The sequence below is a fragment of the Bos taurus genome, chromosome 13, assembly GCF_002263795.3.
Source record: "Bos taurus isolate L1 Dominette 01449 registration number 42190680 breed Hereford chromosome 13, ARS-UCD2.0, whole genome shotgun sequence".
Classification (NCBI taxonomy): domain Eukaryota; kingdom Metazoa; phylum Chordata; class Mammalia; order Artiodactyla; family Bovidae; genus Bos; species Bos taurus.
In genome coordinates, this window is record NC_037340.1 from 23961774 (window position 1) to 24105952 (window position 144179).

Sequence of the window (144179 nt, forward strand, 5' to 3'; positions counted from 1 at the left end):
GACCTTTAATATTACAAAATTTTACTTCATAGGTTTATAATTTTTAAGCATTAAAACTCTTAACTTTCTTTGACAAGTGTAACATTGAAATAATTTGCAATAATGAATAGATATTTAATCCTTTAAAATGTTTTCATATTATTTCAAAAATTTAATGAAGTTTTTCTTCTAGAATAAAGATACTGCTCTACTCATCTCACTAATATTTTAGGATTTCAATTCTAACACTTGCTAAAGACAGTGAGTGATCATTTTTTCCTTTGAATTCATGAATGTTGGCAGTGTACATTATAATATTTCTTGTGGTCCTTCCAATCTTGGACAAGGCTCATTGAGATGCTCAAAATTTGGTTAATATATTTTTTAAACTAACAAACCAACCTTCAAATTTGCAAAGAAAGAATTATTTTATACCCACACTTACACCCAAAATTTCAATTCTTCTTTTAGCTCAGAAACTCTTGGTGAGAATATTAAAGCTTTACTCTTCCAGCAACTTTCAAGGATACAATACAGTGTAGATAACTATAATCATCATACTGTAGATCACATCTCAAGAACTTACTGATAACTGAAAATTTATACCTTTTGACCAATAGCTTCCCATTTTCCAGGGTTCTTCAGTCCCTGGAAATCATCATTCTACTCTGTTTCTATGAGTTCTAATGCTTACAGGTTGCACTTATAAGTGAGATCATATCATATTTGTCTTTCTCTGTCTGACATTTCACTTAACATAATGCCCTCAACATCCATCCATTTTGGCATAAGTGGCAGGAGTCCTTTCTTTTTTATGGCTGAATAATCTTCCATTGTACACAGATACACATTTTCCTTATCTGTTCGTCTCTTCAGTTGTTTTCATGTCATAGTTACTGTGAATTATGCTCCGCAGTATTGCTTTGAAAGTCATCTCTGAATGTTAAGCCTAGAAACTGTCCAGTCTTAGCACCAATTCTTTAAATCTCTAATTCCCTGCTAACTAGAATAGAATGTGTTGTCTGCAATGGAACTTCAAATGACACAGTAATTGAAACCAGAAGTGACTATTGATCTTAGAAGCTCAAAGATATAAATCTTGGACTAGTTGGTTGACTTGACTGAATTTGAAAATGGTAGATTTGCTTACGTTGAGAGGATGTCTTATTGAGTCACTTGTGGTCTCCTAGAAAAAAGTACCTATTGGAGACAGTTTTGACAGACCAAGGGGCTACTTCTATAGCACAGTGTGGTGGACAAAAGGGCTGCAAGGGATGTGGAGTAGTTGAAATACTTCTAAATATATTTAGTGATTCTGAGACAGAAAATGACCATTTTAAGATCCCAGTAGTAGCCATGGCTAGAGAACCAAAGAGTGCTTACAGACAAACAATGATATTTTCTCTTACAACCATTGTCTGGATTCCAGTTTATGAATGTACTGAATTCAGAGCCTCACCAGGCTTCTGAGAAGGCCTAGAAGGAATGACCAACTCAGTAGCAGTGAGCAACCCTAATGTTTAGATTATGGTCTCTAAATTTCATTTTCGTGGTTCATTATTTAATGAACCAGGGCAGACAATATTTCCAAACTACACATATGATAAATAACTTGTATCTAGAATATATGGGCTTCCCAGGTTTAATCTCTGGGTCAGGAAGATCCCCTGCAAAAGGATATGGCAACCCACCCTAGTGTTCTTGCCTGGGAAATCCCATGGACAGAGGAGCCTGCCGAGCTACAGCCCATGGGGTTGCAAAAGAGTCAGATATGACTTAACAACAGCAACATCCAGAATAAATAGTTAATTCTTACCACTCAATAATAAGACAAACAGCCCAGTTAAAAGTAGAAAAATATTTGAACAGATACTTCACAAAAGAAGATACTGAAATGGTTAACAAGTGTGGAGAATCAGCTTATCATGATTAGTCATAAAGGAAATGCAAATTAAAACCAGAAGGAGATAACACTACATAACCAAAGGGATGACTAAAACTAAAAGGCTTGACAATACCAAGTGTTTGGGGGCATAAAGCAAATGGATCTCTGACTCATTGCTGATGGCAATACAAATATAGTATAGTTCCTTTAGAAAACAGTTTGGCAAGTTTTGGTAACATCAAACATACACATGGCATAAGACCCAGAAATTATACTCTTGGGTATTTTCCCAAGGAAGGAGAAACATATGTTCACACAGGAACCTGTGTATAACTGTTTAGAGCATATTTATTTATAATAGTCCAAAACTGGAAAGAACCCAAATGTCCATCAACCAGCAAATGGATGTGGTCCTGTACCAGCAAATGGATGTGGTCCATCCAGGCAGTGCAATGCTACTCAGCAAGAGAAACAAACTGCGGATACATGCAACACCATGGACAAATCTCAAAAGCATTTGCTAAATTAAAGAAGCCAGACCGAAATGGTAGTGCTTTGTGTGGTTCCATATACAAGATGTTCATAAAAATGCAAATTAAAGGAAGATAAAACAGATCAGTTGTTCCCAGGGAAGTGGGATGAAGAAAGAGATTTGACTTTCAAGGAGCATGAAGGAAATTTGCGATGATGATGGGAGAGATTTTTTTGCTACGGTCAATCAAAGGGCATTTTATGAAGATGGCATTTGGAAGTCGCCTCGCAGAGACTCTGGCCGAGGCGCTTCACTGGGAGAATGCGCCTGCACCTCAGAGTGTGTGAATCCATAGCCAGTTCTCTGGTCAGAAGCGGAGGTGGCCCTGCTTCCTGATTTCATTGTCACTAGGGCTGGCTCTCAACAACTAGAAGGGGAGGATGCCCAGTGCCTATCCTGCCCCCAAAGTCTGGGAGTCAGTCACCAAGGATGCACATGGCTTCTCAGGTACCTCCCTCTAACCGCTGTTGGGATATGGGGCAGCCAGGCTGGCGTTTCCACTGCCCAGGCGCACGCGGGCGCTGACTGCGCAGGCGCGGCTCCCTGTCGCCTAGCAACCAGTCACAACAGCGGACTTGCCAGAAGCGCGCTGGCGGCGGTTGGTGCTGTTCGCCAGATCAGAGGAGCCGTTGACCGGCTGGATCTCCCTGCAGGTAAAGGCGATTGGGCGGCTGCACCGCTATCCTGGGAGTTTGGAGAGGCCCAGGGCAGAGGCCCCAGCAAGACTTGAGGAAAGAGAAAGTGCCCCGCGTGTAGGAGCATCCGGAGCAACTGAAGGAAGACCTTGGGAGGACCTCTGGGTCCCTGCTTTATGCCCGCAGTATTAGACTGGGGTCCCAGTGCATTTCATAAGCGTGCCAACAGCTTCCTATTCAACAGGTGACAAAACTGAGGTCCAGAGCGGGTATCTGAGGGTCTAGATTCCGTTACTTGACTGAGCAACTCAAAAAGTGGGTCCTCAGTTATGCTACACCTTCTCAAATCTCGTTAGAAAACGTTTAAGATCGCATAAGGCTGAAAGTTCACGAAGAAGATCAGTAAATTCGTGAAAAAATGAGTCCAATAATCAAAACTATGAACATTCAAAACAGATTTGTTTTCATGCCCAGTGCCGTGAAGTTCATACCTTTTAGCCCTGTTATTTTATGCTAGGGATTTAAACTAAAGAAACAATTGTGAGGATGAAAATTTTACCTCTAAGAATGTTCATTTGCAGTCTGCACATAATTTCAAAAAGTTGAAAACAAATGGTCAACAATAAGGGACTGGCTGGATGATGGGCTTTAAAATTTTGTTTTAAATGGCATGCTGATCCAGTGATGATGACTGAAGCAATAAATGGAGACTGAGATTTCAAGAACTTGTCTGTTAGTTTGAGAATTTAGTAAGAAAATGCCCCCAGGAAGGTAAGTTGAGAATTGCAGATAGAAATCCAAGTAGGAAGGTAAGATCACTATAGAAAACACACACCAAAATGAGCTATGTCAAAAGAGTGCTCATCTTCCTGAGCTTATTTATGAGTGATTTTTTTTAAAATTCCATTTGCCCTTCCTTTTTTTCCCAAATTCTCTGTATTGAAATGTGATACCTGTATAAGTAAACGGTAGACACGGAATTATGAGCTTAAAAGGAATTAAAAGGATAAGTTTTATGTGTTTTGGCACAATAAAAATCAATGGGGAAGTGGTAAAATAGGAAAAACAGGTTTAGGTTGCTTCAAAAATCAAAGGGATTTATTTTCTTAATTTGACATCTCAGTAGCTTTAAAGAATAAAACAAGGTCATTTATGTTGATTTTAAGTGAAATGTTTAATTTACAAATTAAAAAAAAACAACCGAGAGTCATCTCTTGGATTCACTGTCCTGGACTCTGTCAGCTGTGTATTTTCTCCCCTATTAACTATTATACCCAAAACGGTTAAAAAAGAAAAAAAGAAGAAAATGCTTCCTACTTAACCATGCTGCTGAGGACAAGTTCTATCTCTGTAATCCTGTATGTTTAAGCTATTACAGCCTCTGTATTTTTCAGTATGCAGTTACTCAAATTCACTCTCTTGAGATGGGAAAAATAAGTTCCCAAGTGAAAAATCAGATGACATCAAGTAACTTTCTACAGGTGTAATTTAATTGCTTCTTGAATGTTATTCATAAGGAATTCTTTTGTAAAGCAAAGACTGCTATATGTTGGAATTGGTTATAAAGAGGTATGGAAACTCTTTTTCCTAAAGAAATCATAGGAAAGATTTTCATCTATTCAGAATAGTCTGCGTGTCTGCCTGAAACATTATAAGCGCAAGTCTAGGATCTGTGTGGTTTTCAAGTATCTGAGAAAGATGTCAGAGATCTGGAAAAAACTATTGGTCCTAAGATATGAAAAGAAAATTCAAAAATTAATATTGTATTTTATTAATTAGATTTGAAAATAAAATAATTTTCTCATTTTGCAATAATTTCCAGGTGTACAAACAGATGAGTCATTTCATATGCAAATTTTCAAAACTTTTAATGATGAAAATTATAGTCAGTGGGGGATATGATTTGTATTTTAATGTTTTAACATATTAGATATAGTGTGAGGTAGTGCATCCCAGCATAGGCTTCCCCAGGGCCTCAAAGATCTTGAAATTTTTGTGACTGGAAGTTAGGGACCTGGAATAGATGTCTTTCAGAAGTAACTATGAATTTCTATGAACATTTGACTTTTAAACATATGTGATCAATTATGTTCAGTGTCTTTACTATTTGGAGTTGCTTTTGTCCCTTGATGAGCCATCTGAACTAACCCTGACGTTGACATTCTCTCCAAAGGTATCCTACTTCCCAGAATTTCTCGAGACTATAGTAATTTCCTTGAGACTAGATTACAGTGGTCCCCAACCTTTTTGGCACCAGGAAAGGGTTTTATGGAAGCCAGGACAGGATAGGGCGAACAGTTTTGGGATGATTCAAGTGTGTTAACATGTATTGTGTACTTTATTTCTTTTATTTTTATATCAGCTCCATCTCAGATCATCAGGCATTAGATTCTAGAGGTTGGAGACACCTGGACTAGAATATATTGTCTGAAATTGCCCTAATATCAAACATAACCCCACAAACTCTCATTGGAGAAATGGGTTATTTTAACAATCACCACCAGCATCTTGGAAAGTTTTCTGTACCCAGATGGAGTTACTCCTCTGTGGTATATCAAGTATGTATACTGTTCCATTAATTTTTTCCTTCACAAGACTGGACATAAAAGGGCAGGTGGGAAAGGGTCTTTGCAAGGAGTAACCCCAATTTCCCTAGAATTCATCTTTTCAGGTTCTCAATTACTTTTTTAAATTGAGATATAGAATATATTAGAGAAAACATTTTGTTATCTAGGAAAATGACACAGATGTTCACTTGGACTTAGTAGATCTCAGATACCGTTCAGAAATAATTAGTTACAAACAACAGAGTTAAGGATTTTTATGTCAGTTGGTCAGTATGTACCAGGCATTGTTCTAGGTGCTTGGGATAGATCAGTGCAAGAAAGAAGACAAAAATCCCTTCCTTTGTGACAGAACATCCTTGCAGATCTCAAAATTAATTTGCATTTAATCTCCCAAACCCTACACAAGTGAGCTATAAGTGTGGTAAATCATTACCTGTTATGTAAGTAAAATTTAAGTCATTAATGTATTCTTTCTAAACCGGAAGCCAGGACTAATGCCCAACAATCTTATCAATAAGTTCCTTTAAAACTGTGAAACTTGGGATGTAGAAACATATTTGTATATGTGCAGTTGTGTATTGCATAGTCTCTTTTTAGGTAAAATTTAGAAGAAAAAGTACATTTCCTCCTAGGTATGTGGGTAACAGAGATTTGTGCATATACAACGTACAGATGACATTTTAACTATTTGTGGCATTTTTTCCAGAATGGGTAAAAAGGTAAAGAAGGAAGCAGAGCCCCCTCCCAAGGATGTGGTAAGTTTCTGATTTGAATACTAGCAGCATGTTAACCAGTTTTAAAAATAAGTTGTTGAAACAGTTTGGCATGTACCAGTATATACATGAGTGCACAGTGGCAGAAGTCCAAAGTCTGACTAATGATAAGATTAGTCAGAGAAATCTAACATTATGTAAACAAACATTTACAACATTGTCATTACATAATTAGCACAATTAGAGAGTAATTATTAGCTTTTCCAGTATGTGGATGGCATGTTTATAAGCCTAGTTAATGAACAAATAGTTTTGGTTTGTTTTTTCAAATACTTTAAATTTACATTTGCCAGTCTCTCATTGATGTTAATTATCTAAGTGGATTTAAAAAAAATGAATGAAGGTAATGCTATAGCTACTAGGTATGTATGTAAGGTTGTCTTTAGATGAGCATTTGGATATCAGAAGTCCTGTGTTTTCCAGTCCTACGGAGAGAAAAGTCTGTGTTCATCACCTTTTTCTCTTTCAAGTGCTTAAATAATGCATTCCTCAAAACACAAACCTTTGTCTCTCCCTTTTATTTATTTATTTATTTTATTTTTATTTTTTAAAATATTCTCCCAAAGTCTTTATTGAATTTGTTACTATATTGCTTCTATTTTATGTTTTGGTTTTTTGGCCACAAGGCATGTGGGATCTTGGCTCCCTGATGAGGGATCAAACCCGAAACCCCCGCTTTGGGAGGTGAAGTGTTAACCACTGGACCACCAGGGGAGTCCCTATCTCTCCCTTTTAAAAGCAAGGTTCAATAAACTTAATGTCCAATAGGTTGGCAATTGGGATGAGGTGATCTTAGAAGACGTAAGATGGTTTAAAGTGGTCATGGTAAATAAGCATGTATTACACAAAAAGTTATTTCCATAGCAGTAGTGATCACAGAAGTAAACAATTAGAAGTGACTAAATTGTTTTAAAATAAAAACTTAGTTAAATAAATTATTCCATTTTGATAAAATGATGTCACTTAATGTTTGATAGCATGGGAATGTGATCACAATATTTAAATTAAAACGTTATAATAGGGACTTCCCTTGGTTCAGTGGCTAAGACTTCATGCTCCCAATGCACAGGACCCTGGGTTTCATGCCTGGTTAGGTAACTAGATCCCACATGCTGCAACTGAGAGTCGCATGCTGCATCTAACCACATACCGCAATTAAGACCAGGCACAGTCCAAAAAAAAAAAAAGGGAAAAAGGCTATAATAAAATAATTAAAGCAGAGTTCTATCATTTCTCTTTAAAGTTTATGAACTGCCAAAAGATTGTGTTTAAAATGTCCTAGGACAATTTTCAATTTAAAATCTTATTTGGAACAGACATTTGGTGTGGTTTTCTTCAAATAAAATATGAATGGGGAAAAAAGTATGTATAGTCAACAGACTCACAAGATCTACAGCCTGAAGGAACCTGATGTTAATGCAGGAGTCTTCCCGACAACACCGGAACATTGCAGTTACAAATGTGAGCTCTGTCCCAGGTCTGCCTCTCATAAACTGTTATTTTGGTAAAGTTGCTAAATCTGGCCAAGTTATTTCAGTCTTTTTTTTTTCAATCTCTTAAATGAGATTTGTCATGTCCAAATCATTTTGGTAAATGATTACAATGAAATAGAACACATGAAATTCACAGTGCCTGGCACATAGTAAACACTCAGTAAATAAGATCTGTTATCCCGAGAATCCTTTAGATTCTCTCTCTCTCCCCCTCTCCTTCTCCCTCTCTCTCCCTCTCCCTCCCTCTCTCTCTCTCTCTCTCTCACACACACACACACACACACTCCTATGTAACTTTTTATGTGTGATACCTCAGTGTAGCTGGCAACAAAGGGTACAGATAACATATCGGCACAGGTCTAGAAAAGTTTTGCAGAGATGGTCAGTGTGGTCTCCTGATGAAGTTCATCGGTCTGCTTGCTCTCCTTTGGACATAATGCTCAAATGTTCTAAATTCTCTTGTTTTAATCATTGCATCTAGTTTGCATTACCCTTATTTTTACTGCAAAATAGCATTATTGACATCCTGTTACCAGAAAGTGGAGTCATGAACACAGTACTTGAGGACAAACACTTTCTCATTAAAATGAGAATTAAGGGGCTATTAAACAAATAGACATGTTTGTCTAATACACCTTTCATAATTTTATGTCTTGCTGGTATTGTCCTCTCTACTCCAGTCTTTGAGGAGCACAGTCAAGGACTGAGAAACAATTCCCATCCTCAAGTTAACAAAAATCTAGTTCTTGTTTCCTTGGGTCACCACAGCCTTGAGGACTGCTGAAGGCATGTGGTCCTTGACTATCCTGAGGGTCCTTCCATCCTTCCCCTACTCTGACTTTATGTTAATAAAGCTGATAGAGCAGTATTACATACCTAATTGCTTTTCTATATTATAAATTCTAATGCTTCAAAACACTATCAGTTCAGTTCAGTCGCTCAGTTGTGTCCAACTCTTTGCAATACCATGGACTGCAGCACGCCAGGCCTCCCTGTCCATCACCAACTCCTGGAGCTCACTCAAACTCATGTCCATTGAGTCGGTGATGCCATCCAACCATGTCATCCTCTGTTGTCCCCTTCTCCTCCTGCCTTCAATCTTTCCCAGCATCAGGGGCTTTTCAAATGAGTCAGTTCTTCACATCAGGTAGCCAAAGTATTGGAGTTTCAGCTTCAGCATCAGTCCTTCCAATGAATATTCAGGACTGATTTCCTTTAGGATGGACTGGTTGGATCTCCTTGCAGTCCAAGGGACTCTCAAGAGTCTTCTCCAACACCACAATTCAAAAGCATAAATTCTTCAGCACTCAGCTTTCTTTATAGTCCAACTCTCACATTCATACATGACTACTGGAAAAACCATAGCTTTGACTAGATGGACCTTTGTTGGCAAAGTGATGTCTCTGTTTTTTAATAAGCTGTCTAGATTGGTCATAACTTTTCTTCCAAGGAGCATGCATCTTTTAATTTCACGGCTATTTTAAAACACTATAGCACAGTTTAAACTATCTGAACTTGGAATTTGTTCCAAGATATACCTCTTCAAAGTCTGTGAAGGGTTTGTTGTATAAATTATAGATGAAAAATCAGATTTAAAAGGGGGATATATAACTGCTTGAGAAAATAAACTTTTTCCTGTCAAGCCATGGCAGTTTGCTTCTTTTATATCTCCTAAAACACTGTTTCCAAAGATTTTTATTTTTATTCATCTTTCATCTACTGGTTAATGTGGGTAATGGGGATGGAAAAAAAGGATGTTTGGTGATAAGGTTAAAACAAAAATCCCTTTGTTTTTGTTAGTAGTTTCATTGTCAAAGCATATACTGATATGTGCATTTATGGTTTATTGCTTCCATTTCTTCTCCTAAAGGAGAATACTAGCTGAGAAGATGCCTTGATGTGGGGAAAATATGGCTTGAATAACAAATACAACTATATTCTGCTTTCACAAATCATTTCCAAGTCTGGCTGAAAGGTTGTTTGTGATGCTTTAATAAAAAGCAGACTTTCTGTGGATTGAGTGCATGAAAGAATTATTAGCAGAAATGACCATAGTAGGCAATATTTGGTAGGGCATCAGTAATCATGAATGGATGTGAGAGTTGGACCATAAAGAAGGCTGAGCACTGAAGAATTGATGCTTTCAAATTGTGGCTCTGGAGAAGACTCTTGAGAGTCCCTTGGACAGCAGAGAAATCAAACGAATCAATCCTAAAGGAAATTAACCCTGAATATTCATTGGAAGGACTCATGCTGAAGCTGAAGCTCCAATACTTTGGCCACCTGATGAGAAGAGTCAGCTCACTGGAAAAGATACTGATGCTGGGAAAGATTGAGGGCAAGAGGAGAAGGGGGCGACAGAAGATGAGATAGTTGGATGGCATCACCAACTCAATGGACATGAATAAACTCCAGGAGATAGTGAAAGACAAGGAATCCTGGTGTGCTGCAGTCCATGGGGTCACAAAGAATCAGATACAACTTAGTGACTGAACAATAACAACAGTGATATTCTGTGACTAAGTTATACTGTCAAAGTCTAATCCTTGCTTCATTACCCACCAACTCTGATCTAAGGCAAATCTCCTGACCTCTGTATTCCCCAGTGAGGATGTGATGATGTCCACTTCATGGGATACCCACTTCATAACCACTTACAGCAGTGGGGCAAGGTTAGATAAATAAAAGATGCTTAGAACAGTGCCAGGCATTAGATAAGAACTCGGTACATGTAATTATTCATGATGCGGCTGAGGGTGCTGTCCATCACCCTACAAAACTGTCGAGGTTTGCTTGAACCTGTCTGAAGAGGCAGGGATGTCAGTTTTGAAAGACCAGCCAGCTGCTAAAGTTCCCAGATGCCCAGAACATGGCCATTATGATTTATGGTCAGGTCTCTTTGAGCTTAAGAGCATGGAAATTTTATTCTCTTACATTTCAGAGACAACTGAATCCACAGAATCTAAACTCACAGACTGTGATCTGGCTCTAGAATATTAGTGGTTAAGTATCAAGTTAAGTAGACATTTATGTTAATGGGTCAGTGCCTGCTCTTCTTGTTAAGTGCATGTGGGAACCAAGTATGGTGGCTGTTGAATCAGAGCCACTGGCAATAGCAGAACCTGCTCTCCTACCTGGGCAACCAAATCCAGTTCCGTGGAAGAAGGGATGTCTCCTGCGGCTTGTTTTTCTGGACCCTTTCCACCAGCCTGAGAATGACTCAGGTTGTAAAGCAAATGAGAGGTTATTTTAGCGGTTTTCATTTTAACCTTTACCCTTTTGCAGATTTTAACTGATGTTTAAAGAGTCTGTACGAAAAGCTTGTGCCAGGGTGGTGCAGTCAGCTTCCTTCTGTTTATCTGTCTCCCTTTTCCTGGGCAGTTGGCTCCTCATGATTGGAGACTACTGACTCCGTAAACACATTCCAAAAGAAATCAAAAAGACCTTTTATTTGCATTTGCTGGCGCCATAAAAATCACTAAACTATCATGATTTATCTCTTTTCACTGAGTCCAGCTTTATAATTGTATGTTCTTTTAGACATGTGCTGTCTAATCATGGAAGCTAGTGGTCACATATGGTTATTTACATTTAAATAACTGAAATTGTATTAATGAATCAACAATATAAAATGAAAAACTCAGTACCTCAGTCGCATTAGTTCAAGTGCTCAAGAGCCACATAGACAATACAGGATCGGGATCCTTCCATCACTGCTCTTCTGTTGGGCAGTCTTATCCTAAATGGTCTTGTTTCCTTAACAGAGAGAGAAAAGCATCTCTACCAGTCCATGGCTTCTCTAATTGACTGGACTTAAAATTCAAAGCTTAGCCAAAACGGTTCCCCTTTCTCTCATCCTCTGTGTAAATAATTTGGGTTCATCATTTATTCCGTACAGAGCGCGAAATTATGATTTCACAACCAGCTCGTTGGTGACTCGCTATGAGTTCCTCACAGGAAAGCAGATGGAATCTGTAATTACAGCACAGGATTATTTATTTAGTCATGTGGCATTCTGTTACAGCTATCATCTTATTCTCGGCGCCTTTTCTAATAAAAGATTACTATAGCACTGCAGGCTCTGTAGGAGAAATGCATGTCATGCCAAGTTTCTCTGCTCTCTGCCAAACATTGATATTTCTTTGTTGACAGCTCTTATGATGGTAATTCTCACAGTCTCAAACTTCCTTTTAAGCTTCTTGTACCCCCATCACCTTTTTCTTAAGGATAACCAGAAGATATGATGAAATACTAAAGTGTTATCTGAACCACAGAAGGAGAATTAAAAGATGTTTAAAGGTATTTCCACATACCCTACTCCTTTGAGAACTGTAGTCATTCCGTGGATCATGACAAATCCATACTTCAGCATAGTCCGTTCATTCATATGCTTGCAAAATTAAATTTAAAAATATTGAAATATCAGAAGTCTCTGAAGTGGAAGTTCGAAAATGTAAGGAAAGGTAACCATTCAGGATGCCAGGGGCACTGTCTTAGGTGAAAGTTGATCTGCGGTTGTGATTCTCAAGGGTTCAGTGCAGGGTCAGGGGGCCTCATGAGGATAGAATGGTGACTATGGACTCTCTCCCTGCAGAAAGCACACCAAAAGTCCTGCCCACAATTTCAGAGAGACAAGCTGTCCCTGGAGCCCACTGATGGCTTCATGAACCTCAGATCTGAAATCTTCTTTTCTGGCCTCAATAGACAGTGCAACACTCAAGGAAGGCACTGCAAGGCCACAAGCATAAAAAAGAAGTTTCCAGAGGCTCTTTAATACATTTCTTTATAGGGATTTACAGAGTATTTCTATATCCAGAGTACTGTTCTAGGTAATAGGGATAGAGAAATAATATAACCCTTTGCCTGAAGAAAGTCAGTCATTTATCAGACAAATATTGAATACATATCATACACAAGTCAAGTATTCCTCTACATCCTGGGCATATAGATCAGGCCTCAAGGCAACTTATTAATACACTCAAATGGGAAAACAGTCAATTAACAAAAAAATGTGAAAATTCCAGGATAAAATCAATGAAATTTTACCTGAGTTTTGTTGAAAAAAAAATCTAGAATTTTAATTTCAAGCATTGTTAACTTTTTCAGTTCTTATCATGTCATCATTACTTTAGAAATCCTTTCTTCAGAGTTCAGACCACTGTTATAATTCAGTTTATTGATTTTATCAATTTACTGATATGCCACTATTGTGTTTCTATTTTGTCCTCCCCAACCTTGGCTGGAATATTTGCTGAGTAATTTGTTTGAAATTACGGTTGATACACTTGAGTTGGAAAATGCCTGAACCTATCTTTTTCACATCTAAATGAAAAATTAGCTAAGTTTAAATTTCTTAAATCCATCAACAGAAAATCAGATTAAAGATTTACTGATCATGGCCCCACCCATCAGAATAAGACCCAATTTCCCCCTCAGTCAGTCTCTCCCATCAGGAAGCTTCCATAAGCCTCTTATCCTTCTCCATCACAGGGCAGACAGACTGAAAACCACAATCACAGAAAACAAACCAATCTGATCATGTGGACCACAGCCTTGTCTAACTCAATGAAACTATGAGCCATGTCATGTAGGGCCACCCAGGATGGACAGGTCATGGTGGAGAGTTCTGACAAAACCTGGTCCACTGGAGAAGGGAATGGCAAACCACTTCAGTATTCTTGCCTTGAGAACCCCATGAACAGTATGAAAAGGCAAAAAGATAGGATACTGAAAGATGAACTCCCCAGGTTGGTAGGTGCCCAATATGCTACTGGAGATCAATGGAGAAATAACCCCAGAAAGAAAGAAGAGACAGAGACAAAACAAAAACAACACCCAGTTGTGGATGTGACTAGTGATGGAAGTAAAGTCAGATGCTGTAAGAGCAATATTGCATAGGAACCTGGAATGTTAGGTGCATGAATCAAGGCAAATTGGAGGTGGTCAAACAGGAGATGGCAAGAGTGAAAACTGACATTTTAGGAATCAGCAAACTAAAATGGACTGGAATGGGTGAATTTAACTCAGATGACCATTATATCTACTACTGTGGGCAACAATCCCTTAGAAGAAATGGAGTAGCCATCGTAGTCAACAAGAGAGTCTGAAATGCAGTACTTAGATGCAATCTCAAAAATGACAGAATGATCTCTGTTCATTTCCAAGGCAAACCATTCAGTATCACAGTAATCCAAGTCTATGCCCCAACCCATAATGCTGAAGAAGCTGAAGTTGAACGGTTCTAGGAAGACCTACAAGACCTTCTAGAACTAACACCCAAAAAAGATGTCCTTTCATTATATGGGACTGGAATGCAAACGTAGGGAGTCAAGAAATACCTGGAGTAACAAGAAATTTGGCCTTGGAGTACAGAATGAAGCAGGGCAAAGGATAATAGACTTTTGCCAAAAGAATGCACTGGTCATAGCAAACACCCTTTTCCAACAACACAAGAGAAGACTCTACACAGGGACATCACCAGATGGTCAATACCATAATCAAACTGATTATATTCTGTGCAGCCAAAGATGGAGAAGCTCTATACAGTCAGCAAAAACAAGACTGGGAGCTGACTGTAGCACAGACCATGAACTCCTTATTGCCAAATTCAGACTTAAATTGAAGAAAGTAGGGAAAACCACTAGACCAATCAGGTATGACTTGAATCAAATCCCTTACAATTATACAGTGGAAGTGATAAATAGATTTAAAGGATTAGATCTGATAGACAGAGTGCCTGAAGAACTATGGACAGAGGTTCCTGACATGTACAGGAGGCAGGGATCAAGACTAACCCCAAGGAAAAGAAATGCAAAAAGGCAAAATGGTTGTCTCAGGAGGTCTTACAAATAGCTGTGAATAGAAGAGAAGCTAAAGGCAATGGAGAAAAGGAAAGAAAAAGCCATTTGAATGCAGATTTCCAAAGAATAACAAGGAGAGATAAGAACACCTTCCTCAGCAGTCAATGCAAAGAAATAGAGGAAAATAATAGAATGGGAAAGACTACAGATCTCTTCAATAAAATTAGAGATACCAAGGGAACATTTCTTGCAAAGATGGGCAGAAAAAAGGAAAGAAATGGTATGGACCTAACAGAGGCAGAAGATATTAAGAAGAGGTGGCAAGAATACACAGAAGGACTATACAAAAAAGATCTTCATGACTGAGATAATCATGATGGTGTGATCACCAACCTAGAGCCAGCCATCCTGGAATGCAAAATCAAGTGGGCCTTAGGAAGCATCACTATGAACAAAGCTAGTGGAGGTGATGGAATTTCAGTTGAGCTATTTCAAATCCTAAAAGATGATGCTGTGAAAGTGCTGCACTCAATATGCCAGCAAATTTGGAAAACTCACCAGTGGCCACAGGACTGGAAAAGATCAGTTTTCATTCCAATCCCAAAGAAAGGTAATGCCAAAGAATGCTCAAACTACCACACAATTGCACTCATCTCATACGCTAGTAAAGTAATGCTCAAAATTCTCCCAGACAGACTTCAGCAATATGAACCATGAACTTCCATATGTTCAAGCTGGATTTAGAAAAGGCAGAGGAACCAAAGATCAAATTGCCAACATCTGCTGGATCATCGAAAGAGCAAGAGAGTTCCAGAAAAATATCTACTTCTGCTTTATTAACTATGCCAAAGCCTTTGATTGTGTGGACCACAACAAACTGTGGAAAATTCTGAAAGAGATGGGAACACCAGACAACCTAACCTGTCTCCTGAGAAATCTGTATGCAGGTGAGGAAGAAACAGTTAGAACTAGATATGGAAAAACAGACTGGTTCCAAATAGGGAAAGGAGTACGTCAAGGTTGTATGTTGTCACCCAGTTTATTTAACTTATATGCAGAGTACATCATGAGAAACGCCTGGCTGGATGAAGCACATGTTAGAATCAAGATTGCCGGGAGAAATATCAATAACCTCAGATATGCAGATAACACCACCCTTAAGGCAGAAAGTGAAGAGGAACTAAAGAGCCTCTTGATGAAAGTGAAAGAGGAGAGTGAAAAAGTTGGCTTAAAACTCAACATTCAGAAAACTAGATCATGACATCCGGTCCCATCACTTCATGGGAAATAGATGGGGAAACAATGGAAACAGTGAGAGACTTTATTTTCTTGGGTTCCAAAATCACTGCAGATGGTGACTGCAGCCATGAAATTAAAAAACGCTTGCTCCTTGGAAGAAAAGTTATGACCAACCTAGACAGCATATTTAAAAGCAGAGACATTAGTTTACCAACAAAGGTCCGTCTACTCAAAGCTATGGTTTTTCCAGTATTTATGTATGGATGTGAGAGTTGGACTATAAGGAAAGCTGAGCGCTGAAGAATTGATGCTTTTGAACTGTGGTGTTGGAGAAGACTCTTGAGAGTCCCTTGGACTGCAAGGCGATTCAACCAGTCCATCTTAAAGGAAATCAACCCTGAATATTCATTGGAAGGACTGATGCTGAAGCTGAAACTCCAATACTTTGGCCACCTGATGTGAAGAACCGACTCATTTGAAAAGACCCTGATGCTGGGAAAAATTGAAGGCAGGAGGAGAAGGGGATGACAGAGGACAGATGGTTGGATGGTATTACTGACTCAATGGACATGAGTTTGAGTAAACTCTGGGAGCTGGCGATGGACAGGGAGGCCTGGCATGCTGCAGTCCATGGGGTCTCCAAGGATCAGACTTTGACTGAGTGACTGAACTGAACTGAACTGAAATTTCTTGAGTCACAAGCCTTTCCTCTGAACTGTGCTGATCATTCCCATTAGAGTGTTGGGGGTTGGGGGGTGGGGAGGAAGATCTAGGTCATTTGCTGAGGCCTTATATGTCCTTATTTTTCAATAATATTTCTGCTTCCTATTACATATTTTCCTCTTAGTCAAGCTCCTATTTTATCTACCATAAATGCAACATTCATTTCCATTTTAAACCTTCCTGGTGTTGTTTCCCCCAACAGAATGTCCTTTCTCCTTATCTCAGCCTACCCTGTTGTATCCATTCTTCAAATCACACGTAAAATTCCACCACCTCTATAGACCTTTCTCCATCTACCCCAGTTCAAATGAATTCTCCCTTCTCCAAAGCAACATTTATTGTCTTTCCATGTTTTTGTACTTCATAGAATCCTAGAATTATATATTTGGAAGAGCTCTGAGAGATATAATCCAACTTTCAAATTTTCAGATTAAAAAAGATATTGTTAGGGATTTCCTTGGTGGTCTAGTGGCTAGGAGTTCATGCTCCGAATTCAAGGGGCCCAAGTTTGATCCCACATGCCACAACCAAAATATCCCTCATGCCCCAACTAAGATCTGGTGCAGCCATATTAATATGAAAAAAAATGTTAGTGAGCAAGTGATGACCCCAAGTGCTCTGAAATTCTGGGGTTACCTTTAATACCTAACTAAGATAATTCTTACAAAGAAGGCAATGGCACCCCACTCCAGTACTCTTGCCTGGAAAATCCCATGGACGGAGGAGCCTGGTAGGCTGCAGTCCGTGGGGTTGGGAAGAATCGGACACGACTGAGCGACTTCACTTTCACTCTTCACTTTCATGCATTGGAGAAGGAAATGGCAACCCACTCCAGTGTTCTTGCCTGGAGAATCCCAGGGACGGGGGAGCCTGGTGGGTTGGCGTCTATGGGTTGCACAGAGTCGTACACGACTGAAGCGACTTAGCAGCAACAGCAGCAAAATAATTCTCAAGCCTCAATCTCCAGGCACTTTTAGAAGTTCTTCCTTAAAATTTCTGTGAATTTCCAGGCCCTTATATTCCTGGTCAGTGCTGCAGACAGCATACTGGCCATGCCTCTAGGCTCTCCTAGAGGCCATTTTTTCTCAATGGTTCATGTCACTGGAATCCATAAGGACCTATAAGCCTGGTGCACATAGCAGATATTTACTGACGATCTGTCTTCCAGAAAGAGTCTAAGAGGCTTGAGACTTTGAACACTCTTTCAGCTCTAGTACAGAGTTAGACATGTGCAAGTAACAGCTCCAGCTTCAATTTGTTTTATTATTTAGAAGATTTAATAATTTTTTATTAGGGATAATTAGTTTTTTAAATAGAAGCTAGAAGTATCTTTGTTATTTTAAGTGAGCATTGAGTAATATATAATTGTTTTGCAAAGACTATATGACCTTTACAGTGTTATACTGTCATCTCACTTGATAGAAGACCCTAATTAAAATAAACCAAAACAGTAATGCATTTTCTATTTGGCTTTCCTAATTGGTGTTTGATTTCTGCATTTTAACTTAAATTTCACATTTAAGTTAAATGTGTAACAGCTTCAATTCGTATGTTAGATAATGTTGCCCTAAAATCCAACAGCTATTTTCCCTCCAAGAGGTATTTTTATCCTAGCCACGTCCTTTCAGGTCATTGCTTACTGCCATCTTCTCTGTCTTCTCTACTCTTCTAACCTCACACAATTATGTCTCCTTATTCAGAGTAATCTCTCTCTCCATCCTCTACTCAAAAACGAACGTCAATTTTGTTACATCCCAAAACACATTAATGCTCAAAATTCTTCAAGCCAGGCTTCAACAACACGTGAACTGTGAAATTCCAGATGTTCAAGCTGCGTTTAGAAAAGGCAGAGAAACCAGAGATCAAATTGCCAACATCTGCTGGATCATCGAAAAAACAAGAGAGTTCCAGAAAAACATCTATTTCTGCTTTATTGACTATGCCCAAGCCTTTGACTGTGTGGATCACAACAAACTCTGGAAAATTCTGAAAGAGATGGATACCAGACCACCTGATCTGCCTCTTGAGAAATCTGTATGCAGGTGAGGAAGCAACAGTTAGAACTGGACATGGAACAACAGACTGGTTCCAAATAGGGCAAGGAGTACGTCAAGGCTATATATTGTCACCCTGCTTATTTAACTTATATGCAAAGTACATCATGAGAAACACTGGGCTGGAGGAAGCACAAGCTGGAATCAAGATTGCTGGGAGAAATATCAATCACCTCAGATATGCAGATGACACCACTCTCATAGCAGAAAGTGAAGAACTAAAGAGCCTCTTGATGAAAGTGAAAGAGGAGAGTGAAAAAGTTGGCTTAAAACTCAACATTCAGAAAACGAAGATCATGGCATCTGGTCCCATCACTTCATGGCAAATAGATGGGGAAACAGTGGAAACAATGACAGACTTTATTTTGGGGGGCTCCAAAATCACTGTAAATGGTGACTACAGCCATGAAATTAAAAAGATGCTTACTCCGTGGCAGGAAAATTATGACCAACCTCAGTTCAGTTCAGTTCAGTCACTCAGTTGTATCCGACTCTTTGCGACCCCATGAATTGCAGCACACCAGACCTCCCTGTCCATGACCAACTCCTGGAGTTCACTCAGACTCACGTCCATCGAGTCAGTGATGCCATCCAGCCATCTCATCCTCTGTCATCCCCTTCTCCTCCTGCCCCCAATCCCTCCCAGCATCAGAGACTTTTCCAATGAGTCAGCTCTTCGCATGAGGCGGCCAAAGTACTGGAGTTTAAGCTTTAACATCATTCCTTCCAAAGAACACCCAGGACCGATCTCCTTTAGAATGGACTGGTTGGATCTCCCTGCAGTCCAAGGGACTCTCAAGAGTCTTCTCCAGCACCACAGTTCAAAAGCATCAATTCTTTGGCGTTCAGCTTTCTTCACAGTCCAACTCTCACATCCATACATGACTACTGGAAAAACCATAGCCTTGACTAGACAGACCTTTGTTGGCAAAGTAATGTCTCTGCTTTTGAATATGCTATCTAGGTTGGTCATAACTTTCCTTCCAAGGAGTAAGTGTCTTTTAATTTCATGGTTGCAATCACCAACCTAGACAGCATATTCAAAAGCAGAGACATTACTTTGCCAACAAAGGTCCGTCTAGTTAAGGCTATGGTTTTTCCAGTAGTCATGTATAGATGTGAGTGTTGAACTATAAAAAAAGCTGAGCACCGAAGAATTGATGCTTTTGAACTGTGGTGTTGGAGAAGACTTTTGAGAGTCCCTTGGACTGCAAGGAGATCCAACCAGTCCATCCTAAAGGAAATCAGTCCTGAATGTTCATTGGAAGGTCTGATTTTGAAATTGAAACTCCAATACTTTGGCCACCTGATGCAAAGAACTGACTCATTTGAAAAGACCCTGATGCTGGAAAAGATTGAATACAGGAGAAGGGAACGACAGAGGATGAGATGGTTGGATGGCATCACCAAACTCGATGGACATGAGTTTGGGTAAACTCTGGAGTTTGTGATGGACAGGGAGGCCTGGCGTGCTGCAATCCTGGCGCAAACAGAAACAGTCAGACACAACTGAGTGACTGAATTGAACTGAACTGAAAACACATTAAGATGTCCATTTAGAAAGGGTCAACACAAACAAGCAGCTAAAGCATTGAAATTCAATTTTCTTTTTTTTTAAATTTCTTTATTATTATTACTTTTTTTTACTTTACAATATTGTATTGGTTTTGCCATACATCAACACACATCTGCCACTGGTTTACACGTGTCATAAACAGAACATCCTCGTCCGTGGTCTCTGGAAACGGAAGAAAACAGTGTAATAATTTGTTTTCTCCTTGACCAAAGAAAATCCATAGGGGTCATGAGTTTATTGTTTATTTCAGCTAAATGTGAATTCTCAGGATCTCACAGCAGGATACAGGAGTTCTTACAGTCCTATACTTTTTATTTATACTATATTACCTTTTCCTTGCTCCAGATTTTATCCAGTTTTATCTTTGGTGATCTGCTGCTTTCTTTAAATTTTTAGTTGTTTCACATAAATGTAGTTCCTGCTTTTCAAGAAATGGTATAGTGGTTAGAAAGTAGGTACTGATCACTGAGTTGCCAGAGTATCTAATAGAGCAGGTTATCAAGGATTCTTGTGTATTGATGAAGAATTATACTAAGATATGTTATTTAATGAGCATCTGTTATGTGCCAGACAACTTGCTAAATGCTTTACATGGATGATCTCTAATCTGCTCCTTAATCCTTAACAGTAGGTATTATTATACCCATTATTCAGAGAAGGAAACTGAAATTCTAACAGCTTAGGTAACTTTTTTGATTTCCCATGGCTAAAATGACAGACTACACCACCAGGTTCCAAAATACTTTGCTTTTCCCTCCATACTCCAGGAATTTCAAAGCCAGCAATGTTGACAACTCTCCATCAGTGATATTTTTTAAATAAAAATTTTGCAATGCACTTTGTGGGCAGTGACCACATCCTTTTCATAAGATTAATAGTCTCCTTAAGTTTCAAGACACCATTCATGTTTTATGTGCTTTTTAAAACTCATATGTGGCTATGATATTTTTCTCTCTGCCTTTCAGTTTGATCCATTAACAGTTGAAAGCAAGAAAGTCGCAACCGTGGTACTAATGCTTAATTCTCCCGAAGAAGAAATTTTGGCTAAAGCATGTGAAGCCATTTATAGATTTGCTTTAAAAGGTTTGGATTTTTTCAATTTATCTTTCTATTTCATTATTTTCTTAAAATATTTACTACATAATGGGCACTTTTCTCCTTAGTCTTTAACTTACTTGTCTCATGAATTCTTTCAGACAACCAGAATATCATTTAATTTATCACCTGAAAATAATGCATCTCCCTATGTTCCTACCCTAGTCTTAAAGAGTAATTTAGTCAGGGTAGAACAGTCATTTTGAAGGCTTTATTGCAGTTTAAAAAATTGTAAATGTCACAGGAGCTGAAAGAGCTCCTAAGGATCAAATCTGGAATAATTGTGTGGCTCAGTGGTAAAGAATCCACCTGCCAATGCAGGAGATGCAGGCTCAATCCCTGGGTAAGGATGATCCCCTGGAGAGGGAAATGGCAACCCCCTCCAGTATTCTTGCCTGGGAAATCCCATGGACAGCAGAGCCTGGTGGGCTACAGCTCATGGATTTGCCAAGAGTTGGACACAACTGAGCACACACACACGCATGCCATCCTAGATTTACAGCCCGAAGAAGAAAAATATTATACAGATTAAAAAATGATTGAATGAGTAAATAAACAGGAGAGAAAAGACAAATCTCCAATGCAGAAGAATCCCAGTTTATGCAGATACTCTGCCCTCGAGGAGGTGGGACACAACTTCCCGCTCCTTAGGGGCTGTGCATGGACATCTTTCCAGAGAGCACACAGTGGACACCTGGGGGAAAGTGTGTAGCGGAGAAACCTGACAGACCCTGCCTCTGCCAGGCGATCAAAATCAGCATCAACAGAGATAACATGTGCCCTTGACGTAATGAAAAGAGTACTTCACTTCTGTTATTTGCCCCCAACCTAGAGACTCAGTCTAAATATGATTTTTTAAATCAAACTCCAATTCAGGGACATTTTCCAATTATCAAAAACAAGGAAAGTCTCAGGACTTCCTGGTGGTCCAGTTGCTAAGACTCTGTGCTCCCAATGCAGGGGACCCGGGTTTGATCCCTGGTCAGGAGAAGGCAATGGCACCCCACTCCAGTACTCTTGCCTGGAAAAATTCCATGGATGGAGGAACTTGGTGGGCTGCAGTCCATGGGGTCGCTGGGAGTCAGACATGACTGAGCGACTTCACTTTTTTTTTCACCTTCACTTTTCACTTTCACGCATTGGAGAAGGAAATGGCAACCCACTCCAGCGTTCTTGCCTGGAGAATCCCAGGGATGGGGGAGCCTGGTGGGCTGCCGTCCATGGGGTCGCACAGAGTGGGACACTACTAAAGCGACTTAGCAGCAGCAGCAGCAGGGAACTAGATCCCACACGCCACAACTAAGCGTTTGAATGCTGCATCTAAAAGACCCTGTATGCCGCAACTAGGACCCGGCACATCCAAATAAACAGGTAACTGTTTAAATTAAAGTCAGCAGAGCAACATCTTTAAAGTACTAAAAAAAATTAAAACTTTCAACCTAGGTTTCTACACCCTGAAAAAATATCTTTCAAAATCATAAGTGAAATAAAGTCTTTTTCAAACATTCAAAAACTGAAATAGCTCTTTGCAAGGAGACCACACTACTAACTATATTAAGTAGGTCCTTCAGGCAGGAGGAAAATGATACCAGATGGAAATATGGAAGAAGAATAAAGATAGAACACCAGAAATGGTAACATATAATGTTTTTTATTTGAATCACTAAAAAAACAAATTAGTTATTTTAAACAAAAATAATAATCATATATTGTGCGGTCTGAAACATGTGTAAAAGTAAGATATAGGACAACAGAACCAAGGTAGAAAGGTTAAAAAAAAAAGTGGAAGTATACTATATAAGTGTACTGCATGTGAAGTAATATATACTACCACTTGAAAGAAGACTGTGCTAGGATATATACCACAGTCCCAAAACAATGATATCAAATAAGCCAACAAAGGAATAAAATGGAATCATAAAAATTTCAATTCATACGAAGAAGGCAGAAATGAAGAAAAGAAAAACAATGATGAAACACATATGAGTTAAACCTAAACATATCAATAATCAAATTAAATGTAAATGGTCTGTATACGTTAAGAGGGACAGGGTGTTTTATTGGATATAAGCAAGACTAAACTACATTCTGCCTTCAAAAAATGCACTTAGAATATAATGAAACAAATAATTTGAAAGTAAAGGAGGAAAAATGATACCCTATGCTAGCACTAATCAACAGAAAGCTGAAGGAGCTGTTACTATCACAAAAATGGAATGGTATCAGAGATAAAGACGATATCAGAGATATCTCTTTATCAGAGATAAAGATGACCATTTTGTAATAATAATAAAGGGGCCAATTAATCAACATGCTATGAAAAATCCTAAACAGTTGTGTTAAGTACTTAATATCAGATTTTCAAATTATATGATGCTAGATGCAAAGAGAAATAGACATCCACAATTATAGCTGAGGATTTTGATACTCTTCCCTCAATAAATGAAAGAACCAGTAGATAGTAAATCTATATGGATATAAGAGATTTGAACAGCAATACAAATGAATTTAACCTAGTTTATATTTTTAGAACACTCTAAGAACATCAGAACTCTCTTCAAGTGCATACAGAACATTTATCAAAATAGATTATATTCTGGGCCATCAAACAAGCCTTAATAAATTTAAAATTCCAATCATACAAAATATATGCTATTCCATATTAGAATAAAATTAAAAATCAATAACACAAAGAACTCTGAATAATCACCCAATAGCTAGAAAATAATAACATACTTCTAAATAACCTAAGAATGAAAGTGGAAATCAAAAGGGAAATCCAAATTGAAAATGAAAACACAGCATATAAAAAGTTGTAGAATGCTACTAAAAGAGTACTTATTGTACCAAATGACTGTTAGAAAACAAGAAGGTCTCTCAAATCTATGACCTCAGCTTCCACTTTAAGAAAATAGAAAAACAAGAGCTAATGAAACCCAAGCATTAGTATTAAGAATATAATATACATGTGAGCAGAAATCAGTGAAATAACAATAGAAAACAGAAAAACAATGGACAGAAGCAATAAAATGAAAAATTGGTTTTTTGAGATGAATAAGAGTAATAAAAATGTCTAGTCAGATTGATAAAAAGATATAAGACATTATCGATATGAGGAATGAGAGAGGAGACATCACTACAGCTCCTACATATATTATAAGGATAATTAAATATTATGAACAATATAAAGCCAATAAATTCTACAACTCAGATGGATTGGACAAATTCATTTTAAGACAAACTCTCAAAGCTCACTAAAGAAAGATAGCCTGAACAGCCCCTTATCTATTATAGAAATGGAAATTTATAGTTAAATATCTCACAAAGAAAACTTAGGTCCAGATGTTTTCACTGCTGAACTCTACCAAACACAGAAGAAATAATACCAATTATATAAAAATTCTGTTAGAAAATTGTAAAAGATGGGATATTTCTCCATTGATTCTATGAAGCCACCATTTATTTAAGTATCCTAAAGTTTATCCTTGAATTAAAATTTATTTGGGACTTCCCTGGTGGTCCATTGGTTAAGACTTCATGCTTCTGGTGTAGGATGCTCAGGTTTGACCCCTGGTGAGAGAGAAGATCCCACATGCTGTGTGGTACAGTGGGGGGGGGGGATTTTTTTTTACAAAATATTTTCATCTAAATTAACTTTTAGAACCTCAATAAAATGCAAAATTATGGAAAATTTGAGAAGGATTTTTGTAGTAATCAACAATGCATATTTCAACATATTCTTTTCAAGTGACTAATTTAAATATTTAGACACAAGGCAAGTCCATAGACTATAGGAAGATACAGTCTGTGTTTTGAGAAAGGTGTTATCAAAATAAACCTGTAACTTCAGGTACAAAATATCTTCATTTTCTGAGAAAACTGAGGCAAAGAAATATTCTCCTCTTAAATTAATTTTGAAAGTGAAATATATGTCTTCATAGCTGGAGAAATTGCAAAGTTGAAATTAATCAGGACCTAAACATTATTCCAGACTTTGCAGAATGATATCCCACTTACAGGGTATGGATAATCTGCTTCTACAACTGGGCTCGATGCTGGTTTTCAGTGACCCGGTTCTGGGGCTTCTTGCGTAGCCATGATGGCTGCAGGCGAACCTGTTGGGTGAAAAATGAACACCCTAAACTCCACCACACACACTTGAACTTGAGGTGGAGATTCTCTGTGTTAATTTTCATAATTAATTATGCCAGTATTACTGAGTGCCCATTAGATGCCTGGCACTGTGCTAGCCACTGCAGTTATGAAAGAACAGAATAAAAAAGGTATCTGTCTTCATGGAAAGTCAAGTTACAGGAGAGGAAGCAAACAATCACAGAGATCATTAAGTGGTATGAAGAAAATAAATCAGGATAAAGAGCAATCAGAAAGACTGGTATGTAGTGATGACAGTAGGTAGGATGGTCAGAGGAGACCCCTCAGGAGGTTAAGTATGAGCTAAGAACCAAAGGAGAAAGCTAGTTGTGTAAACATCGAGGGAAAGGAGAGCAGCAAGCATCCAGGATACTTTTGCTCTAAAGTTTATTCTAGAGAAATATGTGTAGAAGCAGAGGAACGTGAAAGGCAAACGGCAAATAAACTGGAATGACACAAGGAAGAATTTTGATGAGATTGCTATCCATTTCTGATTTTATTTTACCTGTGATGGTAGGTGAGGAAAATAAAGCCACCCTCCTTGAACTTGGAGCTGTGGAACCTTTAACTAAGCTACTCACCCATGAAGACAAAATTGTGAGAAGAAATGCTACTATGATATTTGGAATCCTGGCTTCTAACAGTAAGTATCTGCTTTTAAAATCATAATCAAGTAATCTCACTTGACACATTATCCTTGTTTAAATTTAACCTTAAGGGATTCATTTTAATTTTATTTATTTTATAAATCCATCTCTGGGGGTTCGGTAGACTAATTCTGCCATATTGAATGTGGCATATTACATTATTTATAAACAACAAAAAAGGGGAAATATTTAAATTTCTCCTGTTTTATTCTGTGTACACACCACAGAGTTTATATACCAAAGGTGCTTCCTAATGCCTCCTGTGCAACTCATTTTAAACACAGAAGGATTCTTTGAAGGATTGGGTCCTTTGCCCAAAGTCATGCAGATGGCTAGTAGCAGAACTGAGATGAGAGCTAAAATTACAGCTTTACTCTCTGACCAATAGTTCAGTAGACTTTCTATTCACTAAATCTCTTAACATTAGTGTCCATGCTAAGTCAGATTCTCCTTCTAAATGATTTTGGGGGAGAAAGAGTTATAAATTCTTGTTTATACTTACATTTTCTAATGAAATATCTAGGTCTCTGTGACTTTTTTCCCCTCTTTTTTATGTTCTTAGTTTCTATTGATTTTATTTAGTATTCTTATCTTTCCATTATATGAGGAGTTTATCATCTGTGAAACCCTACAATTTGTTTGCAGATTTTTCTGAGCAGGTTTTTACATTGAATTCATGAGTTTCTAAAGGAGTCTGTGGCCCCTAAATGTTATGAATACTCTTACATTTGGATGCTACATGAGATGGCTCTTTTATTTTTTTACAGAACTAAATATCCGTTTATTCATTTATAAACCATAATGAAACCAGTCAGGTATTTCCCCTCACCAGCAGATCTTGCTTTGGAAAAACAAATACACAAATTTCAGCAACCTCAGAAATTTCATTAAACCTGCAGAGAAGCATAATTCATTTTGGAGTTCAATTTTATGTTCAAGGAATCAGTACCTATCATAAAGACAATTACTATAATCTCTTTGCCATGCAAAATTATCCCCATTTATTGTGGACCAACTGCAGGGCCAGCTCCTGATAAGGCACTCGGCAAGTTCACATCCTTGAGGATGGTCCCTTCCTCTTTCACACAGCATAGTCTCAGAACTTGAGGCCAAAGTAAGTAAAAAGCAAGCCAATGTCAAATGGGTTCTCCTGAGACCAGTGGTACTAAACTCAAGCCAGAAGGCAACCTCATGACCTCTCCAGAAGCAGCCCATCCGTGAGCGACAAAATGTAACCTCTAAGTACAAAGTTCCAATTATCAAAAACAAACAGGAGTTGAGCATAAGCTATAGTTGGCACTTCCTCTCGGAGCAGGGAGCAGAGAACAGAGAACCGAGATGGCTCTTTTAGAACTGTCAAACCACAATCTGTAAGCTGGCTGACTAGGCTGTAACCAGTGCTAGGTTATGCACTGTAATGCAGTCTGCAACTGCAAAGCTTAATCATGGAAAGAGCTTGGCTGTCTTCAAGGTCTCCACTGAGTGCTTGAGTCTCAAGTATACTGAATTCTATGATTCTATGAAGTAGGTGAAAAAACCAAACAATTATTGGGGTTAATGCTCAAACGATAAAAAATCTGCTTGCAATGCAGGAAACCCAGGTTCAAGTCCAGGGTCGGGAAGATGCCCTGGAGAAGGGAATGGCAATCCACTCCAATATTCTTACCTAGAGAATTCCATGGACAGAGGAGCCTGGCAGGGTACAATCCATGGGGTTACAAAGAGTCAGACATGACTGAGCAATTAACACTTTCACTTTAGCTGATTTTCTGTTTGAACTATCTGGTGATATGGATAAGACATACCATATCCTCAAGTGCTTGTGAACCTCCTTTTTTGCTGAGAGCCAACACTATTATATATTATATATATATAATATATAACTGTTGCTTCACTTTTCATATGTGTCTAAGGAGATTTGGAATAAAAAAAAAGCAACTGGTCATTTGACCTAAAATGAAGTCATGCTTCCAGACTAATATATAAATAAATACACCTCTGAAGCTGCATGATTAAATCATCGTCTTTGGACAGTCTTTAAATAACTGATTATTCTTCAGAAATTTGTATCTTCATATGCTTTTCCACATGCTTATAGTGGATGAACCAACAGAATGTTCCAACATTCCAGGTGCTAAAGGCTTGCTATGAAAACCGTCTTCCCCTTTTGCAGTTTCAAATAAATTCTTTTTTTTTGGCTACAGTGATTGAGCTATGAGCCTGTGCCATGCCTGGGCCATCCAAGATAGGCACGCAAATTACTTTGTTAAACCTTTTTATCAAACAGGAGCTTCTGTCTTCTTTTACCTTCCAGCTAGTATTTATTTTTTTAAGTTTCTTTTTTTTTTTTAATGTGGACCATTTTTAAAGTCTTTATTGAATTTGCTACAGTGTTGCTTCTGTTTTACGTTTTGGTTTTTTGGCCGCAGGCATGTGGGACCTTAGCTGCCCAACCAGGAAGCAAACCCAAACCCCACTGCACTGGAAGGTGAAGTCTTAACCCTGTATTTAGTTTAATGTAACCGAGACTCATTTAATTAAGTCAGCTAAAGAGGGAGCTTTCATCAGGATCCTTGTGAGAAGTAGCCTTGTAAGCCCAGACTCTACATTACTTAAGGCAATCAGAAGAGCTCGCTGTCTTAGGAAAAAGGTTGATGTAAAAGAGTATGTATGATCAAGAGTAAATTAGATGGTGAACATTATGCAACCAAAAAATTGTGACTAAGAATTAATCCAAGAGCATAGAATGTCTTTCCTCTACTTCCCCAAAACTCAATTATTCTCTTGTACTGAAAGCCTATTCACGTACATAAGTTCACTAGCCTTCTTTGAGTCATTTTGAACAGAACAGAAAGAAGTTTTGACTGGTTGAGAGACAGCTATATCCCTGAATTCCACAGGAAAAGGTGTCTAAGAAAAGGCATATATATCCAGTGGTTAATCCCCTAGACCATATGTTTCAGCTGCTGCAAAGTGAACTTTTCTAAACTTCTGGTAATGCTAATTTTGACTGACAGAAAAGATAATCAACCAAGAAGAGAAATTGCAAAACTGAAGTAACAGCTGTGTCTATTTCTAAGAAAAAGGGCGTTAAGGAGAGCAAGAAAGAAATAGAGGCATAATTGTCTAGTTTTAATTAGGCTCCTATAAATAGGACAAAAGTGAACTTTAAAAAGTCAATATATCTAAACACTTTTGGCATTTGTGATAATCAAATGGAATGAATACAAGATGTACTTATGAAAAAAGGCTGAGGTTAATTCTTATTGGCATTCTGTACTAGTTTTATTAAAAATCTAAATTTTAAAATATTTTTAGTATCTTCCCCCCCCAAAAAAAAACAAAAAAAGAATTACTATTACATAATAAGCAAGTGCAGGGCACAGTAACTCTACTGCTGGTATTCTAGGCACTTTTGAACATTTATGGTTATCTTTCCTAGTGTTTTGGAAAGCAGGACAACTGAGCAATCAAGGAACATGGGCTAGAGTCTGTCTGGAGTCAGACAGACCTGGCCTGCCTTTTACTTGCTGTGTGATTTTGAGCTTCAGTTTTCTTATCTGTAAAATTAGGTAATATTAGAACCTATCTCATAAAGAACTATTCCACAGACATTGCCATTATTATTATTATTAAACATTAATATTCTGTTTCTTCTTTTGCAGATGATGTTAAAAAACTGTTAAGGGAGTTAGATGTCGTGAATTCTGTGATTGCTCGGCTGGCTCCAGAAGGTAACTCTGCAACCTACATCTATGTAAAAAATGGGGAATGGTTTCTTATACACTTCTGATTAAAGTGTCTATTGAAAATAGTTTATGAAACACCAATTGTGAATTATCATTAAAATCTCTCAAACTAAGATGGGCTCCAACCAAAGTAAGATTTGTGGAGCTTTGGTTTTCAAAGCATGCTTTAAAATAATGGTTGAATAAGCCTTTACATACTTGTGTTATTTGTTTTTGATACACAGAAGAAGTCGTTATCCACGAATTTGCTAGTCTTTGCCTAGCAAACATGTCTGTAGAGTATACCAGCAAAGTGCAAATATTTGAACAAGGTGGATTAGAGCCTCTCATCAGACTGCTAAGCAGCCCAGACCCGGATGTGAAGAAAAATTCTATTGAGTGCATTTACAACTTGGTCCAGGTGAGATTAACTTCTAAAAACGTGTTTTGACAAAAGCTGGTTATAGAATTTATTTTCCCATTAAAAAAGGAAAAAGTTTATTAAAATGCTCCAGTTTTGATTCATCAGTTCATCTCAGTATTATTTAGTAGTTATCATTCAGAGAATAAAATGAAGTTTAGTGTTGATACTTTCAATTTCCACAAAATAATTGTCCTCCGTGAAAGGGCATTTTAGAATCATAACCTAATTTTAAAAGAATAGAATGGCTTGCAGACTAAGGTGGGTTTATGCTAGATAAGATGTGTTTCTTCCAAAACAGGAAATCTAATATTAGTGTTGAACTAGTTTTGACCTGGGCTTACCTATTGATCTAATCCTGGTGGTCCAATGGGTTGTACCCTACTGTACCCTATGCAGTTTACTAAGATTTTGGATTAGTCTCAATGTGTTGGTGAAAACCTAGTGAGTTGAGTTTTGCTGAACAAAATTCATCGCTCACATCTGCAAGATGCTACTTTCCTTTGTAACGTGCTGGTTTCCTTTACCCCCACCCCTTACCCTGTCGCCTGCACCTGTCCTGTCCTCTGGCCCCTGCCCCACAACCTCTCAATCCCCAACCCAGCAGGCACACCCTCACATCGCCAGCAGGTCAGCTCCCGGCTGCTTTGGACAGCCTTCTCTGCTTCTCTTCCTGCTCAGGTTTCTGAACAATTCCCACACACATTTGATAAGCCTTAGTTCAACTGCAAGTATAAGACACCATTTTAAATAGCCATCAACAGAATGTGAAAGAAGAGATATTGAAGCAAAGGTGAGGGAGGGTTCATTGAGAGAGAGATATATAGAGAAAATATATATTAACAGCAAAAGATGACAAAGGGACTCATCACTAAAGGCACCCAAAAGCATGAATTCCTGGCCCCTGCGTGTCCTTGCCATGTGGCTGGATACCCCCTGGTGTTACCTCTACCCTTCCTGAAGAGCAAGTGCAACAGTGTCCCTTCTCTGGTGACTGTTCTTCGTCCTATGGGCCTAAATAATCCTGCAGATGTGTTCGTGTGTTTCATCCTAAATCTCCTTATTAAGATTTAGCTCCCCTTTTCTTGTAACAGAAGTACTAGTTAATAACAATGTATTCATTTCCTAGGGCTGCTGTAACAGAAGTACCACAGACCGGCTTAAAACACCAGGAATCTATTCCCTCCCAGTTCTAGAGGCTGAATTTCTGACTTTAAGGTGTCAGCAGGGCTGTGCTGTCCCAGACTCTGGGTGGAATCCTTCCTTTTCTCTCCCTAGCTTCTGACAGCAGGTCTGAATCCTTGACGGTCCCTGGTTTGCAACCTCATCATGGCTATATTTCCCTCCGTTGGCTCTCTCTCCTCTTCTTATAAAGACACTGGTCTTATAAGGACACCAGTAAATACCCACTACTCCACTATGACCTTATCCTAACTAATTATATCTGCAACAATCTTATCTCCAAATAAGGTCACATTTTGAGGTTCTGGGGGCTAGGACTTCAACATGTTTGGAGGGGATACTATTCAACCCATAATAAGCAACAACCTACAATTTTTATGCCCGAAGAAAGCTTAATATTAGGGGCCAGTTGCGAGATGGATAGAGGAAAGCCAAGCTGGGAATGGCAATAGCGGAGGACAGAGGAGCCTGGTGTGCTGCAGTCCATGGGGTTGCAAAGAGTTGGACACAACTTGGCAACTGAACAACGACAAAAACAAAGAAACAGTGGCTTCTGAGAAGTCCTGGATCATGTGTATTTCCTGTTACTGACAATGTCTGTAGGGCTAATATGAATATTTTGGTGTTATCAGTTGAGGGTTTGCTTATATTTGTTGTTAAGCTATTTTGGAAATGAATCTGGAGTAAAAGATGGGAACATAACTTATGTTCTTTGTTAGAAAATAGAGTGTCTCTATTCTTGAGACTGTATTTTGCTTTAAAAATCACTTATTTAAACATTTGTCTTTCCTGGCAGGATTTTCGGTGCCGAGCAACACTTCAAGAACTAAATGCCATCCCTCCTATATTAGACCTCTTGAAGTCAGAATATCCAATTATTCAGTTGTTGGCTCTCAAAACCTTAGGTGTTATTACAAATGATAAGGCGTCCCGGGCCATGCTAAGAGAAAATCAAGGAGTGGATCAGCTTATTAAGATCCTAGAAACTAAGGTACCTGTAACCTTTATTCAATGCTCTATGAGAAGATGTATCTCTTCTATAAGTGTTGTTATAAATGCATATTATGGAATATTTTTAAATTGAAATTTTATTATATTTAAGCATGATACTAAGTATAATGGACTAATCTGCTTATTGCTTCATAGTTTACCAGCATGATTAAATCAGACTAATGCTAGTGGCCATTCTAAAATAATTTTTTTTAATCTTCTGACTTAGAAGATTTAAGATTTTTAAATTTTTGTTTATGGTCTTATCTTCAAACACCTGCAATTAGTCTTCTCCCCTTTGTCTGCTCTAGTTTTCTCTAGGGTAAGGCAAGAAGAGTCATTTTCCACATATGATGGAGAGTAATCTGCTTTAGTGAATTTACTGATTTAAATATTAATTTCATCTAAAAAATACATTCATGGAAACATCTAGAATAACATTTGACTAAATATCTGGATATTGTGGCCTTAGCTAAGTTAAAACAAAAAATTAACCATCACAAATCCATCGCTAGTCAATTTGGCATCCATACAGAGCTCCTAAGTCATTAATCTCCAAATAAGAACAATAAAAGATCATGCTTCCACTTAACATGATACAACTGTCCTGTGTACAACCAAAAACACACTGTCCCCTTCCCCAGAGGAGAAGGTATAAAGTCCTTGGGTGATGTTTACTCTTCTCCTTCACATTCCATAATTTAAATACTAAGATATAAAACTACCCATACTTAAATACTGTATTACAGGGACTTCCCTGTTGGTTCAGTGGCTAAGACCCCACACTCCCACCACAGGGACCCCAGGTTTGATTCCTGATCAAGGAACTAGATCCCGCATGCTGCAAATAAAGATCTCACATGCTGCAACAAAGATCCCGAGTGCCGCGACTCACACCCGGCACAGCTGGCTAAAGAAATAAATATTTTTTAAAATAAAATACCTTAAAAATACTATATTATAAAATCAGTACATCTCATGTTACCTGAGGGGATAAGAGAAGAAAAAGATATTTCATACATACACACACACATTCATAACAAAATAAGGAAATACTCATGACAATTACAGTCCTCTTTTCTGTAACTGATCACATGGTTGTAGTTGGTATCAATAACAACTACCTTCTTTCAATACCCATTCCATATTCCCTTTGCCCAGCAAGTACCCCAGCTCGTCTTGATTCTTTACCTGACGTGGTGACACAAACCTTTATTCCCGAAGAGTCTGGACCATTTGTAGTTGTGTCTGCATTGGGTCATTACAGTTTTCCATCACAGGGTATGGTATTACCAAAGAGATGATGTAAGGGACTCCCTGTATTACAGGCACACTCTTCCTCACCTCTATTGTGGAGTAGCAGTCCAATTTCCCTTGGATAGTTGGGATCAGTCACCCCAACCCACACAGTAACTCTCTTCTTCGCCTATTGATTCAGAGGCACGAGGCCCCCAAAGAGACCAGGTGGCTGTCATTTCATTTCAGTGGACTGGACTCATTGCTGTGTCTCTGGGTGGAAGTATCTATTACTTTGGATTTGCAGATCAGCAGAGCCTATGTTTGTGGGTGCAGGAAACAGAAATTTTGCTATTGAATCGCTATGGGTAACAGTGAGTGGGGCCACTACCGTGTCACTCCTTGGTTCCTGGACCCATGAACTGTGCTACGGGAGCAACAACACCGTATACTGGATGACGTTTCAGAGCACAAACAGCCCTGTGCTCAGTTCCAGTTGTAGCGGAGTCTTCCAGAGGCCGCTGTACCAAGCCAGCTGCTTCAGGATGGTGGGGCCCTGGGAAGGCCACTGACTTCTGTGCCCCTGTGCTCGCTGCTCCACTTCTCTTGCTATGAAGTGAGTTCTTTGATCAGAAGCAATGCTGTATAGAATACCATTGTGGTGGAGCATCCTTCCCGTGTTTCTCTCACTTTAAGGATTTCTACCTTACATTTCTAACTGTTCAGATATAAGCTTGCAATTTTCCACTGCTGTGGGGATTCTGGAGGTTCCTCAGGCAAGAAAGTGGCACACTCACAATAACTCCTTCTACCAACTGGAGGTTTTAAGGAATATACTTCTCTTCAGCTTCTGTTTGCTTTTTCAAAAACCACTTTTTTTTTTAGATTTTAAAGTTGCTGTCCACGATATATGTATGCAGATGGCTAATTCTTGTCATGGTACAGCAGAAACGAACACAGCACTGTAAAGCAATTATACTCCAGTTAAAAAAAAAAAACCTAAAAAAATAAAAGCTGTTGTCGATGAAAGGCTGTTTGAGCAACTTCACTGGGATACCACTACTGGGAGTTTCCAGCAATTATTTTTTTATCTATAGAATAGTTTAAACTAGGGGAAATGAGAAGAGATGGGACAAATGGTCAGGGAGGGTGATGTTATGTTAATAAACAGAACTGTTTCCCTGGGCCTCTGTCACAACAAAATTAATTATATTATATTCTGAGTGATGGGAGTTCCCTCTTGTAGTAAAATTTGGCAAGTGTGACTTGCTTTTACTACAGTTTTCTAAAGTTGTGTTTGCTTTTATCATTAGGAATTGAATGACCTTCATATAGAAGCTCTTTCCGTGGTGGCCAACTGCATTGAAGATATGGACACTATGGTGCTGATTCAGCAAACAGGGGGTCTTAAGAAGCTCCTGTCATTTGCAGAAAACTCTACAATTCCTGAAATTCAGAAGAACGCAGCAAGAGCCATTGCTAAAGCCGCTTATGACCGTATGTCTCATTTTACATAAACTAAGCATACCTATTTCCTCCTGTATTCTTGATTCTGATTAGTACTAAAAAACGCTAGAGTATTTGTCTGCTTTTAAATGGTCATTTGAGGATAGTGCTATACTTAATATTGAAGGCTGAAATTCATCACAATGCCCATAAGTGAAAATAGAGATTGCTTCACCAAGGATATAACAAACTCAAGGTGATTTAATTACACCTTTTTTTAAAAAACAGTTCTTTCCTAAATTAAGTTTTAAGCCTCGATTTCTCCTGATTTTGAAATTTTACAGAATGCATGCACTGTTTGTGATCCTGAAAATGTCATTTCAATAAATCCACATTTGGAATGATATCTATACAGTAATTTTGAGTTGCAGCTGGAGTCTGGCTGTGCCATGTAATATAGCTATGAAAAATAATATGCTCATACTATATACAAAACACACTTTTCATTTCACTGGCAAGCTATGTTGACATAAACCTGTAAAATATGAGAGATTAATTACATCATGAGCACTGAAGATGAAATTATAGTTTCAATTTATGTATATTTGGCATATTTTATTTAATAAAGGATGTGATTTTATTTTCCCCTTCCACATCACTCCTCTTATGAATGATGACAGCTTTGACTGGTTTAAGTGATTTATATTCTAAACATATATACTCACATCTGTATATATGTCCATGTGTGTATTATGAGGAACATTTCCTTTTCCACCCATACTGGATTTCTTCAAATCCCAGTTTTAATGCAGTATGCTGAAGTTCACTGCTCAGTACAAAGTCAATAGAGAGAGTGACCTCATGAGTTATATCATAAAGGCTTACTCTAAAGACAAACCATAAAATTAATGCTGGCAAAATTGCTTAGTTCAGAATTCTCCCAAAAGGAACTAGGGCCTTGTCATACCTGGTCAGTTCTGTTCTCTGTCTATCCCAGGCCTCCTTAGTTACTTGAGACCAGATGAGAGGGCAGTGGAAAGACACAGGCAATGTCAAATCTAAAATTTTTATATAAGGTCCCTTTGGGTTACAGTCTCTCTGGTGATAGTGAGTTTAGTGGGTGTATTACCCTTCACGTGATACAGTTGTGACAAAAGCACCGGATGGAGAGCTCTTACGTTTGAGTTCTACTACTAATAAACACTCCTGGCACTGCAGTGGCCTAGGGATGTGTCTGTGAGTGAGCTACGGCCTCTCTGGAGCTGTTGATGAATTTGTTTATTAATGATTCATTAAGCCTCCAGTTTGTATCAACAAATCCAATGCAGGCAAGTAAGCAGACAATCGTAATGCTGTATTAAATGTGCTTGATGGTGGGCAAAGAAGATCCCCTAGGAGGGTCACCTAACACAGATTCGGATCAGACAGGCCTTCTTGGAAGAGGTGATTTACAGGCTAGGTAGCATGTAGAGTGGATGATGGGAATTGGCTGGGCAAAGAAGGTCCTCATGGGGTTGGGGAGGCGCAGCAGTGCTCTGAGAAGGAACAGTTGTGTAAAGGTCAGGGAGGGACCGAATGTGGTAAGTTTCAGAACTGGAAGTTTTCAGAATGGCCAGTGAATAGAATGCAGCAGGAAACTCAGAGTTAAGGCTGGAGTTGTAGTGAGGCATCAAATGCTAATGGGCATCACAAACCAAGTTTAAGGGCTTTGGACTTTATTTTCATAACAACGAAGTGCCACTCAAATGACTTAGAGAAGGGAGGGAACACTGCAGTTTTTCACTTTTTAAAGAACGAGCACTCTTGCTACAAAGTGAAGAAGAGTGTGTGCGACCATTCATGGAGAGACTGGGAAAGGGCACTGCTGCGGTGACCTAGGTGAGAGGAGAAGGGATCCTGAAACAGAGCCGTGGGATCGAGATAGACTTGGAGGCATTTGCCATGAGATCCCACGGCACCCTGGGAGGATCCATATGGGTTTGTTGAATGACTGTGTGGGGTGGGGGAAAGAAAAGTGGTGCCAAGGATAAGGCCAGGTTTCTGGCTTGGACAGCCGGACATGGAATGGTGCCATTCACAGAAATGGGGAACTGGAAAAGAAGAGCAGGTTTGAAGAAAAGGAGAGGAAAGTGGTTCCTTTTTGAAAAACTGTGAAATACACGTAGTATAAATTTCTCCATCGTCACCATTTTTAAGTGTACATGCATGCTAAGTCGCTTCAATCGTGTCTGACTCTTTGTGACCCCATGGACTGTATCCTGCCAGGTTCCTCTGTCCATGGGGTTCTCCAGGCAAGAATACTGGAGTGGGTTGCCATGCCCACCTCCAGGGGATCTTCCCGACCCAGGGATCAAACCTGCATCTCTTCTGTCTCCTGCATGGGTAGGCGGGTTCTTTACCTCTAGTTTTAAGAGTACAGTCCCTTGATATTAAATTCCTTCGCATTGTTGTGCTACCATCACCACCATCCAACCACAGGGGCTCTTCATCTCACAAGACTGACCCTCTGTACCCATGAATCAATAACTGCTGCTCACTTCTCCCTCCCTGTTGTCCCTGAAATCCACCATTCTTTCTGTCTCTGTGAGTTTGACTGTAAGTACTTTATATAAGTGGAATCATACAATATTTGTCCTTTTGTGATCGGCTTATTTCACTCAGCATAATGTCCTTAAGGTGTTGCAGAAGGGGGAAACCCTTCCAGCACCCAAGAGTGGGCTCTTATCTAATACCTGGAAATGGAGTATCCAAGGAAACATGCATGCTGACAAAGCAAGAGGCTTTATTGGGAAGGGGCACCCCAATGGAGAGCAACAGGGTAAGGGACCCCAAGAGAACTGCTCTGCCACATAGCTCGGGTTTTATGGTGATGGGATTAGTTTCTGGGTTGTCTCTGGCCAATCATTCTGACTCGGGGTCCTTCCTGGTGGCTTACACATTGCTCAGTCAAGATGGATGCCAGCAAAAAGGATTCTGGGGACACGTGGTGTCTCCTTTTGACATTTCCTGAATTCTTCCAGTTGGTGGTGGCTTCTTAGTTCCATGTTCCTTATGAGAACCTCCTGTTGTAAAGTAACTCACGGAAACGGTTACCGTGGTGCCTGCAGGGTGGGCGCTTTCAGTCAGTTTCCTCTAACAAAGGTTCATTCATGTTGCAGCATGTGTCAGGATGTCCTTCCCTTTTTAACACTGAAAAATATGCCATTGTATGCTTATACCACATTTGTTGATCCTTTCATCCACGAATCGACACCGGATTGGTTCCACCTTTTGGGTGCCGTGAATAATGCTGCCATGAATGTAGATGCACAAATACCTCTCTGAGTTCCCACTTTCAGTTCTTTGGGGTATATACCCTGAAGTGCAATTGCTGGATCATATGGTGATTCTATGCTTACGATTTTGCGGAACTGCCGTACTGTTTTCCTTAGCAGCTACACCATTCTACAGTCTTATCAATGGGGCACGAAGTTTCCAATTTCTTCACATTCTCGCCAATACTTGGTATTTTCTGTCTTTAAATATATATATACTAATATTAACAGGTGTGAAGTAGTAGCTCTCTGTCTTGATTTGCATTTCCTTGATAATTAATGATTTTCAGCATCTTTTTCATATGCTTAACGGCCACTTAAAACATCTTGAAGTGTCGATTCAAATCCTTTGCCCATTTTTAAATGTGTTTAAATTTTTTTGTTATTGAATTGTAGGAGTTTTTTATATACTCTAGATGTTAACTCCTTATCAGAAATATGACTTGCAAATATTTTCTTCCATTCTGTAGGTTGCCTTTTACCTCTATTAATTGTATCTTTTGATGCATAGAAGTTTTAAATTTTGATGTAGTCCAATTTATATTTTCTTAACTCCATTCATAAGTAGGTTTTTACAAATTTTGCTCCTTATACTGTTTTTAAGAGCAATGTAATGATCAGTATTCATTTATAACGTTCTCTTTTTACTTTCTATCATCATCAAAAAATTTTTTATAGACTAGGGTTAGGATTAGAATCATCACTGGGTGTCAAAAACATAGTTCGAACAAAAACACATATACACAATCTTTCAGTTTTGTTTGCTGAGTAAAGTTTTAACATGCACCCCTAAATCAGTGTGCCTTTGACCTGGCACCAGGAGGAGGAAGGCGTTAATTACCATGTTGCCATGAGGTTTATGAACTGGCATTAACATCTCAGCAAGAGCACAGGTGGCCCACTAGCAACTTCTGAGAATGGGTAAGAAAAGCATCATTACACACAGATTTATCTTCAGATACAAAACCTCATGCTTTTTATTTTAGTGATACTGAACAATCGTTATTTTTAAAGGACATTGTTCTATTAGTAATATAATTACCTTGCCATCTTTATTATCAGTGTAATTAAAATGTAAATACTTCTCAGTGTAGCAATTCAAAGAAGGTAGTTGGTTAATATGTTAATTCATCTTTTAAATCTATTATAGCCACACTGCAGTTAGCACTTTTGAGGTTTGGTGAACACAGCTGGATTTTGAGAACACTCCCAGCAGGGTTGAGAAACTAATTGCCCACAGTATTTAAATTATTTTTAAAAAATTGTTCCTATAATTGCATATATACTGTTTTTTTTTTTTTTAATTGCAACAACCACATACTCCAAAGTTAGTCTTTTCAAATTAATTCTTTTGGTCAGTTTTCCTGATGGAATCCACTCAGGGTGTTCTGTTTAGCATAGTTGATTTAGTGCCATAATGGAAGTCTTAATTATACATCTGACATTTTAAGTTAAAGATTCCGGAAAAGTTTGAGATCTTGGTTATTCAGGGAAAACTAATAAGGACTAAATATATTTTAAAACATTTTAGGGGCCACATACTTGAGATTTAAGTATGAATCACAGCTTTTTAATGCAACAGTTATGGCCTGACTGAATTCCAATTTTAAACAAAAGGAGCAAGGGATTAAAATGATAGGATTCCAGGACGTGGCTCATGATTGTTTAAGACAAATGAACAGAAGTGTTGGTGACTTCCCTCGTGCCAGTGATGCCCACATTGCTCGCATATATCTGTGTATCGGACGAACAAAGGCCAAGAGAGTATTTGCAAAGATAGTGACATCTGACCATGACACTGGGAAAAAGGGTGATTTTAAAAAGCCATTGTTGAAAGAAGACAAATCATGTATTAACCTAAAAGTAGAAACCTAGTTGTTATAATTTCTAAAGATATCTCTGGGAAAAAACGTTAATTAAAATATGCACAAGTAATGAATTCATTCCACATGTCGATGCAATCTAAGTTAATATTAACTTTTTTTTCTACCAAAATATTCTCTTTTTTTGGTATATTGTCTGTATATTGTCACCCTGCTTATTTAACTTCTATGCAGAGTACATCATGAGAGACGCAGGACTGGAAGAAGCACAAGCTGGAATCAAGCTTGCCAGGAGAAAGATCAATAACCTCAGATATGCAGATGACACCACCCTTATGGCAGAAAGTGAAGAAAAACTAAAGACCCTCTTGATGAAAGTGAAAGAGGAGAGTGAAAAAGTTGGCTTAAAACTAAACATTCAGAAAACGAAGATCATGGCATCTGGTCCCATCACTTCATGGCAAATAGATGGGGAAACAGTGGAAGCAATGACAGACTTTATTTTGGGGGGCTCCAAAATCACTGCAGATGGTGACTGCAGCCATGAAATTAAAAGATGCTTGCTCCTTGGAAGAAAAGTTATGACCAACCTGGACAGCATATTAAAAAGCAGAGATATTACTTTGTCAACAAAGGTCCATCTAGTCCAGGCTATGGTTTTTCCATTAGTCATGTATGGATGTGAGAGTTGGACTGTGAAGAAAGCTGAACGCCAAAGAATTGATGCTTTTGAACTGTGGTGCTGGAGAAGACTCTTGAGAGTCCCTTGGATTGCAAGGAGATCCAGCCAGTCCATCCTAAAGGGAATCAGTCCTGAATATTCATTGGAAGGACTGATGCTGAAGCTGAAACTCCAATACTTTGGCCACCTGATGTGAAGAATTGACTCATTTAAAATGACCCCGATGCTGGGCAAGATTGAAGGCGGGAGGAGAAGGGGGTGATAGAGGATGAGATGTCTGGATGGCATCACTGACTCAATGGACATGAGTTTGGGTAAACTCCGGCAGTTGGAGATGGACAGAGAGGCCTGGTGTGCTGCAGTCCACAGGGTTGCAAAGAGTCGGACCTGACTGAGTGACTGAACTGACTGATTCTTTTTTTGTACATTTACATTCTAAGAGCATATATCACACATCCTTCTATTTTAATCATTTACATTGACTTTATTAAAGACTTGGACAACATGGACAACAGCACACCAGGCTCCCCTATCCTCCCTATCTCCCGGAGTTTGTTCAAATTCAGGTCCATTGAGTTGGTGATGCTATGTAACCATCTCATTCTCTGCTGCCCCCTTCTCCTTTTGCCTTCCGTCTTTCTCAGCATCAGATTCTTTTCCAGTGAGCTGGCTCTTCACATCAGGTGGCCAAAGTACTGGAGCTTCAGCTTTAGCATCAGTCCTTCTAATGAATATTCAGGGTTGATTTCCTTTAGGATTGACTGGTTTGACTTGATTGATTCCTTTAGGATTGACTTGCAGTCCAAGGGACTCTCAAGAGTGTCCTCCAGCACCAAAATTCAAAAGCATCAATTCTTTGGTGCTCAGCCTTCTTAATTGTCCAAAGCTCACAATGACTACTGAAAAAACTATAGCTTTGACTATAGAGACCTTTATTGGCCAAGTGATGCCTCTACTTTTTAATATGCTGTCTAGGTTTGTCATAGCTACAGTCACCATCTGCGGTGGTTTTGGAGTCCAAGAAAATCACTGCTTCCACTTTCTCCCCTACTATTTGCCATGAAGTGATGGGACTGGATGGCATGATCTTAGTTTTTTGAATGTTGAATTTTAAGCCAGCTTTTTCAACTGTCATCTTTCACCCTTATCAAGAGGCTCTTTAATTCCTCTTCACTTTCTGCCTTTAGAGTGGTATCATCTGATATATGATATTGTTGATATTTCTCCTGGCAATCTATTAATGAGAATCAAACTTATGACAAAATTTTCTAAGAAACTGTAATTAGCAAGAAATTATTTGTAAACTGTTTCTTTTCCAACTTGTTTTTTTTTTCTATTATAACATTAAAAATGAGTTTGATTTAATGTAAGTATTGCCTAGTATATGCTTTTAATGAATAGTAATTTATTTAGGATTAAATATAGAATGCAAAACAAAAAATTGTTTAATATTCTATACTCTAAATACTGCATTGAATTTAATTCAATGTAGTATTTGCTTTTGTATAGTAATGAGGCTGTCACTTATTAGAAAATCAAACTAAATTGAGAGAAAAACATCAGGAACAAAAAGAACATTAAGAATACCTTGGTTTTCAATTTAGTGTTTTATAGTGGGGTGAATATCATGATAGGTACTTTATTTGTTTTCAGACAGAATTGTGCTATGTTTATATTATGTTTATGGCAACTTAGCAATTATTTTCATTTTTGCTATGTCAGCATGTATTGTAACAAGAAAAAAAGATGATTATAAATTCCTTAAGACTTGGAATCACACTTTATTACTCATTTTTACTTTCTTTGCTCTTCTCTTGAGCATCTAGCTCACAGGTTTGTACATCTTAGGCGTTCTTCAAATATTGGGTTTTGTATTTAAAATAAACAGGTTTTGTGCTCAGTAAGAAGACAGCGTGTGTGAATACAGCACATGACTGGCGAAAGTAAGTTCTTACTAAGTCTGAAACTTGTCTCTTTCTTATTACAGAATTTTCTCTGCCATAGTATTGATATCATATAAGAGAATATGAAAAAAGTGCAATACCCATACATTTATTTTGCATATTGACTGTGTTCTAAAGGTTAAATAGGTATATATTTTGTTTAGCTTAGAATATGATTAAAGCTAACAAATATTTTGAATTCCCATCATTTTTGGATGGAGAAGTCTTTATATTTCCACAGTTTTTGTAGGAAAATTCTGATTTTTTTTTTTACCCCTTTTGGTTTATGAAAGCTGAAAATAGAAAACTTTTTCACGAACTAGAAGTCGAAAAATGCCTTGTAAGCCTTTTGGGTTCTGAAAATGATGGAACTAAAATTGCCGCTTCCCAAGCTATATCAGCAATGTGTGAGAATTCGGGCAGCAAAGAATTTTTCAATAATCAAGGTAAGCACACTGGAAAAAGCCACTCTGAAGATGTTGTTTTTGTTATTTAGTCTCTAAGTTGTGTCCAACTCTTTTGCGACCCCATGGACTGTAGCCCACCAGGCTCCTCTCTGTCTATGGGATTTCCCAGGCAAGAATACTGGGGTGGGTTGCCATTTCCTTCTCCATTGAACATGTTTAGGCTGCCATATTCTAGTTCACATGGATATCTGTAAAGTCACATTTTACTTTTCTTTTTCTGTAGGAATCCCTCAGTTAATTCAGTTGCTAAAAAGTGACAGCGAAGAAGTGAGGGAAGCTGCTGCCCTTGCCTTGGCAAATCTGACCACCTGCAATCCTGCTAATGCAAAGTGAGTACAAAAAGACTCATTCAACACTGACTCGCAGGATATTTAACAGACCAAGATAAGCTCATTGTAATGTCCTGCCTTTCAAGGCAGTTTACATATCCTTTCAGATGCTTCTATGTTGGGTTATTCCTTAAGAACCCTTATGAAAATAAGAGTTGGCAGATAGGCCTGTTTTCCAAAAACATCACGAAATCTTGAGAGCTTCTGGGTTTGTTGGGAAAATGGGTGGGACATTTGATGCAGGTAAGAGGCTAAGTCTTGTAGAAGGTTCCAGAACAAAGAAAATTGGCTAATGCTGGGAAATACTAAAGACAACATTCTACAAATATTGGTAAATCAAGAAAAAAAATTTAAAGAATCAGTTTTTAAAAGGACAAACAGAAGATAAAATCGAGAAACACTTTAAAAGTCCATTGAAAACAGAGTATCATCAGTAAATACCTATGGAAAAAGGCTGAAAAGGAATGTCCTCTGTATTCCAAACACTGTGCATGTAATTTATATTCATTTAAAATTTTAATTGTCAAGATAATCCATCTACTAATTGAGGAAACAGAGGCTCTGCAGGTTTCCCTAATTTTCCTGGGTACACATATTCATTCAAATAGAGGAGCTGGAAATTAAAGCTTGATCTATTGGACTCCAAAGGCTTGCTATTTCCTCTACAGATGATAAGGTTGCTTATAAAACAGTAAAAATTTCTAGAAGGCAATTTTCATAAAGTGATTAATGCCATTTGCAATAAGATGGATGGGCCTTGAAGATACCATGCTGAGTGAAATAAGTCAGATGGAGAAAGACAAATATTATCTGATTTCACTTTTATGGGAATATAAAAAACTAGCCAGCAAAATTAATGAACAGCCCAACCAAACAGAAACAAACTTGAAGATACTAAAAAAAAAAAAAAAAAAAAGAGCAGTAATTACCAGAGGGGAAGGGGCAGGGGGAATGCAAAACAGGTAAAGGGGATCAACTGTACAGTGATGGATGGAAACTAAATTTTTAGTGGTGAGCACACCATAGTGTATACAGAAGTAGAAATATAATGCACATATGAAACTTGTATAATGTTACAAACCAATATAACCTCAATGAAAAATCTAAATAAATAAGAGTAAAAAACAATTATTTACCCTCCTTAAACATGGTATGAGAATTAGGGTTCTCTAGAGAAACAGAACCAATGGGAGGTGTGTGTGTGTGTGTGTGTGTAATGAGATTTATTATAGGAATTGGCTTATGAGCTTATGATGACTGAGAAGTCTCAGGATCTGCCATCTGTGACCTGGAGAACCAGGAAAGGTGGTAGTGATGGTCAGTCCCGGTGTGAGAACCAGGAGCACTGATGTCCAAGGAAAGCAGATGATGGTTGCCCCATCTCAAGAAATTAACCCTTCCTCCTCCTCTGTTCTGTGCGTGTATACTCAGTCATGACTCAACTCTTTATAACTCCATGGACTGTAGCCTGCCAGGCTCCTCTGTCCATGGGATTTCCCAGGCAAAAATATGGAGTGGGTTGCCGTTTCCTCCTCCAGGGGATCTTCCCATCTCAGATACCAAACCTGTGTCTCCTGAGTCTCCTACATAGGCAGGCGGATTCTTTACTACTGAGCCACCTGGTAAGCCCCTGCTCTTTGTTCTGTATAGTTCCTCAACGAATTGGATGATGCCCACCCACATTGAAAAGAGGAATCTTTTTTTTTTTTTAATTTGTGAGATTTTATTATAAATGAAAAGAGGAATCTTTATTCAGTCTACTGATTCATTCAAATGCTGACCTCTTCCAGAAACACTCTCACAGACACACTCAGAAACAACGTTTCACCAGCTATCTGGGCACCCCTTAACGCAATCAAGTTGACCCAAAAAATTAACCATGTCATTGAGTCAGTTTTTAACATTCACATATTATGGTTTTCTGGCATTGCTGCTAAAATTATCCCTTCCTTTTTCGAAATAAATCCTCCTCCATCCCATCATATGTTTCATCTATCTCTTACTCTTTCTTTCTTTTTCTCTACTCACACACAAATTTTTATAAGACCTTGATGGAAAGACTAAAAATGTAACAATGCCCAAGAAAAATGTAGCCAAAATGCATAAGCACCAAAACAAAACTGTGTTCCTTTAAGAGCTACAATCTTTGACACAATCGTTTCCTAAATTCAGCATGCATCACCATGTGCATGAAAGCACACACATGTCTAGAATATCAGGTCATAGTAACTAGCAATTTGAAAACAGCATACTCAGTGATTTTTCCAGTATAGTCCTGCCAGTGCAAAAATCTTATCAGTGACACCAAAATGCTTCAATCTCCAGTGCATTTAGATTTATATATTATCTAAAATACTCTAAAAGGCCTCTAGAGTGTATAGCTGTCTTGATTTGATGTGAGATTGCCTGGCTTACCTCGTTTCACAGTGTTATATAACATCCTAGACAATCAGGATGATAAGTAATACTCAAAGAAGCTGCCTTTAGATTTTCTCTCAATTTTCCATTTATCAAATTTTTGTTATCTGCCGATATAGTTCCATTTTGTCCACAGAAAGGTCAGTTAGGACTAGATAGTGCCTGATTTTCTTCTGTGATAATCAACTTTACTTTTTGTAATTTAATTTTTCTTATCAATTTTAATTGCTGTTATTTCTTTAACCTATCATGTACTGTACATTCTGATTTCTTTTTCCAACTTATGTCTGCTAAGGGAAATGGGACCTGAATAAAAGTGGTTTTATGGTTTTTTTGAGGTCTATGTAGCTTTTACTTCGGACTTTTTGAGCTAAAAAATACTGAAAATTAATGGTTTTGAGAAAGATACAGAGTCAGATTTGACATGTTTGTGCCAAATGCTGAGAACTGGGCTTGAAAAAGATTCTGTCGTCAATCAAAAGGAATGAAAACAAGCAAGCCCCATGGTCAATCCTTCTAGTCAGTCTCCTAGGGTCCCCTAAGCTAACTACAACAGAAGAGACCACAAAGATGACTGGCTATTTGTAGCACCTACTCAAATCACCTGTAAAATTTACATCAGACTCGGCATGGGTGTTTCCAGTATCACTTTTTGGAAACAGTCCATTTCATCCCCTTTCTTAGCAGTGTACTGTAGGATTGAAGGCCGAGTCCTTGGCTCTGCTGCTGGGTAACTGGAATTGAAATAGTTAGAAAGCCGCTTTTCCACCACATCTAAGTATTAATAGTAAGAGAAGAAAACAAAAACCCAGAACTGATGTCTTCTAGGTACCTTTAGTAGCTGTTGGGATACTTGATATTTGGTAGCCTAATTTTTTTTTTTTTTTTTTTAATGCAGTGAAGGGCTAAGAATTCCAGTTTTGTTGTTAAAATGTAATCCCTTCCCCTACACTCATATCTCAAGGTGCCTAAAATGGATTTCTAATTCTTAAACTCAGGGCACTTTCTGGAGTTAGAGACTCACCTCATGAATTAGATGATCACTGGCTTGTTATGACAACATATGATGCTGGTATAATTTCCTTTATGTATGTTGAAGGTAAATAAAAATTTTCTAAAGTAAAAAAAGAAAACCAACTGGAGGAAGGAGCATACTTTGTGATGATTTTTTTTTTTTTTTTGCAAAATTGACAAGTGCTTTTTTTAAGTCAAAGTATTTTTATAATCTAAAAACATAATTTTATAATATGCATAAAACTTTATAACCTAAAATACCTGAATTCAGATTTGCACACATCTTGCTTTCTTCCAAAAGAAAACACATTGAAATGTAATAAAATAATATGACAATGAATGAATGTCAAAGTTCTAAGAACCAAAAACAGAGACAAATAAAAATATGATGATGAGAAATTTGGTAGCAGTGACAAACCACCAGACCACCCATACCTCTTTGTGGAAGATTTTCAACTTTAATTATAAGTATGACTTTAATTGATACCAAAAGAATTTGCCTAGTTGTTACTGTCTGTGAATGTGGCTTCCTAGATAAAGTCTTCTGGACACTTGAAAATTTACTTCTATAATCAATATATGTTTTTAAAAATATGTAATGAATTTGAATAAAATCTTCTAAAATCCTCCCCTTCCAAATTTCTGATGGTACCAGTCATTAAACTTGGGAGGGGAGAGGGGATGCGCTGCAGCTATCATTTTGAGTAAGTGGCTGTCATACACTCCATGGTACTGTACTCAGGCCCCTTAGGGAAGGTGGGTGCTTGCCCAGTTGCTGAGGACAGCCTCCAGGTAGAGCGCCTTTGGGCTGATACATTTTATTGATCCTTACACAGGCTGGCAGTGTTAATGTTGCTGTCTCTAGAGTTGATGGGTAGGGCCAACCCTGCCAATGTTCTCTTCAAATCCCTTCTTTTCAGTCAGTGTAAAGCTTGCACACCAGGTAACCTAGCTTTATTAAATTTTATATAAAAGCAATAATGGAGGACCTGAGGCCACATCTCTAAGTGGTGTTTGGGTCCTCACAGGCCATTTCTTTCTTTTCTTTTCTTTTCTGATAGTTCTCATGTGTGTTCTGGATATGTGAAGTCTCCAGGTATTTTTGAGTTATGCATAAGTGAAAGTGTAATTTAAAAAATAATTCAACAAACACAAACCCTTTTACTTATAAACAAACAAGCCAATGTCAGGGAGTAAAATGATGAAGAGTAAAATAGACAATAAAGTTATTCTAGAAGTTCGTTCACCTCCCAGGAGTGTTTTGCTTTAGGCCTTTTGCATGACCATCCTTTCTGTATGGAATGTTCTTCTACTCCATGAATGCCCACCACGCAGTTCCCCACCCCCTCAAGTCTGCCCAAATGCCATCCCAAGAAGGCTGATGGTGACCACTGTGGTCACAGCGCACCACCCACATACCTTGTCCATCCTCCTTTCCTGCTGCCCTTTTCTCAGAGCACTTAGCGTTTTCTTAGCAACACACAGCTCGTTCTTCTGTTCTCCGACCAGCTCCCAGCACCTTTGTCTGTTTAACTCACTGACACACAACAAGCATCTAGAGTCGTCCCCATCCCATAATAGCATTCTGGGGGGGAGTGTGCCCACACCAACAACACAATCAAAAGGAAAATGACAATGAAGGAAGATCTGTCTGTTGTCAGCCAATGCCGATAACTTAAAATAGAAAGTGATCATCTGTACTGCGTTGTCTGTTTTCACATAATTTCATTCACAAAGTGGAGAGTAACTTAGTTCTAAGAATCTTCTAGCTACTTTTCATTCTGTATTATCTGCAGAATAAAGGTCACTCAAAGTGGACAAAAGACAATGAATAAGAATAAAAATAACTATTTGAGGGTACAGGAAAAGAGGACAAGAAGAGCCAGAGTCACTTATTTAAAGTGATAGGAGGGGAAAAAGTAAAGTCATTTTTAAGTGAATAAGTAACAAGTGAGGTTAAAACAACCACCATAGAAAGAAATAGGTGAAAATGGAAACAGAGAAACAACAATTAATTTTATATAAATATGTAGTCCGGGGGACTTTGCTGATGGTCCAGTGGCTAAGATTCTGAGCTCCCAATACAGTAGACCCAGGTTCAATCCCTGGTTGGGGAACTAGGTCCCATATGCCACAGCTAAGACCCAGTGCAGCCAAATAAATAAATAATTCTTTTAAAAAGCATTAAAAATGTAATCCAGTTAGTTAATTTGGACACCATTATCTTTTTTTGGTTCATTGTTAATCTTTTTGACAATTCTCAATTTATAATACTTTTTAGAAAGGAGAAAGTTGTTTATTTTTGAAAGAAGTACTATTTCAGCTAAACTACATATTTACATTGTACTTCTTAAATCCAATCAGTCATATCAAAGTTTTATATTATTTAGGTAACTACTGAGAGCATTTGTTCTTGGTTGACATTTCCTGAGGGGCAGATTCTCTATATTAGAATAGTTTAAACTATTAATTTATAGCATCACTGCCATCTGTTGGATCTGATCAGAATTAGAGTTTTTCAGTTATTCCAAGAATGAAAAGTGTTCAGCGCTTTTCATTTCCCAATGCCAACAGTAAGTAAACTTTGGATACTGGTAAACAATGAAAAGATGAGAAAATAATGCAATTGCCAGTGAGATATTTTTCAAAAGAAATAAAACATGAATAAGATTAAATTATAAAAAGTGATAACTACAATTACTTTAATGTTTGTAGAGAGGTCAGCTGAAACTATGGCTTTGCTATAGAAAATGCTCAATCAAGTCTCTGTTGTATATATAGATAGATCATACTAACTCACTCTTGATTCTTCATATTTAGTTCATAGTATCTCCATAAAGAACTGGGTGATTTCCTTAAATCTTGGAGAACTTGTTATCTCCGTTTCCTTATTTGTAACGTCTTAAAATTTTTTTTAACTTTCAAATTAATTTATTTATGGCTGCCCTGGGTCTTCATTGCTACGAGTGGGTTCTCTAGTTGCGAGGAGTGGGGCTCCTCGCTAGTTGCAGTGGGTAGGCTTCTCATTGCGGTGGGCTCTCTGGTCGTGGAACACGGGCTCCAGAGCGCGGGCTCAGCAGTTGTGGTGCACTGCCTAGATGTCCCCCAGCATATGGGTCTTCCCAGATCAAGGACTGAACTGGTGTTCCCTGCATTGCAAGATGAATTCTTCATCACTGGACCACCAAGGAAGCCCTATTTTTTGTTTTTAATAGCCCTTCCCACAACAGCAGTGACTCAAGGCAGCATATACAGTGGTTACTTTAAAAAATGTATATATATATTTTTTGATTGACTGCTGGGCCACTGCTGCCTTCCACACTACCAGAGACATCTCTTCTCTAGGGACCATCCTGCTATCATGTGACCTGTGGTCAGGACCACAACAAAGGAAATGAGGGGATGACTGGGGAGAACACCCCAAAGAGACTCCAGGAAGAGACAGAATGCCCCCGAATTACTCAGATGTGCATGCTGAGTGCTTTGGGAACTTTTCAATGTCCTCATTCTGTATGGATGACCTGTCATTCTGTATTACCAGTATTCATATTTCTCTTCACTAACACAGAAATAAAGCAGTGACTGAATCATTTTAATATCTAGTAGAATTATTTATCAGGGTACTAGGCCTAAGACAGGCCTCTCAGGTCATGCTAGTGGTAAAGAACCTACCTGCCAGTGAAGGAGAAGGGACTTGGGTTTGATCCCTGGGTTGGAAAGATCCCCTGGAGGAGGGCAAGGCAAATCCCATGGACAGAGGAGCCTGGTGGGCTACAGCCCATAGGGTCACAAAGAGTAGGACATGACTAAAGTGACCAAGCACTCATGAAGACGCCTAAGAAAGTCATGTAATGTGTAGAGAAAATCTTTTAAAGATGTGCCACATATAAAACATTAGGAAAACATAGCACTTCATTTATTCACCATGACCCAACTCTATCCATTCAGTATTCTCAGGGAAGGGCCTGACCTTAAATAATTTCTTAGAATGTTAAATCTCTCTAGTGTTTGAAAACCACTTTTCAAAGTTTTTTTAAAAATCCGCCCCCCCCCCAATTAAACAGGGTTAGTGGAAGGTAGTCAGGCAATGGCACCCTACTCCAATACTCTTGCCTGGAAAATCCCCTGGACGGAGGAGCTTGGTAGGCTTCAGACCATGGGGTCACGAAGAGTCACGACTGAGCAACTTCACTTTCACTTTTCCCTTTCATGCACTGGAGAAGGAAATGGCAACCCACTCCAGTGCTCTTGCCTGGAGAATCCCAGGGACGGGGGAGCCTAGTGGGCTGCCATCTGTGGGGTCACACAGAGTCGGACACGACTGAAGCGACTTAGCAGCAGCAGCAGCAGCAGTGTACTTATGTATTTATTTCTACAAATATTTATTTTACTTTCTTTTATTCTGCAGATTTAAGTATAGACTAGTGCTACTCTTTAGTGAGTCTCCTACATACAAACAAGTTCCGTTCCGAGAGCTTATTTGTAAGTCCAATTTGTTTATAAGTTCATTTTGCTGATAAATCCAACAAAGTTAGCCTAGGTACCCAACTAACACAATTGGCTATATAGTACAATACGGTAATAGGTTTATAATACTTTTCACACAAATAGCACGTAAAAAAACAAACAAAAAGTAAAACAATTTTGATCTCACAGTACAGTACCTTGAAAAGTACAGGAGTACATTACAATGGCTGGCACACAGGCACTGGCATCAGGTGAACAGGCAAGAGGAGTTACTGATTGGAGGAGGAAGGGGAAGTGGGAGATGATAGAGCTGAATGGTCATCAACAATAGGAGATGGAGGGTAAGCTGCAGTTTCATTCATGCCTGACGTTGATGGCCCGGGTTTTGGTTCCTTGCTGGATGCAATTCTATCTACCCTCTTGAAAAAAGGATGCAGCGATGTCTGGGTAGTAGCTTTTTCTCTTGTCATTGATGCACTGGACTGCATTCCTAATGGCTGCTGCAAGCTTTGTGTACCGTTCAACAGTTGGGTCCTGCGTCTCAAAATCTAACAGTATCTCCCCAAATAAAGAAAACTCCCTTGCCATTTCCTGCATTGTGAATCTCTTCAGCTCTTCAATTACGTCTTCCTCCTCCTTTCTCTGGATACGTGTGCATCTTTGAAAGTTCACAACTTGAAGGTTCCTATGTAGGGAATTTACTGTATTTTCTTGTGCACTTGAGGCTGTATTGCAATGAATGATGAGGGTCATTTCAAAGGAGGGAACAAAACACCTCTCTTAGAGTTGGCAAAACATCACAAGATTCACTTCCACATTGCCATTCCCCTCCAGGAAGATATATATATATCTCCCAGATGGCTAGAGATGCATACCAACACCCTTTCAAAATAAACTTTAACATCTGTTCTAGATCATATTCTTGACCAATCCACACAGATTCACTTAGGAATAAGTAATCTTGTCATTTACAACACTTTTTTTTTTTAATCAAAGAAATATTGACCATAGAAATAATCCACTGTGATTTACAACATTAAAATGCAGTCTCAGGAAAAAATGCAAACTCATGTTCCAGACCTGATGTACGGGCTGGACTTGGTAATGCTAAATAAAGCTGTGCAGTTATGGTCTTTGTTAGGGCTTTTCACGGGGAAAGGTTTTCCGCAGCCCATTTTCCTCCGACGGTGGAGAACTGTGTCTTCATACTGACCCCTAGTGGCAGTTTAGGCAGATGTTGGGGGAGGGGCAGAAACGGTAATGGAAGATTTGCTCTGTATTTTAGTAAAAATGCTCACCAACTTAATCCGAAATATTCTTCAGTGTGTTTAAAATAATATTTTAAAACATTATTCAAAGATTGTGCTCTGGAAAGCGTTCCATTGTGGTGCTTTTAAAGAGATAATATTCTACTGCGAACTGTGTGTTAATAGATGCTTGTCTTTGTCTCTTTTTAAGGTGAAGTCATTCAAAATATTTTGACACATTCATTGTCCTGGTGGCTGAATATCACCTGTGCTACATAACCATAACCGACATAAATTAATCTTGATATGGTACTTACTCTAGAGCTGAATTTTTTGCTCTTGACGTTAAATAATAGAAATTATTTGGTTTTAAAATTCTTACTTATATCACTTTATTGTCAGATGCTACCTCCTTTGAATTAAAATGCTCATAAGTTGAGAATCCTCCAAGACAACTTGAGTTGGTTCCTTTTAGAAAGTTCAGTTTTGTAGTAAGGATGTATCAGATTTTTGTATTCAGGATGATACCTCAAAAAACTTATTTAAAGTGTTCTTCACTATCTTAAAAGCCTTTTGAAATTAAGAGATAAAATATATGGGAGGCATCTTCATGGTAAACTTAAGTAGTATTCTTTCCTTATTTCCGTCCAAGTTTACCAAGTGGATACTTTCTATTTCTACCCACCTCAGCACCTAGATTTCATCTCTGCTAACTGTATATTGATCAACACCTCTGATTTTAAGGACTATGTAGAATGAAAAGCTGGAATTTGCAATGAAACAAGTCGATTCCATATCCCCATTTTGTGTCAGTTGATGCCTAGTCAACCTTCACAAACAGTTTGAATTTTATTAGCTACCAGTTGAGGGCTAGGTGAATCCCATGAAATGTTCAATTAGAAAATTATCTATCTTGCTTTTCTTACCTGGAGAGCAAAGACTGACATTTGCATAACCTTATTTTAAATTTGCTGGTACCTCTTTCAGGCTTAATTTCCAAGGTAACTGATTTTAAGAAGAAATTATCAAACAGTTTGGATAACTTTATATTGTGTGATCCTTTTCTCTCTCAATTTGAAGCCATGCTTAATACCTACATAAATTCCACTTTTACTCATCCTTGACTTTTTATATTAATTTTTTCCCATGATTTTCCATCCCTCTGAAAACAGCCTTCATTGCTCATTTGTTGCCTAAACAAAGACTTGGGGGTGATGCTTGAGGAAATTGCTTCAGCTCCAGCCCTGCAGAGGTTGGAGATTTGACTGTCTAGCTGAAAAGTTGTCTGAAAATGAAAAGTTCATACATAGATGCAAATTTGGAAATAGGACGCTATTTTCCCATGATCCCAGAAATGGAGACAGGATTACGAGAAACTCTGCCCTTGTGGCTCACTCAGTAGGCGTGGGTAATGATGTGATGATGATGGTGATGTGGTGAAGATGCTGTTGATAGCAATGATGAAATGATGATGATAGTTGGAATGTGTGGCCAGGCACTGAGCTAAGTACTTGAAATGGAATGTATCACGAAATCTTCAAAGCATTCCCTATGATGTAGCAAGTCTTATCATCATGTCCATTCTGCAGATGAGGAAACAGAAGCACAGTCCTTGTTCAAGGTCACAGAGGTGGGATGGACACTATACACCGAGCCAGTCGGCTACCTACATCCAAAGAAAGCTCATGATTTTTCTTTCTCTGCCTCCTGCTCACTATCTCCCTGAGTTTAAGCTTCTCCAAATCTTCCCACCAAAATATTTCCCTCTGCCTTCTTGGTCTCTTTGGATTTCACCAGACTGAAGGCACTTTTGGAGAAGTGAGTTTCCATCCCCTATGGAGAAATGAGTTTCCATCCCCTGCTCTCCTTCCTCCCTCCTTCCACCTTTCTCCCAGGTTCCTTTATCCATTATCACTTCACTTCCTCCTCACCCTTGTTTTCTCTTTATAAGAGAATAAGAAAGAAGAAAAAAAAAATGCATTCAAAGGTTAGTAAGAATTTCCCAAAATGCTGTGCATCAAAATGGTCTCCCTTATTTCTCATTTCCTAAGGAATGATGAAGTAAACCAAATAGAAGCTGGCTTTCCCCCCCCCACCTAGAAAATACAATATTTTTTAAAGCTTAAGATATTAATAATTGCAAAAAAAAATGTAGTGAACTAAAAGTCAGATCACCATGGTTTTAATTTTGTGTCTGTTGATTGACTTGCTCCCTGAGCAATTCTCTCACTAAATTTTATCTTTCTTAACTGTAAAACAAAAACAAAATAAAAATGGAATCTGGATTCTATTTTGCACGTCCAAGTGATTACCCTTGATCCAGGGACCTGGAACACAAATTTCTACTAGGAATAGATGGGATCATTCTTTACCACTTTTATCATTTTATCCCAAAGGCTAAGGAAGTTATTATCTGTGAATTTTGGTTTCTTGTGTAAATTATTTCACTGTTACTTGAGTGTTCTTTGTGTGCCAGCCACTGCTCTAGGCTGTAGCGGTTCAGTAGGGAACATGACAATGGCTCCATGAAACTGTTTTCATGAAGCTTACAGGTTGGACGGGAAGACAGACAACACGAGTACTTTTAAGGTAATTTCAGAGGCAATAACAGTATGGGTTAAATAAAACAGCATGATATCATAGAGAGGGGCATTCATGACACCAGGGTTGTGAAAGGAGTCACAGGAATGACACAGCTCATCAAAGAGGGTCTCTCCGAAGAAGCAACATTAGAGCTGATGAGCTGAGGGTAGTCCAGGCAATGGCCGGTGGTTTTTTTTTTTTTATGTGCAGTCACTAGAGATTTCAGCATCCTTATTATTTAAGAAAATAAAAAACGTGGTATCTCTAATTACTTTGGGATTGTGGCCCCTGTCACATCCAGATATGTAAACAGACTGACTTCCAGGCTAAACAGAAACATTTGGTAGCTGCTGAAGCCACTTATTATGAATGTTCTAACACCTTGACCATTATTCCTATTTTATCAGGAGACAAGTCAGCCATGTTAAATGAAGACAGTTGTTCTTTCCTGATGGCATCTAGTTTATTATTGGCAGGCATTCCAGCTTTTTAAGACAGAAGGTGGCATGTATGGAAGTGAGGTATCCTGATTGAACAGATAGGTAAATAAAGATTACATGTCACTTGTAAGAAAATTACATTTGATTTCCCTGCACCTTGACTGACTGCCTCGTAATTGGTAACAACAACAACAACAAAAACCAACAACCCTGTGTGTTCTCTGTGGAGGGGCTGGGTTAGGGTGTACTCGACTCGTTGCGACTAGCAGGTCTCTTCTTGAAAAATCATGATGTCGCAGCAACTGTAGTTAAAAGCATATTCTGGAAGCCCCCAAACCATACTTGCTAGGGCACCTCGGTATGATGGAAACAATTTGATTTCACATACTTAAAAAATTTTTTTTGCATTTTTTTTTTCTTATTTTGCTATAGGATGCAAAGCTTCCTCCGTTTGTTTTTATGGCTGGGTTTCACTTTAATAATAATGTTACTTTACATTCTTTAAGATTTTTGCCTGCGGTTTAATCGATTCTGTCCCTTACTACAGGATAAACGTCTTTAAATATTTCTTTGAAAAGAGACAATCTCTTGGCTACTTTTGTCAATTCTGGGGTTCAGCCAGAGTTGGGGGGCACATTTCTTTGTCTTCTGCAGCTGTGGGGCTGCCTCAGGATGACGGCTGTTTGGGACTCAGAAATCGATCAATTTAACGAACACCCTCGACTTCTCGGGTCATTACCTTTGAAAAGCTGGCTGGAATGAGAGTCAGGAATCCTGTTCACAGCATTCCAAATCTGGCTGTGATAACCAGGAGATCTGTTTATCTTAGCGGCCCGCGCCCCACCCCCCTCGCACCTGTATAGACTCGCGGGAACCCGCAATTAAACTCGCCAGCCCCCAGTCATTGCTGCACATGCACCCCCGCCCCACTCGCAGCGTGTCTGCCACCAATATGTCTTTCTTTGGTGTGACAAACCTCACGGAGACATATGAAAAGCCGTGCTGGTGGGAATGGTTGTAATCACTGTTAACAAACAAGATTCTGATTGCCAATATTACCATCTGTTCCATCGGGTTCCACATATTCCCCGGTATGTGGGCTCTGTTAAACAGATTTTCCGTGCTGCCCAAGGTCACCCTTGATTCATGTAACCAGCCTTTGCAGATGGGTTAAACGTGAGCCTCCCAACAGCAGCAAGAATCAACATCCGAGAGGTACCAAATCATGTCCTCCAATGACAGAGCCCAAATAAACAGTCCACCGAGTCGGCAAAGACAGAATATCCACATCCCTTGATACCTGAAAGGAGCACATCCCAAAGAGACTGTGTCAAGTGCAAGATCCGTCTATTACACTTCCTATAAAAATGACTTCACTGTATAATCAGAGAAGCCCAGGGGTGAGGAGGAAATAACCTGCTTTCAAGAGCAGCTGTTTAAGTGATACAAGCGGAGATCCCCATACTATTGAGTCCTCTCCCTTCTTGCGAACTTAAAACTGAGCTGAGTGCTTTTCCCCTCTCTGTTTCTCCACACCTGCAAGAGGTTCTCATCACTCCCCTTGAGATGATTCAAGTCAATTAAAATATATTGATCTTCTCAGCACTGGAGATATAAAAAGACTCGCAGCCTGCCTGAGAAGTAGGTACCAGGCAGACACAGAGGAAGGGTGATTAATAAGGAGGGGCAGTAATGGATGCGGATAACTTCACCCAGGAAGGGGCAAGTGAGCTGGTTTTGCAGGGTGAGCTAGTGGTCCTCAGGCAGAGGTGTGGGAGAAATAGGGCAGGGCGTTTGGGGCAAAGCGAGCATGAGTGCAAAGGCACACAGACATGAAACAGCATAGTAAATACAGGGAGGCATAAAATAGATGCTATTTGTGGAACTGAATTTTTCCTTAGTATTCTTAGCCCCCCTGCTGTAAGTGCTTTTTCACTGTGGGGCTTGGGGACTTAATACAAAAACACTTTGTGGTGAATTCCTTTCCATAACATGTGCCATGAAATAATATTTTAAGATGGTTACTATTCTCTGACTGTGAACGTTTGTACCAAAATCTCATTTTTTAAAACAAAAAGAAACGTTTATGTTTAGCAAACGCATGCTCTGAGCTCACGTGAAAAAGAAGACCTAACCTAGTTTGGGGGTCAAGAAATGCTTCCTCGAGGAGGAGATGTTAATGTTGAACTTTGAAAGATGAATGGGAATTATTGGGGGGAAAAATGTCCAGGCAGGGGGACCAGGTGTGAGGATACCCTGAGGTGACATGGAGCCTGGCAAGGTTGCCAGGAAGGCCTGGCTGGGATGCAGCAACAGGGAGAAGGGGGCAGGGAGCGTGGGGGTGGGGAAGGAGATAGGGTCAACTCATGCTTAACCTCAGAGGACACATGAGAAATCTGGGGCTTTATCCTGAGCAACAGGGAATGGTGGAAGCTTTAAGTAGAGGAGAAATATGATTATATTATTTAAAAAGTAACTTTACTTCACTCTGTTTTGACAGACTCCAGGTCCACCCAAATCTCTTCAAATGACTCAATTTCATTCCCTTTTATGGCTAAGAAAGAGAAAAACACCTATATATTAACACATGTATGCACAATTTAGGAAAATGGCACAAATGAACGTAGTTCCAGGGCTGGAATAGAGACGCAGACACAGAGAATAGATGTGTGGGCACGAGGTGGGGTAGGCAGGGTGGGATGCACTGGGAGATGAGGTTTGACATAAATACACTTGGCTGCAGGCTCAGTCAATTGTGTCTGACTCTTTTGTGACCCCATAGACAGCAGCCCACCAGGCTCCCCCGTCCCTGGGATTCTCCAGGCAAGAACACTGGAGTGGGTTGCCATTTCCTTCTCCAATGCATGAAAGTGAAGAGTGAAAGTGAAGTTGCTCAGTCGTGTCCGACTCTTCGCAACCCCATGGACTGTAGCCCACCAGGCTCCTCCGTCCATGGGATTTTCCAAGCAAGAGTACTGGAGTGGGGTGCCATTGCCTTCTCTGGTATATATACATAATATATGTATAAATATATGTGTGTGTGTGTATATATATATATTATTATTATTTTTTAATCACTTAACTGTAAGATGGAGAAAAGTTTGGAGTGGATGAGGGGGAAAGTGTGTTAGGAGAGAACTTACATCAACCCATAAGAAAGGATATTGGATTGGATTCAGAGGGAGAGATGGAGATGGAGGAAAGGGAGGGATTTGAGAAATACAGAGGAGGGAAATAGTCAGGACGTTGTAATAAATTGACAGACATGACCTGTCAAACTTCACTTCTATTTACATATATAAACATGTTTTTATACATCCCCATATTTGGTTTTTAGTTTGGTTAAACTTTTCAATTTACATTTTAAACTCTTACTTGATTAAAGTCCAACCGGATGGAGACTAATGATAGTAAATATCAGAAAATAGGTTCAGATTGTTGCAATGACATATGACCCGGTAATTCTGTATTTTGTAACAAAGCAGTTTGACTTATATCCTGTCCATTTGAATAATGCTGTTCCACCTAGGAAACTACAAATGTGTTTTAGAACAGGATAGGATTTGGCTTGTGTATATGTTAGACACACGGGAAATAAGACATAGTGTCTTGGGTTTAAAAGACACAAAATTAATGCAATTCTTTTTTTTTTAAATACAAAGTCTGCACTCCATTTCTATAACTGAAATTATTTTTTAAAGTAAGACTAATAGCTTGATTTTCCATATCAAAATTTAATCTCATTTATGCATTTTGCACTTAGAGTTGCACATAGCAAATTATGGGCAGATATGTACACATTATGTTACATTGCTTTCCCAGCTGTGCATGTATGATTTGGTGCTGGCAGTTATGTTCAATTTAGTAAAAGCTATATTCCACTGTGTCTAGAATCTTTGAGCTTTTTAAACAGCTAGTACATAAAAATGCACTTCCCTTTACTGCCTCCATAAAGAGCAAAGAAAGAGCAGGAGGTAGAGTATAAATGAACCAGGGCCAGACATACTTTTGTACAGGAGAAAGAGAGAAGCAAAATCCAAGCAGAAAGACTGAGAGCAGAGGCACGCCTGATGAAAATCCCTGTGTCTCCATGACCCAGGAGTTTTTTTGTTTTTGTTTTTTTTTAAAAAAACATAAACTAGAGAAACTAAAATGATGGAGTATGATCCTATGTGCTTACTTAAATTTTCTGTAAACTCCCTGATACACACAAAAGACAAAACCTTTGAGAATTTACTGAAATGCGTTTACCTAAAACACTTCTGGCTTCTCTCATGGATGCCATTGTGTGCTCTTTCTTTATACTCCAAGATGTGTTAAAAAGTGCACATCTAAAACCACTAAGTACATTTTAACCAAGGTGTGTTTATAATGATTACGAATCACAAAGTATTTGGTTTAAGCAATGGATTACATTAAGTGCATGAAAAACAAGTAAAAGGAAACAAAATATTTTGAGGTTTAAGCATTCGAAGAACTGATGTTGAAGCTGAAGCTCCAATACTTTGGCCACCTGATACGAAGAATTGACTCACTGGAAAAGACCCCGATGCTGGGAAAGATTCAGCGCAAGAGGAGAAGGGGGTGACAGAGGATGAGATGGTTGGATGGCATCACTGACTCAATCAACATGAGTTTCAGCAAGCTCCCGGCATTGGTGATGAACTTCCGGGAAGCTTAGTGTGCTGCAGTCCACAGAGTCACAAAACATCGGACACAACTTAGCAACTGAACAACCAGAAGCATATACTAATTAGAAGATATGCATAATTTTAAATTATTGCTGGTAGTTTTTATGTCGATAATTTCCTCAAATTTTCCCTTCTTCATAAAATCAAATGACCACCATTGTCAATAATAGAAGAGAGATCTAATGTGAAATAATCTTAAGAGTGTTTATTTTATACTCGAGGAAAGGAAATTAAATGCTGTCCTTCAGTCTGTCATAGTGAGATGCAGGGCCTTCCTCTCAATGTTTTTCTTGGGCTTCCTCCCAAATTTTGGTCACCTGTCATCAAACCAAATTATAAAGGATGGTTTCCCGGGGAAAGACTGGGAGATGATACAGAGGGCTAAACAGACACCAGGGACTGGAGGAGGAGAAACATGGAACTGAGTGCTCGCTTTGCTTTAGTGACAATCAATATGGTGTGCTTTCTGGATGGATTTATATAAACCAAGGGTGGGAGCTGCCCTCAAGGTCAACACCAAGGAGCCCTTCATTCTCCAGAATGATGTCATTCCATTCCTGCCCAATGGCTGCAGTTGAGTCTCCTTCAGAGCTGCTGCTGCTGCTAAGTTGCTTCAGTCGTGTCCGACTCTGTGCGACCCCAGAGATGGCAGCCCACCAGGCTCCCCCGTCCCTGGGATTCTCCAGGCAAGAACACTGGAGTGGGTTGCCATTTCCTCCTCCAGTGCATGAAAGTGAAAAGTGAAAATGAAGTCGCTCAGTCGTGTCCGACTCTTAGCGACCCCATGGACTGCAGCCCACCAGGCTCCTCCATCCAAGGGATTTTCCAGGCAAGAGTACTGGAGTGGGGTGCCATTGCCTTCTCCACCGTCAGAGCTAGTTTGTGGCTAATCACAGCTTCCTTTCACCTAGAGCTACCAGTCTCCTTATTGAGGTCATATGTGTATTCTGCTCTCTGATGAATAACTGTGATGACTTCTGTTTTGACACATCAATTCTCCTTCACCATCAGCAAATTTAGGTGACAAAGCCAAATTAAATTAAACTCATCAGAATGCAGGGTGATGAGCTAAACTATATAGCCTCAGTTTTTTTTTTTCAATTTTGTTTATAAATATGATCCTAAATTTTTTAAGTGTCAAATATAACCTGAAAGAGATGTTAGTATTATTGGAGTCCTAAGTATACTTCTATTGTCTTGATTACTTCTATTCCCATGATGATTTAAACAGATTTTTAATACAATTTGGGGTCTTCCTTTAAAACCAGGATGCTCTATATATCTTATTGCTTGAAACATCATAATTGAAACAACTCCAAACATTAAAGAACCTTTGAGCTTAAGATTAATCTTTTACTCGTTAAAATTATGTCTTTTTAATTTATACTCTTTTATGAGCTTTTTGAGTGATTACAAAGCAAGGACTATAGAAAGTATAGTGCTTTTATAAGAAGGTGTAGGATTTCTAATTGTGAGAAAATGTTAATAATATATTAATGGATGGTAGTCTTTTTATACTAGAAATAGGAAATTAACAACTGGATATGCCTACATTACTAAAATTATTTTTTGTCAATATCATGACTTTGATCTTAATGTTTAATTTATAAAAGCAATATTCACCCATCAAAATGATTTGCTGCCTTCAAACGTGTTAACGTCTACCTACAGTTAACAGCTTCATTTAAAAAGAAGACAAACTGAAGAATCTGATCTTAAATTTCCATGTTCACTCATTCCTCCTATTTAAGCTTTGTTTTCTTACTGGTTAGAAATATTTTAATAGAATTCAGTAACTATTGAATTGGAATTTCTGGATCTTATAAGTATTACCGAATTAAAAAATGAACAGCTTTAGTAGAGTTTCTAAGGAGCAATCATGCATTTTTCTATAACCCAAAGCTGCAGATGTAGGGAAAGGATTATTTAAATTCGTTCATAACTTGACATTACCCACCCCCCATCCCCGGACTCCATTTAAATCCCCAGCGCTTCAGTGCCAGGTTCATTGCCCGGATAAATTAATTTCTTTCTAAAATTGTCTTTAGGCACTCGTTTGTTTTATAAGCTTAGCTGTACGCTCCAAAGATCAGTTCTTGAAGTGGGGTGAAGAGCATTCATTTCTCCTTCGTTGACCCAGAGCTGCTGCGGAAGGCGATGGTATAGACGCGTTAATCAACACCCTGTCCAGCAAACGAGACGGAGCCATCGCCAACGCAGCCACAGTGCTGACGAACATGGCCATGCAGGAGCCCCTGCGCCTGGGCATCCAGAGCCATGACGTCATGCACGCCCTGCTCAGCCCGCTGCACTCGGCCAATACCATCGTGCAGAGCAAAGCCGCCCTCACCGTTGCTGCAACCGCATGTGACGCGGAGGCCCGCACAGAGGTGAGTGTTTGCATCACTTTCCTTCTCTCTTCTGGTCGGCTCCTACCCCTGCATTCATTTGAAACATTTTCAAGTGTTTCACCGACCCATCGTTTAAGTCCCTCGAGATGCAAGATGTTGGGAAACGAACTGACCTCATCCAGCCAAGAAAGTGAGTGAGTGAGCACTCACGTAAATGGAGTATGGTCTATAAAAATATTGAATTGCTATGTTGTACACCTGAAACTAATAGAATAAACTAACTATGTGTAATGCATGTAGTATGTAAAGCAATTATACTTCAGTTTTTAAAAAAGGAATAGGTACATTTGTCATCCCCATTTTACAGAGGAGGAAAATGGGGCTAAAGAGAATTAATGTGTGTAAAGCAGAGCTGATTGGTCAGGAAGTCAAGATTGTGAGAAAACATCATTCTCAGCCCAGAGCCCCTGCCCTCACACAGTGCTCAGACAACTGACAAATCTCCTCTGTCTCTTAGATGTTTTTCCTACCCTCTTCTTTGTTCCTATTGACTCAATTCATTTGTATTCATCTCAGACGGTAAAAAATTTGCCTGCAATCCAGGAGACCCAGGTTTGATCCCAGGGTCAGGAAGATCCCTCAGAGAAGGGAATGGCTACCCACTCCAGTATTCTTTCCTGTAGAATTCCATGGACGGAGAAGCCTGGTAGGCTACAGTCCATGGGGTCACAAAGAGTCAGACATGACTGAATGACTTGGCAGTGGCACATATTTCTTTGGCTGCCCTGGGTCTTAGTTGCAGCATGTGAACTCTTAGATAAAGCATGTGGGATCTAGTTCCTTGACCAGGGATTGAACCCATGCCCCCTGCATTGGGAGAGTAAAGTCTTGGCCACTGGACCACCAGGGAAGTCCCCAAACTGACCTTTCAATATATGAGCTTCATCACATCACTGCAAGTCCCTGGTGGTATGCCACTCTCCCATGGGAACAGTTATGTAAAGGCTCGAGATGATCCACCTCTGCTGCCTAAGCCTGAACGCACCTCCCAGGTGTAACTCTACACTCTAGAAATACCATACGATTTGTAATTGTCAGCATGCTCAGTTCCCTTATTTATACCTCCTTGATATCTCTGCTGAGAAAGCTAGTCTCATGTTTGTCCACCCGATAAATGCCTGTTTTTCCTTCAACATCCAGCTCAGCCATTCCGTCCTCCATGAGGCCTGCCTTCAGTCCTCAAACAGGGACTCAAACATCCTGCTCTGTGATCCCACCACTCCCTGTGCATGCCTTCTTGAACTCAGTTTTGCATTAGCTTTTGTATGTAAGGCCATAAACTCCCTGGGGCTTTAGGGAAGGGAATTGAAGTTTCCTTTCCCTGTGTTCATGTCATTGATACATATCTGGCACACAGTATAGGCTTAATAAGCAGTGTTGAATGAATGAGTGGATGAATAAATGAATGGAGGAATGAGTGGAGGAATTAATAAACGAGTTAGTTATTTGCCAAAAGAGCACATGGAATCAGATTTCTATCTTGTATTATACTCAGAAATAAAGATGTTCAGAAGTTTGGCTTACTAAGCATGAGATGCTTCAAGTAAACTTTTCAAAGCTGCCCAAGTTAGTTGTGCTGGTGTGTAATCTCCATCAGGGCCCCTGTGTTTGAGAACATGGTTGGAAGTGGATCATGTCTCATAAGGGCTCCTGTTTTCAAATACTACACAGAGACACCTGTAGAATATTCCTTTGTCCTCCAGGCTTAGATAGCACAGTATTACATTTCAGACAGGGAGACAGGCACTCTGTCAAATCTTTTCTTCTCCCCCCGATTTGAATAATTTTATACATGAGTGATTTCTTTTAATAGTGTAATTAGTGTAGTTCTCTCCAATTCTCTACTTGTTCTTTTTCTTTTTCACTCCTTGAAGAAATATGAATGATAAAATGGATCTTCCTCTGGAGAACTGCTTCAGCATTGCCTTGGCCACACGGCTGGGTTGGTCACAGTGTCTGGTGACGGGTGCCACTTCCCTGCATCGGTTACTCCTGCCCAGCTTTGGAGACCATGTCTGTTTTCTACTGCTGCCGTAACAAATGACCACAACTCAGTGGCTTAAAGCAATTGTTTTTGTTGGTCATTCGCTAAGTCGTGTCTGACTCTTTGCGACCCTGTGGACTGCAGCATGCCAGGCTCCCCTGTATTTCATTATCTCCCGGAGTTTGCTCGAATTCATGTCCATTGAGTCAGTGATGCTATCTAACCATGATGCTATCTAAACATCTCATCCTCTGCTGTCTTCTTCTCCTTTTGCCTTCGATTTTTCCCAGCATCAGGGTCTTTTCCAATGAGTCGGCTGTTCCTATCAGGCGGCCAGATATGATTCTGTTATCTCACAGTTGGGAGGTCAGAAGTCTGAAAATGGGTCTTATGGGTTAATGTTAGAATATTAACAGAGCTGTGATCCTTCTGGAGACTCGATGGGACTGTTTCCTAACCCTTTCTAGCTTTGACCATCCACCTGCATTTCTTGGCTGTGGCCCCTTCCTGTCTTCCAAGCAGATTACTGCAATACCTGTTTCTACAAATTTCCTTTGCCTACTCCTCACACTCTTATCTCCCTCTTCTTATAAAAACCCTTGTAATTGGGTCCACTTGATAATCCAGGACAATCTTCCCATCTTCAAATCCCTAACTTAACCACATCTGCCAGAACCCTCCAGGGTACAAGGGCATCTCTGGGAGCCCATGGTTCTGTCCACCACAGGGCCAAATGCACCAGCAGTGGTGAGGAGCAGAGCGAATGAACATGGACACTGCACTTTAGGGGAAGGAGGCCAGGTTCTTTGCCCCATCTCTGCCCTGTGTAAAATCACAATGACCTCCCTCAGGGTGGGGGGGGACACATGTATACCTGCGGCAGATTCATGTTGTTGATTGTCAAAAGCCATCACAGTATCATAATTATTCTCCAAATAAAATGAATTATTTTTTAATACTCATTCTTTATTTATTTAGTTGGCTTTGGAGTTCCCTGGTGGCTCAGACAGTAAAGCGTCTGCCTACGATGTGGGAGACCCAGGTTCGGTCCCTGGGCCAGGAAGATCCTCTGGAGAAGGAAATGGCACCCCACTCCAGTACCCTTGCCTGGAAAATCCCATGGACGGAGGAGAGCGGTAGGCTACAGTCCACGGGGTCGCAAAGAGTCAGACACGACCGAGCGACTTCACTTTCACTTTAGTTGCAGCATGTGGGATCTAGTTCCCTGACCAGGGACCAAACCCAGGGCCCCTGCATTGGGAGCACAAAATCTTAGCCACTGGACCACCAGGAAAGTCCCTCCCTCAATTACTTTATTGTGGCCTCTTGTTGATTTTGAACAGAAAACTGGGCTCTTAAGGTTTTTGCAATAAATTATTTCCCCTTGAATTTAATAAGTCTAAACGTGGACACATCCTAAAATGTTTTTACATACTCAACACACTTTTAACAATCAAATAATGAGGTTTTTTAAAGCATAAATGTGTATGTTCTATACTCTTAATGTGTAAAATTCTGGTTTCTACTTCTAGCTGAGAAATGCAGGTGGGCTGGAGCCGCTGGTAGAGCTCTTGCGTTCCAAGAATGAGGAGGTCCGGAGGAACGCCAGCTGGGCCGTGATGGTCTGCGCCGGGGACGAGCCCATGGCCGTGGAGTTGTGCAGGCTCGGGTGGGTGGCACGGCCTGGAGGGTCTGGCTCAGATCAAGGACACACACTTTCTTCAGGCCGGAGGAAGGTCCAGCAGAGTTTCCATGCCCATGCTCAGGCTGCTGGGCATCATTCAGATGCTCTGTGGGTCACAGTCCCTCTGAAGGGACCGCCTGCAGAAGCGGGGTCCTAGACCTCCCTCACCACCTCCGCAAAATCGTCTTCAATGTCTCCTTTTCCACTTTTTCGTCTCAATAAATGCTCCTCTTTCACTCTCCCCTGGTTTGCTCTCTCAACTTTCAAGACTGAATTTAAACAGTCAAGCCATGACTGTCATCTGTGTTTTTCTGTCCCCCCCAAACTTTTCCACTACAATTATGCCTTTAAGCAGCTTCACTGCATTGGTTCTCCTGACCAACAGCCTATGAGTCACTTGCCTTTAGCATCACAGTCAATAGGGTTTTAAAGTCCCACAGACAAGTTTACATTATTTCTAACATTACATTATTTCTACATTATTTCTAACATTATTTCTACATAATTATTTTTATTCTTTGCATATATCACCTGGTTAGCTGAAAAAAATTGGAGTCCAATACTAATTTTTGCTTTAAATGAACAATGTTTTTCTTCTGAACGTGTCTTTTTCAAACTGTTTGAATGTAAGTTACTACATGGCATATATGTTCTCAAAAAGGGCAGATTTGTCTTTATAATTGTGTCAGGATTAGTTTATCTAAATGGGTGGGATGGTTTTAACCTTTCCATCTCAGTTCTTCAATTCAGGATCTTAGTGTGAGGTACATAAATGGGAACTTAATGTTAGATTGCTTCTATAAGGCAAATAATGTCATTTTTGCTTTTATTGACAGGGCTTTAGAAATCCTTGAAGAAATTAATGTATCAGTAAGTCGAAAAAATAAATTCAGTGAGGCAGCTTACAACAAACTGCTCAACAACTACCTATCTCTGAAATACAGCCAGACTGGCTATTTGTCATCAAGTAACATAATCAGTGATGGATTCTATGATTATGGTCGGGTAAGTGGCAGCACTAAGTTGTATTTTAGTATAGAGTGATCAGTTCTTTCATCATGATGCCATTACATTGCAATTTTATAACCACCTGACATAATTTTTATTTTTATAGACAGAAACTTGGGAATCAGAACTTCATCCTTAAACTTTGTCTGGCTATAAGATTTTGCATTTGTGTACAGTTTTAATTAGATTTTAATTACTTGTACTTCAATTAACTTGCTAATGCTAGTCTCAAGTTTCAGAGAAAATAAAAAAGAATCAGCTTCTTTTATATTGCTTCTAGGGCTCCGTGTTAATTATAATATTAACAATAGAAATATGTCTTAATTTATTAATTATAATCTCATCGAAATAAGCCATATTGGAATACTGAATTATAACATGTAATGCAGAATAATATTATTTTTTACTTAGCTGCATTTATGATTATGATTTCAGTTCAGTGTTAATGTTGAAAGAGATGGGAAGCTAAACATTAGAATCTTGAAGACTTTTTGACATTACTGTCTATATCAACATTTTCTACTTCTGGAAACCAAAAACAGTAAGAAAAATGGAGAAATTTTTAAAAACCTATAAATCCCATTTTAGGCAGAAGTAGGAAACAAGTATGATCTGCAGACTTCAAACATTTAAAAGTCCCTGGGATCAAGCAGAAGCTATAGGAAGGAAGAATGAGAAAGGGGAAAAAGCACAGAGACGGACAGGAGTGGTAGCTGATCTCAGAGAGCACCATCCAGACTCCATGCTTCCTGAGCGGATGGACAACTCAGACGTTCAAAAGCTGTGTGCTTGGTTTGCCAGGGGCTGGGTGGACAGGCCCTGGGGAACTGGGGTGAGCAGGGCTGGTAGCAGCAACTTTCTTGGATCAATTTGGTTCAAAGAAGCAGAGGACAGAGGGTCGTAAAAGAATCACAGCTAATTAAGCCATATTTGCAGGAAATGCTATATCATGGTAACAGAATTAGAGATATTTTGAGTAATCAGAACAGCTAGTCTAACAATTTATCTCTTCCTTCTGCTTTTCCTGGCACTGCCACCACCATACCCTCCATAACACACACAAACCACTGAGAAATTACTGATCTCATTCAACGATGAGTAATTTTAAAAGAACAGGTGCCACATTATTAGTACAAAGATGCTTTAAGAAAAATGAGGGAAAGAGCAGAAAAACCACCAAAGAGCACTTGTTGGAAAAATGTTGCTATGGAACAGGTAAAAAACTGTGGTAAATATATGTGTCCATGAGTTAAAAAAACAACAACAAAAACCAAAACTTAATGAGACAATTTCTTTATGAAGGAGAACTCTCTGATTCAGCGGTTCCCACCCTTTTTGGTATCAGGGACCATTTCTCGGAAGACAGTTTTTCCACAGACCAGGGATAGGGGAGGATGGTTTGGGGATGATTCAAGTGCGTGACATTTATTGTGCACACTATTTCTAGTCGAATCACCACTGATCTGACAGGGGATACTGGTCCACAGCCCAGGAGGTTGGGGTTAATTCTAAATTGTTTCTGATATTTTAGTCTTTAAATATGTCAGTGAACAAATGAGACAAAGGTCTTTTCTCCCATGGTACCAGTGAGAGGAAACAGATGATAAATGGTAAATCTCACAAATTGTATCACATGATCGAAATGAGAACCACCATAGTGGCTGGGGAGGAGAGCAAAGAAGGACCAAGGGGCTCTATCGTGCTGAGGATCCTGGGGTTGACAGTCATAATCTGGCATTGAGGTCAGACAGCCCCACTGTCGGATGTTTGCTCGGTAACATCCGAGCAAAAATTAGAAGGAGGTGAGGGATTTAGCCGTGGAGAAGGAGTTTATAGGTGGAGGTGCAGAAAGCATGAGGAGTAAACACAGTTGGCACATTTAAGGAAACAGCAAAATCAGTGTAGCTAGAGCTGGGTCAACCAGGGGTGGAATAATAGACAAAGTCACAGAGGTAGGAGCGCACAGAGGTAGGGCTTGTAGATCATTGCAAAGATGTGGGCCTTTACTCTGAATGAAATGGGTAAATACGGCAGAGTTCTGGACAGAAGAATGACATGCTCTGTCTTACTTTAAAAGAATCTTGACTAAGAGAGGTATCTATTACTTGATTAGAAAAGGAGCTCACAAGGTGATCTGGTCTAAACCTTTTCACCAGGCTGATAAAATTGCTAGTATGGGCTTCATCTAGCTTGCTTTTAGTCATCCTCACAACATTTTTGGTGATCTGTTGAATAATTAGTTACTGTTACAGACAATAAACTCTCCTTATATATGTGGATGGATTTTCAAACTCAAATACTTTCACAAGCCAGTCTGATCATTATGGTGTGAAACAGCTGAGCATCAAGCTGCAGAGACTTGCAGGGCTGGGGTGAGGAGCGGAGGGTACAGGAGAGTATATCTTGCCCAAAGGCAAGACATCCACAAGCTTCAAATTCCTATTTCTCATGTGTGTGTGTGTGTGTGTGTGTGAGAAATTAGATACTTGAAATAATTGAGAACCTATTATATCAGTATACTGTTTAAAAATATATAACCCATGCAGATATTACTGTTCAATTCTTAAACTACCTACAGATAAATCCTGGCACCAAACTTTTGCCTTTGAAGGATCTCTGCTTACAAGAACCAAGTGACCAACGTGCTATACTCTTAATTAACAGTAGATCTTCTGATGTGTGAGTCTTTGTGGGGAACAGGGATATGGGGAAGCAAAATTTTTGTTTATCATCATGTGAATACATAAAGGTGCCCAGTATGGTATCTTTTATTCCTTCCGGTGTCTAGCACCACCATGAGAGTAAATACTGGTCTGTAAATTCATAGCCTAACATAGTAAAGACCATGGAATAGTCACCACCATAGTTTTTCCTTTGACTCCACATTACCACTCAATTCCACGTGTATTTCTGCAGTCAGGGATTCTTACCCTTCTGGCAACATCAAGTAACTGAAGAAAGTATAAACAGAGAGGAGCAAACCAAGATGAATTATGTTTACAAATCTCCAGAACTAGATGCAAGAATACCACCGATGCCCAATTTTTCTAATAAATAAAAAATAGTAGAAGCTATACATTTTATGTGACACATCTTTAAAACTATTTCCAGTTCTAGGTCATGAAAAGCTTTATAGTATTCATTTTATCTTTTCTTCATCTTATCTTTTTATCTTCATTTTATCTTTTTTCTCCTTTATGCTATTAAAATAATGTGTCACTGTTAAAAGTCAGCTCCGAATATGATTTTTCAGAAAAAAATCTATTTTGTAGGACAAAGTTAATGTTGACAAATTATTTTAATTTGTACATAATTTCAAATACGTAAAATTTTAGTTCTCCACCTCCATCTACGGAAGATAAGTCATCAGACGTTGGTTATGGACGAAGTATTTCTTCTTCATCTTCTTTAAGAAGAGCAAGTAAAGAAAAGACCAAGTAAGAAAATGATGTTTTGTCTACACTCAAATAATTCTCTCCCTTAATTTGGGAGTAAAAAGGAAATTTAGATTTTAGGTTTTGGCAGCTTAATTTTTATTCTTCTCACAGTCACACAGTTTCAGGATGAAAACCAGGAAAATTGGCTTGACATTCTGTCTGCTGTGAACCTAGAGTAAGATCTTGAGCCCATGACTCATGGTCTATGATCAGGCTTCACATCCTTATCTGTAGATGGAATAATGCCTGGTGCCCTATTTCTTCTCGTTGATTGGAATCAAAACATAAAATGGAAGTGAAAATGCCTTATAACCTATAAAATGTCTTGCAAATGTAGCATATTGTTCTTTTCATATGACTGACATTGGTTGTGATTTTTTCAAATGACAAAAGAAAATAGTTTTCATTTTAGTGCTGGATTTGGATCCCCCACTGAAGAGAAATCAGAACCTACTTCAGGACGCAATACGGCTGTTAGCAAAAGCACCACTAAAGAGAAAGGATCAAGGTAGGAAACACCTTACTGTAGTCTTCTAACTGTAATCCCATCAAGTTTTAATTACAGAGCTGGGGAAAGGGAAGGGTGGCTTTCAACTAGGAAGCTCTTCTCATGGGATAAGATACAGAACTAAGCAGGACTCACAAAGTGTAATTAAAATTACCTTTATTTGTGTCTCTTATTGTCTCTTTAAAACTTACCCAGAGGGAGTTTCTTCTCCTGCCTCTGGGTGAGAACTCAGGGCACTCTGACCACTGTAAAGTCCTACAGTCACTTTAATTCACAAATGACAATGCAAATAGCAGTCTCCAGTCAGCCCTTTAAAAGTCTAGCCATGTGTAGGCATCAACCTAAAATGAACATTTCTGCCCTCCCCCGGTGGCTGCCTTTGCAGGCGGTGAGCGGCAATGACTGGAGTGTGAGCCTTTCCTTACCCCTGCCTCTTACTTCCATGTCCCCTTCCCATCTTCCTCATGGAAACCTGTGACCCTTCAAGAAGCTATGAGAAAGAGGGAAAGGAAACAGGACCACATTTGTGACTTGGTTGGAACCATTATAATATGGTTCCATGTATTTTTAAATACTGTCTATGAACAAAGCTAGCGGAGGTGATGGAATTCCAGCTGAGCTATTTCACATCCTAAAAGATGATGCTGTGAAAGTGCTGCACTCAATATGCCAGAAAATTTGGAAAACTCCACAGTGGCCACAGGGCTGGAAAAGATGAGTCTTCATTCCAATCCCAAAGAAAGGCAATGCCAAAGAATGCTCAACATCAGATCAAATCAGTCGCTCAGTCGTGTCTGACTTTTTGCAACCCCATGAATCGCAGCACGCCAGGCCTCCCTGTCCATCACCAACTCCCGGAGTTCACTCAGACTCACGTCCATCGAGTCGGTGATGCCATCCAGCCATCTCATCCTCTTTGGTCCCCTTCTCCTCTTGCCCCCAATCCCTCCCAGCATCAGAGTCTTTTCCAATGAGTCAGCTCTTCACATGAGGTGGCCAAAGTACTGGTGTTTCAGCTTTAGCATCATTCCTTCCAAAGAAATCCCAGGGCTGATCTCCTTCAGAATGGACTGGTTGGATCTCCTTGCAGTCCAAGGGACTCTCAAGAGTCTTCTCCAACACCACAGTTGAAAAGCATCGATTCTTTGGAGCTCAGCCTTCTTCACAGTCCAACTCTCACATCCATACATGACCACAGGAAAAACCATAGCCCTGACTAGACGAACCTTTGTTGGCAAAGTAATGTCTCTGCTTTTGAATATGCTATCTAGGTTGGTCATAATTTTCCTTCCAAGGAGTAAGCGTCTTTTAATTTCATGGCTGCAGTCACCATCTGCAGTGATTTTGGATCCCAGAAAAATAAAGTCTGACACTGTTTCCACTGTTTCCCCATCTATTTCCCATGAAGTGATGGGACCGGATGCCATGATCTTAGTTTCCTGAATGTTGAGCTTTAAGCCAAATTTTTCACTCTCCACTTTCACTTTCATCAAGAGGCTTTTTAGTTCCTCTTCACTTTCTGCCATAAAGGTGGTGTCATCTGCATATCTCAGGTTATTGGTATTTCTCCCGGCAATCTTGATTCCAGCTTGTGTTTCTTCCAGTCCAGCGTTTCTCATGATGTACTCTGCATATAAGTTAAATAAACAGGGTGACAATATACAGCCTTGACGTACTCCTTTTCCTATTTGGAACCAGTCTGTTGTTCCATGTCCAGTTCTAACTGTTGCTTCCTGACCTGCATACAGATTTCTCAAGAGGCAGGTCAGGTGGTCTGGTATTCCCATCTCTTTCAGAATTTTCCACAGTTTATTGTGATCCACACAGTGAAAGGCTTTGGCATAGTCAATAAAGCAGAAATAGATGTTTTTTTGGAACTCTCTTGCTTTTTCCATGATCCAGTGGATGTTGGCAATTTGATCTCTGGTTCCTCTGCCTTTTCTAAAACCAGCTTGACCATCAGGAAGTTCACGGTTCACATATTGCTGAAGCCTGGCTTGGAGAATTTTGAGCATTACTTTACTAGCATGTGAGATGAGTGCAATTGTGCAGTAGTTTGAGCATTCTTTGGCATTGCCTTTCTTTGGGATTGGAATGAAAACTGACCTTTTCCAGTCCTGTGGCCACTGCTGAGTTTTCCAAATTTGCTGGCATATTGAGTGCAGCACTTTCACAGCATCATCTTTCAGGATTTGGAATAGCTCAACTGGAATTCTAGCACCTCCACTAGCTTTGTTCATAGTGATGCCTTCTAAGGCCCACTTGACTTCACATTCCAGGATGTCTGGCTCTAGGTCAGTGATGACACCATCGTGATTATCTGGGTCATGAAGATCTTTTTTGTACAGTTCTTCTGTGTATTCTTGCCATCTCTTCTTAATATCTTCTGCTTCTGTTAGGTCCGTACCATTTCTGTCCTTTATCGAGCCCATCTTTGCATGAAATGTTCCTTTGGTATCTCTGATTTTCTTGAAGAGATCCCTAGTCTTTCCCATTCTGTTGTTTTCCTCTATTTCTTTGCATTGATCGCTGAAGAAGGCTTTCTTATCTCTTCTTGCTATTCTTTGGAACTCTGCATTCAGATGTTTATATCTTTCCTTTTCTCCTTTGCTTTTTGCTTCTCTTCTTTTCACAGCTATTTGTAAGGCCTCCCCAGACAGCCATTTTGCTTTTTTGCATTTCTTTTCCATGGGGATGGTCTTGATCCCTGTCTCCTGTACAATGTCACAAACCTCATTCCATAGTTCATTAGGCACTCTATCTATCAGATCTAGGCCCTTAAATCTATTTCTCACTTCCACTGTATAATCATAAGGGATTTGATTTAGGTCATACCTGAATGGTCTAGTGGTTTTCCCTACTTTCTTCAATTTAAGTCTGAATTTGGCAATAAGGAGTTCATGGTCTGAGCCACAGTCAGCTCCTGGTTTTGTTTTTGCTGACTGTATAGAGCTTCTCCATCTTTGGCTGCAAAGAATATAATCAATCTGATTTCGGTGTTGACCATCTGGTGATGTCCATGTATAGAGTCTTATCTTGTGTTGTTGGAAGAGGGTGTTTGTTATGACCAGTGCATTTTCTTGGCAAAACTCTATTAGTCTTTGCCCTGCTTCATTCCGTATTCCAAGGCCAAATTTGCCTGTTACTCCAGGTGTTTCTTGACTTCCTACTTTTGCATTCTAGTCCCCTATAATGAAAAGGACGTCTTTTTTGGGTGTTAGTTCTAAAAGGTCTTGTAGGTCTTCATAGAACCGTTCAACTCAGCTTCTTCAGCGTTACTGGTTGGGGCATAGACTTGATTACTGTGATATTGAATGGTTTGCCTTGGAAACAAACAGAGATCATTCTGTCGTTTTTGAGATTGCATCCAAGTACTGCATTTCAGACTCTTTTGTTGACCATGATGGCCACTCCATTTCTTCTGAGGGATTCCTGCCCGCAGTAGTAGATATAATGGTCATCTGAGTTAAATTCACCCATTCCAGTCCATTTCAGTTCGCTGATTCCTAGAATGTTGACATTCACTCTTGCCATCTCTTGTTTGACCACTTCCAGTTTGCCTTGATTCATGGACCTGACATTCCAGGTTCCTATGCAATATTGCTCTTTACAGCATCGGACCTTGCTTCTGTCACCAGTCACACAATTGCACTTATCTCACATGCTAGTAAAGTAATGCTCAAAATTCTCTAGGCCAGGCTTCAACAGTGCATGAACTGTGAACTTCCAGATGTTCAAGCTAGATTTAGAAAAGGTAAAGGAACCAGAGATCAAATTGCCAACATCATCAAAAAAGCAAGAGAGTTCCAGAAAAATATCTATTTCTGCTTTATTGACTATGTCAAAGCTTTTGACTGTGTGGATCACAACAAACTGTGGAAAATTCTTCAAGAGATGGGAAAGATGGGACCACCTGACCTGCCTCCTGAGAAACCTATATGCAGGTCAGGAAGCAACAGTTAGAACTGGAAATGGAACAACAGACTGGTTCCAAATAGGAAAAGGAGTACAACAAGGCTGTATATTGTCACCCTGCTTATTTAACATATGCAGAGTACATCAGGAGAAACGTTGGGCTGGATGGAGCACAAGCTAGAATCAAGATTGCCAGGAGAAATATCAATAACCTCAGATATGCAGATGACACCAGCCTTATGGCAGAAAGCGAAGAAGAACTAAAGAGCCTCTTGATGAAAGTAAAAGAGGAGAGTGAAAAAGTTGTCTTAAAACTCAACATTCAGAAAACTAAGATCATGGCATCTTGTTCCATCACTTCATGGCAAATAGATGGGGAAACAGTGACAGACTATTTTTTTGGGCTCCTAAATCATTGCACATGGTGACTGCAGTCATGAAATTAAAAGACACTTACTCCTTGGAAGGAAAGTTATGACCAACCTAGACAGCATATTCAAAAGCAGACGTTATTTTGTCAACAAAGGTCCATCTAGTCAAAGCTATGGTTTTTCCAGTAGTCATGTATGGATCTGAGAGTTGGACTATAAAGAAAGCTGAGCACTGAAGAATTGATGCTTTTGAACTGTGGTGTTCGAGAAGACTGAGAGGCCTGTGGACTGCAAGGAGATCCAACCAGTCCATCCTAAAGGAAATAAGTCCTGAATATTCATTGGAAGGACTGATGCTGAAGCTGAAACTCCAATACTTTGGCCACCTGATGTGAAGAACTGATTTGTTTGAAAAGACCCTGATGCTGGGAAGGATTGAAGGCGGGAGGAGAAGGGGATGACAGAGGATGAGATGGTTGGGTGGCATCAGCAATTCAATGGACATAAATTTGAGTAAACTCTAGGAGTTGGGGAATGGACAGGGAGGCCTGGTGTGCTGCAGTCCATGGGGTTGCAAAGAGTTGGACACGACTGAGTGACTGAACTGACTGACTGACATGTTGACATATTTTTATGCATATTCTTTTTCATGTGAGCTCTTTCCTGGATTCTTCAGAAATCCACTCAGACCTCCTGCCCCACTCCATGACCCTTCAATTAGAGTTGGCTTAAGCCCTTCAGAACCACTGGGGTGCTGGAGGCTATTTGGTGCACACACAAACAAATGAGCATCTACCTTCTAAACTGAGACTGTCCCCTAAGGTCTCCTAAGGAACTGTCTGCCTTCCTCCGCAGACCTCAGAGCTTTGTGTTTTCAATTTCTGGCTTTGTTTTCTTCTGTCAGTCTCTGTGGCTCACTGCTCTGGTCTCTGCTTCTGATCTGCTCCTGCTGTCCCAGCCCTCATCGTTTTTGCCTGCCCATCACTTCCCCACCTCCTCCGTTTCCTTTCTCTCCTCTCTTGACTTCTCTTGCTTCTCCTCCACTGGACTGAGCACACCTTGAGGACAAGAACATGTTCTAACTCAAATAAGTTTTCTTTCCATCCCCAGTATTAGTACAGTGCTTGGTTAGCATACCTAAGGGATTCGTGTTTATTCAAGAGAATAGAAATCTGAACTTTTTAGGAAAAGGTCCACACTTAGAAACTGTGTCTCTTGAACACATGGGTTACCTTCTCTCTGGCTGAATTCACTCATCAGTAAAATGGAGGAAAAAAGCTCCTGCAGTGTGTTGTTCCTCATAGTGTGTTGAGAAGATTAAATGAGTTAAGAAACATAATGTAAAGGGCTTAGAGCAGAGCCCAGCCCAGAGTAAACACTCAACAAATGTTAGTACTACTGGATGAAGCAGTTGCAAGGAGCCCAAACCCACTCCAGCCTTGTAGGGATGAGAAGAACCCCCCAAATCCAGCACACGAAAGAGGCTGGGAGTCAAGTCAATAACCATAGGGTCTGCTAAGCTCTCTCCCTCTCTTTCTCTCTCCACCTGCACAGTACCTTTTTACAAATTGCTTTGTTATCTACCTTGACTTTCTTTTGATTACCACCTCACCCATAACTGTAGCCTATATGTGATTCTGATTTGCCATGGGACCAAACCTGGCCCCAGTTCCAAGACCGTCTTTTAATTCTAAAGCATAACAATGATCAGGTGCGGTCTGTATCTCTTATGTGTATTTGTGAGGGAGACCGTCTTAACATCACATGCTTGGCAGGACATTGACTGGCTCTGAGGCAGGTGTCTCCCTATGGTCTCCCCAACTGCGGTCCTGGGGAAGAATCCACCTGGCTTATTTAAGTGATCAGTGTGTGTTCAGGCTCTTTACCCCTTCTTAGCCCTTGGTCCACAAGGGGATAGACTGGTTATAATCTTACTGTTTATCTTTCATGATTTATTTTGTTGTTTATCTTTTTTGTTTCTCATCTTGTGACTGTTAAAACTTTGGACCCCTAGATATAGAGTAAAATATTTTAACTCTACTCATCTGAAAATGTCACAGAGAATATTATCACATTGACAAAAAGAGACTGAGCAATACTGGTGAAGAATCATGAAACACATAGACTCAAAAACTGGCTGAATTTTTGAAAGGGAGAGGGAAGAAGAGATGAGAGACAACTGTGTGTGAGGTGCCAGACAAGGAAAGTGAAAATCTGGATTTCCTTTTCCTGATGAATATTATTATCATATAAATTAAAATCATTGAGCAAGAGACTCTCATTCGGTGACCAGCCACCATCTTATTTCTGTTTTCAGAGGTTTTAATTGCACTCTGTTTTATAGCGCAACACTCCTAGGAGAGGTGATTAATTTATTTCTTGTTTATTCAGACACCCTCTTGATACTTACCTAGGTTTCACTGAAACCAACATGTCTAATGCCCTCCAAAGCTTTTCCTTGTAAAGATCATTCTCCTTACAATAAATATTTACTATACCTATTCATGAAAGGAATTATAAGTTCTATCTATACTATATTTTTTATTCAGACTGGTTTTCATAAATATTTAATTTGATTGCACATGAGTTTATTATACACACTTAGAAACATGTTTTTCTGTCTCCAAATAGAAGGATATGAAATGCATATCCTTCCAGTCTGTTCATCTTTGGCAACTTTTAGATCTTTACAGCATATAAACTTTAACATTTCTGGTACTTAAATCATTTTGATTCCCATCACAGTGACGTCCTAAAACATTTTTGTTCTAAAATAATTTCCCTCAGAAAACTGGACAGCCACGTGCATAAGAATGAAACTAGACGACTATCTTATACCATAAACAGAAATTAACTCGGGATGTAAGACCTAATGCCATAAAACACCTAGAAAAAGACTTAGATGATAAGCTATTTACTTCAGCCTTGGCAATAAATTTTTGGATCTAACTTAAAAAGCAAAAAAAGCAAAAATAAACAACTGGGACTACACCAAACTAAAAAGTTTCTGGATAGCAAAAGAAACCATCAACAAAATGAAAAGGTAACCTACTAATCGGAAGAAAACATATGCAAATTGTATATCCAGTAAAAGGTTAATATACAAAATATAAAAAGAATTCATAAAACTCAGTAACAAAAACAAATAAGTAAAACGGTTTGACTTTAAGAGAGCAGAGGATTTGAATAGACATTTTTTTCCAAAAAGGAAATGCAGTTGGCCAGTAGGCATGTGAAAAGATGCTTAATATCACTAATCATCAAGGTATTGAATTAGAAAATATAAAACATTTTTAGTATTTGTTAAGATTAGAGTTTTGTGTAATTCTCCAGTAGCAGCTAATTGAATTATTTTTGTATTTTTTCCCCTCCAAATTAAAGAGAAAACTCAAATGGTCTTGAGTTGATCTCCCTTGGACCCCATGCTTCAAGTAATACTTAAAGGTAATTCCCACCCCTAATTTACTGCTAGTGGAACAGAATACTCCACATTTATGAATACATAATTTAGGAGATCTACCTGTCTACACTAGCCTAGTTCCATTTGGGGACTTTCAAATATATAATCATGGCTAAAATTTATTATAGCAAAAGATACAATGCAAGATCATCAGGAAAACGGTACATATAATCAAAGGCTAAACGAAGTCACACACACAGGCTTCTTAGTCCTTCCTCCCTCTCTGCTAGCGTAACGTAGGATGTGATTTTCTCATATGACATAGCTCCACCCAAGAAAGCCTACCTGAGTCATGGAATCCAGACTTCATAAAGGTGCAAATTCCGGTTACCTATAGGGAACACCTATTTGAATGATGGGCTTTCCAGGTGGCTCAGTGGTAAAGAATCTGCCTGCCAAGCAGGAGCTGCAGGAGATGTGGGTTCTATCCCTGGGTTGGGAAGATCCCCTGGAGGAGGAAATGGCAACTGAATCCAGTATTCCCTGCTGGGATAACCCCATGGACAGAGGAGCCTGGCAGGCTATAGGACTTGCAACTATAGTTCAGACACAACTGAGCGACTGAACAGCATGCACAGATTTCTCTCAGAAGGAAACAGTACATTTTTCAAGCACTAAAGGAACCAACCATGTGTTCTCTATCCTTCAGCAATAAAGAGGGAGAAATAAAGACATTTCCAGATGAAGGAAAACAATTTATTGCTAGCTGGCCTACCCTTACAGATTGGCTAGCTAAGGGAAGTTCTACCAAAGGAAGAAAATGCTGAAAGAATCTGGAAGGATTAGGAAGAAAGAAGGAACTGAAATATGGATATATACAATAGACTATTTCCTCGTGAGTTTTATTTTTATACATTATATTTGATAATTGAAACAAAAATTTTAATATCTGATACTCAAGAAAATTATACTCAAAAGTGGATAAAGTAAAGAGACCTCCATGGATGTGACATTTCCATATTTCCCTCAAAGTGATAAAATGTGGATACCAGCAGACTGTGATAAGTAATATATAATATGTCTATTATAGTACTTACCATAACAACAACAAACCAATACAAAGAGCTACACTCACAAACAGTATAAATAAATCAGGATGGATAATTTTAAAATGTCCAAGTAACCCACAGGAAGGCAAGAAAAGGAAAAGGAAAAGAACAAATCAAAAGGCAGATATTGGCAGAGTGTATTTAAAAGTTATGATTCAACTACATGCTGTTTTAAAAAACTCACTTCAAATTTATCCATCTAGATGGGTTGAAAGTGAAAGGATGGAAGGAGATACCATGTAAACATTCATTTTTTAAGAAGCAGAAATGGCTTTTCAAATATAAAAGTAGACTGCAGAGTAAAGAAAAATTCTAGAGAGAAAGAGGGACATTATGAATAATAAAATTAATCATGAAGGAGACATAATAATCTAATATATATGCACCAAACAACAGAGCCTCAAAATACACGAGGCAAAAACTGATAGAGCAGAAAGGAGAAATAGATAAATCCAGAATTGTAGTTGAGGACTGCAACATGCCCTTCTGAGCAACTGATAGAACTACTTGACCTAAAATCACCAAGGAAATAAAGGATTTGAACAACAGCAAAATAAGTAAGATTTAATTGACATATTATGGAGAAGGACGGAGAAGGCAATGGCACCCCACTCCAGTACTCTTGCCTGGAAAATCCCATGGATGGAGGAGCCTGGTAGGCTGCAATCCATGGGGTCGCTAAGAGTCAGACATGACTGAGCAACTTCACTTTCACTTTTCCCTTTCATGCATTGGAGAAGGAAATGGCAACCCACTCCAGTGTTCTTGCCTGGAGAATCCCAGGGACGGGAGAGCCTGGTGCGCTGCTGTCTCTGGGGTCGCACAGAGTCGGACACTACTGAAGTGACTTAGCAGTAGCAGCATGGAGAAGAAAATGGCAACCCACTCCAGTGTTCTTGCCTGGAGAATCCCAGGGACGGGGGAGCCTCATGGGCTGCCATCTATGGGGTTGTACTGAGTCAGACACGACTGAAGCGACTTAGGAGCAACAGCAGCAGCAGCCGCTTAGCAGCAGCATTGAACATTTCATCACCAGCACATTTTTTCAGCTGCATTTGTAACATTTATAATACTCTGGGTCATAAAACAAAGCACAGCAAAAAATTTTTAAAGTAGTTTAAATCATACAGAATATGCTCTCTGATCATAATAGAATCAAACTAGAAATTAATGACAGAAAGACAAGAAGAAAATCTTTAAACATGTGGAAACTGAATGATATACTTCTAAATAATCTCTGGGACAAAAGGAAGTCTCAAAAGGATTTAAAAATACAAAGAATTGAACGAAAACACAGCCAAAGCAATGCTGATAGGGAAATTTATTTCACTAAAATGTATTAGGTTGTAAATCAATAATCTAAGTTCTCACTTCAAGAATCTAGAAAAATAAACTCAATACAATTAGAAGGAAGAAAATAATAACAAAAATCAACAAAATTTAAAACAGAGAAACAGCAGAGAAAGTCAATGAAATCAAGGCTGGCTTTTTTAAAATGTCAATAACTATGTCAATCCTACTAAGCATTGTAATCAGCAACTTAGATGAAATGGACCAGTTCATCAAAAACTACAAATTATCACAACTTACTAAAGATGAAATAGATGCTAAAAATAATAATGTAATTATTTAAAAAGTTGATTTCATAAAACCCAAAAGAGAAATTTCCTGACCCAGATGGTTTCATTAGTGAATTCTGCCAAAAATTCAAAGAATTAACACCAACTCTACACACTCTTTCCCAGAAAATAGAATGTTTCCCAGCTCATGATACCAACATTATTCAAATGCCGATACCAGACAAGGACATGATAAGAAAAGAAATTTACATGTTTGGGCTTCTATTGTGGCTCAGTTGGTAAAGAATCCGCCTGCAATGTGGGAGACCTGGGTTCCATCTCTGGGTTGGGAAGATCCCCTGCAGAAGGGAACAGCTACTCACTCCAGTATTCTGGCCTGGAGAATTCCATGGACTATATAGTCCATGGGGTTGCAAAGAGTTGGACACAACTGAGTGGCTTTCACTTTCACTTTGTCAAAATAGTTGAGTGTACCTGTGGTGGGTTGGGGCTTCCATTATGTTAATCTGCATGTCTGTCCCTCGACTAGTATTATTCTATCTGGATTACTGTAACTATATGTAAGACTTTTTATCAATCACTTTTGATTGTTCCCACATTATTTTTCATCACATTTGATTTAGCTATTCTAGGGCCTATGCCTTTCCATATACATCTTAGAAAAGATTTTCTATTCTACAAAAAACTTTGCTTGGATTTTAACAGGAATTCCATTAAACCTTGAGATCATTTGAGGAGAATTATATCTTACTATGTTGAATCTTTAAATCTATGGACACAGGACATCTCATCATGTATTTAGATCTTCTTTGATTGCTTTTGACAACACTTTTTAATATTCAGCACACAAATCCTGTACGTGTTTTGAGAAGTTTATACCTAAGGGTTTCATTTTCTTGGCATAATTGTGAGTGCTCCAATTTTTTTTTTTTTAAATTTTGGTTTCCATATGTTCATTTTCACTATGTAGAAACATAATGGATTTGTGTGTTGTTCTTATATCTTCAGATTTTGATGAACTCATTCTTAGTTCTTGGAGTTTTTTCAGGAGATTCTTTGGGATTCCCTACATGGGCAATCATATCATCCGCTTTGTCTTTAGTTTTCAGTAGTTTGATTTCAATGTGTCTGAAGTGTATTTCTTTGGGTGTACTGTTGGGGGCCAGCGTGAGGCACTCCGGAGGCCCATGGCAAAGGTCATGAGGAAGGAGGCTCGACATATGCAAAGGCGGGATCGAGCCTCAGGAGTCCCCCTGGAAATCCTCGAGCATCTACCCCCATAACCAGAGCCTGCCTACTTTACTACTTTGTGCTCTCACCTACACCTCTGACTTTACGGGGGGCTGTCCCCCACCACCTCTTTCAGAGAAGGAGTTAACTTAGAGCTCCAGTTAATAATAATTCCTGGGCGTGATAGGAGTGTTTCAACCTACAAACTCCTCTGAAGGTTCTCTAGCCTGCCTGACAGGCTTGTCCGGCCACATGTGATTGCTCACAGCCTCCCAACCGTGAGAGGCACAAGATGCTTTAAACCTTCTAAAAACAGGTTCCTTAGAAAAATTAGAAAACCATTAGTATAAGTATAGTGGGCTGATTAGAAATTGTATTGGTGAAGGGTTTTTCATTTGTTGAGCCAATGTTTGTTGCTAAGACTCCACATCCCCTGCCCTTACACACATTAATGAATATATAGAAGAAATAAGTATTAACCTTTGATATAAATCACATTAGACCTTAGGCTAAGTAAATTCTTTCCTTAACTAAAACCCACTACACCCTTACCCTATAGGAATGTAACTTTATTTGGGTGGCATCTGTTTTAAGAATAATCACCCTTGGAGAAAAAAGTGTTCTGGTTGACTGACCACTGTCACAAGGAGAGGGTCATAAATTGTCAGCAGGCCCCCCTGGCCAGAAGATGATGTAACACCCCTAAGACCTCTGTATACATTTGTATGAAGCACCTGACTTTAATAAAAGTTAGGACTGCTGTCCCCACGTGACTTTTGTATACCACCTCAGTATATAAAAACAGACTCTGGAAAATAAAGAATTGGGATCAGTTCCTCGAAAGACTGGTCTCCCCATGTCGCTCGCTCTCTCAAACTCTGGCTGAGTCTCCATCTGGAGCGCGGAGCCCACCATGCTTACTAACTTTGCCTGGGCTTCTAAGATCTGACCGGGGAGGCCTCAGTGTCTCCTCTCCTTTGGGAGAACGGAAGGATGCCTGCGGCCTACGTAAGTGGTGCAAACTTCTTGTCTTGAAGTTTTATTGGTCTCCCGTGTAAACCAAGCTACTCAGCCTCTTTTCTCCACTGAATTTTCCTACTGAGCTATCCTCATTCTATTACTCTTTACATCTCTAATTAATATCTAATTGAAGCTATTGTATCCTGATCCTCGCCGAAGCTGTCTCCCCCTCGAACATTCCCTGAAATTCTTGACTATGTAGATTTATGTCTTTAACCAAATTGAGGAAACCATTTCAGCTCTAATTTATTCAATTTTTTTTCCTGTACTGCCTTCTTTTCCCGCTTCTTCTGACTCTATGATACCAATATTAGCTCTTTTTATTGCACCACAAGTCCTTGAGACTTTGTCAATTACTTTTTCAATCTTTTGTCCTCTGTGTTATCCATATCACATAATTTTTATTGACATATCTTCAAATTCATAGATTATTTTCTTTGTTATCTCCATTTTGCTATGAAACCTATTCAGAGAGTTGTGATTTTTAGGTTTTGGTTATTGCATTTTTCAGCTCCAAATTCTATTTTTATATCTTCTTTTTCTAAGACTTTCTGACTCCCTGTTCATTTCAAGAGTGTTTTACTTGTTGGAACATTTTACATCTGTATCATCTCAGCATTGATGTGTATTGATGGCCTTTCCCCATATGAGGTGAGATTTTCCTGGCTCTTCATATGTTGAGTAATTAGATTGTAATATGTTATAAGTCCTACAGTTCTTATTTATGGGTCTTAGACACATTCTAAGAAGAATGTTTCTTTTGTGTGTGTGTTTTAGCAGTCAATTGCCCCAGTTGCTTTCAGTCTTCAAATTCCAACCAGTTGCCAATCTACTGTTTATCCCATTCTCAAAGGCTTTGCAGTGCTATTTGGATCAGCCCTGCATGTGTGCCAACTAAGATCCATTTGGGACTTGGGCGGTGGTCTATACCATAGTTCCATCTTCAAAATCTATGTATGTGCTGTTTAGGGTCAGAACTGTGCACACACAGCTTTGAATAAGCCTAGGAATTCATAAAACACTTTTATAGGGCTGCTTTCCTGAGCTCCTCCATCTCCATGACCTCACTTGTCTGTTCTGGTTCCTTGGAGTTTCCCTTTTGGTCCTTAAGCCAAAACCATTATTTACCCTGTGCTGCAACACTCTTGCCATGACAGCACGCATATCCACAGCCAAACAGCAGGAGGGCTGAGCATGAATAAGGCAGTTTTAGATTCTTAGGGACCTTAATGTCACCACTGCCACCACCATCACAAGATTCCTTAGCGGCTGGGGCATAAGAGAATGGATAAAAATAAGAAAAAAGAATCAAAATCAGGGCTTTCCTCCATTCTCTCTCTTTCCTGTTTCTCAAGTAGACTTCTCCTTGAGCTCTCTCTATGCGCTGATGCCCACTTCCAGACATGGGGCGATGTTTACTTCAGGTTGGAGAATAGTGGAGGAAAATTAAAAGATAAGCTCGCCATCAGTTCAGTAGTCATTCACATGTTGGTCTTTTCTGATCTTTCTGCTATGAATTATTTTTCAGTTTTCAAATAGCGATTGCATGTACCCTGTCCAGGTTTTAGGACTGTATTCAGTATGAGAGACAGGGTGAAGTGTACTTACTCCCTGTTACCTGGAATGAGAAGTCCAGTCATTGTTTGTTCAACTCATTAATAATGAGAGAATTAGTAAGATGTTAATACTGGAAAAAGATCACTTGAGAATATATATATATTTGTATCCAATTTAACTAAAGAATATTAGAAAAAGATTGCTGAGCTACATTTTAAAAACTTGTAGGATGACTAATGTCTTACAGGACAATAAATTGTAACCTTTGGGAGTATCTTTTCCATTGAATGGAAATAATTTGCATCCATACTAAACAAAAATTTGTATGTTAACTAGTAACTTCTCTAAGTCTGGAACTTTTCACTGAGAGTAAACAGTATCCTTACTGTTTACTAGGTACATTCTATTTTCCCTAAGTACAGAACTAAGTACATTGCCCTAGATAAACTTTGCATGAGGTCTTTGTCCCTGCATTACATGAAAATTCCTTGCATTCCTTATTTTGTTTTTTTTGCCTGTTACCATGTTTTGGATATGTGTGCATGCTAAGTCGCTTCAGTCATGTCTAACTCTTTGTGACCCTATGGACTATAGCCCTCCAGGCTCCTCTGTCCATGGGATCCCCCAGGCAAGAATACTGGAGTGGGTTGCCATGCCCTCCTCCAGGGGATCTTCCTGACCCAGGGATCAAACCTGCATCTCTTACGTCCCCTGCATTGACAGGCAGGTTCTTAGACAGGTTCTTTACCACTAGTGCTACCTGGGAAGCCCCCATGTGTTCGGTAATTGTTCTAAAAATTGGGATCCAAATTCTTCTTGCAGAAGGTCTCAGCTGAAGCAAGAGATGATAAAAGACTGGCTTAGACTCCCTGAGGAGGCAACCTATTTTTTCCCCAATTCAATAAATATTTATTGCATACCTACAGTGTACCAAATATTTTGATAAGAAATGGTGCATAAAAGCAATATATGATTTTCATAACATGTATCAATCATGTGGTATTCTCTTGAAAAATAATTTCTCCCACAAATATAGAGACTGTAAAACTCCTTGTCATGGAAACTTTGAAAAATATGTAGGGTATGGTTATTGAGGTATATAGCAAATACTATATTCCCATGATGCTCTTCAGATTAACTCAGAGCACAGTTAGTGCTTATTCACTCTGTTATTTTGCTTGCTGTTGTTTATTCTCTAAGGAAAGGCAGAGGGAAAAAAGAAGAGGAAAAAGTGAAGGAGGAGGAAGAGGTTGCAGCAGCACCCAAATTGACTGGAGAAGGAAGCCTTGAGAAAGAATGGTTCCCTCCCTCTGATCCTGACTTCTGTGTTTATGTGTATGAAGTGACCAAATCCATACTTCCCATCACCAATATAAAGGAGCAGATTGAGGTTCTTGCAAAGTAAGCTGTCTGTGTATACACACGCGTTTTCAGTTTCTGAAAAATCATTTTTGATGTTAGTGATTTGCATTGTTCTAGTCAGTTTTCAGACAACTACACCATAATAAAATCGAACTGTAACAGCACTCTGACTCTGAAGCAGAAACACAAAGATTTGGAAAGAAAGCCTCCATTTCTATTTTGGATAATATTTCTGCCAAAAATCACAACTTAGGAGCTAGAAATTACTTAAAGAAAAATGTCTCTGTCATTTTCTCCTGCTAAACCACGAAAAGCATCTTTCAGGGTGATTCCAAAGAAGTTATAAATGAAGGAATCCTATTGTGTATTATTTGTAAACTCACAAGTTGGTTCCTAATACAAATGATCACCCGCTATTTTTATGCTATATGTCCGATATTTTGTGTCTCACATTGCTCTAAAGTGGCATTGTGGGTATTCTAAGAGATGGTTCGGCGCTCTGTATAATCCAGTGAGGTTGCCTCCTAAATGAGAGCGTTAACTCTGATCCCACCAAGAGAAGACTGAGAACTTGACCTTATAGCTGACAGGGATTAAGACTTACTGGAAATGGAGGCTCACTTTCTTGACTGACACCAGCCAGTCGTGAGCTCCTGGCTTGTGCAACAGCTGCAGTCTCTGTAAGAGCTTGTACCTTCTCCAAATAGAAGTGAGTTGCAGGCACCAAACCTGGATGTGACAACTGCAAGAAACACAGCCGCCAGATCACTGACTCCTTGTCAGCTGGCTCTGGAAGGGAATGTTTTTTTGGCTACTGAAGTTTTCCTGGTGTCCTTGAGAAGTGATGACTCAAGCAGATTCTGACTTAGCTCATTTCAACATTTGTCAAATTTCCTCATGCTTTGTTCCTATCAGAAATCATTTTCATCAATCCCCCATTTTTTTTTTTTAATCTGAGCCCACACCAGGAGAGTGATACAGAGATGTTTTCCCATGCATTTGGCTCCTAGTGGAATACCTGGCTGGCTGACAACGCAGGTCAGCGTTCTGCCCAATCCTTTCTCTTGGTTTTCACCACTGCTCTTCTTTGTTGGTTCCATAAACAGCAAGAGGAAATTCTTTCTTAACGATGTGCAATTCTGCTTTTACTCCATGATGTAAGTAGCCGCAGTTGACAGAGGATTTTTACTGGTGTGCTGAGTGACATCCTCAGTGAGAGCCTACTTTTAGGAGAAACTCTCAGGCAAAGTACAACACGCCCAACTCACCTCCTCATGTAATTGTTTCTTACTTTTTCCTTTGTGCCTCTTCCTCCCTCCTCTAACTTCAGTGTTATGTAAATGCCATATATCTTTCTCTAAATTAAAAAATAATAATAATAAAATCTAAAAGAAGAAGAGGATAAAACTTGAAAATAATCGTGAACCTAACGGTATGCAGTGGTCCTATGTGTTTGGATGAGGTTAAATTCCTTAAAAGAAGGACCATATGTCAGGACAATTCAGATTCAAACATTTGAAAATACTTGCCAAGAGTAAGATAACATTCAAAACCTGCATTGATACAAATGTAATGTGATATTGATCTGTATCTTGCTATAAACATTAGGAAAATTAGCATTCATTTCTTTTTTCCTGCTGAATGAAACTGTTAGAATTTCAGCTTATATATGACAGTTTGAAGAGAGTAAGCATAATACTGTGTGTGTGTGTGTGTGTGAGTATTCATGCATGCACACTCGGTCGCTTCAGTCGTGTCTGCCTCTTTGCAACCCTATGGACTGTAGCCCACCAGGCTCCTCTGTCCATGTGATTCTCCAGGCAAGGATACTGGAGTGGGTTTCCATGCCCTCCGTGAGGGGATCTTCCTGACCCAGGGATCGAACCCACATCTCCTGTGTCTCCTGCATTATAGGCAGATTCTTTACCACTGAGCTGTCAGGGAAGCCCAAGCATAATCTTAACTTATAGTAAATACATAAAGTAAAACAAAAATCAGAAGGAAAACATGTTTTACAAATATAATTACACAGAAGACAGTGAAATATTAAACTTGACTGATTCAATCTCACTGCAATTGATGCAGGTATGTGGCTGAAAAAATGGGTGGTAAGATTCCAAAAGAAAAACTACAGGATTTCAGCTGGGAGCTTCATATAAGTGAACTAAAATTTCAACTTAAATCCAATGTTGTACCAATTGGACTGATCAAAAAAGGAATCTTCTACCATCGAGCTTTGCTTTTCAAGGTATTTAAGATGTTTTGCCTCATTTCCAATAAGGTAAAAATGTTTTGTGTTCATTGTTGTGGAGTGAGCCAGTTGCTAACAATTAACTATGTAATACTAATACTATCATTTAGATGTACCTATATTTGGCATATATATGTATGTGTATATACATACACACATGTAAGTTCACCAGACTGTTAGAAGCATATTCATTCTATATTTGTGACACACCTACTCTAGACCGAGGGACGACAGAGGATGAGATGGTTGGATGGCATCACCAACTCAATGGACATGAGTTTGAGCAAGGTCCGGGAGTTGGTGATGGACAGGGAAGCCTGGCGTTCTGCAGTCCGTGAGGTCACAAAGAGTTGTACATGACCCAGCAACTGAACTGAACTGAACTCTAGACCAGGGCCTCTTCCAAGGTCGGGAATATAGGGATAATAAAGTGACAATCCCTGCACTCAAGAGGGTCTGAAGCCAGACTTGTGGGTTCTCAGGTGACTTCAGGGAAAGTTTCAGGGGAGGAAATGATATGTGGCCTCAGCATTAAAGGCTGCATAGGACTCCAGCAGGAAAGAAGGAAAGACACGGATGTTCTAAACATTTTATTCAAAATAACAGGTATGAGAGTCAGTGATCCACGTGAGGGATGGAGAATAGGTCTAGATCCAGAAGAACAGGGAAGGATGGGCTAAAGGGCCAGACAGTAAAGCACCATGTGAGTTTGCACTTGGTTCTAAAATCTGTGAGTGGCCACTGAAAGTTAAGGGGAGCATGGTAATGTGATTTTGAAAGACCACTGAGGCTACAGAACAGGGAATGAACTAGAATGTGGCTAAGACTGGAGACAGGAAGACCAGCTGGAAGGTCCCTGGAGCAAGAAGTCTGGGTGACAGATACAAAAGCCATGGAGGAGGCTACAAACGAGCAGTGAGTTTAGAGGGAGACACAGGAGGTAAAACTGAAAGAAGCTGCTGACTGCCTAACAGTTGTACGAGAGAGTGCATGAGAAGAAAATGATTTCCAGACTCTGGTCAGGGCAACTGGAAATGATGGCATCGTTCATGGAGATGAGGACACTAGAGCCAGAAGAGGCAAAAGGAGGGGGTGATCGTTTTTTCCCTTCATTGTATTCAGTGTCTGAAATATAATAGGGGCTGAGAAAATGGTTTCTGAACCATAGATTTAAATGTATAAAATTCCAGCCTTCTCCTGAATACCTACAAACTTCATTGCATTTTGCCTCCAGTTTCAAGCTAATCCTATTTGTAGCCCAAATGCCAGTCTTTCCTATTTCCTGGGATTTCTTGCTCTATCAGTTGTTCTCTCTCATATTAAATCTCTTTCACTTTGCCAGCTGTTTCTCCTTTAAAATCTAAACTTAAGTCCATTCTATCTAAAGAGAAAACGTAAATCTTTTCTCATGATCTCTACAACCACTCCTGTATACAGCCCCATTACACGACAGTCGTCAACGTGAGCTTATGTACCAGGCATTTGATAAACATAATTATGAACAGTCTCAAATAGGCCAAAGGCTGGAACTACTACCTCTGTTTTAACGACAAGAAAATTGATACTTAGACAAGGAATTTACCCAGAGATACAGCTGGAATTTGAACCCATGCCTGTCTGAGCCAAAACCTACTACACTGCTTCTGTCTGAAGATAATTCTCATTCCTGGTCAAAAATTCTGAGTGATCTCAACTCCTTGATCTCACTTTTATCCTCAGCTCTCTGCAGTCTGGCCGTTGCTCCCTCCCGACAAGGATCATAATGATCTAGTGTCTCTCTTGTTTGATATGTCAGAGAATTTGTCATTGATCCTTCCCTTTCTTCAGCACCACTTTCCTCAGTCACTTCTGTCCTCTCGTTGTTTCATCTCAGTCTCCTTTGGAGACTTCTTTTCCTCCACTCTTGTCTTAAATGTTAGGGTCTTGACCCAGAACTCAAGGTTCTTACTTTTTTCACTGGTAAAATGTCTCATCCTTCTATTCCTCCTAAATCGTTCACACCTCCTACACATACTGTTCATCTCCCCCATTTTCTTCCAGCTCCTTTCCCCCATGGCAGCCTAGATAAATTGCCCACAGACCTTATAACCTGCTCCCTGATTTCCTTCATCTTCCTGCCACCACCCCCCCCCCCCCAATCCTTCCACTCCTCTGCCTTGCCTGCCTACCCTGGGCCGATCCAACTGCCTGCCCTTTCCACGTTGACACTCAGGCTGCAGAACGTGACCGTGGGGTGTGCCACTGCCAATTCGGGATCCAAGATGGTGGTTCACGTGCTGCCTGGCCACCTCTTCCAGCTCCTAGCCAAGGACTTTTCTTATTTTCCTCAGCAGTCATGTCCCCACATCAGCCCTCCTTCCTAAGCCTTTCCATCTTCACCTCTTCCTATGAGCAAATGACCTTTTTTCCCATTTTGTGAAGTAAACAGAAACTTCCAGGTTCAACTCAGCTGAGGTTAAGAACTCAGACTGGGAATTCCCTGGCAGTTCAGTGGTTAGGACTTGGTTCACTCACTGCTGGGGCCCCAGGTTCGATCCCTGGTTGGAGAACTAAGGTCCTACAAGAACTCAGACTCTGGAGATAGATTCCATGGCTTTCATGTTAGGTCAACCCTTATGGTGACCTTGGGAAAATTGTCTGACCTCAGTCTTACTCTTTGAAAAATGGGGAATACGATAGTATTCCACAGGGGTATTTTGATGATTTAAAGTGCCTTGATATGGAATAAGAGATCACTAAATACTATTTTGGAAAAGATGATTATATTTGTGTCTGTGTGTGTGTGTGTGTGTGTGTCTACCCCCTACTGTGAGTGTAAAATGATTCTAGGACCAATTTCAAGGGGATCAGAGGCTTGTTCCACACATCCAAACAATTATTTGCTGCCAGCTGGGTGTCCTACAATTCAACTCAATTTAGATACTCTTTACCCGGAGATGGGGTCAGACCCCACAGGTTAAGGGCTCAGTTTTAAAAGACTGCTTCCCCCTCACCACCGCCTACTTCAGGTGACAGTCACAAGCCCAAGTTGTCACCTGCGCATCTGAGTGACCAGGCTGTAGACTGAAGGTTCCAGTAACCTCCTCCTCGTGTTCAATTAATTTGCTAGAGTGGCTCACAGAAAGTAGAGAAATATTATTATTATTACTAGAGCAGTGGTTTATTATCAAAGAGTATGACTCTTTATTATAAAAGAGTATAACTCAGGGACAGGCAGGTAGGAGAGACACAGGGCAGGCTGTGCGAAAAGGGCTCTGGGTTTCCAAGCTCTCTGAAGACACTGCTCATCAACTCAGAAGCTCTCCAAGAGTTTTGGCTTTTTAATGAACGATATATAGCATAGGTGTGATTAACTAAATCATTGGCCATTGGCTATTGATTCAACCTCCAACCCCTCTCCCCTCCCTAGAGGTCAGGGGGCAGAAGTGAAAGTTTCAACCCTTCACTCACAGAATTGATTCTCCTGGCAACCAGCTCCCATCCTTAGGCAGGGTCCAAAAGTCACCTCACTCACAAAACAAAAGACACCTTATGGATCTCATCACTTAGGAAATTCCAAGAGTTTTAGGAGCCCTCTGCCAGGACGGACAAAGATCAAATATATATTTCTTATTACATATCACAGGAGTACCAAACATCCAGATACTGTTATGCTACCATTGACTGTTGATCAGACTAGATGGAATGTAAGGTCCTAAAAATAACAACCATGCCTCCATCATCTGGGTTCACCCAAGACTCCCTGGTAGCAGTCTTTACATAGTAAGCAATCAATAATGACATGCATGTAGAAATACAGAGATGATTGAATCAACGCAAGCGTTGCCTTCTGGTACTAGGAACGTTTACTGAGCCCGTACTCTGTGCCAGCATTCACAGCATGAGTTCAGTTGATCTTCACACCCACCTGCAAGGAAGGTGGCTACACCATTGTTATCGTCCCACAGATGGAGACACAGAAGCATAAAGAAGTGAGTCATGTCCTTAAGGTGACACTAATCAGTGACTGAACTGAAATTCAAACCCAGCCAGCTCTCTTATCCCCTATGATGGGACTAGGAACTTTCCAGATTATTTAAAAAGTGCTTTTAAAATCAGGACAAATTGAAGGAAGAGACAGCTTCCAAAGAACATAGCAACCCCTGAGGACTGGGCAGCAGGCAGCCCAAGGACCAGCTGCTCACAGGTCTGCTGGTCTGGCTGCACCAGTCTACACCACACAGAACAAACAGGTCCCTCCCACCCCACCCCAATCTGATCCCTCTCTTCAATCCCACTGCATTTCACACCCAAAGAACAGCCCAGGAGCATGGAAAGATTGATAGACACAGTAGTGCTGAAAGCCCGTGGAACAGCTTTTCTCCAATTACATTATCAATCTTGTGCAGCATACCTGCCTGAAAAAAATGTGTGCATGCTGGTCCCTTCCCAGCAGGACCTACACACAAATTTCGAGTCCACAGAATCCTGAGGAACAAGGAAACTTAACACATTTTACCGACTCCTGTCACAATCCTGTACATTTTCCCAGCCTCCTTTCTAAGCACTTTTTTTTTTTTCCTTTGCAAGAGTGTATATCTCACCTTCAAGCAAGGTGGGTCTTTCAACCAAGCCTTTTTCTCCGCCCCTCCCCTCCTCACTCTTGGTTGATCTCGTGTTTTCTCCCACAGGCTCTGGCTGATAAAATTGGTGTGGGCTGCTCTCTTGTTCGCGGGGAGTACGGCAGAGCCTGGAATGAAGTTAAGCTGATGAGCGAATCCCGAAAGGGAGTGATGGGGGCACTCCCTCCCCTGGAAGTTTACATAGTAGACCTCATGTTCCATCCAGGGTCCCTGATAAAGTTAAGAAGTCGCGAGGCAGATCATTACAGATTTCTCTAAACTTCCAAATGAACACAGAAGGGGTTCAAAAAAGAAATGCATTATATACCTTTCTATGGAGTTCACCAGTGGATTTTATTTCTTTAAATAAAAATCTTAGACATGCTCTCCCTGTGTAGAAATGAGGTCACTTGGATTGGACTCAGTTGTGCTTCTGATTTCAGGCTTTTGGCAAGCAGTCAGTCTGGTGAGATCATATTATGCTCAAGGAAAGCTTTTTATTCTTGAAATTAACCCACCCCACCCCTCCCATTTCCTGAGGAGCATCTCTGCCCTTTGGAAATCCTGTGTAAAAAGCCCACAGTTGCTGTTCCCCGAAAGTGAGTGCCCTGTGACTGCTATGCTTCATGTTCAAGACACTCCAGGAAGACCTGGTTAAATAAAGTCAGTGGTCTTTAATGTCCAGTCACCTCCTCTACTACCATTAAGTAACAGTATTAATATTTTGAACATTTGTAGATCTATTTTAGTATCACAAATTCCTTTCTAAAAGGAATTTTTTAGAAATTTATATTTTTCCAAATTTATCATTAAGAACACTGTTTAGTATACTTCATTGAACTGAAAATATTCCTAAAACCTAGTTTCATACACGGTACTTGTCTATGTTGACTTGGAAACATACCTTCAGTTAAAAATTCTGATTTGCTTTTTGTACATTTTAATGCTGGGTTACAAAAATATGATTTCAAATTTATGTGACTTAAAAATTCTTCTTTTATGAAAAGTTTTGTAATATAAGAATAGGGTAAATCTTTGGGGAGAGATTGTTTTGTCAGTACTGAGCACAAAATGGGGAGCAAGCACACATTCCAAACGGCAAGATAAAATGGATCTGATATAAACATTTTCCTTACCATGCCTTTAAGTCTAAAGCTAACCCGTCTAATCATTTTACTAGAAGACTTTTAAAAGTAACTTTGATTTTAGGAATTGAGGTGAAGATTATTCTGTGTGAACCAATGTATAATTTCAAAGAATGTGTAATTCTTTATTTCAAAATAAAGTTGCTTACATCAAATGGTGTGGTAATTATATTTATCACCCAATTTCATGAACCAGAGCACAGATTATAGGATACATACCCATCAGTGCATTTCCAAGTCTCTCTTGATGGATTACAAAGATATATAAGATGTAACAAGATAAAAAACAAATGAGCAACAGGCCTAAGTATAGAAAAGAAAGTTCGACAGGGCTGAGACTAAGTTTAGAATTCAAAACGCATTCTGTGAAAATCCTGCATACTTGTTAGAGGCAAGTGAAAATTTGACTGCCTAGCAGCCAGTGTAGAGGGGAATGCTGTCAGTTACATGACTGATGACAGGGTCCACTAGATAAAAACACAGAGCAGCTTCTCAAGAGGAACAAAGACCAGGGGAATTCTTCTTTGGGAGCTTCATACAGAGGACAAATGTAATATAAAAAATAACATCTTTGAAAAACAACCTCCCAGCAAGTAAGTTCTGGAAAGAGTTTTCATAAGCCAATGGCCAAACATCAAAATGGAATGAGGGAAAAGTTCCACGCTGAGCCACTGTGATGGTGTTCAGGTAGACACGACATCTTTTAGTCTGGTACAGACCAAACACACATTCTTTTCTTCATCTTAGAGATGATTTTGGTATACTATCTCTCTCACTTAGGTTCTAGGTAATAATTGTCCTCCACTTTTAGTAAGTAGGTTTCAGATATATTATTTCCTTGTCAAAGAAGCAGCACTGTCAATGATGGAAAATATTTTCTAGAAGCTCAAAATGATGTGTCAAATCAAATGGATATTGGTTTTTATTGACATAAAATTATTTAAATAGTAACATATTTCTCAGCAAGATTTCCTCATACTATTTGTCTGCCAAAGGCAGTAATCTGAAGATACCTGGAGATAAGAGGTAAGGAGTTTCAGGAAATACATTTCCCTTTAGCACCATTCCCAGAAAGGCTATAAACCACTTACTGGTGATTTGTTTGCTTTTTTGTTTTAACCCAGTTGAATAATACGGATAAGATAAACTGACAATATGAAAACTATATGGAGAATATCACCATTGGGCATATTTTGGGGGAATATTTTTTAGAGCAATACAATAGTATCAAATTACTTGAGTTTAGTATTTAAAAGTACTATTCTTAATCTAAAATTACCTGAATATTTTTAGATAGATCACTAGCAAAAGCTTTGCTTAGACTTATACTTTTAAAGCCAGAAACATCATTATTTTAATAATAAAAGTAGACTTGACTTCAAAGGACAGCCATTGAAGTGTCAGGAATGAATATATTAACATAGCAAATTCAATAAGGCCCTGGTATAACTCACACAGTACAAAGGACATGTAGGATAAGCCAACAAACCAAAAATTACAATTTGAAAAATAGCATTGTTGGAAAATGTAAAGAAATGTTACTGTGGTGATTTTCCTTATAAATTTAATAAGCCTTTATTATTGAGAAGCAATATAATAATAGTGGCAAAAAGCCCAGGTTTGTGAGTGAGAGTTGGGGATAAGTTCTGCATATACCTTTTTCTACTTACGTGGTTTTGAAAAAATTACTCAACTTCTCTGTCTCTCAATTTACTCATCTGGAAAATGGAGATAAGTGATAATGAATAGTTACATGTTGTTTACCATGTACCAGAGGCTCTTCTAAGCCTTCATTGAATCCTTCCAGGAACCCTTTGATATATAGGTGATATTACTCATGTTTGGCAAGTGGGGCACAGAGAAGTAAATTACCTCTAGTTCATTCAGGTAGTAATTGGCAAAGCTTTAAATCTGAACCTAGTTTGTAGAGGAGATGCTCCCAATTTATAGAGCTACTAATCTAATAAAGTTACTGCAAGGATGAAGTAAGACCGTGCATGTAAATGACGTGTGTGTGCGTGCATGGAGGAATGGGGAGGTTATGTGAGTACATGTGGGTGCTTATAGCTTTGTATTCTATTCTCACAATGTTCTGTTCACACCTCTGTCTTTAGCATGATTTGAGGGCATTCTTTATTCTTCATGTATCTCTTCTTTTAGATCAGAGGTTAGCAAATATTTTCCTTAAAGAGTCACAGAGTAAATATTTTAGGCTTTGTAAGCCATACAGTTTCTATTACAACTCAACTCTACTATTGTAGCACAGAAGCAGCCAGTTGATCATACCTAGACAATAAATCTTATTTAATAAAACAGATGTGGGCCAGACTTGGCTCACAGGCCAGCTTGTCAAGCCTTGCTTTAGATGATGACCACTTTGAGGCTAAGGACATGGAGAGAACTGTATTTAACCTAGTCCCTGGGCTTCCCCAGTGGCTCAGATGGTAAAGAATCCGCCTGCAATGCCAGAGACCTGGGTTTGATCCCTGAGTCATGGCAACCCACTCAAGTATTCTTGCCTGGAGAATCCCCATGAACAGAGGAGCCTGGCGGGCTACAGTCCATAGGGTCACAAAGAGTCGGACACAACCAAGCGACTAAGTACTGGACACCTTGAATAAGTGTTAAAGAGAGACGCTCACAAGAGCATTTTGTCTTCTTTGGTTTCTCTGCGTTCTAAGATGGATCTACTTGATAGTAATCTGACGGATGCCAAAGCAGCTGCCTTATATTTCAATAAGGATGAGGACAGGGACTTCCATAGCAGTCCAGTGGGTAAGAAAGCATGCTTCCACTGCAGGGGGTATGGGTTCAAACCCTAGTCCAAAATGAAGATCCCACATGCCGTGCAATGAGGGGGAAAAAAAAGAGAAAAAAAATAAGGGTGAGGATAAATTTGACCTATCTAAAAAAGTAAATAAATTTCTTTCTCTTTGATGTGTGAAGGGTCTGAGGTTTCACCCCAGTTGCAAACTAAGTGCCGCCATTTTTGTTGGCATGAACATGAGATGCCCAAGTCAGAGACAATGGGCTTTGTTCTTCACGCACAGCAAGCAGCAGAGACAGCGTATCATATCAGGCACCTTGCTCCCAGTCCCATGGACAGACCCAGGTGGACGCCTGCAAGCGCAGTGGGTGTGTCCCAGAAGAGGAGCCCTGAGTTCAGAGAACCTAATTTTTATGTGGGCAGGAAGCATCTACCCTCCCAGGCTTGTTCATTAGCATCCTTGAAGACAGAGTCTAGAGCAAAGGGCAGTCAGGAAACCTCTTTTCATAAGACAGAAAAGAGGGAGATCCAGGGAGAATTGTCTCCCAATAGCTACATCACTTCTTCCAGTATGTGAGGCTTTATGGAATTTCTCATCTATAAAATAGAGATATTGATACATTTTGATACAAAATTTAAAAAATTTTATGAACATGTATAAAGTCAATTCTATTTATAACTATGTTATTTCAAGAAAAGTGACAATAGATCAACTCAGTGACTCATGAGCCAACTTTTTGTTTTCTCTGGCAGCATGAAAAGAGCATTAGTGAGAAAGTATGGTCAGTCAGTCAGTTCAGTTGCTCAGTCGTGTCCGACTCTTTGCGACCTTATGAATCGCAGCACACCAGGCCTCCCTGTCCATCACCAACTCCTGGAGTTCACTCAAACTCATGTCCATTGAGTCGGTGATGCCATCCAGCCATCTCATCCTCTGGCGTCCCCTTCTCCTCCTGCCCCCAATCCCTCCCAGCATCAGAGTTTTTTCCAATGAGTCAACTCTTCACATGAGGTGGCCAAAGTATTGAGGTTTCAGCTTTAGCATCATTCCTTCCAAAGAACACCCAGGACTGATCTCCTTCAGAATGGACTGGTTGGATCTCCTTGCAGTCCAAGGGACTCTCAAGAGTCTTCTCCAACACCACAATTCAAAAGCATCAATTCTTCGGCGCTTAGCCTTCTTCACAGTCCAACTCTCACATCCATACATGACCACAGGAAAAACCATAGCCTTGACTAGACGGACCTTTGTTGGCAAAGTAATGTCTCTGCTTTTCAATATGCTATCTAGGTTGGTCATAATTTTCCTTCCAAAGAGTAAGCATCTTTTAATTTCATGGCTGCAATCACCATCTGCAGTGATTTTTGGAGCCCCAAAAATGAAGTCTGACACTGTTTCCACTGTTTCTCCATTTATTTGCCATGAAGTGATGGGACCAGACGCCATGATCTTAGTTTCCTGAATGTTGAGCTTTAAGCCAACTTTTTCACTCTCCTCAAGAGGCTTTTTAGTTCCTCTTCACTTTCAACCATAAGGGTGGTGTCATCTGCATATCTGAGGTTATTAATATTTCTCCTGGCAATCTTGATTCCAGCTTGTGCTTCCTCCAGCCCAGCGTTTCTCATGAGGTACTCTGGATAGAAGTTAAATAAACAGGGTGACAATATACAGCCTTGACGTACTCCTTTTCCTATTTGGAACCAGTCTGTTGTTCCATGTATGGTAGTCATCCTCAACTCACCCTACTAATCTTTGGACTACAAATTGAAACCCAAATTCAGATTAAGCCTCACCTTTTCCCCTAAGCTTCCTCAAGATGCTCTTCGCTCTTCTGATGACCTGCCATGACATTGCCATTGACCCTCACCTTAACATTTTCCCTCATGCTTACTGCCTGGCACTGCCACTTTCCTCACACACGTGGCTACCACATAGTAGCTGAGACCACACCTGGTCTTTGGAATCAGAGAGACTTGGGTGCAAGAATCCTGCTTCTGCCATTCCTAATAGTGAGATGTTGAGCAAATATCTTGGCATCCTTGTCTCTAAAGTGGGGATGTAGTTATAATAATGCCATCATAAGGTTGCTCTAAGGAATAAATAAGAGGATGGACATATTCACTATACCTCTAAACATGGTAAGCATTTGACAACTTTTAGCTATTAAGTGTTGTTCTCTCCCGATGAGACAAAACGCTACTTTAGGTCTGGCATCCACCTTAGAGGCAGAGTGACCGGCACAGAGACAGCCTGAACAGTATTTGCTGACTGTCTTTGTGTCTTAAACTAACTCACCTTAAAGACTACAAGAGGGTTTTCATTTTCACATGGACCCTTTTGAAAGTCGTCATGTGGTAAAGAAAATCACTCCCATCTCAGACTCCCTTTTGCGTTTCAATGCAGAGGGTACAGTCAGTGATCACACAGCTACTTTTGAACTTGCTCTACAGGAAGTGAATATGCAGTGAGCATTTCTGCTCACTGTCTTTGAAGTTCATGGCTGAAATCATTCCCTATGATGCCTCTCTTTTCTTTTTTAAAAAAAAAGTAATTTTATTTATATCTTTTTGGCTGTGCTGGGTCTTTTTTGCTGCATGGGCTTTTCTCTAGTTGCGGCAAGTAGGGGATACTCTCTAGTTGCGGTTTGCAGGCTTTTCATTGCAGTGGCTTCTCTTGTTGCAGAGCACAGGCTCTAGAGCTCATGGGTTACACTAGCTGCTTTGTGTGGGCTCGGTAGCTGTGGCTCCCCAGCTCTGGAGCCACAGGCTCAATAGTTGTGGTGCAAGGGCTTAGTTGCTCCGTGGCATGTGGGATCTTCCCAGACCAGGGATCAAACCCACGTCTCCTGCATTGGCAGGCTGATTCTTTACCACTGAGCCACCAGGGAAGCCCTGCCTCTCTTTTCTTTTGATTGCATAGTCTTTACTTTGAAAAGAATGTTGAAAATCCCAGATGAATCCATTTATACCTATACTCTCAAGTCATTTATCTGCTGAATTGTTGATGGTCATGATCCTGCATATACAATCTTCTAATTGTGAAGTCATGCCCCCATCACCAACACTTTGCCTACCCCCAGGATGTGATCTGTGTGTGGCCGCTTCTCTGGGAAAGGACATAACATTACTTCCACGGCTTGATGACTTCTTACTGCTGCTTGGTCCAGCTTGTCTGTGATTTTGACAGACTCATCTTGCATATTTCCCTTTGAAAATACTACTGGTTTGTACGGTTAAGACTACTTTGTGTCTTTTTAACTTGCTAACCATGCATAAAGCTCCCGATTGGCTCAACCTTTCCACTAAGCTGAACTGACACATGGGGCAGGCCCTAGATTTTACAAGTCCCCACCAACAAGCATCCACTTTAGGAATATATTTCAGTCACAAGCATCTGGGTCTGATCTCATCAGGATGAGCTAAGAGCCACCCGTTTCCTTTTCTAACTGGTAGGTATCAGCTCCCAAGCTCTGCAGACAGTCTGACTCTATCTTGAGAAAGTCCCAGTTTGTTTTACACAAGAACAGCTGGCATACAAATGGAATCGAGCACTTTTAAGTAGTCATTAATCACAGTGATGAGAACAGCTGAAACAAACAGTGTTCCCTAAGTACTTACATATCTGACATACAAATCGAGTGATAGTCCAATTAGTTTATTTATGGGTTCCTTTCTTTGAAAAATCTGAATTAGTGCCTATCTTTTCCTTTCATTTCATAGTCTTTACTTTTAGAAAAACTTTGAAAAATCCAGATGAATGCATTTATATCTGTATTATCAAGTCATGTATCTGCTAAATCAATGATAGTCATTATCTTGCATACAGAATTTTCTAGCTGTATGATTTCATTTGTCTGGCTTTCTAGAAAAAAAAATTAATCTCTTTTTATCAATACAAATAAAAGAGAGACAGATAGGAAGAAAGATAAATATGCTGGTTCCTAAGATGCTTATAGAATAGAAAGCTTGGTTTGTATCCTTTGTATGTAATTATTTACTTCTTTGAGAATTAGGATGAAAGGGGAAAAATGAACTGATGAATGAGATAGGGAGACTTTCCTTGTGCAGTTTTTAACTTTCCCTAGCTAATAGAATAAAAAATAAATAAAAAGGAAGCTAAGAATTTCTTGAAATGGACTATAGGCTTCCTCTCAGAAGTAACAATATGGAACCCATACTAGCTGACCCTGGAGAAGGGCATGGCAACCCACTCCAGTGTTCTTGCCTGGAGAATCCCATGGACAGAGAACCCTGTGGGCTAGTCCATAAGGTCGTGTAGACTCAGACACAACTGAAGCGACTTAACACACATGCATCCTAGCTGGCTTTAAGCAGTGGGACTTCCTTGGTGGTTCAGTGGCTAAGACTTAACCTTCCAAGGCAGGGGGTGTGGGTTCAATCCCTGGTTGAGGAGTTAAGATATTACAGGCCTTACGGCCAAAAAACCAAAACATAAAACAGAAGTAATATTGTAAGAAATTCAATAAAGACTTTTAGAAAAGATCCACGTTAAAAATTTTTTTTTTAATGAGTGGCACAAAATTTAGCAACAGGAAAGCCCTCTCCTGGGCCCAGGATCCATGATTGCTAACTCAACATTATTGGTGAATTAAAAACATTTACAGGATAACTCAAATGCTCTCTTCTGATGCATGTTCTTTATGAAATGAGTACCCTGGGACTCAGAATCGCCAAGTCTGATGCTGTTACAATATCACGTTCAGAGGATATGCTCACGAATGTGAAATCCCACAGAAAGGAAAGGAAGTAATGAAGAGAGTCATGGAAAAATCTCTTAATACAGACTGTCTGCTTAGTTTCAGGTTCACCACTGAGTTATTGGCACAGTCCCAGCAGCCTGGGCTGGGTGAGAGTGGGGGGGATGGCATCTGGCTGAGAACCCGGTCCAGAGCCTTAACATAAATCACCCCAGGAGAGAAGCCAGGTCTGCCTTCAGCCTGCCACTGACTGAACTTCAGGTCCCTTGGAGTCAGAGGTCTTGGAAAGTGACTCCTCCAAGGACATGTTCTGTTGTCATTTTTCAGTTGGCACCATGCACATGTGCGCCATGTACAGTTGGCACCACTGTCAAAGAGGCCATGTAGGAAGCATGCAAAAACACACAGGGTTCAGCTGTGAATCGGAACCTGCACAGAGAAGGTCAGAGTCAGTCTTTGATGAGCACCTCAAAGTGTTCCTTCAGCTCATGTTTTCACATCCAAGGCTAAGTGTGGATATTAAGACAATCCAAGCAGACTTGAAAATAACTGTTCTTCAATTTTTTAAAAAGTTGGAACTAAACTTTTGTTTTAATGTGTGTTCTTGTCTATAAAAAGACAATTAAAAATACATGAACTAAATTGTTTAGGAAATTTGAGAATGTCTTGGTTGTGAATGCCTTCAGCTTTAAAGTTTTATTATTTCACCTTTGCTGTTTGCTGAAAGCAGGGCTGAGAACATGTGATTCCGAAATACAGCCACTTGGCAAACTAAATATTTTTAGCTGAAGGAACCTGAGAAATGGCAGGTACAGGCAGGTCTCCCTGACCTTCTCCATCACCCTGAAGGGGTCATGAGGACCTCATGTGAGAGGCAACCTCCTTATACCAGGAGGAAAGGAGAGTCCTTATCTCCCAAGATTAAGGGACCCACAGGACTCTGAACAAACAGACCTTGATAACTTTCCCTCAGGCTTCTCTGGTGGCTCAGTGGTAAAGAATCTGCCTGCAATCCATGAGATGCAAGTTCGACCCCTGGGTCAGGAAGATCCTCTAGAGAAGGAAATAACAGCCCACTCCAGTATTCTCGCCTGGGAAATCCCATGGACAGAGGCGCCTAGTGGGCTACAGTTCATGGGGTCGCAAAGAGTCGGACACGACTGTGCGACTGAACGACTTTCAGTTTCCCACAATTAGCTTAGACCCTTTCCTCTCATCAGTTTTCCCCCACAACTTCCAGTCTCCACCAAACCTGTATGAACACTCTCAGGTTTCACCTGTCTTGGTGTCTTCATTTTATGAAAGCTCTTTTGTAACATAAGGCTTATATTAAATAAATGTGTATGAAAGATTAAAAACTATCTATGCCACACGTTCCATACTTTAGGCCAGGGGTTGATATTTGTTGCAAATTTGAGACAACATATACCCAAATATTTATTAGCAAGTGTCTCTTAGATTTCCCAACCCATTAAAAGCTGGGGAAAAAATCCTTGCAAATTTTCAATTGGGTATGAACTGATCTTTGATGTTGTTAGAAAGGTCTTCCAGTCTATGGGCAATTGTTTTCCAGCTTAATTGAAAATCTTCCACTTTTTGTAAATTATCACTTTTATTAGTTTCCTCACAAGTTTCTTTAAATTTTCAATAAGTGAAATCATAATTCATTTTATCATCTATCAAGAAATGGTTCTGTGTATGTATATATAAGAATCTGAGCCATTTCATAGCTGGCCAAAATTACAATCAGATTCTGTTAAAAATCTTTAAAATTTTTATTGATTGATGTTCAATTCTGATATCAGGTGACAAATTTAGTCAATTATTTTTTGACTTGAGGAACTTATCATATTTGATATAAGTTTCTCTGTTTTTCTATTATCTTTTTTAAAAACAAAACAGAAAACTTCTTTGTTTTATTCTGCAGCAAACTGCAATTGCCATTCACATGAAGTTTAAAATATTTGTTTTCCAGTCTTTTCTTTTCTATTCTGATCTTAATATTAGTTTTGCCATCTCCACTTAATTCAGGATCTGTATTCTGCTTTTAGGAGAAGGCAATGGCACCACACTCCAGTACTCTTGCCTGGAAAATCCCATGGACCAAGGAGCCTGATGGGCTGCAGTCCATGGGATCACTGAGAGTCGGACAGACTGAGCGACTTCACTTTCACTTTTCACTTTCATGCATTGGAGAAGGAAATGGCAACCCACTCCAGTGTTCTTGCCTGGAGAATCCCAGGGACAGGGGAGCCTGGTGGGCTGCTGTCTATGGGGTCGCACAGAGTCGGACACGACTGAAGTGACTTAGCAGTAGCAGCAAGTCTGCTTTTAAGTTTTTAAAATTTGTCCATATTTATTTTATACTAAAAAATAATTCCATTGTATTATAATTAAAATACTAGCAAGTATTTCAATTTAATTATCAATTAAGATTTACACAGTTGTCACAATAACTGGAGCTGTCAGAAAAAAGTATTCCAAGAAATATGCACACAAAAAATAAAAAGTAAAATAAATAAAAAATAAATGTCTATGTCTTTCTTTTGTTAACCTGCATTTGTCAGTCCAATTCACAGGGACCGAGCTAGAGGACCCAGGAAGGTAGTGTGAAAAGGCTTTTTCTTCCCCTGCACTGAAGTGCGCTGACTTGAGTGGGTTTGCCCACTTTCTTGTCTTTATAGATTTATGCCATTGGGCTATTTAATCACTAAAATACTTGGACCTTGAAAATATTTAGATGATGGGCTTCCAGTGGGCACCAGTATTTGTTGGTATGCTATTTTTGTTCTTGGGATTTGGGAATATGGTTTCCACAGGGAGTAATATTTGTACCTCTCCTCAAGCAACTGAATCACTCACTCCCCAGTCTCCTAATTACTGATGTAAATTGTTGGCACATTATAATTAGCATAATGCCTGGAAAGGGTATTCCATTATAATTATTTTTTAAGACTCTACACACAGATGTAAGCAAAATTTGAAATGACCATCTGCAGACAGAATGGTGGGAGAGTGTGGGTCATGGTTATAACCAAAGGCCATCACTGAACACCCAGGTTCTTAGCCTGGCCCTGCTACCCACTGACCGGATGGTCTCAGGCAAGCGACTCCCTGGCCCAGAGTTTCTTTGCCTGGAAAATGGCAATGACAATGGCTCCATTCTCATGGGGGTGCAGAGAGAATTATATGGATGCATAATCGTAAAGCAGTTAAAAAAAAAAGAGAGAGAGAAAGAAAAGAAAACAGTGCCTGCCACAGAGAAAGCACCAGATGAACGCTCACCCTTTTGGGCTGGTTCATGCCATGCCCAGGGACCCAGATTTCCAGACATAATCAAAAGAAAGGGGAATCTGCGGGGAGAAATGATTCGCAGCCTGCTTCCTTTCAGTGAGGGCTGCCCTGGATATAATAACAGTCCATCAAAACACCGCCCAGACCAACCGGAAAACCTCCTTCCTCTCCTCACCCAGGCTTTAAGGGTGAGCTAAGGTGAGGACAGTCACGCCCTCTCGCTTTTGCATCTGAAAGCAAGACTAGCAAAACCTCCAGCGGTTTCTGACAGCCCCAGGAGTATGATAAAAGGTCTCTTTTTTCTTAAAAGAAAAATCCTTTTAATCACTCAGTGTCAGGAGATGGGACTCTGTTGTCAGACACCTGGAGACTCTGGCTCCCCTTTCTGCCCCCTGCAGAGTAAGGACTGGAGGAGGCAAGAGCCTTGACAGAACCCGTGAAACCCAAAGGCAGGGGAAGGGCCCAGAAAGTCCAGTGTTTGCTGACCTGTAGGGCTCCAGACAACAGCTGGGCTTCCCAGGAATTCAACACTGCCTGCAAAGTGGGGAGCTTCTCCACCTTCATACTTGACACCTCCAGCTGCACCCCTGGCAAACCCTCTGGTAGCAAAGCTGCTTTCCTTCCACTCTTCCCTCCCAGCCCCCCACCCCCACCCCTCATCAGAGCCTGCTCTCCAGGGCCTGTCAATTCCGAAGCCTTCTTCCCAGAATAATGAACTCCTCATCCAGGCTGTAAAAGACACCTTCTAGGAGAACCTGCATTTTTAAAATCATAAAAAACTTGAAACTGAATGAATGACTCTTGAATTGTGGAATTTCAAGTATCGGTGAACATATATAAGATGTATTATTTTGTTTTTAAGAGATACCTGCTCATTCTACACAGTATGGAAACTACTGCAAAGAAGAAAAGCATTTTTCTATCAAGCTAGAGTATTTGTGTTTTGATATATTCCTTTCCATTCTATTAATCTGGACTTTAAAAAATGTAATGACCTGCTGAATACGCAGATTTTGTTCCTAATCTGCCCCTCTCCCCTCACCACACACACACACACACAGAGAGCACACTTATTTAGGAAGGATATTGGGGAGAACGGTGGGGACAAGGGAGCTCCTCCCAGCAGAAGGCAGCCTTGGGCGTTCAGAAGTCTCCCCACAACCCCGAGCTCCCTGCCCTGGGTGCAGCCACTGTGCACCCCCCTGCCTCCCCGCCCCCCGCCACCCCCCTTCCTCCAGCCGCCCCCGTTCAAGGGAGGGCTGAGCAGCAAGAAACAAGTGTGGAGAAAAGAACTCGAAAGTGCTACATTTCCTGCATCCTCTCCCTGTGCTCTGAGTCACTGGCCCTTTCTCAGAGGCCTTGGCTTTATGGAATAGCCGTCACAACCCGTGACAAGCTGGGTGATAAATAGGATATTGATGGGCAATTACCTGACACCAAATAGCTCCATAAATCAATGTGCTGGAAGCTGGTACCACAGTCAAGGGCAGCTTTTAGCGAAGGCAGGCCCCACAGCCCTTCAAGGGTTGGCTGAGGAGCAGAGGCAGCTTTCTGAGCACCTTGTGGAGGATGGGAGATTTGCTCAGTGGGGAGCAGATGGCCCCACCCCTGCCATGCCGCAGTGCCAGGGTGTGGGGAGTCACTGGAAGGGTTCCAGCTCTGCACGCCTGCCTCTGCACCTTCCTGCAACTGCCAGCTCCATTCCTCCTGACCTCTGCCAGGACTGAGAGCCTTAAAAATAGTGTTTAGGATTCTGAAAGTAATACATTCTCACTGTAGAAAACGTAGAGAATTTTTAAAATGTAGACAAATATATAAAGAAGCTACTGTCACCCACAGTCCCATGACTAGAGGTAACTAATCCCTGTTAGCTTATTGTCCCCTTATGTGCGTGCTTAGTCGCTCAGTCATGTCCAACTCTTTGCAACCTCATGGACTGCAGCCCACCAGGCTTTTCAGTCCATGGAATTTTCCAGGCAAGAAATACTGGAGTGGGTTGCCATTTCCTCCTCCAGGGGATCTTCCTAATTGAGGGATCAAACCCACATCTCCTGTGTCTCCTGTATTGACAGGTGGTTTCTTTACCACTGTGCCCTCTGGAAAACCCCTTGTCCCCTCAAAGATTTTAAAAAATAATGATGCTACCCATCATCCTGTATGCTAAGAAGTGGTACATTTTCATCCTCCTCCCCCACCCAAGGACACCCCTCAAGGACAAAGATTTTCCCCTAACCCCTACCCCCATCTCAGAGCCAACTCAGCTTTCCCTTGCTCAAAAGTCACAGAACTCAGTTTCAGGCAGCCACTTTCTTGCCCAGAAGCTTCTAGCTGCCGTGATGCCTAAGAGGCTAAGTCCTCCCTGTGCTGTGCTTAGTCGCTCAGTTATGTCTGACTCTTTGAGACTTCTGGACTGTAGCCTGCCAGGTTCCTCTGTCCATGGGGATTCTCCAGACATGATTACTGGAGTGGGTGGCCATTTCCTTCTTCAGGGGATCTTCCCAACCCAAGGATCGAACCCAGCTCTCCTGCATTGCAGACAGATTCTTTACCGTCTGAGACACCAGGGAAGTCCTCCCTACTCAGTCTTATTCAGGTATGACAGAATGTGTCACCCCAGCCACAGACTGTCCCCACACCCCCGACAGGAAAAATGTCTTCCCACAAACAAAACCAGAAAGCTAGACATCTGGTCTTAAAGATATACATTTCAGAAGCTCCAAGCAGAACTGTTTACAGAAGAGAATGTTGCCAGAGAAAACCTTGACAGTCCTGTCTCCAGGGAACCTCCTTCCTGGGACAAAAAGAAGACAGAACAGAGGCCCTATTCCCTCTGCCCTATGGGAGCCACTTAGAAATAATAAATGAAGTGAGATTGCATGATTTAATAAAGTCCCCTAATATAGTTATTTTGCAGATAATCACTGAAGGTTTTCAAAAAAATTCCTTTAGACAAAATCTTAAATATGCAAAAAGCAAGAATTGCCCCCAGATGAACACTCCTTGAGAAGCGTGCATCTTTCAGGCAGTCTGTGTTAGACCAATCCAGGACACAGACATTTTGACTTGCTGTGGGGCCAGAACTCATTTCTCATAAGGTTCCTTCCCAATTACAGCCGAGATGGAATTTACCCCTGTGTTCATAGTCACGCAAGCATGTCTTAATGAAAAACACACCTTCTTGGAGCCCTCTAACAAAATCAGTCCCTCAGCAGGAGAATGAGAGCTTGTCTGCCATTCTGCATGGAAATGCACATTTGCATGCTAATTACGCAGAAAGCTCCTCCAATTCACTGAGGTGTTATGGAAATGCTAGGTCAGAATTCTAGAATCCCCCATTTTGCTGTCCACGGAGAGGAGCACAAACTGAGGATGGTTTAGCATGAAGCAACTGGAATACAATTTATTTTTAGTCATTTAAAAAAAAATCCACTTTAGCTGAATTAATCATGTCCGGATTAAGCAGAGAACGCTCTCTTGGAGTTATGCTGATTGTGGATCAGAGCAGACAGCTTATTCTTTTTCCCGTCATTTACAGCTTAAGGAGGCCCTTTCACTCTGAACTCGAATAGAAGAAAATATAAACATCAAAACTGGCAGACTGCTCCACAGAGCCACAGAACCACCACAACTCCAAAGGCTCTGTTCAATAGCTAAAAAGACATTGTCTTCAAATAGGGTTATAATCGAAAAGAATTATTTTTCGATGGAATAAAATGAAGCTGCCTCTCTGCAGCAAAGTCAATCTCTGAATACAAATTGAAAACTGCTTTCTTTGGAGGAAAACAAGGGAAAGATGGGGGACCTACTTTTACTCATGCATATAAATGAGAAGTAAAAGGCTCTTTTGTTTTCTTTGCTCCTTCCTCTATATTTGCAGGTGATGGGCGACATTACTTTCCTTTTCAGAGGGAAGTTGTTTCTTTTGTTCTGCCATTTTTCTGTTTTGCCTCTGGAAGGTTTTGCCACCCTAAGGATGCCGGAGGGAAGTGGATGTTTTTTGTACTATTTCTTAGACTTTGACTGTTGGTGATTTATGTTCTGACTTCTCTCCGTTGGTGCTAACCTTTCATCTATTCTGAATGTTCTTTCACAGACTTGTGAGATTATCTCTCAGAGCAGCATTCCCATATTAACCAGAAACTCCTAGAAGGCAGGGACAGTGTGCCTGCCTTCTCATCCTTACTGGATCCAAAATCAGCCCAACCCAACTCTCCTGGAACTAGAGGCCTGGATGGAGGGCACAGGCAATAACAGATACCCACTGTACTGACGCCCTCCAGTTCAAAATCTGTCTCATATTGTCTGCATTTCAAATCTTGAATTAAAATAGTGGATTAAGTTCCAAGAAAACACGTTTCCTGTTTTGAACTGTTTCATAAGCTGCTGCTGCTGCTGCTGCTAAGTCGCTTAAGTCGTGTCTGACTCTGTGCAACCCCATAGGCAGCAGCCCACCAGGCTCCGCCGTCCCTGAGATTCTCCAGGCAAGAACACTGGAGTGGGCTGCCATTTCCTTCTCCAATGCATGAAAGTGAAAAGTGAAAGTGAAGTCGCTCAGTCTGTCCGACTCTCAGTGATCCCATGGACTGCAGCCTACCAGGCTCCTCGGTCCATGGAATTTTCCAGGCAAGAGTACTGGAGTGTGGTGCCATTGCTTTCTCCGGTTTCATAAGCAGTGTCATTGAACTCCCAAAACCAAGGATCCTAACTAAGTGTGCATGGAGCTGGATCAGTAATGAAGAAGGCAGGGTATTGAAACATGCAGTGTAGACCGTGTGACATATGTCTATACTGAGATACCCGTCAATAGTATACAGTGTTATTCAAATTTTTTCCTCTACAAAACGGTGGAAACATGAGCAAGACAATATTCTGGCAGTTGTCTCTGCACAGTAAACACTGTGTAATGGCCACTATTTTCATAGAAGTGTAGAGTTTGGGCTAGTCCTGGGGGTTGATTCAGATTTAGTTTCACCCCATGTCTTGCAATCCAGGATTCCAAACCACTTACAACTATGAGTGCTCATCAAACTAGGGATATGAGGATTGTGTCTTATTAACCAAACAGGAATTTATCCTTCCACTAAACCCTCATCCCCTCCTCTATTATTTATTTGTAAAACAACCATGGAGAACTTATTATTGGATAATTATTTGGAACAGTCACCTAAAAAAGATTACACTGTCCTAGAAATTAGATTATTTCTTCCTACTGACAAAGATTATTTTCCTTAATCAAACTTTAGCCTAGTCTAGTTATAGCCATGGAGAAGGCAATGGCACCCCACTCCAGTACTCTTGCCTGGAAAATCCCACGGACGGAGGAGCCTGGTAGGCTTCAGTCCATGGGGCCGCTAAGAGTTGGACACGACTGAGCGACTTCACTTTCACTTTTCACTTTCATGCATTGGAGAAGGAAATGGCAACCCACTCCAGTGTTCTTGCCTGGAGAATCCCAGGGACGAGGGAGCCTGGTGGGCTGCAGTCTATGGGGTCGCACAGAGTCGGACACGACTGAAGCGACTTTAGCAGCAGTTGTAGCCAAAATCCTACTAAGTCAGTTCAGCGAGAATCCCTTCACCCTTGAAATCTAATCAAATTCCTCATTCCCCATCCTTGACATCTCATCACCCAGCCTGCTTTTGGCAAGAAATCCGTTGGGTGGGTGTAGTGAGAATATCCCTTGATATCTCAACAGAATGATCTCTATTCCTTTCCAAGGCAAACCATTCAGTATCACAGTAATCCAAGTCTATGCCCCTACCAGTAATGTTGAAGAAGCTGAAGTTGAATGGTTCTGTGAAGACCTACAAGACTTTCTAGAACTAACATCAAAAACAGATGCCCTGTTCATTATACAGGACTGGAATGCAAATGTAGGAAGTCAAGAAACACCTGGAGTAAGAGGCAAATTTGGCCTTGGTATACAGAATGAAGCAGGGCAAAGGATAATAGAGTTTTGCCAAGAGAACACACCATAGCAAACACCATCTTCCAACAACACAAGAGAAGACTCTACACATGGACATCACCAGATGGTCAACACCGAAATCAGATTGATTATATTCTTTGCAGCCAAAGATGGAGAATCTCTATCCAGTCAGCAAAAACAAGACTGGGAGCTGACTGTGGCTCAGATCATGAACTCCTTATTGCCAAATTCAGACTTAAATTGAAGACAGTAGGGAAAACCACTAGGCCATTCAGGTATGACTTAAATCAAATTCCTTACAATTATACAGTGGAAGTGAGAAATGGATTCCAGGGATTAGATGTTATAGACACAGGGCCGGAAGAACTATGGATGGAGGTTTGTGACATTGTACAGAAGACAGGGATCAACACCATCCCCAAGAAAAAGACATGCAAAAAGGCAAAATGGCTGTCTGAGGAGGCCTTACAAATAGCTGTGAAAAGAAGAGAAGAGAAAAGCAAAAGCGAAAAGGAAAGATATACCCATTTGAATGCAGAGTTCCAAAGAATAGCAAGGAGAGATAAGAAAGCCTTCCTCAGTGATCAATGCAAAGAAATAGAGGAAAACAATAAAATGGGAAAGACTAGGGATCTCTTCAAGAAAATTAGAGATACCAAGGGAACGTTTCATGCAAAAATGGGCACAAAAAAAAGGACAGAAATGGTATGGACCTAACAGAAGCAGAAGATATTAAGAAGAGGTGGCAAGAATACACAGAAGAACTGTACAAAGAAGATCTTCATGACCCAGATAATCACGATGGTGTGATCACTCACCTAGAGCCAGACATTCTAGAGTGTGAAGTCAAGTGGGCCTTAGGAAGCATCACTATGAACAAAGCTAGTGGAGGTGATGGAATTCCAGTTGAGCCTTTTCAAATCCTAAAAGATGATGCTGTGGAAGTGCTGCACTCAATATGCCAACAAATTTGGAAAACTCAGCAGTGGCCACAGGACTGGAAAAGGTCAGTTTTCATTCCAATCCCAAAGAAAGGCAATGCCAAAGAATGCTCAAACTACCACACAATTGCACTCATCTCACACGCTAGTAAAGTTACGCTCAAAATTCTCCAAGCCAGGCTTTAACAGTATGTGAACGGAGAACTTCCACATATTCAAGCTGGATTTAGAAAAGGCATAGGAACCAGAGATCAAATTGCCAACATCTGCTGGATCACCGAAAAAGCGAGAGTTCTAGAAAAACATCTACTTCTGCTTTATTGACTACACCAAAGCCTTTGACTGTGTGGATCACAACAAACTGTGGAAAATTCTGAAAGAGATGGGAATACCAGACCACCTGACCTGCCTCTTGAGAAATCTGTATGAAGGTCAAGAAGCAACAATTAGAACTGGACACGGAACAACAGACTGGTTCCAAATAGGAAAAGGAGTACGTCAAGGCTGTATACTGTCACCCTGCTTATTTAACTTCTATGCAGAGTACATCATGAGAAATGCTGGACTGGATGAAGCACAGGCTGGAATCAAGATTGCCGGGAGAAATATCAATAACCTCAGATATGCGGATGGCACCACCCTTATGGCAGAAAGTGAAGAAGAACTAAAGAGCCTCTTGATGAAAGTGAAAGAGGAGAGTGAAAATGTTGGCTTAAAACTCAACATTCAGAAAACTAAGATCATGACATCTGGTCCCATCACTTCATTGCAAATAGATGGGGAAACAGTGGAAACAGTGACAGACTTTATTTTTCTGGGCTCCAAAATCACTGCAGATGGTGACTGCAGCCATGAAATTAAAAGATGCTTGTTCCTTGGAAGGAAAGTTATGACCAACCTAGACAACATATAAAAAAGCAGAGACATTACTTTGCCAACAAAGGTCTATCTAGTCAAAGCTATGGTAGTCATGTATGGATGTGAGAGTTGGACTATAAAGAAAGCTGAGCACCGAAAAATTGATGCTTTTGAACTGAGGTGTTGGAGAAGGCTCTTGAGAGTCCCTTGGACTGCAAGGAGATCCAACCAGTCCATCCTAAAGGAAATTAGTCCTGAATATTCATTGGAAGAACCAATGCTGAACTGAAACTCCAATACTCTGGCCACCTGATGCAAAGAACTGAGTCATTGGAAAAGACCCTGATGCTGGGAAAGATTGAAGGCAGGAGGAGAAAGGGATGACAGAGGATGAGATGTTTGGATGGCATCACTGACTCAATGGACGTGAGTTTGAGTAAGCTCTGGGAGATGGTGAAGGACAGGGAAGCCTGGCGTGCTGCAGTCCATGGGGTCGCAAAGATTCAAACACGACTGAGGGACTGAACTGAACTGCACTGAGTGAGAATCTCCCTCGATTTATCTCCTCTTAGAGACTTTCTATCCATTGATCCACTCACTTTACTTAACTATAACCCCCCAGCAACCATTACTGTATTTGCAGTTAAGCCCAATCTCTCTCCTCTATTGCAATAGTCCTGAATAAAATTTTCCTTAGGGCTTCCCTGGTGCTTAGTGGTAAAGAATCTGCCTGCTAATGCAGGAGACAGGAGTTTGATCCCTGGTCTCGAGGATCCCTTAATGCCTTTGAGCAACAGAGCCTGTGCACCACAATGACTGAGTCTGTGCTCTAGAGCCTGGGAACCACAGCTACTGAAGCCTGTACACCTAGAGCCCAAGCTCTGCAACAAGAGAGCAGCCCCTCCTCATCACAACTAGAAAAAAGCCACAAAGACCCAGCACAGCCAAAATAAATAAACAAAATTATTTTTAAAGAAATTTTAAAATAAAGTCTTCCTCACCCCTTTAACAAATATCAAAATAATTCTTTCCTACCATCTCCCAAATATTCTTATTTAGAGCACATCTATATGAACTAGTATCCCTGGTGGTTCAGATGGTAAAGAGTCTGCCTGCAATGCAGGAGACCTGGGTTCGATCCCTGAGTTGGGAAGATCCCCTGGAGAAGGGAATAGCAACCCACTCCAGTATTCTTGCCTGGAAAATTCCATGGACAGAGGAGCCTGGTAAGCTACAGTCCACAGGGTCACAAAGAGTAGGACATGACTGAGCAACTGACACACACTATATGAATTTTTTCATACTATTTTCCTCATTGCAGATATATCACCATTAAATGGAGATGACATTCATAATATGCTTAGAGAAATCAAAGGATCCCAGAGCAAATGTGTGTTTCAGATTTACAGTTAATAAATCAAAGACTAGTGCACAACATTCAATAATATTGATATAGTATCAGTACAAAGATGGAATTTTAAAGCTTGAAGAATTCCTAGAAAGCATCTTGTTCAAACTTCTCATTTGACAGCAGAGACAAACTGAGAACCAGAAAAGCAAGCTGATTTGTTCAAAGTTTCTAAGCCCTTGGCAATGCTGCTTGAACACAGGTGTCAGTAATGCTGCATTCAGAAACTGTGCCTTCGTGTTGGTGGCCTTCACCAGAGCCTGTTGCCCTCACACACCCGGCCCCCTCCCCCAAGAGTCAGCACCATTCTGGGTGCTCTGCACTCTGGGTGAGGGGTGAGTATAGGGACCAAGTGCAAGAGTGAGCCCCTCATCTGAGCATTGCAGGAGACTGAGTTCCTCACTTCCCTAATAAAAGGGCTGGCTCAGTGGGCACACCGCTGCATGTACTTCCTGGTTTATCAAGCTCTATCACCGAGGGATTCACCTGATGGTTGCAGAGACCTGGGAAGCACAGCAGATGCTGCTCATTCCATCCACACCTAAGAGAAGGTGAGGTTCAGCAAGGTTGTCACTGGCCCCCTTTTTCCATAACCACTGGGAGCCAGGAGCACAACAGCCCCTGACTCCAAACCATGTGCTCTTCCCTCTTTCCTACATGGATGCCGCTCTAGGCGACTTCCAAGGTCTTCTCATGTCAGAGACAGAAGATAGGGGAGAACGAGGGGAGGGGAGGGAGGAGGAAAGAAAAGGGAATTGCATCTATGACTTTGTGTGGGCACGTACCTTTCCACATCTCCTTACTGAGATGATTCATGAGAAAGCCTCCTTATTTCATCACTGGCACAGTTGAAAAGAAAATAATTTATAGTGATCCTAGATAGACTCATAGCACTATGTCTACATTATATATTTCCCCAGGGAGCTCAACTAATTCAGAAATCATGGCAGATGACTGGCCTTAAACAGTAACCACGGTGGCCAGCCTCCTCTCCCAGGCAGAATCACATCAGGCGTGTCCTGTCCTGGGAGCCGGGTCCTCTACCCCGAGACCTTCATAGAAATTCTCCCACAGTTCAGCCAAATAAGAAACTGGCTGATGTGAGGGAACTCTCTTAACACAGGGAGAGCACAATTTCTCTTTGCCTGGAGTGTGTAAAACATGAACAACATAGCATAGAGCAGCTCTTAAATCACTTATATTTCCCCTTTTTATGATGCCATTGCAAATTAGCTATTTCTTGCATTTGTAATTAGAGGCTGGAACAGATGGGGAGGCCGTAGTTCAGAGAGATAAATTTGCAGGCGCGCAACGGCTGTGCAGGATTTCCTCCCTGCAAGTCACCCAAATGCTTCCCAGTACAACTCCCTCACACCCCCACTGCCAGCAACTCTCTCCCCATCAGGGAGAGTCCTGTCTGCCAATGAGGGCACCTTCCCAATCCCTGAGGGGAATCCTTCAAAGTAGAATCTGCGTTTCTCACAAATCCCTTCAGCTCTCAACTGGATTCAGAGCAAGTCACAAGGACTCTATCCATCGCATGTAAACCCAGGACACTGGTTTGAAAGTCACAGAGCTAATCACTTTAGAACAAGAGCTGTTCGTAAGTCAAGAAGCACAGGGGAAGGAAGTAGGGGTCGCTGCTCATCTCCAATGTCTGATTTTTTCTTCTTCTCATTTTATTTGGTATAATTACTAATATTGCTGATGTCTTTTACTTCGTTTTTTAATTACAGGTGACTTTTAATTTTTTTATTTTTTAACTCCTTATTTGACATTGGAGTATAGCCGATTAACAATGCTTGACAGTTTCAGGTGCACAGCAGAGCGACTCTGCCGTATATAAACATGTTTTGCCTAGAAAATGAATTCCAAGGAAATAATGCAAAAGGCTCCTGAGTGTCTTGTGTGACTTGGTGGCTGCCACGTCAGCAGTCTGTTATAAGTACTAGTGAAAGGATGCTTGCTGGGGAGATAAAATATACAGGAACTGGAAGGTCCTTTTGCTGTTCAAGGCTCTTCCTGAAGGAAGGATTCCTCTCCCATCCAGGGCTGAGCTCCTGCACCCCGTGAGCTGCCCCAGAGCTGGGAGCCAGGCAAGCCCCTGCTCCCACTGCCCCCAGCTGGGCCGGCCTTCCCTATTCTTTCCCAGGGTATCTCCTCTGACCTGAGAGCACATCCAGCTGCAACCAAGAAATTGGAAGGCCTCAGAGAATGAAAGGTAAACTTTCCGAAAGCCTCAGTCTCTTTTTCAACCCCGCAGGAAGCGGTTTACGTCTAGGGTATTGGATAGCAGTTTGGGCCCAGTTAACACATCTCTCCCACCACAAATCACCCTGTCGCATACTCAGATGACATTGGCCAAATAAACTCGGGGATCGCAAGGCGCTGCTGCCTTTTGTTGAAATGTAAAACGAGGGAGGGGAAACTGGATATAGGACATTGGCCTGAGAATTAGGAACTGACCTGAAATCCACTTGGGATCCCGCTCCTGTTCCCTCCGCCGTGAAAATGCAATTTCGGTTACACAGCATATGGGTAATACCACACGGCCCTCCCTTACAATCGGTCCTGTCCAACTTAAACCAGCCTGCAAAGAGCTGCTGACAGCCAACAGCTGAAGGAAGACGTTTTAACTAGTAGCGGTGAGCAAATGTTTGTATGCCGAAGTCTTGGATGGGTTATGGCATTTTAGGCTTGCTTTGCAAACTAAAACCCTCCATGTGTTACATTTGGAGAAAACAGAGAATTATAAAGAAGGGAGTTCTAAGAAAGAATAAACTGTGCTCATGAATTGGTTTAAACTATTTTTCTTTTCTTTTTTTTTTTTTTTAGTTTTTAAATTGAAATATAGTTGACATGCGAGCCATCCGTGGTTCAGACGGTAAAGAATCTGCCTGCAATGCGGGGGACCCAGATTCAGTCCCTGGGTCAGGAAGATCCCCTAGATAAGGGAATGCCTATCTACTTTAGTATTCTTGCCTGGAGAACTCCATGGACAGAGGAGCCTGGCAGGCTACAGTCCACTGGGGTCGCAGAGTTGGACACAACTGAGTGACTAACACGCACATCGTTGATGTATGGCTTAAACTTTTTTTTCTTTGTCATGCTGCATTATTGGGGTCGAACCTGGGCCCTTAGCAGTGAAAATATGGAGCCATAACCACTGGACCGCCAGGGAATTCCCTGGCTTAAACTTCATCTTAAGTGCACTCCCTACAATATCCAGAGTATCTTGTGGTTGGATATTTCTTTTAGGATGATCCAGCATCTTTCAGGTAAATCCCCAAGGTGGCAAATTTTGCCCCTGCACTGCCTCCCACCCCATTTCTCCCTAGGATGACACCGGGGTGATCACAGGTCTGCAGGGGACCAGTTGGGGAGCTGCTGGCATCTGGCTTTAAGGAGGGAGAGAATATTATGGTGGCACCATGGTCCCAGCTATTTGTCTCTGGTCACAAATTTCTTGTGCTCTCTGGTTCCTCTGTTCCGTCTTCAGTCAGCCCACGGACTTCTTCAGCCCCTTGCTGGGGCATGCAGTAAGTTCTAGACCCTCATCAAACACGTAGGAAGACTGGGAGAGCCAGGAGCACCACAGGCTCTGGCCAGTGGCCCAGACATCTCCTGCTGCCAAAGCTGGGTGACAACTCCCCGGTGTCCGGTATGACAGATTCCTCCATACCATACCCAGCAAAAAAGACCTCTGGGTCCTGACACCCTCAGGTTTTCCAAAATCTCACCCTTCCAAACCCTCATACTCAAGAACAAGGAGAAAGTAAGAAGCTTGACATTGACCTTCCCATCTTACTTCTCTGACTGCCCACGTTCAACCAGTGAAGGGAACAGGCTTTTCTTTCGTCATCATATCTGCCTGCTTCCCTACTGCAGCCTCATGATGGGTCAGCACATCAGCTCTTGCTGTATATCTTACAGGCATCAAACTTGTGAGCATTTATTTAGCTCTCATGTTTGTGGGCGGGCAGGAAGTTAGCTCACTGATTGATGGGTCTCTCACCCGCCTTCTCAGACCAGAGGGCGTGCCTGAGCCATGCTCTCATGGAAATGGCTGAATCACAAGAGAGCAAGTGAAAACACACGTCTTCTTAAGACCGAGGTGCATCCTCTTACTTGTACCTTATTCTTCTGGCTAAGGCAAGTCACATGGCTAAATACAAGATGATAGGTTTGGGAAATACACTAATACACTCTGCCCCTTTGGTGGGAGAAACTGCAAAGTCACAGGGCAAAAGGAATGAATAGAGAAGGGGAAAGATCTGGGGGCAATGACAGACCCTATCATGGTACAGGAAAGGGAGAAACTGGCTTGCTAACAATGGAATATAATTTAGGAATTCTTTCAAAAATATTAGATCCACAAGAGATTGTTATACAGAGTGAAGTAAGTCAGAAAGAGAAAAACAAATCTCATGCATTAACACATATATATGGAATCCAGAAAATAGTACTGATGAACCTACTTGCAGGGCAGGAATAGAGATTCAGACGTAGAGAACGGAATTGTGGATGTAGTGGGGGATGAAGAGGGTAGTAAAAGAGTAGCACTGACATATACACAGTACCACGTGTGAAACAGCTAGTGAAAAGTTGCTGTATAACGCCAGAAGCTCAGCCTGCTGCGCTGTGACGGCCTAGAGGCGCAGGGAAGTGGGAGGGAGGTTCAAGAGGAGGGGGATATATGTACATTATGGCTGATTGACGTTGTTATGAATCAACATGACATTGTAAAGCAACGATCCTCCAATTAAAAATACACTTGAAAAAAATGTTTAATACTAGATTCATTACCTTTGTCTGTAAACTGGTGCCAACAATCCATGGTTACTTGACCCACTAGGTAGATTAACTGATCTTTGGGAAACATTCCTGCTTTCTTCCTTATCTTGCTGGCAGGTTACAACTGGGAATCTTCACCAGCCTGCCAAGGTGTACAATTGTTTATGAAAGGTGGTTCACTCTCCCAGTACTGTCCCTGCTAAGTGAATACCTTACAAAGAGAAAACCAGGGCTGTCCTCCTGGCCTCTGCTCTGGTCGTCCACCCTTGGAGGATTTCCAGCATCCAGACTGTGAAGGAGGCTGCTTGAAAAGCTAGACTGTGCTCCCCTGACCTGTCCATTTAATGGACATGCAGTAATAACAAATGTCAGTCCCTTCCTCACACACAGATCACATATTCTGTCCTCACCTCCATACAACAGGTTAATGATAGGAGGAATGCAGATCTTTTTCTGCCCAACTTGAGGATCCACAACACCTATGTCTTCATCAGAGACTTTGGTATAGGAAGAAAACTGCAAATGATAATGCTTAGAACAGACATGATCTTCTGGAGTTAAATATTATACCAAGATGGGGGTTATCTCTGTCTCCAGAATTGCCTGATTATTTAAGATGAAGCATGCCAATAAACATACCAATATACTTTCCTCGTGGCTCAGTGGTAAAAGAATCTGCCTGAGATGCAGGAGATGTGTGCAGGAGATGTGGATTTGACCCTTGGGTCAGGAATATCCCCTGGAGGAGGAAATGGTAACTCACTCCATCATTCTTGCCTGGGAAATCTCATGGAAAGAGGAAACTGGCAGGCTACAGTCCATGGGGTTGCAAAAAGAGTTGGACACTACTTAGCAACTAAGAAACAACAACAACAATACCAACATACAACAGATATTAAAGCCAAAGGGAACATTTGAGTTAATAGGGAATATATAGGGTGTCAGAATCATTTAACATGGTGATAATACTAACATTTTGAATACTTACATTCCAGATACTGTTCTAGGCTTTTGTATACATTCCTTATTTAATTACAGTTACAATTCTTTGAAGGTACTATTATTATCTTCCCTGTAGAAATGAAACCTGAGGCTGGAAATTTAGATAACCTGTCCAATTCAGGGTCACTTAGATTGTAAATGATGGGTCTGTGATTCCAACCTGTTTATGGAGAAATATGTGGTCAAAAGTCATTCACTTTCACCTATAGGTCTTAGCTTAGCCTTGAGATATCCCACTCTGATTTTGTATGAATTTCTTAATTGATGAGATTTAAGTTACTATTTTAGTGTCTGGAAGACACAATGTCTGGAATTTATAGTCTTTAAGGGAGACTGGAACAATATACAAAGGATATTCACCGTAGTTCACTTTTAGGTGGTAGGGTTTCAAGGGATTTTTGCTTTTTTCCTTTTCTTTGTGCTTTTCTATTATCACAAAGTTTTCTATATCAATAATATTACCTTTATATTGAATAGAAAATTGAAATTTCCTCCTAACTTTTAAACAGATATAACTGGGATGGAATTTTCTATTAGTTTTAGATGAACAATGTAATATATATATACATATATAATGATCACTACAATAAGTTTGTTAACATTCATCACTTCACATAGTTACAAATTTATTATTAATATTTAAAATTATCTCAGAAACTAGATATTTTTGGTAAAAATGTGTTCTTTATACACATGAATGGGTTTGTTACTATTATTTTTAATGAACCAATAAATAATTGAATTTCAGTTGTAATTTCTAGCGCAGTAAATGGTGACTAATATAACCTACAGAAACAATTACTCTTTAAAACCTTCAGTAATTAGAGTGCAAAGAGGTTTTGAGGCAAAAACTTCTGTGGAATGGTGGTGGATAGGATACAACAGGAAGTTCTAAATTCAATTTGAATTCAATTCAATTCAAATTCAAAGTTCTAAATTCAAATTCCAATTCCATCACAAAACTGACTTTGATTTTTGGTAAGTTACATAAGGGCAGGCTCCAGAGTACCTGGGTCACAGCTTTGGCTCCACTGCCTGCTGGCCGTGTGACTCCAAGTGAGACGTTTTACTTTTGTAAATATGAATGACTACAATACACCTTCATCTGGTTGCTGCCAGGATTAACTGGCATCATCCTTTATAGATGTTAACAACTGTTCCTGCAGCAGAGAAAGAGCGACTGTTATAAGTCTCAAACTTTTTTTTTTAGCCCATGCCCCCTGCAATGGAACCATGGAGTCTTAACCACTGGACCACAAGGGAAGTCCTTCAAACATTTTAAAACAGGAAAATAAAATTCCTTCCTTGTTCTTCATCTTGTGGCTCAAAACTGTCCATAATATTAATAACTACGTGTGATTCTCAAGGGCTGCAAGTGGTAAGAATGCCCTTCTCCATCTTCACGTCCTGCTTCTGTCAGGCATGCATGGAAGTCAAAATGGTCATTGTTATTTTCCAGGAGGAGGACATAAGCAAGGCAAGTTGTGACTCTAAAGCCACAGAAAAATCAGGGAGGTTGCAGGTTGACACAGGGGCCTGGAAGGACCCTGGAGAGATCCAGACAGCCAGGCCCACAGGATGCCTGAAACCTGCGCCTGGGTCACACATCCTGATCTCCTAATTCAGCTCATACCTGGTTCCTTCCCTATCTCCTCCCCGCTTCCCAATACAGTCCACCAAAATACCCTACCCCAAGGCCTCTGGAGCACCCCAGTCCTACAGAAATCATCCTTCCTGCCCATCCTCCCTTCCCTTCTCTGAATCCCCCTCCTCACCCTCCCATCTCGGGGCTGGCAGCGCTCTTCTCTGTCAAACCCATTAACAGACAGATGAAGGCCTTCCAAGAGCAGCTCCAGAGCCTCTGGAGTTAAGAGGCCTCCCAGCACCAGGGCTGGCAACCAGCCCTCTCTGCACAGAGACGAACTATCCTGAGGCTCTCAGCGCCCCCTAGTGGGCCCTTCCTTGTACCAAATCCCACAGACACAATTCTTTACTCACCAGCGAAGATGCCTTCACTTAGGAGCAAGAAGGTTACAAAATAATAATTCTGTCTCAATAATACAACAAAGCCCTGGAAATCTCTGCTCCCTCTCCAAAATATTTTTCTAAGTAGGTAAGAATAGAAAGTTGTTAAGAGTCACCTCACTCTACAACAGTGTTCAATTTGTCCAGTGTGCTCAGTCACTCAGTCTTGTCCAACTATTTGCCACCCCATGAGCTGTAGCCCACCAGGCTCCTCTGTCCGTGGAATTTTCCAGGCAAGGATACTGGAGTGGGTTGCCATTTCCTTCTCCAGGGGATCTTCCCAACCCATGGGTCGAACCTGCATCTCTTGTGTCTCCTGCAGGTTCTTTACCACAGGCACCACCCAGGAAGTCCCCCAATTTGTCTAGAGTTCCTAGTAAGATTCCCTAACACAAAAACAGAGTGAAACAGACTATGGAGTAAATAGGGATGCAGAGATGGTACCGGAAAAAGCAAAGGCAGGAGAGATGTGGATTCAACAATAGCGGAGGCTTGACCCAGCTCTGGCACTCTGAGCTGCTGCTGTATATTTGAACATGAGTTCAAGATCGGTGAATGGAAGTTCAAGAGCATTAAGAATGCTCTTTGGGGAGATACGCAAGCAGGACAATCAGGATTTCCTGTATACCCTGCTTTTCTGTAGTTGCCCTCCGCAGGCAGTAAAACTAACCACCTCCAGACTAGAAGAGAAAATGTTTCTGAGTATAGCACCCTGTCTTTCAGGCTACAGCTGCCTCAGGAGGTGCCGAAGAAATCCCAGCCACAAATTCTGGCTCTTTCCACTGCCAGAGACCCCCCACTCTCTTTAAATGTCAGATTGTTTCGATGGAAAACCTCTTCTGTACAGTCAGCTCAGGATGAGAGTAGACTGCTTTCAAAGTCAGGTTGTTATAACCTAGAACTCTGGGAAGCATCGTCATGAAATCATAAGAGCCTGTGTTTAGCCAAAGTGGGGTATGTTCTCGTATCAATCATTCATGCAATCCCGTACAAATGCAATTTTAACAGCTGTTAGTATGTACATGAGCTGGGTGAGCATGCCCATTAATAACTGTCTGCTTGTTCTGGGAGAATGGGAAGACCTCTTCTCAGCTACAGGCTCAAGTTCCAGGCAGGCTGGGAATAGTATTTCCACTTAGACATTTTTAAAGTAACATTAGTAGAGGCTTGAAAGTGTCTGACAAATGGCAGGACATAAATATGTGACCCAGTATGATTGTTTTTAACCCATTCATGCAGGCAGTCATTTCTCCTCGGTCTTACTTGATGTGTGCTAATTCCCACCTTTTCCAAACTGATTTGATTTGAGGTCCCTGGGTCTCTTAGTGACAACAGGGCAACTAAGAGGAAAGGTGGCATTTCCTGAGAAAGAATAACAATTCCCACATGAAGAGGCTGCTGCTGGGGCCAGGTGGTGGCTGCTCTGTTGCAGACACAGGGAGAAACCTAGGGCAGGTAGTCAGGGGCTGGAATATCCTGGCCCCAAACTTCTCCTTGCATTGCCCATTTCATTAATAGGAGAAAGCTCACGGAGTGGGAAAGACCCTCTACTGGGTATAGACTTTTTTTTTAAAAGGTTTTTTTGATGTGGACCATTTTAAAGTCTTTATTGAATTTGCTGCCATGTTGCTTCTGCTGTTTATGTTCTGGGGTTTTGTTGTTGTTGTTGTTTTTGCCACAAGGCATGGGGGTCCAGTTCCCTGACCAGGGATTGAACTGGCACCCTCCGAATCGGAAAGCGAAGTCTTGACCACTGGACCACCAGGAAAGTCCCTAGACACTCTTCTGACTATTCCTAAAGGTGAAGGCTCAGGAAGATCTGTTAAGTATGCTGATGCCAGCACTTATCTTTCAATTGCACATTTGATGTAAAGTTCTTGTCAAAATGTTATAGGAACCATTGTAAAATGCAGGAATGGACATATGTTTAAAATGAGGGCCAGGGAGTCTGTTAGAAAGAACAGATAGGAGTCAGAGAGACTGGGTGATTCAAGTGTTAAACTACTTCTGTCTGCAGTATCAAATTTACTGCAGTTCAAGGAATTTTGCAAGGAAAAAAAATATTCTTTTTTAAAAAAGAAAAAATCTACCCTATAAGATCTGGTTCTTTGTCACCTGTCAGAGTGGCTCTCATCAAAAAGAAGTGTTGGAAAGGATGTGGAGAAAAGAGAATGCTCCAACACTGTTGATGGGAATGTAAATTGGTACAACTATCGTGGAAAACAGTATGAAAGTTTTTCAAAAAATTAAAACCAGAACCACCATAAGACTCAGCAATTCCATTTCCAGATACATATCTGCTGCTGCTGCTGCTGCTAAGTCACGTCAGTCGTGTCCAACTCTGTGCAACCCCATAGACAGCAGCCCACCAGGCTCCCCCGTCCCTGGGATTCTCCAGGCAAGAACACTGGAGTGGGTTGCCATTTCCTTCTCCAATGCATGAAAGTGAAAAGTCAAAGTGAAGTCGCTCAGTCGTGTCCCACTCCTAGCGACCCCATGGACTGCAGCCCACCAGGCTCCTCCGTCCATGGGATTTTCCAGGCAAGAGTACTGGAGTGGGGTGCCATTGCCTTCTCTGAGATACATATCTGAAAGATACAAACCACCGTTTCAAAACAGGCAAGAGTACTGGAGTGGGGTGCCATTGCCTTCTCCGAGATACATATCTGAAAGATACAAACCACCGTTTCAAAAAAATCTGCACCCCGGTGTTTTTAACAGCACTATTTACAACAGCCAAGGTATGGAAGCAACCTAAATGTCCATCAACAGAACAAATGAATAGATAAACACACACACACACTCACACAATGGAATACTACTCACTAGTAAAAAAGAATGAAATGTTACCATTTGCAGTAACATGGATGGACTTGGAGGGCATTATGCTAATGAAATAAGTCAGACAGAGAAAGGCAAATACTATATGTTATCACATATGTGGCACCTAAAAAATAACAAGCTAGAGAATATAACAAAAAAGAAGCTTACTCACAGATACAGAGGAAAAATTAGTGATTACCAGTGGGGAGAGAGGTGAGGGGAGGGAAAAGGGCAATATAGGGGTAGGGGATTAAGAGGTACAAACTATTAGGTATAAAGTAAGCTACAAATATATGTTGTACAACAAAAGGAATATAGCCAATATTTTATAATAACTATAAGTGGACTATAAGCTATATAGTATACCCATAACTTATAAAATATTATACAGCAATTATACTTCAATTTTTAAAAAAAGATCTGGTCATTTTTCTCTGAGGTGCCCTTGGTTATGACTGAGGAATCAGCTGTGGGCTATGCCCAGGTTCAGGCGTGTCTCCAGAATATTGGCCACTAACCACTCAATTTGTTGACATCATTGTCTAAATGTAAACAGTTAAGTAATTACGGATGCCATTAACTTAGGCCAAGGAGTTGTGGCCCCCAAACCACAAGGCACTTTAAAGGAAAAGTAATCCTTTATGTTCCATTCATTAACTACTACTTTGCATTCACTAAACTTGGACATACTCCAGTACCAGAAGGGGAAGTGAGTTCACGGCTCTCATACCAGGATTCAATTCTGGGCACTTGTTCTCATACTAGACTCAGAGCAGTGGTATCAAACGTTAGCAGCATCAGAATCACGTACCCTCTTGTGATTACTGGGCCTCACTCTCAGAGTTCCTCATTTAGTAGGTTTGGGGTAAAACCAGAAGATCTGTGGTTGCAATAAGCTCCAGGTTGTACTGATTCTGCTGGTCTGGAGCCACCCTTGGGAAATCAGTGACCTAGAACTGGAAGCTATCTCCCACTTAGGCTAAGCTCTTTCTTTCCCAGCATATGGTAATAGCAGATACTACTCAATTCTGAAATGTTAACTACCATTTTGACTCATAACTGAAGGATACAGGCAGTTTTGAGAATTTCTAAAGTCTCTTTGCTAATAACCCATCAGTTGAGTTCAGTTCAGTCGCTTAGTCGTGTCCGACTCTTTGTGACCCCATGAATCACAGCATGCCAGGCCTCCCTGTCCATCACCAACTCCTGGAGTTCACCCAAACTCATGTCCATCGAGTTGGTGAGGCCATCCAGCCATCTCATCCTCTGTCGTCCCCTTCTCCTCCTGCCCCCAATCCCTCCCAGCATCAGAGTCTTTTCCAATTAGTCATAGGGACCTACATTTTAGCCTTCTTCATGCCCTGGAAAGACTGTTTAATTATATGTGTAAATAATGAGTAACTGTATGCTCGGGGTGCAGCTTTAGCTGAGTCCTTTGCATCAGGAAGATGCCCTCAACCATGAATTCTGCAGTCAGGGTTCTGCAGGTTTGACAACCTCAGCAAAGAGCTTGGCCCACATCTGTGTTCATTCATTGATAATTTCCATTGTCACAGTTAATGATGGTGGCAAGACACCAAAGGCCACCCCTATAAACATCTATGTGGGGCTTCGTGATTGGATCATTTTTTTAAAAAATGACAGAATGAACACATCCAAATTCAGGTGGAGGTATAAGTTCCAGTGTCTGTTAAAAATTCTGTCAAACTACTTCACAGTAAAACACATTATACTGTTCTACATATTCAATTATATCGATTCATATGGTGAGATTGGGTTTTTAGAAAGGAATGGCCATGTTTTCCTTGAATATCAAGACTGTGTATGTCATGGTCTAGTAAGGTCATGAAGTCTGGGGTCCTGCTCTTCAGAACTGACAGGAGGAAGAGGAATGAAGAAATTGTCAGATTCCAGGAAAAGCGTGGAGCTCCAAGCTGGGGGTTCTCATGGGTGCAGACCGGGCAGAAGATGGAAGAGCATGGAAATCCACAGAGGAAACAACTCTGGTGTTCCTGCCACACATAAGGTGATTACATGCGAAGTCCAGACTTACACCTGTTCCCAGCAGGAATCCCCTCAACACTAAAGGGAAAGATCTTTTCCATCTGAACCCAAAGACTATAAGCCCATCTCTCGGCACCTCCAGCAGCACTGTGTTCACAGCACTCAATAAAGCAGTTGCTATAATGATATTTTTCCAGGAACTGACACTCCAATGCTTTGCAACATCACTAAACATAGCTGGATATTCATCTAAGCACAGGTGAAATGATAGATGTAGATTTTGTTTTCTAGGACTCAGAACAATAGCTCTGCCTCCAGGAACCTAAAGCTGTCAAATGCCACAAATTTGCCTTTTTTAATTGGTATTTTATATCCTACTTTGTCCTGAAAACAATTTGAAGAGGTTCATAATATCCATGCCACCTTAAAATAAGAAAATGTGAATGAAAAGAATGAAGAACAACGTGGACAGAATGGAAAGACATGATCAAAAGGCCTTATGCAATCTCCAAAACTGGAGACTAGACCAGAAATTGGGCCCTGAGCTTTTCAGCAGCCATAATATTAATGGAAAATTCATACTGTCTATCAAACAAAAGCATAACAATTCACCAGAAGGAAGGCTTTTCCCCAATTTGGGGGATGAAAGTACATATCTATGGGAGATGGCCTGGCCATGGTGGGTTAACCTCACCCTTCCAGTCAAGCCTGTCAGGGAAAATAACAAATGGAATTGATGTCAGAAGTTGTGCATCTGAGTGGTGGTTCCAATTGATCTAGGGTTAGTCACTTGCCTCTTATAAAGCAGAAACACATACTCCACAGCTGGCATGAGAATTAGGATGAGATCAACAAAAATCACTAAGTGCTGTTCAAGGGGAAAGCATTTTAAAATCATGTTTTATTACTCTTCTAGCTTTCCTTGCCATGAGCTCAAGCATGCGCTCCCATGCATCCTCCTGGGTCCCTGAGATCTACAGGTGCATCTCTGGTTTCAAAACTAGCCTACATCCTGGAGAGCTGATTTACTTTGGGGGCTTGCTCTCAGTAATCAGTAACTGTGAACAGCCCCTGATTTATTACAGCCCTTCTCAAATTCAATCTCTTCACCAGCAAGTCAGAGATTAATCTGAGAAACCCAGTCTGTGTTCATTTGTCACAATTTCTACTTTTTGCCCAGCTCACTCCATCGTCCTTTCTCACCATCCTTTCTTCACAGTGGAGCCTGACACATCCCAGAAAACCCCTGCAAGTATCCACAATTGAGGGCAGAACACAGGCAATGAATTCAATTTTATTTTGTATATTCAATTCTTTAAAAGCCATTACACGTTGTTCCTAAAGCTATGTAGAAATGACATCAGTTGCTTAATGTGAAATGTTCAATATAATGAAAGATTGTTTTTAATCCCAAATTTTCAAATACCAGAGATAAAATACAAACTATAAGAAAAGTGCTAAAAAGCCAAGGTGAAAATTTTACCAAAAGACCATCGAAAACAGAGGCTCCAACTTGTAATACGCTAACATTATGGGAATTTGTCTATATTTACTTTGATATTGGTGGTGGTGACTGGACCATTTAAGATGATAAAATCTCTTTACTCAAAGCAAAGGAATTCACACGAAATAAAAGAAGAAGGGGTTATCCATTTCTTGTTCTGTAATTTTTCATCAGCTCTACTTCGTATTTTTCATGACACGTGGGACAGGTCCTCCAGGTGAGAGGGGGCTCAATGGCTCAAGTTGATAAGATGCATGAGCATTTCATCCATGAGATCACCATACGGAAAACTGCTGTTTCAAGACACTGACTATAAGTGAATGAATGTAAGTGGTACTTTCTTCATATTTAAAGAGATAAGATGTCTTCTATTTGAAGAATCTACTTCACTTATTAATAGGACACTATCCATCCCAGATCCCAGTAATTTCTCTGTATTTTATTTTTTAAGACAAGTGATGAAGTAGGAACTGTATTAGTACTTTCTCTGAAAAAAAGATTGATAACTTATAAATTAACTTCTAGATAGAGTAATCTTGCTGCTTTAAAATCCCAAACTTAGAAAAAAAAATTATGCCAACTTGGATGGCAATCTTTCTAAAATGAAGTATATGTGTAAAGGATTTACCAAAGAATTTCAATTCTTTGAGAATATAAGGACAGTATTTTCCCCTCAACCACCAGTTTCAGTGGTGCTACGTCAGCTGAGCTTTTCCCCTCTAATGATGTCTTTCGGCAGAATCTGTCATTGCTGGTTACTTTCAGTCATTAGAACATAGCTAAATTCAAAGCTCCTCCCTGTACCTAACACAGGCTAGATGTTTGAGGGCCAAGAGCTAGGAGTGGGGTCTGGACCATGGTTTGCTTATTCTTTCTTTCTCCCACCCTAGCAAGGTGGATTTGAGTAGTGGCCCCACTCCTGGGTCCAGCTGCTTCCCGGCGGGAAGGGGAGGAAAGGTAAGGAAAGTACCACTGCAGCTCTGTGCTCACAGCACTTAATAGGCAGCAGTTGTTGTGATAATAAAATGTTTTTTAAGAACTGATGTTTCAATGCCTTGCAATAACCCTATATATAGCTGGGGCTGTGCTGTGTGCTCCAGTGTTCTTGCCTGGAGAATCCCAGGGATGGGGGAGCCTGGTGGGCTGCCGTCTATGGGGTCGCACAGAGTTGGACACGACTGAAGCGACTTAGCAGCAGCAGCAGCAGTGCTGTGTGCTTAGTCGCTCAGTCGTGTCCGACTCTTTTCGACCCCATGGACTATAGCCTGCCAGGTGCTCCTCTGTCCATGGAGTTCTCCAGGCAAGAATACTGGAGTGGGTTGCCATGCTCTCCTCCAGGGGATCTTCCAAACCCAGGGATGGAACTGAGGTCTCCCACATTGCAGTCAGATTCTTAACCACATGAGCCACCAGGGAAGTCCATATATAGCTGGATATTCACCCAGTTGCAAATGAACAGATGGGTTTGACATATCGTTTTATAGAACTCAGAAATTCAGCTCTCTGACTTGCCTTTGGTTTAGTCTGATAGTTAGTGACTTGGGTTGATGGGGTACACTCCTCACAGGGGGCTTCTCCCCTTTAGATGGATGGTGTTCAGCTCCATCTCAGCCCCTCTGTTACAGAAGATCCCTCAGAGCAATAGCTAAGCTGCCTCTCTAGCAGTCCACATGTCCAGCCCCTTCTCAGATTGGACCACCCCATCATTTGGCTTGAGGACCTCCTGGGAAGCCTCACAGCCCTTACCCTTCCTCCAGGTTCCATATTCCTTCATGTGGAGCCATGGGAATAACTAGAATACTTTTCCTCTTCTCTCAAGAAGCACAGAGAAGTTGGTTGGGGTGGGGCTGCACCCTACTTCTTCCAGGCCACCACCATGGTTCAAGACTTGCCAGTACAGAGTACTCTACTGGGCACCCATGGCCTAAAACTGACAACAGGCCTCTTGTGCTTGTACACCCCAAACTCCAGAGAAGGCACGCTGAGTATTCTTATGAATTCTCTCGGCATCCTTTGCTTTAACTTGTTAAGCCTCCAGCGAGGGGATCAGAATCAAGTCTATTGCAAGCACGGCAAGTTCTATAAATAATTATCTTGAGGAAAAAGAGAGGGTTAAGTTAAAAAACAGATAAAGAAGGCAGAGTTTGCTTAAGTCCTCTTCTGGAATATATTTGACTTGATCGAAAAAGGGAATAGAATCAAAGTCCTCAGGGAAAGAACTACAATACTGTTTCACTTCTCTTGGAAAGAGTAACTCCTAAAAAGTTCACTATGCAGAAGAAAAAGAGACATGTGATCTTCAGATTTCCACTAGTGATCAACGAGGTACGTGCTATGGTTTTCTCTTTCATTGTCTCTTAACCCTAGAGAAGAAAGTTCCTTATGCATCATGTCATATGACACAGGGAAATATTGCCTCATGGCCAAAAGACAACCTTCAACTACCTTGACTTGTCTGGCATTAGTATGTCAGGATTGATGGAGTGTTCCTCAGGGGGAAATTAATTAATATGCATACATGACTAAAACTTTTCATTAGTTGTGTGTGTGTGTGTGTGTGTGTGTGTGTGGTGGTGGGTTAAATACTTTGACTTATACAGTTTGGTCAATGACTCAAGTCAAAATAGAAAACTAAGTAACAGAACTTTTGATTGAAGAGACGGCCTAACAAACCAGAGTTTACACAAGAATTTCATATCAACTATTAAATATATAGATACCTCCCAGCATACTGTGGTACCCTCAGAAATGCTGCTGACTCATTATTAGTCTGCATGGATACTCATACCCTATACTTTCTTACAGAAAAAGTCTTCTTACTCTTGATTGTACTTGTTTCCTAAGTGCTAGGATAATTGTACATCCATGAGTAAATATCCACAGTTTTGGTAAAGTATTAAATAAGGTATTGTCTTTTGGAGACTAATTAAATACTGGCTATGATGATATTATTTGTTGGCAATCTTATTATCCTCAGATATCCATCTGAGAGTTCAGTGCTCTTTGTATATAATGTGACACGTCTGCAAAATATAGATAGAAATTCAGATGTGGTCACATCTCAGGTTTTATTCTTTATCATAACAGAGTAAAGCAGGACAGTAGAATCCTACTAAAGCCACATTAAACTGGCTGCAAGTATTTCTGACCACCTAATCAGAAGGAATGATTTCCAGCATATGTTAACCTGGATGTAAATTTGTACAGCAAAACAAAAATTTAACGCCAGCAAAAAGATTTTTCATGCGGCAGGTCCAACCAAAGTTTTTTAAATTGAAGTACAGTTGATTTACAGTATTATATTAGTTTCAGGTGTACAACATAGTAATTCAATATTTTTACAACCAGTGGGATTTGGTGAGAATTTTCCTTCATGCCCGTAACGCTCATCAATCACTCCTTCAACTTGACTTCTTCAAGACCTTTTCCAAGTCTCACCTCTTCTATGAAATGGAAGTTAGAAATTCAAAATTGGAAGCTATAATAATCACAGTTATGATAAAATTTCATCCACAACTAAATGGTGATCTTAAAATAGTATCGGACAGAGGGCAGACCTGAGGCTGAAAAGTGGAATGAAGCTGAATTTAAGTCACTTCCCAAAATATAATATTAAATGGGTATAAATCTTCTCAGCCTTCTGGTTTGCAAGGCAGGCGAAAGCATATAGGGATAGTGTTGGTGCTGTTTGCAAAATCCTAAATCTGGATCAGTCCCATAGTCTCCCACAGTTAATAAGAATAGATATTTCACTCCTGTTATATCCAATCCCCCTTGATGGAAGCTGCATGAGAGCACAATGGTTAAGAGAACAGAAAGCAGAGCCAGGCAGCTGGACCATCAAATTCCCACACCCCTCTCTTCCTCCCGCACCACTGGCTGTGGAGCCTGGGGCACATCACTTCCGTTTGTGAACTTCAATTTCTTCATCTATGATAGAGTGGCAGGGATAATATCTATTTCTGATAGAAGCCACATTCTTGGGGAAGTTAAACAAAATTAGCACGCACTGGAATGGGTAGAGTACCTGGATTTCAAGGAAGGCTAGTATTGGTTCTTCTTGATGTTCTCAACCAATGTAGTTCTCACAGACAGTCTGCCTCCTCTGCTCCGCATCTGTTTGCTGTGCTACTCTTGCTTTGAATGCTTTCCTTCCAACTTCAAGGTCTCTCTCCATACTTACTTCAATCTCACTACTGTAAAACCATCCCTGACTCTCCCAGCTTCTCCACAGGGATGTTTCTGCTCATGCAGCTGTGCATCTTGACCGCCCAGTTTGGTTAGAGACATTATGAAGACAGAGATACTATCATGTCCTTTATTTTCTGAATTTTCATGAGTGTTTACTAAAGACTTGTTGACTTAGTCGTTCGGTGAGGTAGCAGTTACAGTGCTGAGTGTCTACAGATGATGTCTATTATATCATAATGTGAACATATGCTGCTGCTGCTAAGTCGATTCAGTCCTGTCCGACTCCTCGCGACCCCATGAACTGCAGCCTACCAGGCTCCTCCATCAATGAGATTTTCCGGGCAAGAGTACTGGAGTGGGGTGCCATTTCCTTCTCCAATGTGAACATGTAAAGTTCTAGAAAATTATAAATACTACAGAATCAAGAAGTAAATGATTTTTATTCAAGTGAAGATTATTTATTTACAAAGGCATAAAAATAGATGACACCCTGTGTAGATAATTATGAAATTTGTGTGAACTTAGCTTTCAGAGAAATGGTGTGTGAAGTTCTGCTTTTTAGTTTGCTATTCAGGCATTCAAAAGCCCAGACAGATCTGGGTAAGTAAAGCAAGGTAAAATATAGTGAAAATAACCTGAAGTGGCCTGCTTATTCAGCTGTAAAGTGGATATTTTAAATAAAATATATGCATTCATTACAACAAAAATGAATATGTTCATTAAAACATAGGCCTTTAGAGCAGAAAACCAAGAATAAGGAGGTTAGAATGCATCAAGACTCAAGGCAAAATAGACATATCATTAGTCATTTCTGTTTCACCATGGCTGCCTACAGAGTTCACCAGTAAACAGAACTTACTGAAAATCAGATCTATCTCTGATAAGGGAACCAGAAGAGATGAATCTTCCATTTACACAATAAAACATAATCTACACTGTAGGTCTGGAGAAGGCAATGGCACCCCACTCCAGTACTCTTGCCTGGAAACTCCCATGGACGGAGGAGCCTGGTAGGCTGCAGACCATGGGGTTGCACAGAGTCGGACTTTCATGCATTGGAGAAGGAAATGGCAACCCACTCCAGTGTTCTTGCCTGGAGAATCCCAGGGACGGGGGAGCCTGATGGGCTGCCATCTATGGGGTCGCACAGAGTCGGACACGACTGAAGTGATGCAGCAGCAGCAGCACACTGTAGGTCAGATAACACATGCTGTCAATCTGCCTCTGATCCTTTAAGTGTGTGAGATTGGGGAAAATGTCATCCTCTCTGGACCCCATTTGACTAAAATGCAAATGAAAAGGTTGAATCTGATGACTCCTAAGCACCCTTCTACTCTGATATTCAACACAATTCTTGCATAACTCTGATATAATGCACAATTCTTGCATTATCTTGGGCAGATAAACTCCTATGATGCTATGTATTACACTCAAGTTCCTAATTATAAATGCTAAGATTTCTGCACCATTTAAAACATTATTTCATGAACTGTAATGGGTTGACTGCTCTCTAGCTTGGTGGTGGTGTGGATAGATTTTCTGGGGTGGAGCTTCACTTTAACCATGACCAAATTCAGAGTATAGACCATTAAAGTCCTACTATTCTCTTAGGATCAAGGCACTTTCCTAGACCAGAAAATGAATCAAAAGGCTCAGGGAAGTTAGGAAGCTTGAATTGGGTTCCCATGGCTTTGTCTGAAGAAAAGACAGGGTTTTGAGACCACTCTTAACAGTGAGAAATAAGAATGTGTTCATTTGGACAGGAGAATGGGAGGATGATCAGGCAAACTAGTTTTCTGACAGCTGTGTGTTCCTGGTCTTTCTAAAACTAGCTGTTTATATGCTGTATATACCTAAATTCCTCCCCAATTCCTTTTTAGGTAAAACTCTAATATATACAGACTTACTGTTGTATAAAATTTTTCTGTAGCTGCCAAAATTCGAGTTTGCATATAAGCAAACCTTGTGGCATTCCTATTATGGAGAATCAGAGAAAAAGAAAGAACTGGATATAGAGAAAAGGAAAGGAGAGAAAAATTAAAGATCAACAGATATATTTTCAGTACTACCTTAGGAAAATGAATGGACAAATGAAAATATAGTGTTCCTTCCCCCAACACATGAAGGTTTATATTTCTAAAAACCCTTGAGCTGACTTTTGGATCTGGTCGTGAAGAAGTAACAAGAATCAGATTCACCCTCCCAACATAAAAACTACAAAACTGAACAAAAACTACAAAACTGTTCTCAGGCAGTAGACAAACAGGCAGCTCGAGGCTGTGATCTCTGAAAGAAAGGAAATGGCACATCCACCCTGCAATCTCCCTCAGGACACTTTCCAAATTGCGGCACAGGGAAATCACATTAGAGGAAGGAGACTAAAAATCACCATCGACTTCTAAGACACAGTGGAGCCAGAAGTCCATGGAGTGACATTTTTAATGTGCTGGTGTTTAGTTGGGGGACGGGGAGGGTCTATCAATCTAGAATTCTCTAACTAGCAGAAATATTTTTCAAAACTGAAGGTGAGGACCTCCCTGGTGGTCCAGGCTAAGAATCCGCCCGCCAATGCAGGGGACATGGGTTGGATCCCTGGTCCAGGAAGATTCTACTTGCCCAGGGTCAACTCATCTGGTGTGACACAGCTACTCTTGAGCCTGTGCACTGCAACAAGAGAAGCCGCCCCAATGAGAAGCCTGCACACCCACCTAGAGAATGTCCGCACCCAACAATGAAGACCCAGCAAAGCCAAAAGTAAATATATCTATTTATATTTATGTATTTATAAATACATACATGTATATTAAAAGTGAAGGTGAACAGGGCAGGGACAAATTAGAAGTTTTGGACTAGCAGATACAAATTACTATGTATAAAAGAGATAAACAATAAGGCCCTACTGTATAGCACAGGCAGCTATATTCAATATCTTACAATAAACTATAATGGAAAAGAATATGAAAAAGCTATACTATATATATATATAACCGAATCACTCTGCTGTTCACCAGAAACTTAAAAAAACATTGTAAATTAACTATAGAGTATTTTTTTAAATTGTTATAAAAAATCTAATTCTTCAAAAAAGTGAAGGTGAAAAAAAAGAAATTAAAAAGAGAGAGACTTTGTTGCTAGCATGTCTGTTTCACAATAAATACTAAAGGATGTTCTTCAAGCTAAAGGGGGAACTAATATCAGTTGGAAACTCAAATCTGCACAAAAGAATGAAGAAAACCAGAAATGATCAACTTAAAAAATTTTTTTTGGTTGTTTTTAAAAATTTTCTTTACAGGTTAATTGACTGTATAAAGCAAAAATAAAACAGTGTGCTGTGGAGTTTATAGTGTATGCTGAAGATGCATAACAACAGCACAAAGTGAGATGGTAGTAAGTGGATGCATATGGTTTAAGAGTTTATCTGGGACATGGTATAACGAGCTGTGCTTTAGGGTATATACGGTAATCCCTAGGGCGACCATTAAAAAAATAAAGAGGTAACACTTAAAAGGTCAAATATCTAAATCTAAATATTGTTTAAAGCATGAGCTAACATAATGAAATTAGCGCAGCTTTTAGCAAAAAAAAAAAAAAAAACTTAAAAAGCCAACAGAAGGGGGGAAATGGAATCTCAATCCAAAAAAAAAAAATCTCAATCCAAAAAAATTCAAGAAATGAGATTTAAAAAGAAACAAAAAACAGATGGAGCAATTAGAAAACAAAAGTAAATAATGCCCAGGCCAAGTGTAATAGTGCCTGGGGGTAGCTCACTTACTGTGGAAAAAGATCTTACAAATATCGTTATATTCACTAAATCACATTAGCATCAGATCAGATCAGTCGCTCAGTCGTGTCCGACTCTTTGCGACCCCATGAATCGCAGCACGCCAGGCCTCCCTGTAGTGGCACACAAAATCAACAGTGATGTCTACGCAAACTTCAGTTTTAGTCACAAAGTCTCACCCGATTCTTTGTGACCTCATGGACTGTAGCCCAACAGACTTCTCTATTCATGGGGTAACCAGGCAAGAATATTGGAGTGGTTTGCCATTTCCTTTTCCAAGGGATCTTCCTGATCTGGGGATGTCCCTGATCTAGGGCTCTAACCGACATCTCCTCCATTGCAGTTATTTCTTCACTGCCAAGCCACGGTGGAAGCCCATGCTAACTGTGCTAACTTATTAACTTTAATAAGTTAATATATTAAATTAGTATGAATAGGTTCTTAGTAATTCCCATTGACTATGTTTCACTCAAGATAAATTTTTAGGACCTTCTTTCCTAGCACTTTAAACAAAAAGCTTGAAAATCTGCCTTGCCTCAGTTCAGTTCAGTCACTCAGTCGTGTCCGACTCTTTGCGACCCCATGGACTGCACCATGCCAGGCCTCCCTGTCCATCATCAACCCCTGGAGCTTACTCAAGCTCATGTCCATTGAGTCAATGATGCCATCCAACCATCTCATCCTCTGTTGTCCCCTTCTTCTCCCATCTTCAATCTTTCCTGGGCATCAGGGTCTTTTCAAATAAATCAGTTTTTCACATCAGGTGGCCAATGTATTGGAGTTTCAGCTTCAGCATCAGTCCTTCCAATGAATATTCAGGACTGATTTCCTTTAGGATGGACTGGTTGGATCTCCTTGCAAGTCCAAGGGACTCTCAAGAGTATTCTCCAACACCACAGTTCAAAAGCATCAATTCTTTGGTGCTCAGCTTTCTTTATAGTCCAACTCTCATATCCATACATGATTACTGGAAAAACCATACCCTTGACTAGATGGAACTTGTTGGCAAAGTAATGTCTCTGCTTTTGAATATGCTGTCTAGGTTGGTCATAACTTTCCTTACAAGGAGTAAGCGTCTTTTATCTTCATGGCTGCAGTCACCATCTACAGTGATTTTGGAGCCCCCCAAAATCAAGTCTGTCACTGTTTCTGTTGTTTCCTTATCTATTTGCCATGAAGTGATGGGCCCAGATGCCATGATCTTTGTTTTCTGAATGTTGAGTTTTTGTTTGTTTGTTTTTTGTGTTTTTTTTAATTTAATTTTATTTTTAAACTTTACAAAATTGTATTAGTTTTGCCAAATATCGAAATGAATCCACCACAGGTATACATGTGTTCCCCATCCTGAACCCTCCTTCCTCCTCCCTCCCCATACCATTCCTCTGGGTTGTCCCAGTGCACCAGCCCCAAGCATCCAGCCAACTTTTTCACTCTCCTCTTTCACTTTCATCAAGAGGCTCTTTAGTTCTTCTTCGCTTTCTGCCATGAGCGTGGTGTCATCTGCATATCTGAGGTTATTGATATTTCTCCCGGTAATCTTGATTCCAGCTTGTGCTTCTTCCAGTCCAGCTTTTCTCATGATGTGCTCTGCATATAAGTTAAATAAGCAGGGTGACAATATACAGCCTTGACATACTCCTTTCCCTATTTGGAACCAGTCTGTTGTTCCATGTCCAGTTCTAACTGTTGCTTCCTGACCTGAATACAGGTTTATCAAGAGGCAGGTCAGGTGGTCTGGTATTCCCATCTCTTTCAGAATTTTCCACAGTTTGTTGTGGTCCACACAGTCAAAGGCTTTGGCATAGTCAATAAAGCAGAAATAGATGTTTTTCTGGAACTCTCTTGCTTTTTCGATGTTGGCAAAAAAGCCAACCCAAAAGATGTTGGCAATTTGATCTCTGGTTCCTCTGCTTTTTCTAAAATCAGCTTGAACATCTAGAAGTTCACGGTTCATGTACTGTTGAAGCCTCGCTTGGAGAATTTTGAGCATTACTTTGCTAGAGTGTGAGATGAGTGCAATTGTGCGGTAGTTTGAGCATTCTTTGGCATTGCCTTTCTTGGGGACTGGAATGAAAACTGACCTTTTCCAGTCCTGTGGCCACTGCTAAGTTTTCCAAATTTGCTGGCATATTAAGTGCAGCACTTCCACAGCATCATCTTTTAGGATTTGAAAAGGCTCAACTGGAATTCCATCACCTCCACTAGTTTTGTTCATAGTGATGCTTCCTAATGCACATTTGACTTTGGACTCCAGGATGTCTGGCTCTAGGTGAGTGATCATACCCTCGTGATTATCTGGGTCGTGAAGATCTTTTTTTGTATGGTTCTCTGTATTCTTGCTACCTCTTCTTAATCTCTTCTGCTTCTGTTAGGTCCATACCATTTCTGTCCTTCATTGTGCCCATCTTTGCATGAAATGTTCGCTTGGTATCTCTAATTTTCTTGAAGAGATCACTAGTCTTTCCCATTCTATCATTTTCCTCTATTTCTTTGCATTGATCACTGAGGAAGGCTTTCTGCTCTCTCCTTGCTATTCTTTGGAACTCTGCATTCAAATGGGTATATCTTTCCTTTTCTCCTTTGCTTTTCTCTTCTCTTCACAGATATTTGTAAGACCTCCTCAGACAGCCATTTTGCCTTTTTGCATTTCTTTTTCTTGAGGATGGTCTTTATCCCTGTCTCCTATATAATGTCACAAACCTCTGTCCATAGTGCATCAGGCATTCTGTCTATCAGATCTAATCCCTGGAATCTATTTGTCACTTCCACTGTATAATCGTAAGGGATTTGACTTAGGTCATACCTGAATGGTCTAGTGGTTTCCCCCACTTTCTTCAATTTAAATCTGAATTTGGCAATAAGGAATTCATAATCTGAGCCACAGTCAGCTCCCAGTCTTGTTTTTGCTGATGGTATAGAGCTTCTCCTTCTTTGGCTCAAAGAATATAATCAATCTGATTTCGATATTGACCATCTGGTGATGTCCATGTGTAGAGTCTTCTCTTGTGTTGTTGGAAGACAGTGTTTGCTATGACCACTGTGTTCTCTTGGCAAAACTCTATTATGCTTTGCCCTGCTTCATTCTATACAGCAAGGCCAAATTTGCCTGTTACTCCAGGTGTTTCTTGGCTTCCTACTTTTGCATTCCAGTCCCCTATAATGAAAAGGACATCTTTTTTGGGTGTTAGTTCTAGAAGGTCTTGTAGGTCTTCATAGAACCGTTCAACTTCAGCTTCTTCAGCATTACTGATAGAGGCATAGACTTGAATTACTGTGATATTGAATGGTTTGCCTTGGAAACGAATAGAGATCATTCTGTCATTTTTGAGATTGCATCCCAGTACTGCAATTCAGACTCTTTTGTTGACTATGATGGCTACTCCATTTCTTCTAAGGGATTCCTGCCCACAGTAGTAGATATAATGGTCATCTGAGTTAAATTCACCCATTCCAGTTCATTTTAGTTCGTTGATTCCTAAAATGTTGACGTTTACTCTTGCCCTCTCCTGTCTGACCACTTCCAATTTGTGTTGATTCATGGACCTAACATTCCAGGTTCCTATGCAATATTGCTCTTTACAGCAACAGACTTTACTTCCATCACCTGTCACATCCACAACGGGGTGTTGTTTTTGCTTTGGCTCCGTCTCTTCATTCTTTCTGGACTTATTTCTCCACTGATCTCCAGTAGTATATTGGGTACCTACCAACCTGGGGAGTTCATCTTTCAATGTCCTATCTTATTGCCTTTTCATACTGTTCATGCTGAACTGAAGTGGTTTGCCATTCCCTTCTCCAGTGGACCACATTTTGACTGGTTCCTCTGCCTTTTCTAAATGCAGCTTGAACATCTGGAAGTTCTTGGTTCATGTACTGTTGAAGCCTCGCTTGGAGAATTTTGAGCATTACTTTGCTAGCGTGTGAGATGAGTGCAGTTGAGCAGTAGTTTGAGCATTCTTTGGCATTGCCTTTCTTTGGGATTGGAATGAAAACTGATCTTTTCCAGTCCTGTGGCCACTACTGAGTTTTCCAAATTTGTTGGCATATTAAGTGCAGCACTTTCACAGCATCATCTTTTAGGACTTGAAACAGCTCAACTGGAATTCCATCACCTCCACTAGCTTTGTTCATAGTAATACTTCCTAAGGCCCACTTGACTTTGGACTCCAGGATGCCTGGCTTTAGGTGAGTGATCACATCATCATGATTATCTGGGTCATGAAGATCTTTTTTGTATAGTTCTTCTGTGTATTCTTGCCACCTGTTCTTAATATCCTCTGCTTCTGTTAGGTCCATACCATATCTGTCCTTTATTGTGCCCTTTTTTGCATGAAACGTTCCCTCGGTATCCCTAATTTTCTTGAAGAGATCTCTAGTCTTTCCCATTCTATTGTTTCCCTCTATTTCTTTGCATTGATCATTGATCACTTAGGAAGATTTTAATGGCTCTCCTTGCTATTCTTTGGAACTCTGCATTCAGATGGGTATATCTCTCCTTTTCTCCTTTGCCTTTAGCTTTTCTTCTTTTCTCAGCTATTTTTAAGGCCTCCTCAGACAACCATTTTTCCTTTTTGCATTTCTTTTCTTGGGGATGGTCTTGAACACCGCCTCCTGTACAATGTCACAGACTTCCGTCCACAGTTCTTCAGGCACTCTGTCTGTTACATACAACCCCTTGAGTCTGTTTGTCACTTCTACTGTATAATCGTAAGGGATTTACCTCAGATAATACATTTTAGGGCTAAGAACAATTTCCCACATCATTGAGGTATTTCTGATTCTATGTTTGGGTGTTCCAGTGGCTGCTCGAGACAAAAAGTTTTGGGTATTATCTTTTATTTAAGCTGCCAGGCTTAGTGATTGTGATGAGCAAGATGTTAAACTTTGTAGCCAAACAGACCCACAGTTAGGGTGTTGAACACTCCCCCTGTGTGAACTCAGGGTGCCCCCCAGTGAAGCTGGAGAGATGGAACAAGGGCCAGGTGCGGATGTCCTCAGTGAATGTGGGAGAGTGACCTGAAGGTTGACAGATGGCAGGACAGAGGACCAGGTTCCAGGCACTGTAGGCATGGGCAACCTGAGAGCCTCAAAGCAGGGGTTTGTTTGTGGTAGAAAGAATTCCAGAGGGGACATCAGAAGAGCCTATGTAGAAGGGAATCCAGAGGAAGAAGGGAGAACCTTCTGGGTACCGTGAAACTGGACTGTGGGAGACATGGGTGAATGGAAATTAATCTCTGTTTCCTTCTGATTTTCCTTTTGCATTTTCTCACACTCTTTAGAAACTGCCCTCCCACCTGCGCTGTGCTCAGGGGAACCCAACACAGTCTTTTATTGTTGTTATTTACAGCAGAGCAAGACAAAGGGGTAGGATGTATCCAATGGGATAAAACAGAGACCCATGTGTGGACTCTCTGTAGGCTGGAAGATATTCTTTCTAGAGCTCTTCTCTGTCCAAACACTGGAGGGCTCCAGGTTTCACATATCAAGGAAAAATTTTCCTTTACAGATAATGTCTGCGATTTAATCCCATCACTGTTACCGTAATGTGAACAAGAGCAACTTAACATTCACATGCTTTGCTATCTCCATCTATAAACCGTGGAATAGGAGACTGACAACATTCCCAACTGGTAGGGAGTCTGGTGAAACAAAGTCATTACAAACACTTTTATGTCATGTGTGATAAAACAGAATTAGAATTCCATTTCTCCAGCATTTAAAAACAACATGTAATAAAGTCAATGCACCATTTTACAATGACTAATAAAATCTAATTTAAATACAAACTTTAGTAATTTGTAAAATTGAGAGAGATGCCAAGGACCTACTTTTTTCTACTTCAGTTCAAATACACTAACAGTGCTTTCTTGTTCTCTCATAATTGTTGATAGTCATTAAAAGCCAAGCCAAGTTATGACCTACATAAAAAACATACAATTTTTATAGTGTCCAGAGTTGATTTTTAAACTCCATCATCTTGGTAGTGTGTCTAAGGAGGCATTTATACAAGGACTATTCTCTCCTTCATCTGCTTTGTAACTCTGAGATCTTTGTTTTTCCAGTGGAATTTAGGATGCTTCACTTTTTTAACCTTGCAGCAGCCATCAAATGAAAGAAAAACATTCAACACCTAATTTTTTTAAAGATTAACTTATTTCATTTTTTGGCTGTGGTGGGTCTTTGTTGCCACATGTGGGCTTTCTCTAGTTACTCTTCGTTTTTGGTTCTCAGGCTTCTCATTGCAGCAGCTCCTCTTGTTGCAGAGCACAGGCTTTAAGTACCCAGGCTTTAGTAGGTGCAGCTCTCAGGCTGTCAGGCACAGACTCAGTAGTTGTGGCACACGGATTTAGTTGCTCCATGGCATATAGGATGTTCCAGGACCAGGGGTTAAACCGGTGTCCCTTGCATTGCAAGGTGGATTCTTAACCACTGGACCACCAGGGAAGCCCCCTAATTTTTTTCTGAGGTAGAACTTCCTTTTTTGTACTTGAGTATAAATTGTACTTCTATGACTTGCTGAAGGTTGTCTCCAGTTTCCATTGCAGAGTTGTCCCTATAATGAGCTCTGGAAACATCTTGCCTCAGATTGCCTGGGACCAGAAGCCAATCAAGCAGGCAAAGGCGAATCCAGTTATGTGATCACTTTCCATATACAATGTTTTGATGCTTTGTTTTACTTTAAAACATTCCAATTCCAAATGCCTCTGGACTTGTGAGCAAAATCAAAATAAATACACACACTGATGCAGAACAGAGGGCAACCTCTCTCACACTCAGATATAACAAAACTCAATCAGACTCAGCTGTCTGCATGGCAAAGGCCCTAAAAAGGGCTCTGCACAGAGCTTTTGAGGTTGAGAAACCCAGGGCTATGTAGAATAATTTGCTCTTATTTTTTTTCCCCATGGTTCTGATTTTTAAGTGTAGGGGATTACCATTGCCTGCAGCTCATTAATCATGGTAGCTTTTGATTATGAAAAGTGCAATCCAAAAGAT

The 144179-nt window shown here is 40.3% G+C and overlaps 1 protein-coding gene across 9 annotated transcripts; it reads left to right on the forward strand.

Annotated features, from left to right (window-relative positions):
• Positions 1-2942: 2942 nt before the first annotated feature.
• Positions 2943-95299, forward strand: ARMC3 (armadillo repeat containing 3). Of its 9 annotated transcripts, XM_059892628.1 has the most exons (20): positions 2958-3049; positions 6305-6353; positions 7688-7832; positions 21222-21339; positions 26021-26146; positions 29816-29884; positions 30124-30299; positions 32278-32472; positions 35021-35204; positions 43209-43361; positions 43606-43711; positions 62712-62961; positions 66499-66635; positions 67487-67655; positions 70237-70337; positions 70994-71095; positions 71496-71603; positions 86986-87186; positions 89233-89395; positions 94069-95299. In XM_059892628.1, exons 3-20 carry the CDS (start codon positions 7782-7784, stop codon positions 94276-94278), a joined length of 2619 nt encoding a protein of 872 aa, XP_059748611.1. In that variant the 5' UTR covers positions 2958-3049; positions 6305-6353; positions 7688-7781; the 3' UTR covers positions 94279-95299.
• Positions 95300-144179: the final 48880 nt, after the last annotated feature.

Bases quoted from the DNA above. Each gene is read 5' to 3' on its own strand.
- ARMC3 (XM_025000632.2), top strand. From the start codon at position 3,208: ATGCCCGCAGTATTAGACTGGGGTCCCAGTGCATTTCATAAGCGTGCC. The intron at 32,473-35,020 runs GTACCTGTAACC...TTTTATCATTAG, and splicing joins TTAAGATCCTAGAAACTAAG to GAATTGAATGACCTTCATAT. The intron at 87,187-89,232 runs GTAAGCTGTCTG...CAATTGATGCAG, and splicing joins CAGATTGAGGTTCTTGCAAA to GTATGTGGCTGAAAAAATGG.